The sequence below is a fragment of the Xenopus laevis genome, chromosome 5L, assembly GCF_017654675.1.
Source record: "Xenopus laevis strain J_2021 chromosome 5L, Xenopus_laevis_v10.1, whole genome shotgun sequence".
NCBI lineage: Eukaryota > Metazoa > Chordata > Amphibia > Anura > Pipidae > Xenopus > Xenopus laevis.
The window spans coordinates 38,295,712-38,403,626 of NC_054379.1; the positions used below are offsets into that span (position 1 = coordinate 38,295,712).

Genomic DNA, 107,915 nt, shown 5'->3' on the forward strand with positions numbered 1-107,915 from the left:
ATAAGGAATTGCAACTGAAGTATGTTTGCTATTTCTTGTTTTGGTTCCTGGGTTTTTCTTTATTTTGAGTAGTTGGCACAGTATTTTATTCGGTTCACATGAAATGAAAGTAGACGTTTATATATTTAAAAGAAGCAAAATAAAGAGGTAAATTCCACTCAGACTTAGTAGTGATTTTCCAACATATTGGTTGAGCACCTTGCGTGATAACATTTACACTTTAGTCATAATTGGCCTTCTCCTTGCTTTATTTTTTGTGATTTTTTTTTGGATAAAATAATTGATAAGGTAACAATCAGAATGTAACTGCAATGTACATGTGGTTTTTAACCAGACAGGTTTTCTGATGCCCTCTACTGGAAATGGTAAATGGTACTTAAATTTCCATATGTTCCTTGGCATTTATGCAATAGCAAATGTTATCATACGGATCTGAGATGTTTTATTAGCAATGTCTCCCTAAAGCTGGCCATAGACGCAAAGATTCTCCTGACCTGCCACTAACCATTCCGATCAAATAAAGTACAAAAGAACAGATGAGCCGATGTTCTGCCCCTGACAGCAATCGTACGAAAGTTATGTCCGACCACAGCTGGTGACAGTCTCCCTCTGAAAATCGTATGATCGGCAATACATGCAGAGATATAATCGGCAGCCGACAGAAATCTTTTAACCTGTCCAAACGACCAAACGACCGATCTCCGCCGGACGAAAAATGCCGGGACTCTCCACACACGGTCCGAAAATCGTACGAATCGAGGATCAGATCTTTGCGTCTATGGCCAGCTTAAGGTTCTATATGTGTAAGTGACTTGACGTGTTTTGCATGCCTGAGAAGATGATTATAGTAATTCAAAAATATTATAATTGGCTAAGGAACCAAAGATGAGCAAGACGGTCAGCTTTCAGGGTGCTAAAGCACTTAAGAAAATAAAGGTTTAACTTTTATAGAGGCAAAGTGTAGTTTACAGATAGATTCGATTGCATTAACAGAACATGTCTGAACAAACTGAAGGCAAGAACCCAGAATATTATCTTTGGCTTAGTAAATGACTTTGACATGTTTATGATAGATATAGTGAGATGAAAACCATTACCACTTATCTCTTCAAAAAAAGTAATAATTCCTCTTTTTATCCATGCCAAATAAACAAAATGTCATCACTCACTATAGTGATAACTAGGCCATAAAACTATTCATGCAGACCTATATACAGTATTGCTTTCAATAAAAGACCCATTGCTTTAATGAGAGAGCATATGTCTCATCTGTAATTCTGAATGTTCTTTCTTCTTCTTGGTAAACTAACTGCCAATATGGCAGGTAATGACAATATGACATACAGTATTCAGTGCAAAAGTACCCAAGTAAGAGTCAAGCAGCCAATGTTTCCTAGACTGCAACTACAAGTGTCCAGACACGTACATAGATATAAAAATACAGTAGCTATAGATTCAAATGGAATAGTGGCTTAAGGATGCAGTTATCATATATCCAACTGATCAAAAGTAAAGTAAAGGTATGGGATCTATTATCCAGAATGCTCAAGACCTGGGGGTTTCAAGGTAACGGATCTTTCTGTAATTTGGATCTCTATACAAGTCAACTAAAAAATCATTCAAAAATTAAAGAAACCCAATAGGAATGGTTTACCTCCAGTAAGGATTAATTATATCTTTATTGGGATCAAGTACAAGCTCTTGTTTGATTATTACACAGAAAAAGGAAATAATTTTTAAAATTTTTGGTGATTTGATTAAGATTGAGTCTGTTGGAGATGGCTTTCTCGTAAATTCGGAGCTTTCTGGATAACAGTTTTTGAATGACGGATCTCATGCGCGTATACGAATGAAAACTGCAATGTAAATAACACTTGTGGCTTGTCAAAAGAGAGAGTCCCATTATCCCCTACAAAGCAGTCTACTCTGCATAATCTGTGCAAAAACCAATAGCTGCAAATAATCCTATTTTCTATCCTGATTAGTAAAATGCAGGGTATATGCTTTGTACCTTCTTTAATCCCATACATTTAGGCAGGGATCCCCAACCTTTTGAACCTGCGAGCAACATTTAGAAGTAAAAGGAGTTGGGGAGCAACACAAGCATGAAAAATGTTCTTGGGGTGCCAAATAAGTGCTGTGATTGGCCATTTGGTAGCCCCTATATGGATTGTCAACCTACATTGAGGCTCGGTTTGGCAGTACACTTGGTTTTTATACAACCAAAACTTGCACCAAGCCTGGAATTCAAAAATAAGCACCTGCTTTGAGGCCACTGGGAGCAACTTCCAAGGGGTTGGAGAGCAACCTGTTGCTCACGAGCTACTGGTTGGGGATCACTGCATTTAGGGATCAGAAGCTAATCACCATGTTTTGTCAAATATTCCAGTGAAATTTTAGCAGCATGGAATTGCTTCCAACACTTTGCCACAAATCTGCTTCAGTTGTGATTACGGACACTGTCATTTCTCTGCACCAAAATGACATCTGCTCCTGAGTCTTTTGGTGTAGTACCATTTCATGAATTGAGGCTGGAAATAGTGGGAAATCTAAGCTCCAGGGTCCCTGTAACATTTGGTGCACTGGCTCATGAATCATCCAAATGGTCTGGACAGGTACAATGACACTTGGAGCCAAAATGTTCAAGTGCAGGGACCATGTTTGGACTCAAGTACCTTTAATTTAATGTCGTTAATTTGTGCAACCACTTGGTCCATGTTATGACTTTTTTTGTATGTTCAGGTATCAACTTTAGTTTGTACCATTTACTTTCTGGCATAATTATATGAATAGCCAGAGGGCTAGAATCTGGTTGCAGCTTGGGAGCTTCTGCAACCAACCCTCTCGTCCATGCTTCTGGAGTGACAGTTTGTAAATATCTCTTAAAGGGGTGGTTCACCTTTGAGGTAACTTTTATTATGAGATAGAACTGCCAATTCTAAGCAACTTTTCAATTGGTATTCATTATTTATTTTTTATAGTTTCATAGTTATTTGCCTTTTTCTTATGACTATTTGTAGCTTTCAAATGGGCGTCGCTGACTCCCTTCTAAAAAACAAAAGCTCTGTAAGGCTACAAATTTATTGTTATAGTTACTTTTTATTATTTCTCTTTCTATTCAGGCCTCTCATATTCATATTCCAGTCTCTTATTCAAATTAATGCATGAGTGCTAGGGTAATTTGGACCCTAGTTACCAGATTGGTTAATAAGCAAATTGAAAAGCTGCTGAATAAAAAGATAAATAACTCAAAAACCTTCAATATTAAAAAATGAGAAAAAAATTGCAAATTGTCTCGGAATATCACTCTCTACATCATACTAAAAGTTATCTCAAAGGTGAACCCCTTTAATCACTACTTTTATTTTTTCCTTATATCTTTTTCTTCTTTAATATTTATAAAGATTCCATTTATGGAGTTTTAGTTCTATAGTGAAAAGTCTATGGGGTGATTCTGGTAAAGTGATATTGTGTAACATCACTGCCTTTTCAGTTTCCTGTCAATGCATGACGTTCCAGGTCCCACTGACTCTGCTACTTTAGACATGTGAGAGGAACCTAAAAAATAACTGGGGCATTTTTAAAAGATGGTAAAAAAATATCCTACTGCACGTAATACTTTGTAGATTCAGTTCTGATTTCCAAAAAAAAAATAAAAAATGACAATGCAATATATTAGACTATAGGTCTTTTAGGATAGTTATGACCAAATGCAGAAGTGACAGAAATTCATTTATCAATACAATATACTCAGGAGGACAACAATGCTAAAACCTCTCTCTCTGATCTATCTTAGCATAGCAAAGGGTTTTCCCAGTAACACCGATGGAGCTTCAAGTTTTACTAATCCACCCGTCTTGCTGTTTGTAGTATGTTGAGAAAATATGCATTATAGAGAAAGAATGGGGGATAGGACTGAGACGGAGACATTGGGGGCATGCACTGCATTGGAGGCACTGGGGGTGCTCAGAAATGATTAATAATAATATAATAGTCTCGAAAGACAATGGATGTGGTCACGTGTGGAGCAGGAAATCCATTCACCAATGCAAATATATATCTGTAGATTTTAAGTAAATAACGTTTTTTACCAAACTAAACTAGTTTATACCACATTACATTATGGTTTCACGTATATGTATATACATTATTTACTGTAAGCATATTCAAGAAATTCCCACCCTAACCAGCCAATAGGTAAGAAAACACAAGCGGAAGAAACACACCCTCAGAGACTATGACTATTGGCATATCCTCCTTTTCAAATAAAGCGAAGCAGTTCTTTCCCATTGGGGTTAGGATCTCAGATTAGAAAAATGTTTGTGCAGTTCCACATAAGGAGACTTTTCTCACACAACTTTGAACGCTCATCTTTTAACCTGGTTCCTTGGATTAATTTTCTTATCCCAGCATGACTGTAGGGTTTTTTTATAGGTGGTGGACTGGTGCACAATTGTCTGTCTCAAGTCTCTGTTCCTCTTGGGTCCCCTTGCCCTATCTTAACACTTCTTTGTGTCTTTCAGTATCCGCTACTTTTCCCAACCCTGTATCAGCCAAGAAGATTGCACTCTGGTGCAATATTACCGCACTGTCAGTGACCTTTATAAATATTATTTAATACCTAATTTCTAAATTCCCAATAATCCCCAACTAAGACGACAAAAAAAAAAATCAATTTGAACAGATTTGATTAACTGGAACTTAACGAGCAACTGATACTCAGGAAACCTGTACATGAGGTAAATAGAAAAAAAGGCCCCTGTTACCTGTGATAAGTATGTACCATTAAGCCTCATGTGTACAGAATACTGTCTGTATGTTATTTATATTATTACTCCTTACACCGGTTATCTGGGTAATATGGAGAAACACAGCACAAAAACTGCTCGCTGGGTCAATACTTGGAGCCTACCACGACCAACCAATTTCCAGGGAATGTGGAAGGTCCCCAATGTAAGATGCATTTTTGTAGGTTTAGCTATGCAATATATTCGAAAGAGTTAAGCTGGCCATACACGGACCGATAACAGCTGCCGACAGACCGAGTCTGCACCCTTTTGGCCCGTATGGCAGAAAGTTGGTCAGATGTTGATCGGGCAGGGCCATTGAATGGCGGCCGCATCTGTGCTTCCACATGTACTGCAGACGCAATGTAGGGGGTTATTTACTAGAATCCGAATGTATTTCATAATGTTAATAAAAAAAGCTTGCCCAAAATACCATGCCCAATTTAAACTTATTTAGTAATGAAAAAAATCAATTTAATTGAAAAAGTTTTTTGCCAAAACTCTGAAAAACTTTTCTGGCTAAACCCAGCGCAGACCACAAAAACTTCAAATTGAGATAGGTGCCTCTCCCATTGACTTGTGCAGGACCTTGACAAGTCTGAGATGGCAAATATTTGGATTTGGTTTTTTTTGCAGCATCGGGGTATAATAAATGTAGTTTTTTTTTACTCTAAAGATTTTAGTTTTCTAGTGAAAAGAAATGAAATTTTTTGAGATTTTAACATTGGGATTTTAATAAATAACCCCTGTAGTATCAGGTTTACTGCCATAAATTTGACAGATAAGGCACAGCAGATAAGCTTGCAATACCTTCTTTGGAAGCAGTTTCACTGCTACGACTGCTCTACCCATTTACCTTGAAACACAGGGGACCTTGCTGTCTCCCCTCAAATTATTGACCCCATTCTCCCCATCTGTTTTAATGCTTCCTAAATGTATCTAACAGATTATTAATATTTATTTATAAAGCACCAACATATTCCACAGCGATGTAAAATAAATGGATTTATACACATTGAACATACACATTTATATGCAAAGCAGCCAATAACCAATACAAGAGGTGAAAGTATAAATAAGATGCACAAGATAATTATGACTGTCTATTTTTAAACAATTACCGTATTGGTGGTTATTGGGGGAAAAAAATGAGAAACAAATGCAGTTTGGACTCACATGCATGACTTATGATTACCTCCAGCACATGAGATAATCATAAGAGACAGCAAACTGGAAAACTGAATTTACAGAACTGAAACCTGAACAGCAGGTCCTTGGGGTATTCTAGAACAAATTAGCCAATAACAACAGTGCTAAAAATGGCACTATGACGCAACCGAGCTTATATGGCAGTGGCTTAATGGCAGGTGGTCAGTCATAAGAAATATCGGAAGTACCAGCCAACAAGCTTTGGATACAGGGGCATTTAAAAATAACATCATGGGATAATATCACAATAACAATGTTTTTTTATATATGCTGTGACAGTCACTGCCATTATCACTACATTAATCGTTGTTCACAAATAATATTTGAGCCTAGCCCATGCCTAGTTGTTTGCAAACCAATTGGGGCATGTGGGCCTGTGCCAAAAAAGCAATAGTTGTGTATCCAGCATGTATATGCTATATACACAATCACTGCTGCTGGGCCCAGGACTGGTAAACTATCGACCCAAAAATAACTTTATCTAAGTCAATATGGAAAGTCCTTGAATCAAATGTGTCAACTTCTTGATTGCTTCCCAGAGTCAGGCCAAGATATTTGGGCACCTAAGGTCATCCTACGTAAATTTCTGTCCCCCGACACCATTGTTGCTGCCAGACACTTGCTATGCCAGGTCCTTTGTCGCTGCCTCTACACTGCATGTCTTGCACCTGAAGGGCTTTCTGGCTCCTTTTAGCCCATCTTACCCTAATCAGGTTCTCTCCTTTCCAGCAATAAAAAAACCTTTATTGCACATGGACAAGTCACTATTGTGATATGGTTATGTACCATTATTTGTGATGTTACTGCTAGAAAGAGGAGGTGCTTTGAGTCCACACCTCTTCCTGTCACTTTAAGGGGCAGATTTAGAAAATCCGAATTTGTGGGGGAAAAAAAAAACGTAAACAAGGAAGAAAACCATCAACAAAGCTTGTACAATTTTTTTTCTCGAATGCTAGCTTAAGAAAAAAACGTAAAAATATTCCCTCGTGTTTTTTTTTCGTGGAAAAAAAGTCGGATGCCAGTGAGGATCTTACTGTCCCATTCATTTTTGATGAAAATCTTGAATAAACTGTGAAAATAAATAAAGTTGTCAGATAACATTTCCATTGACTTCTATACAGCCTCGCCAGCTTTTACTTGTGATGTTTTTTCTGGCAACTTTTCATGATTTTTTTAATTTAATAAATGGCAAAAATTCAAGTTTACAAAGAATATTCTAGTCATGTTTCTTTAAATCAGCCCCTAATTGTTGGTTTGAATATCTGTAGACATGATAAAGGGCCTTGCAGGCCCGAAATGTTGCGTTTCTTATAGGTTTTTGGGCTGAATAAAATTTCTGCAGCAATTAAAATCCTACAATGTAATGCTGGTAATCCTCTTTGCTCTCTTTTTTTTTTTTTTTTTAAATTTCTTTATTTTCAATTTTTAGGGGTACAAAAAAAAAAGAGGGAAATTAAAGGGAAATAATAAAGGGGTGATGTGGTTACCCTTACATCTATATACACCAAAACTTTATGTATTGCATATTTCTAAACATATTATTCATGTAATGCATAATCAATATATTTCTAGGCAAATTATTAATGTGGGGCAAAATCAGTAATCGAAATTTAAAATCATGTACCTATAGCTTACCAATTATTCTTTGCTTAACTTAAAAAGAAATCCTTCAAGTATTTATGCCAGGGTGACCAAATTTTCCAGAACCTCTTACTATTATTCTGCGAAATGTGTGTTAGTTCCTCTAATAAACTAGTTTCTCTTACAGCACTCATCCAATCCTCATATGTCGGGGGGAGTTCAGACTTCCAACTCCTTGGGATCAGTGATTTTGCCGTCTGGATTAGATGGAAGGTAAGCGGATCTTCTAACATTGTTTGCTTTTCTTTATTTATATATAACAAAATCAATATAACTGTCTTCCCTCTGGATTTTTATCCCTGTAATACTATATATACTTTCTAATATCTGTTTCCAGAAAGCGTCCAGTAGAGGGCACGTAACCCAGATATGTATATGATTCCCCACCGATTTTTTACATCTCCAACATAAATCCGATGATTGTGGGAACATTTTGCTAATGCTCTCTTCATTAAAAGGCCACAGCGGCTATTTCACTTGAAAAAGGATCCATGTAGATCCGAAACATGTTGTGATCCAAATAAAATTTATTGCAGCAGAGTCTGCTTACTGTGTGCTCCATCCTATACTATTTTGAGTGAGAGCAGCTATTGTAAACCATCTGCACAGAATACTGCATAGCTACATAGTAACCAGGCCAACTTGCATCTAAATGACTTGATTTTATTGATCTGGCTACCTTAAATCATGCATACAATTAGTAGCATTCAATTGCATTTGGTGGGGGAATATTCAACAGCAAATTAGCAATGAGGCAAATAAAGGGTTACTCTGTAAGCAGCCAGCACCGAAAGCCAATAATCTTTTGGTAAAATTTAAAAAAAACAAAAAAAAAACACTGCTATTTTTTGAATTGTATTTTTATTTTAAAGACAAAAACAGCAGAAACAATGGGATATTGACATGGCAGGTTGTAAGCTGTACCAGTCCCCAGCAAGCTTACTGGATACATTTCCTAGTATATTTTAACTCATTTCAAAACTGAATAGGACTCCCATCAAAGTGCTGCAAGTTAACTCATCTCCATAGTGTGCTTTATAAAGTTCTCTTCTCATGGGCAGACTGCTGTTCTAAATCAAGCTTCCTTTCAACCAAATCCATATGTGCCGTTTGTTATACAATGCCTTGATAGGCATTTAACATATAATTGAGAGGTTTTCATACAATAGCTACTGAGCTCCTTTGAGAATATGCAGGGAGTCGTAATTGAACAGCTGGATGCCCCTATGTTAAATAAAAGTTACTCTAATTCTGTTGCATACAGTAAAATAATTTTGGTCAGACTGCTCTTCTGCAATTTTCTTTTACTAATTTCGATCATTTAAAAGATATTAGCATTTTTATACTGTTAAACTGAAACCTTCATTCTAGAAGCTCTCTCTTAAGGCTGCTGGGCTGCTTGTCTGAGAGTTAAAAAGGAAGCCTGTATGTCAGTTCCCTCCCTCCCTGGGGGAAAGAAGAGCTGTACTGACATCTGGAGGGAATGAGTGGCTTTTTCCAAGGTGAGTGAGGGCATCAGGCAGGACCCAAATTACAGCAAGTAGTCGCAGCACAGTAAAGCTGTGCTGGGAAAATAGGGAGCAACCTCAAACCCAAGGCAAGAGATTTGCTAAGCTCAAAATTCCAATTTAGCATTTTAAAATTGATAATACCTGTTAAAAAGAGAAAATTAACATAAAAAAGCTAAGAAGAGCACTCTGAGCATGTTTTCACCCACTTTAATGTTTCTCCAGACTACTAAAGTAATAGAGGCCCCTAAAATATATCAGCCTTCCGGAGTAGATAAGACACTGACTGAACAAGGAAATGGAGCTCCAGCTGCTAGGTTTACACCCCTAAAGCTGGCCATAGACGCAGAGATCCGATCGTACGAATCGAGGATTCGTATGATATTCGGACCGTGTGTGGAGAGTCCCGACATTTTTCATCTGGTGGGGATCGGTAGTTTGGTCGATCGGACAGGTTAGAAAATTTCTGTCGGCTGCGTGTAATATCTCTGCATGTATTGCCGATCGTACGATTTTCAGAGGGAGTCTGTCACCAGCTTTAACTATAGGACAATTGCTGTCAGGGGCAGAACATCGGCTGATCTGTTATTACAACTTTATATTTGATCTGAATGGTAAGACTTTGATCTTTATGGTTAGTGGCAGGTCGGGAGATGGGGAAGTCCGATTGTACTTTGATTCGTACAATCGGATCTCTGCGTCTATGGCCAGCTTAAGGTAGGAAGCGGAATCATGTAACTGAGTGTCCTTTCAGTAGGTAGGTGACTAATGAGTTAACTATTTTTACAGTTTCTAAATATTTTGCCTCATAGGTGTCATGCCAAAAAATAAATATGGAATAAAAAAAAAAAAAAAAACTGTTGTCTGTTGCTGTTTCAAATAACCAAACATCTGCAAAATGTTTACGAAAATAAATATAACAGCAGTCAAATGCTGTAGCTGTTCCATTTCATAGCACAGAGTTTCTTCAGCCATGTATCCTTGTTGTGAATGACCACTCATCTGATTGAATTGTGTGCCAGGCTAGGCTCCTTCCACTAAAAATCCAGCCAGTCTGTCATATAAATGCAATTAGATGGGGAAATTTCACCTCCTTCACAACAGTCGTCAAATACCTAGCAAGAAAATGACAGAAAAGTTAAGCAAGTCTACAAAACTCTCAAACATAAAAAGAAAAACAATACTGAGATTATGATCAATCATTTCTAGCTTACTGTGATAATGTTTAACATTTATAGCACCAGTATACACTAAGCAGACTTGGAAAAAATACCAGTCCTCCCAAATACTGTGCTGGGAAACCAGGCAGGATAAAGCCACAGTCAGTTCAGGACAGTGATCCTAGCTGCCCTGAGCAGAAAAAATTAAAAAAAGCTTGCAAGACAACCAAAGATTACACACATTTAGAAGAAACATTGATACATAGTTTACTTACTGGACACAGGCCGCATGGAGTTCTCACTAAACCTGCAGGCTGAATAATAGGGTTCACTCCTCTATAAAGCTTCATCTGTCCATCTACACAACCCACAGTCCCCTCTTTAGCAGCGATTATTGTCATCTCTACTTTCCCATCATATATTAAAGTATTCAAGATGGTTTCAATATCCTCCATAGACAATTCCACCTTTAAGAAACAAACAGGTTTTAAGGGAGTTGTTAAATTAAATGTATGAATGTGCAGTGAAAATTCTGCTTTACCTTGCTAATCCCCAGTTCACAGATGTATTTCCAGACTTCATGAGATGAGGCAAATGAGCTGTTTCTCTGTATCATGGGGTTTTGTTTACTGTCCCTTGCTGCTTCAGCCTGTATAGGATAACACAAGACCAAACAAGTGCTAAGTGCCATTATAGTATGTGTTGATTACATGTCAGAAAAAAAAGTGAAAACATGCATTCTTTTTTTCAGGCTTCATGGTGAGAGACAGTTCCTGCCCCAGCAAACTTAGGTAAATTCAGTATTTCTTAACCTCTTTCTCAAGAGACCCATATTAAGATTAGAAAGAAGTTCCGCAACCAAGTTTTTTTTATAAATATTTTCTATTAAACAAGGAAATTATAGTGTATTCAGGGGCATCATGGGTTTCAGTCTTATCCAAATGCCAGGATTAATTGCGTAACAGGGACAGCATAAAAGGTATTTTGACAGTCTGCAGTGAGAATATATATTAATGCAAGTACATAAGTACTAGTGGCATTTAAAGGGGTTGTTCACCTTCCAAACAGTTTTTTCATCTCAGTTGTTTTCAGATTTTTCACCAGAAATAAAGGCTTTTTTTTTTTTTAACCGATTTTTTATTTGTTTGCTGTTTTTTCCAGAATTTAAGTTGAATGTTCCTGTCTCTAGTGTTTCAGCTCTGGCAGCTCAGTGATCCAGGTGCAAATTCTCAACTGTTACATTAGTTGATACATTTCTCAGCACCATCTGTGGAATATTAGCAACTACTGTATCAATTCTAACAGCCGCTGACTCAAGGTTTCTGGTCAGCAGGGACAAAGATAAGAAATGTATCAACTAATCTATCAATTTAGAACAGTGTTGCTTTAGAAAGACAAGAATTAAATCTATACTTCAATATTAGAAAAACACACAAATCAGAAATAGATAATAGAAAGTAATTTGAAAAACTCTATTTTCTGAAAACAACAAACGAAAAATATGCTGGAAAGTGAACAGCCCCCTTAAACATAACAGTAGCAATTAAAATGCTAAAGGCTGGACTATTCACCTTGGTTTGTAGAAATTTAAAACACTGTTGATTTAACACCTCCACAAATTCAGATTCGAAATCCTGGTCACTGTACCAAGCTCCTCCTGTCACTGAGCGATCTGGCTGCAGATTGTACAACATGAAAACTTTCTTCTTTGAAGCCTACATTGGAGAAGCACAGAAGCCAGACTATTAAACAGTAGCATGATGATAGACAAAATGTTGATATTGAATTGCATACATTTCACCAATAGCTCCCTTGATAGGGTACAAATATTTGTACACTGTTTTAGATTGTAAGCTCTATGGAACAGGACCCTCTTTACCTCTTGTACTGACCACTCTTTGTATGCAATTTGTAAGTTTAATTATATACTCTCCTCCACTGTGTATAGCACTGAGGAATATGGTAGTATTAATAAAAGAATAATAGTTGCAGCTTTAGAATACAAACAAAATAAACGGAAACAAAGCAAATTGGTTTTGCTGTAAAATAGTCATTGTGCAGTGTGACCAATAGATCAAGTATTTTGAGCACTGCTCTCATAAGTGATATCATTGCATTTATGGACTGCAGTGTTTGTGGTTTTTTTTTTAGTAGCAACTAGAATACCTATTCTAGTCACTGATCACAATGCAAGATTATTTGCTGTTATTAAAGGAACACGCTGACATTAGACATCTGCAGCATAATTTCTGCTCTCAGAGTTTTAATCAAACAATCTCTTTTGCCTAGACATCTTGAGTATGTGCCAGAAATTCCCAGAATAGAAAGGCAGTAAAATCAGAGTGGATGCCTATACTTGTCTGCATCAGTTAGCAAAAAAGAAACAAGGCAGTCAGTTTACTCTATTTTCCCACAAGCTGAAATTAGCAGCATGTGTGATCCAAAATCTCCACTTTTAACTCTCATGACGCATGCTGCTTTGGCAAATATTAATCAATGAAAGCCAGAGCATGTATACTGTATAGAGGTACCAGTCACTGCATCATCAAAAATTATGTTTGGCAGCATAACCGAGTTCCACAAATAAATCTATAAAAATTCAAGATGATACTGCAGGGCCTTGTTGTTGTCTCTGGGTATGTGAGACCATCTCTACTAACAAAAATAGTGGTTAGAGAAAGAAGCCCTGTCATGAATGAAAGGGTAGTCACAATGAAGGACTGGGAGATAAGCTGTGTAAACGTGTCGCACATTATGCTGTGCAACAGAAAACAATCTGTAAATAATATCATATTAGTCAATGTGTCCAATGAATCATGGCAATACAGCACCCACATAAAAGTCATAACAGAAACCCTTTAGGGTGGTGGCACAAAATCCGATTCAGGGAGATAAGTCACCAGCGACAAATCTCCTCTTCTTTGGGTGACCAATCTCCCGAAATGCCATCCCGCTGGCTAGAATGTGAATCACTCAGATAGCTTCATTTTCCGAAGTCGCCCAAAGTTGCCTCACAAGGAAACGCCGCCTCTGCCACCAGCCTAAACTCTGCAACAGCTTTAAATGTTATCCCACCCTTAGTAACATATCAAACAAAATTAAGAAAAACCAACTAACTTACAGCTACAGATTTCACAGCTTTAATTAGTTTCTTGCTCTCTAGGTTCTTCAAAATCTTGTTGACTTCAGTCAGTGGCAAATTGCTTTTGTACCTTATATCTCTGCTCCATATACCTAAAAATTTAAAACAGCACGGCACTCAGTTAAAAAAAAAAAAGAAATACATTTTGGTAGAATAACAGCCTGACCCAGAAAGTCTGAAAAACGTAGAGTGAGTGAGTGAGTGAGTGAGAGAGAGAGTGTGTGTGTGTGTGTCTGGTTTAATCACAAAAGTCTTGCCATAATATTATAGTTCTACATACAGCTAGATGTAACACAAGTAATTATTTAAAGGAATAACCATTTTCATTAATTATGAATACACCAGGTAAATAATTATGAATACATCATAATAAATAAGCAAAAATCATTACATTTAGAGCATACCTTTGTTACCAGCATCCTCGATTACCTGATACACTAACTTCTCCTGATTGTCTGAACCCTTCATTTTACTGAAAAACAAATGAAAATGCATGGTCAACAATTCTGTAGGGAGGTGCAAAAAACAAGCCACTGGGGCTATACCTTTAATGAAGAAAATTATGTGCCAATATTATTGCTTCATTTCCTTAAAAGTGTGCAAAACTTTTCCATACAAACTCGTGTAGGTGTAAGGTGATCTAAATACCACTCTGGCTGAGGTATGAGGAAGTGTGGTGTACCACGTGAAACGAGTAGAAGTTTCCAGGATTTTAAAGGTTTGTGAGTATCCCATTCGGATTTCTATTTATATCTTATTAAAACGCTATTACACTATTTTGGTGCAATTCGTTTTCAGTGGGTATCCACATAGGATACACAGAAGGTCCCTGATGAGAGATTGACTATACATGCATCTGATGAGTAGGTGGTCTAGCCAGAGTGTGGTATTTAGATCACCTTACACCTACATGAGTTTGTATGGAAAAGTTTTGCACACTTTTAAGGAAATGAAGCAATAATATAGGCACATAATTTTCTTCATTAAAGGTATAGCCCCAGTGGCTTGTTTTTTTGCTCTTCCCTACAGAATCGTTAACTTTACTTGGGGGATCTGAATGAACGTTCTTTTAAATGAAAATGTATATTTGTATTTCACCACTTATATTGCAATGAATATAACTTTCCAGAAATAATTAAAAATGGCTGCCACAGCTATAAAAAGCAGTTTAATTGTAACAGATGGTTTTATCAAACCATTATTAAACAACCATTATACTATATTTATATAGAATTGAAAGCTTGTTGTTAAGTAGATTACAAGCATAAAACCATAATTTATCAGAATTATTTTATATTTAAGTATGTATTTGAGGAATATTAATACACACTTTCCTTGCTTTGATGGCAATGAGCTATTTTTCTTTTATCTCAGTAAATAATCTCACCCAACAGTTTGTGGATCCTTCATTCTGTACAACAATCCTGTACCACTTCGTAGCAGATCCAGCTGACCCTGAAAAGGTAAAAAAAAAATTAAAGCCAGCGGACCCACCAAACTATGAATGTGTAACCATACCAGCAATTATAAATAATTAGTATTTAACTAAAGAGTGCTGTTTAAGAAGTTAGGTTGCTGAGATTGTAGAGGAAAACTTTGCAAAGCCCTTTGTCAGGGATATTCTGCCAAAAATAAAGGTGGACAGGTGTACATGAGTTATAGCTATGTGGGCTTTATGCAAACCCTGGGCTATGATGCACTGCATGCCATGGCAGATTTCGTACCCCAGTGTTACAATGTTATGCATGTGTTTACCACATACAGTAGTGCCCATGGTAAAATAAAATTACATTCAAAACAAACATCTATACAATTCTACTGTTACCCATCATACAAAAGATTGCACATTATATACAAAGGGCAAGATTGATTGTTTTTTTGCTTTGCGATTTGCATTGGGAAGTAAGATTTTGGATGGGTGTTAGAGCACAGCACTGCTGCTTAGCAGCCCTGAACATTAATACCCATAGAAAATTAACAGTTTTAAGCAGTCACACACACATTTGTGAGAAATTACACATCTGTCTGATTTGAAAATGACAATCAGGAAACTCTTATAAAGCATGAATAAATCCCCAAGCTGCTCGGAATCGTTCTGGATGCCATAACCAATTATCAATAGATTTGCCTCAAAAGATATTTGTTCTGTGCCCACACAGGCAACAAGCAATCTTATTGTTGCTAGAAAGCAGCAATAAGAACTGCTTTCTGCTACTGCACGTTAAGTTTATGTTTAAAGTCTACAGCCTGTATTACTAACATGATTAAGCCTATGATTAAGTGTTTGGAACACAAAACGCGTCAGGCTGTTTGACACAAACTTCTTCACATTTGAACATTTGCCTGGTGGAAGTTTTGCCTTAGAGTGCCAGCTCCATATTGATTTTTCGGCTTGTCCGCCCCCTGTGCTGAGGGCTCAGGGCGGTGCACCTGGGCCACTTCATTGATGTGGTGAGTAACCATTGTACTAACTAGAGACCCTACAATACAGCCTTTTGTATTACTAACATGGTTTTAGAATGATGTTAATGTGAACAAGATTTCAGACATGAGCAGCTTAAATAATGTAGCCATAGTTTTAGAAGAAATGATTTAAGACAACAGGAAAATGAAATATAAAACAACTTACAGTTGCCAGTAGTCGGTTGATGCACATGGCCCTTTGTTTGGGTTCAATTTGAGGCATCTCATTTTGAATAACTTGGTCAGTGATGCCATGAGGAAACTGCTGACACAGCTCAATAATCCTAAATACAAAAATACAATATTAAGGAACGAGAAAAAGGTTAATGTGCAACAGGAACATAATGAGAATTTTTTTTTTTGATGGGACTGCTGACTTTCTCCAACATTTGCAATCATGTGGGCCCCTGATGTTAGTGGAAATGCACAACATATGAAGAAAATTTATAACATATCCAGTATGACAGGACTGCTATCCCAAAGAAAAACAAAACATATAAAAAAAATGTTTATTTTAAAATGAAAAGAATAGAAAGATTATAATTTCAATATATTGTGTTATTGTTTAGCAAAGCTGTGTATGGTGTATAATGTCCTTTGCAGTTTTAGAATTTCTGTAGATAAACACCCACTGCTTTCTGCAAATGTATTAGTGCCTTATCAGGCCGTCACGTGAGGCTCGGACTGGAAATCTGTAGATTTTGGCAAATGCCAGAGGGGCTGCTGTTAGATGCTAAGACAGTCACTATTAGGGTTGCCACCTGGCCGGTATTTTACGGGCCTGGCCGCTAAAAATGATGCTTGATGCCAATGTTATTAATAGGAAAAATAGGAAGAATATAAGAAGTCCGGTATTTTTTTCCATAAAAGGTGGCAACCCTAAGTGGGCTTGTACATGAAATGTCAGGGCTGACCATGAGTATATGTATGTCCTTCAGCTAAGGGATAAGGATTTTCAGAATACTGGTAGGGTTCAAATCCCACGTCTAAAACCCTGGCCCTGATAAAGGCTGGATAGAAGCGGAGACAGACACTAAGCAAGTGAAAGAGTGACAAAGTTAATGCAGCACTTTAGTTTTCTATCACAATACAAGCTTGTGATCATTACAATAGTTTATGGTGCTTATTGCTTAATAAACCTTAATTCTAATGCACAGAATCAATATTTAGCTTCATGCAAATAAAACAAGTAACTTACTATAGTATCCCAGCAGCAACACACCTAAACTGCCCAGAGATACTCTGCTCACCTGCTCTCTATCTCCGCTACCTCCCCACTTTCTTGCTTCACCTTCGCCTCCGTCATCTTTATTTAAGAGTCCCCAGACTTTGCCCACGTGTCCCACTACACGATTTTCGCCCCAACACACACAGCAAAAGTAGTGCGGCACTTGCGGTACTATTAGCAGGAAGCAGCGACCGCCATTTTGTTTTCTGGAAAAAAGGAAGCCTTCCGGCTTGGAAATGGAATAAGTTCCGAACGAACACAGCAATATGTTTTCAAAGCAAAGGTATTTCGTCTCTTCGCTAAATGGCTGTGTGATTTACGTCGTCAGTGCCAAAAATTCACAAATCGTTCGATCCCCAGGTAAAGCAATGCGTCGCTGCACCATCTCTTGCGGAAATACGTCATGCATAGGCGCATGCGCATTGAGTGTATGGAGAAACATGGGCTAAACTTCGCTTCGCGTCATCTTCGCATCTGTGGTTGCTAGGCAGCCAAAGTTGACTAATGAAATCGCGGAACAGCGCCGGGAAGCAGGTTTTCACCGCAACCGCAACGCGTCTCTAGTGACGGAGAGGTGGGAAAAGGCTGCGCTGGAGTATATCACGGTATAAATATATATATCAAGGTAAATCGAGGGTACTATTATTCTCTGACTGTGCTCTAATAAGGATCTATAGGTTACAGCTCGCAATGTTTAGTAGAGCCGGCTAGGGAAGCAATGTTCCCTTTCAAATCGGCTTTATGGCTGCTTGGCCAATAAAAAAAGTATTTCTGAGCAGTGCAGGGAGCCCCTGGCAATCCGGCTGACCACATTGCGCCGCCGTGCGCAATCGGGGACGCGCGTGCGCCTCCGTGCGCAATCGAGGACGCGCGTGCGCCTCTGTGCGCAAACGAGAACGCGCGTGCGCAATTAACTTTATAGATCAGTTAACTTTATAAAATGTAACACAGTTTATGCAAATACATAACAGCAGGATTTGTGAAAACCAAGAACCTATGCTATTGGGGTGCTGTCTCCCTTAAGATGAAGTGAGGATACCATTATTCTACTTTAGTGTTGTTCCATATGTTCCGGCATGTGTAATCCAGCAAATGACATAGTTGTAGCCTGTATGTGTAGCTAAGGTGTTGTTTGAGCACAGGGATACAGTTACATACTGGATCATACCTAGTAAGGCATTTTCCAAACTCAGCAAGCCATATGTTTGCCTTACCTTTATGCTCTCACACGCCCAGTTGGGACATAAGAACGCAAGCTTGCATTACCATGGCAACCCTGAGGCTGACATCTTCGATCTTAAGAAGCGTGCGACTCCCTGTGGGCACTTGTTTCTTTAACCCATGGTTTCTAAATGCTTGTCTTTGCCAACCACATTTAATAAGTAATCAGGGGCGTAACTAGAGAGGAAGCAGACCCTGGGGCTGCAGGGGGGCCCAGGAGGTATAGGGGTCCAATGAGGCCCTATAAGGGTCATAGGAAGCATGGATAATTCAGATAAAAGGACAAGCTTACCACTTTCCATGGTGGGTCCGGGTGCTCATGCCCCAGACCTTCAGCAAAGGGGAGCAACACAAGAAAAGTTTGGATGACGGGCACGCACCACTCCGGAACACCAAATCAAACAGTCAATGGAATCCAAGAGACAAAACTATGAATAGTAGAAAAAAGTCTTTATTTTACATTGTATATAAAAAATTAAAAGCCTGCCGCGTTTCGTGTCCCTCCTGGACACTTAATCACAGCCTATGTTTAAGAGTCCAGGAAGGACACGAAACGCGTCAGGCTTTTAGTTTTTATATACAATGTAAAATAAAGACTTTTTTCTACTATTCATAATTTTGGCTCCTGGATTCCATTGACTGTTTGATTTGGTGTTCCGGAGTGGTGCCTGCCCATCATCCAAACTCCCCAATGAGGCCCTAATTAATGAGAAATGTCAACATATATTGGTAAAACAGGATACCCTCTGGATATGTTAGGGGCCCTAAAATTAATTGGCTGTGGGGCCCAGTAACATCTAATTACACCACTGTCAGTAATGTTGTTCTGTGGTTACTCTATGATGTTTCATACATTGTTTTGTTTTTTTACTCCGTTTATCTCACCATAAGCACATTACACTTCTTTTAACGTTCTGATGCTTCCTTATCCCAATTATTTAACTCTGTATTGTTTGTTTATTCGCATGATGACATCATTATGATTTAGTTTTGTCATTATATGTGGGCGCCTGAGTGCTGTCTCACACACGGTCCCATACATGGTGCATTCCAATATATAACCAAGTCTTATCTTTTCCAGACCCCTTAACCTCCTGCCATGATAGATATAAGGGTACCCTTTGAAACAAAATTTTGACAATAATGTAGTTTTGGCATTAGTTTAACTGGAGGGATTTAGGTCATAAAACCTGGATTTACACTGTGTTTTTTTAACCAGGGCAGGATCACAAAATTTATTTTTTTTAAATTAGCTTGGGCTTCCAACTTCTCTTCATTTCTGCTTACGTTCAAACTCATATTTTCTTTGCAGGTCAATTCACCTGCACCCAAATAATGACTGCTGGCTCCATAGCTGTACCTCAGATTATACCATTACGTGTTCCTCTCCCTGGCAGAAGCAAATATGAGATTGATTCCAATACGCCAATTGAAATAAAATCGGGTAAGGATGGCATATGAGTCAAAACACAATTGAATAGAGGCAAGAAAAGAGGCAATTACATCCATATGGCCTGGTCCTGTCCCCCTGATCCAGGGACTAGTCCGATTGCCATTTTGGAGTCAGGAAGGATTTTTTTCCCCCTCTGAGGCAAATTGGAGAGGCTTCAGATGGGATTTTTGCCTTCATCTGGATCAACTGGCAGTTAGGCAGGTTAAAAAAAGTTAAAAGGTTGAACTTGATGGACAGGTGTCTTTTTTTCAACCTTACTTACTATGTATTACTTAATATGTTACAAGAATTTTGGTCTAAAATAATGGAGACCCTAGTGAATGAACTAGGCACGCCACAGATAGTGGACCCAGCAGTTTGTTTGCTAGGGATAATAGATGAGGTACTACCCAACAACTCAGCAAGAGTGCTGTTACGCATGCTCATGTTCTATGCTAAAAAAGTAGTGATTATATTCTGGACGGGGGGACCATCCCTTAACCTTTTGGAGACAGTTTGTGGATGGAGCCAAAGAAACTCAAAAGAAATGAGGTGGGCATATGGTTTGATAAGATTTGGGGGGACTGGTTCGATCAGGACTCCCTGGACACTTAGCCTGTGCTTTTAATGTGGATGCGACCTGCTTTATACAACTAAATAAAGTCTCATACTTATCAACAACTATAACTTTAAGTGATTGTACTCTGCTGTCTGTATAAGGCTGCACTCGACCTGAACCTAACCCTATGCCAGTTTATCAGACACTGTATTGTGTTGGTCTGTTTGTGTTGTTGTTAAAATTAATAACATTTACCGTAAAAATGTTATAAGGCTTTACCTGTTGCATTTAAAATGCAATTTCTGGGAGACACCATCTAGACTTATTCAAATTTAAATCAATTGCTTAGTCAGCAGCATAAATCATAGTTGACGGTGCTGTTCTTTGTAGCTCATTGCTTTTAGCAAAACAGACAAAGCGATATTGTGAGTGACAAAGTTATCAATAAGCTTTGTACATAGCATCTCTCTTAAATAGCAGCCATCTTGGTTTCAATTAACTCTACAACATATTTTAGAGATACTCTTAGGAGTCTATTTCTCTTTAGAAATGTAAAGCTGGCACCTGTAAATGTCTTCCTTCTTTCTACAGATTCTCCTGAAGTGACCATTTACTTCACACTAGATGGAAGCAAACCAGAACTGTATAAGAAAGTTGGCTTCAGAGAGAATAACACATTAAAATACAAAGGCCCCTTTATGTTGCCGGATGGCAAAATAACTGTCAAAGCACTAGCTGTTAGTAGGTAGGTCTCTTCTTGAATACAATTTTACAAACTGTTTGCATTGAACACAAAATTGGACAAACAGCCATTCAATTTCTGACTCATTTGAGACAATCTGAAAAACTTGTACTCTGTTACATGAACACAGGCCAGTTTTGGAGCCATAACACACTCCTGAGCACCATGAGCCTTATAGTGGGAATACAAGAGTACTTGTAGTAGTACACTATGGGGCAGATTTATTAAGGTACAGGTTGTGTTTTCCATGAAAATTCAAGTTTTGGAGTTGGGTTTTTTTGTCAATTTTTTTCAGGTTAAAAAAACTTACAATTTTTGAGATTTATTATACCCCAACCCTGGAAATAGCTCAAATCCAAAAATACACCATCTAAAACCTGTCAAGGTCATGTAGGAGTCAATGGCAGAGGTCCCTTGAACCATTTCATGATGTTCAAGTTTGTTTTTTTCCCCTGAAAACTCGGATGGATTTAGTGGTTCAAGCTTTTTTCCCGCTGAAAACTCAATCAATTTGAGTTTTCGGGTTGTTTTTTACAGTCAAGTTTTTTTTTAAAATAAGTAACCATTCCAGTTGTGAGTTCATTCGAGTTCATTTGAGGTATATGAAACTCTAAAATTCGAAAATTGCTAAATAACCCCCTAGGTGGGACTCTGAGGCAAATGAAATAAGTGAGTTTTTTTGTAAAGATGCTCTCAGAATGCTGCTTAATATCTGAAGATTTAGGTGGTTTATAGAAATGATTTGTTTTCAGCTGTTATGTAATTTTTTTAGAGATGGCCGAGAAAGTGGGACAGTAACAAAAGTGTTCATAGTGGAATACGTACAACCAGAAATAGATTCATCTGATGAAGACAATGATGAGAACTTCCTTAAAGATCTCTCCAAGCAGGTATTGTATTCCATACCTTATAATAGGGAGGGGCTCTCCTTGAATATGTGTGTGTGTGGGGATAGATCGATAGATAGAAAGATATATTATACCATAAATACTGCATTCACTGGTAAATTTAGGCTATGTCACTATGATACAGTAGCCATACATAAAAGCTTAAACACCCAGATGGGACACTGGCAACACATGATTACATGATTAAAAGTCAAGTACTTATTATTCCTTATATTCAATTAGACTCATTACATGAAGCTATGCATCTTTTTCACCACCGGGTGTTATATTTACTAAATATTCTTTAGTTCACTCATGCATAAGTTTCAGACAAATACCTGCAATTTTCTATATAGCTATATATGCTATTTTGTACTCCACAATAAAGTGTATTGAATGAGGTCACATTGGGACTCCCGGCCTAGTGTAAAATATAATGACATTTAAACTTTTGCTTTTATACAAGTCATGGGACTCTGCTGGGGTTTTGTTGGATGTAAAGGCAATTTTGCAGCAAGTCTCCAGAGCAAGCTCTTGGGGACTAAAATTCCCCTGCAGCAGGAGGTGGGTACTGAGGTTCAATACAGGCACCCCCTGATTAAAAAATCCAGCATGAGCTGCAGTACAAATTTTCACTGGTCAGCCACTGGTCAGATTACGTCCGTTTTTTGCATTTTGATACAGTTTTCTGACTCTTAAATGACCCATTATGATTTCTGAAGTTTCTCTCTCCATTCTAATCCATAACTGTAAATAACTTTCCTTGTAGGATATTGAAAACGGCTTTTCCTCTCTCAAAAGCCAAAAGAAGAATGAAGCAGTGGAGAAAATATCTGCATGGGATGAAACAGTACAAACTAATGGTATATCATTTTAGTGACTCATTGATATTTTGCCTAGAACATCTAGGGTAGTGCAAAAGGAAGACAGGGCAGTGTTTTGGTCTGCCATTTTTGGGAAATAGTTTAAAAGCTTTAACAGCAATTACATTTATAAAAAAATCTTTAAAATCATTGAAAATGTTTAGTTTGAAGTATATTGGAAACATTGCTTAGACAAATTACAGTTTTTTAGTGGAGATTCCTTTTTAGCTGTACACCAAAACATAGGGGATAGTTAGGTAAGTGAATGGAATTAGCTTGTGACATTTCTAGAAGCTGTGACGTTAGGATGTGTCTAGTAATAATTTTGACTTCTCTTGCATAACACTTTTTTTTGCATCATTTAGGTCCTAAGGTAGATGAAAGGATTAACCGTAGGTCGTTCAAGGGTCCACGATTTATGAATAGTCGCTTAGGAAAATCAAGCCAAATGGAGGAACCAATATCAGCTCCTCCGACCCAAAGATCACAGGTACAAAGAATTAGCCTTTATCAGTTTGCATATTGCACAGAACAATCATGGATTAACGTACTCCTTTGTGAAACCCCTGGAACGGTTTTAACAGCCCAGCTGCGACACAGAAAAACTGGCACAGACATGTTACACTTTTGCTATATATAAGAATAGAGAGGGGATGCACACTCAATGAAGAAAATAATACTTGGTAAACAAAGATGTTATTTAAAAAATGTTTCCACTTACACTTAGGGGCAGATGTATCAAGGGTCGAATTTCGAGGGGTTAAATCCCTCGAAATTCGTCTGGGGAATAGAATCGAATAGGGAATTCGGGCGAATTTACGCGCTGGCGAATAGTCGAATGGGCGAATATTCGCCTGACGAATAGTCGAGCGATTGAATATTCGATCGAAGGATTTTCATTCAATCGAATGATCGAATGCCTTTTTATTTGATCAAAAACTTCGAAAAAAAACCTATGGAACTTTCCCATAGGCTTTTAAAAAAATTCGGTAGGTTTAATCTGGCGAAGTAGGCAGTCGAATGATTTTTAAAAGAGACAGTACTTCGACTATCGAATAGACGAATCATTCTAATTTACGCCAATTCGATAGTCAAGGAGCACAAAAAACACCTCAAAATTGGAGTTTTTTCCCTCTATTCATTCACCCGAGATTAGTGAATGTGCCCCTTACTCTTTTGCCACAGTACTTTTATGCTCTCTCTTGTTGTATGTCACCTCTTTCACTACTATGGGTCTTAGAGCAAAGAGGAATGTTTTGTTCACACAATTAGGTGTGCCCCAATACTAATCTGTTTATTGTTGGAAAAGTAATTTGGTGATAATTGTAAATAAAAGCATGTTTTAGGTGTAATTGTAATGTACTAAGAGTGACAGATTGAAAGAAATAATGAGGGGCATCTCCTAGAAGTGTACACCTTTTGTAATAACTTTGAATACTGTACAGGAGATTTTGCCTTGACAAAGCCAGCAGGCGAAACACGTGTTGGCACACTGGGAAGCGCTTTTTGTGAAGTCTCCTGGGCGCTTTCCTTATTTTTACTATTGCAAAATAATTTCCTATTGATTTTAAACCTTTGCGACCGCATTGATTCTTCTTTTATAATCTTACCTGTTATCCAATGGCACTGTGGGATTTGTAGTTTTATAGGGAAGATTAGCTCTCCGAATTATAAGATAGCAAGGTAAAATTGAGACTACAGTCCCCAGTGACCTACTTTCTCCTCCGTGTGGGGTCCCAGACTTAGAAAAATACAGGCAGCTAGAACTTGGGACTTCTCCACCTCTAACAATTTTCCTATTCCTCCTTTCTCTTTCAATGCTGGTCTCCTTTGAATAATTTTATGCAAACGTTTTTTAACACCCTATAACTTTAACGGGGGTGTATGGATTAATTATTACTCACCAATTTTCATGCAGTCTTCAAAGATTACCTTAATTGATTTGCAGCAATTTTAATGAATTTAGTAAAGTTTACTTTTTAACAGTTAATCAGTTATTTACAATCTTCTATAATGAATGGATTTTAATGTGTGATATATAATAATGAATTAACTTTAATCTCACCTGGGTCAATTTAATCCTGGTTATTTAAGTTAACTTCTTAATTTCATTTGAAGCACTAGCACTTTATAGCACAATATTAATTAATCCTGTTACATGATTTTTAATTGCTAATGAATTATTAGCACCTAGCACATAGCACTTTATTGGGTAACCCAGCAATGGCTGCCCAATAATTGAAGCAACACTGGGTTAGTAACCGTTAACGAAACTGTTAATAAACTCTGACACTGCTGCACTAATACTTGAATTTTCTTTAATTGGTGGCCAATTGAATAGAGAGGGGTTTTACTTCTTTTCATTTCTATAACACATTATTTTGGTAATCACACCTCTTTCGTTCGGAAAACGTATTGCTTTTTTAGGAAGGTACACTGAACAATTCTTTCTTTATACTGTATTTTATGTCATTTCAGCTGAATAGCAATGTGGAAGGGATTGTTAGAAAGAGTCTGACAAGTACTCAGACAATGAGAATCCAGAGAGCAACTGATTTCCTTAAGTAAGTTTATGCTTTTACTGGGGAATAAGAGTATTGCGGTGTGTGTGTGTGTGGGGGGGGGGGGTAGGGGCATGCACAAGGGTATAAAGAGCATTACAAGGGATTATTAATGTACACTGATTTTTTATTCAGATTACGAATTTACCATTTCAGGTTGTAAACTGAGCATTATATGGAAGGCCCTATTGAAGTATAATATGAGGTCTATGATATTGTTTAGTTTCTTCTAAAATACATCTTTCTTTTTCATAATCTCTTTTTATTTGCTGCCATTGAATGCTGATACAGTAAACCATTCAGTATTAAGTTGTAATATTTGCTTGTCCATGGATATTGCCTGACCATAAGGTTGGGGGTGCAATAAAAAAATCACCTCTGCTCTGCCCTAATATACCTCTTCCTGGCAGTTTTACCATAGCTACTCAAATTGCTATCCTGCAGTCACATCCCCTCCACTCTCTCCTCCCACCTTCTTCTCTTCAGTGCTTAACTTTCATTTATTTTTGTTTTTTACTTAAGTGCTTCTATGAGTGCTTGCTATTAATTAAAGGTAGGTTTCTTAATTTATAACATAAGAAAAATGTGTTAGTGCTATTCTTCAAAGTAGTGGGTGTCAGCTTTGAGCATGGCCTGTAGCAGGATGACTGGGCCACATGGAGCATTCATGCTGACAGTGCTTGGGTTTGCTTTTGCTTTTCCTGAACAGTGCCAAAGAGATTTTATTGTATATATTTTAGGACTGTAATGCCATTGATAAACTCCCTCACAAATTGAATCTAGTCACTATTTTGGGGCATTCTAAAAAACTTTTGTTACATTGAATTAGTGAAAATAATGCTGACATCTATATAGGTTACTAGTTTGTTTTGGTCCAAGCTCAAGTCCTGAACAGGTTCAGCCCCAGCTAAGGTCTGTATGGGCTGTATGGTCTATCACAAAACTTTGGAAAACATATTATTAGCAATAGAAACAGTTAATATAGCCTTTCCCAGATTTGGCCCTGTAGCCTACAGGATGTTCATCACCTTTAAGTTTTGTCAGTTTCTATTTTATCTTCCCAGCTTAGGGTGTAAAATTCTGCATAAGAAAAGTGATGTAAAAAAACAGAACTGTATGAAATTTCATGTGACTCACTGAAACTTGTGTATTATAATAAATAAAGTACCCCCTTTTGTGAAATATGAGGATATTAGAAGTTACCTCGTAGTAGTAGTAACCTTTATAAGAGCACTTGGCCTCTTGCTTTTATATAGTCATGGAACTCCTTGGTGACTTTTAGGGGGTTGTTTATCAAAGATCACGTTTAAGAGGTTTGTGAGGTTTTTTTATACCTTGAATGAACTCACAAATGGAAGGTTTTCTGATTTTAAAAAAAAAACTCGAATGGAAAAAAACTTGAATCCTTGAATTTGAGGGGAACAACTAGAAAACGGACAATTGAGTTTTTGCCAAAAAAAATGATTGAAGGGACCTCTGCCATTGACTTCTACGTAACCTCAATAGGTTTAAGCTGGAGTATTTTAGGATTCAAGCTATTCCCAGCTTTACGATATAATAAATCTCAAAAAATGTTAGTTTAAAAAAAGTTTTGCCTGAAAAATACCCTTGAAAACTCAACCTTTAATAAATTTGCCCATAATATGTTTATATTTTACAGTAAGGGGTACTTTATTCACCTTTTATTTTACACCTTTTTTTTAGGCATCAAACATTTTGCAGTTATTAAAAACACCCAGTTGAGGGCAGCAAATCATCAAGTTTTATACACATACAATCATTACTGCATTATCTTCATTATCATAATTTAGAGCAAATAGTTGGCTACAATTCATTTACTCCAATGGCTGGCAAATGGTTTGCTAGATTGTATCATATTATGGGTTGTACTAGTGGGTACAGTGAAAGCCTTTTACTTCTTGAAGCATATCTTTGAGCGGAAAACCTGACATTTCTACTTGGCTGGTAATGGAACACCAAAAAATACAAATATTTGAACTCTGGTTAGTTATTTAGAATAGGCTGAAAAGGAAAATATGCACTTTCCTTGAGTTTCATTAAAGGCCACTCTTACTAAGGGGCCGATTCACTAAATTCGAGTGAAGGATTCGAAGTAAAAAAAACTTCGAATTTCGAAGTATTTTTTGGGCTACTTCGACCATCGAATGGGCTACTTCGACCTTCGACTACGACTTCGAATCGAAGGATTCGAAGTAAAAATCGTTCGACTATTCGACCATTCGATAGTCGAAGTACTGTCTCTTTAAAAAAAACTTCGACCCCCTAGTTCGGCAGATAAAAGCTACCGAAGTCAATGTTAGCCTATGGGGAAGGTCCCCATAGGCTTGCCTAAGTTTTTTTTGATCGAAGGATTTAATCGTTCGATCGAAGGAATAATCCTTCGATCGTACGATCGCAGAATTTGCGCTAAATCCTTCGACTTCAATATTCGAAGTCGAAGGATTTCAATTCCTAGTCGAATATCGAGGGTTAATTAACCCTCGATATTCGACCCATAGTGAATCAGCCCCTTAATGTCAGTGTCCATTGCTTTGGATGCAAACTCACAAAGCAGAATTGGATCTATCACCCACGAATACATAAAGGAAACCATCTCAAGATTTCACTGTATAGCAAAGGCATTTATAATAGCTCATGGCTAGGATCACTACAGTAAAAGATGGTTAGTGTGCTTAGATTTCCCCACGTATTACTCAAGCATTCTCACAATACTACATAATTACAAAGAAGGAAAGCAATATGCACATATTGACCTATGCCCTTAATGTATACCTTGTGACAAAATCTTTTTGTTCAGGGTGTCAGGTGGTGCACCCTGAATACCTGGATGGTGCGGCTTTCTGTGCCAACCAAAACCAATGTGGGGCGGTGCTTCATTTGTGAAGGTTTACTGTCTAAGCACAGCAATTAGGTTTTTTACTTTTTGCTTCTTTACAAAGTAATCCTTGTGTGTTTTGGTCCTAGAGACAGTTTGGTTCTAGATATAATGTAGTTTAAAATGTTTGCCAAGTCTAAGGGGTTATTTATTAAAGTTCGAATGCCAAAAATTCAAGTTTTTTTTTCTATAAAATCCAAATTTTTAGTGCACATTTTTCAGCATTTATTATACCCCGAGGATTGAAAAAGTCAGAACCAGAAAATCCAGCATCTCAGACCTGCCGAGGACGTATTTAAGTCAACGGGGAAGTCTCAAAGATATCCTGATCTGTGCTTGGTTTCGTGCAATAATCTGAAAATGTTGTGGTTTTCGGGCAAAAATCCGAAAAATGTGTGAATTTTTCTAGTTTTTTTCCTGCACAAGAAATTTTCCGGAAAATCCCTTGATAAATAAGAGGGAATAACCCTTGCGGATTTGGTTGGAGTAGATTTCAGAAAATAATGAGATATTTTCAGATTTTGATAAATAACCCCCTAATTGTACCAATCCCAAAAACTATAATTAAGTTTGCATTGATATTTCATTAGGGATGCAGCTAATCCAGGATTCTAATCAGGATTCGGCCACGGTTCAACCTTTTTCAGCAGGATTTGGATTCCGACTAATCCAAGTGCCTGGTTAAAACGAATTAAAAAAATCGTGACTTTTACAAGGAAATTGAAAAATTCTTAACCATGCGCTGTGTGCACGGTTCTCTTTCTCCCTAATTTACATATGCAAATTATTTGCAAATGTGGATTTGGTTAGTTATTCAAAAGAGTTTTTCACAAAGGATTTGGGATTCGGCCGAATCCTAAAATAGTGGATTCGGTACATCCCTATATCTCATACATTTTTACTAGTCAGAAATGTTTCATCACAAGTACAGATATAATGGGTGATTTTTATAGCTAAAGCTGTCCAGTCTATATAACTGTTTACTGGGTGCCAAAAATCCCTGTTGCCTCCCATTGACTTTAATGGGAAACGCCCCAGAGTACCAGTAGTTACACTTTCAGGTTGTAGGTCTCCCATTCAAGTCTAGACTGCCATTGTGTTATCAATCTACCAATTAAAGAGGATATTTCAAAGAAACATACAGAATCTGTAAATGTATACTTGTTGCAAGGGAAGTTAGATTAGATAAAGGATATTACGGGTCAAATTAGCAAATATAAATAATATATTCATAGTATTAAATATTAAATTAAATATTCATAGTAACTGAAAATATATTTATAATTGGCTTTCTTGATTTTAGAAGCAGGAGCAATAAATGTTTCATCACAAGTACAGATATAATGTGTGATTTTTATAGCTAAAGCTGTCCAGTCTATATAACTGTTTACTGGGTGCCAAAAATCCCTGTTGCCTCCCATTGACTTTAATGGGAAACGCCCCAGAGTACCAGTAGTTACACTTTCAGGTTGTAGGTCTCCCATTCAAGTCTAGACTGCCATTGTGTTATCAATCTACCAATTAAAGAGGATATTTCAAAGAAACATACAGAATCTGTAAATGTATACTTGTTGCAAGGGAAGTTAGATTAGATAAAGGATATTACGGGTCAAATTAGCAAATATAAATAATATATTCATAGTATTAAATATTAAATTAAATATTCATAGTAACTGAAAATATATTTATAATTGGCTTTCTTGATTTTAGAAGCAGGAGCAATATTGAATTTTAATTTCCTACCCCTTTCAAATCTTCCAGGTGTCCTCACTGTTTGGCCAATCGTCCATCTGACCCATTTGCCCAATTTTGTCAAGAATGCGGTGCTCCTGTTCCACCAGTACCAGGGCCCCGTGTGCCACCCCCTGAAGGAGCTCAGGTAATTTAGTGGAAGTGCAGTACTACAGAGAAAATATTAGAGAGAACACAATTTCTCACTTCAATACATCTTTTCAAATAGTTAAACTCAGACTGCGATAGTGGGCTATCCTCAGCAATTCCCTTTTTATAGACACAGACATTGTACTAAAGGACCAGTAAGCCAAAAAAAGGGGTTTCTAAACATTTAAATGCAATATGCTGTTACTCTTCACCAGTACAAAGCAGAGGTGTAAATATGTATATATACACAGATAGATAGATAGATAGATAGATAGATAGATAGATAGATAGATAGATAGATAGCAGGGATACAACAAATCCAGGATTCGGTTTGGTATTTGGCCAGGATTTGGACTATTTCAGCAGGATTAAAATTCGGCCAAATCCTCGTGCATGGCCTAACTGAATCCTAATTTGCATATGCAGGAAGGGAAATCATATAACTTTTTGTCACAAAACAAGGAAGTAAAAAAATGTGGGGGTTTTTTCCACTTTTTCCCTTCCGTCCCTAATTTGCATATGCAGTTAGGTTTCAGGTTTGGTTTGATGTTTGGCAGAATCTTTCATGAAGAATTCAGTGATTTGGCCAAATCCCAAATAGTGGATTTGGTGCATGACTAATAGATATAATTATGCTGTATAGCAGTGGCATAAAAAGCATTAAAGAGTCAATCTAATTGACAAATTACAGAAAGGTTGTCTCCCATAGACTTCATTATACACAAAGAATTCAAATGTTTAAAAATGATTTCCTTTTGCTCTGTAATAATAAAACCGTATCTTGTACTTGATCCCAACTAAGATATAATTAATCCTTATTAGAGGCAAAACAATCTTATTGGATTTATTTAATGTTTATATGATTTCTTAGTAGACTTTAGGTATGGAGATCCAAATTATGGAAGGATCCCTTAACCGGAAAACCCCAGGTCCCTAGCATTCTGGATAACCTTTAGTTGGAAATGGACTGTACTACTGATAAACATTGATTTTGTGTTTCTCTGCACTTTGCTTGCAGATGGGTTTATGTGTAGAATGCAGGAGTATGGTGCCAATGAACACACCATCTTGTATCGTTTGTGAAGCACTGCTGCCACCACAGATAAAGACACACGCCAATATCTTTAAGGTAAAGAATGAATAAATTGTAAAGACTATGCCACGCAAGTATTTCCGTGCAGTTTATTTGCTTTTGGACCCAAAAGAAATGGAGAATAAAGAATATTTAGTGTTTTTTTTATTTTTTAACAAAAACTGTATACCTATATTAATAAACTTTCTTATTCTGAATGAAAGCTTTTTCTTTTCATGTTGTCTAATTGTTTGTAAACTCAACAGCTAAGTCTCTATTATTTGCATTATCTAATTTTGGGGGCTGATTAACAATTGTAGGTTGAACTGGCATTTTATTTTTGAAGAAAAAATAGTGGAAAAATAGCCTGCTCCAAAATCTAAGTTTAAAGTTGAATGTTGCCGTCTAGTGATGGGCGAATTTGCAAAAAATTAGTGAAACGGCGGCGGCGTCTCGTTTTTGACGCCGGCGCCCATTTTTTGACGCCGGCGTCCGTTTTTACCGTGAATTTTCGCAGGCGTTTCGCGAATTTATTCGCTGGCGGCGAATCACGCAAATTCGCCACGAATTCGCGCCTGGCGAATAAATTCGCCCATCACTATTGCCGTCTAGTGACAGCTTAGTAAATACTCTAAACTGTTACAATTTTGTAACATTTAGTTGATACATTTCTCAGCAGCATCTCTGTAGTATTAGCAACTATTGTATCAATTCTAACAGCTGCCTGTAATGAAACCCAGAGATTCTGCCCAGCAGGGACAAAGGTAAGAAATGTATCAACTAAATGTATCCATTTAGAACAGTTTTGGGGGGTCGGCGGCCCTCCCTCCCAGAGATGCTTTAGAAGGTGAAAAATTACACTTTACACTTCAATATTAGAAAAACTGTCACAAATAGAAAATAACTGGAAAAAGTCGTTATTTCTGGTCTATCTGAAAGCAACAAGTCGTTTGAAGGTGAAAAACCCCTTAAAGAAATTGCAGTATAAATAGAGGGCACACATAACATACCAGGGGTCATATATTTATTTATTATTGTATAGTTCCATCGGTCCTGGTATTGTAGTGTGTGTGTGTATATATACAGTATATATTGTGAGCTTTCGGTAGTGAAACCCATAACCACGGGCAGAGCCGGGCCACACTGGCCAGGCACCCTAGGCAAGCCAGCCAGTCGCGGCTCAGCATGCGCATGTTTGAACTTGTGCTTGTGTGCACATGCGCGAATTGGAGTTCATGCGCAGAAGCGGGAAAAAAAAGCGATAAAAAGTACAGAGCTTTATGCCCTAGGCACGTGCCTACTCTGCCTACCCCTAGTTATGGCCCTGGCCACGGCACAGTTTTCAGCACAGAAAAGGATACTGACAGCACGTTTAAATGCATCTTTGCTGGCTTTTATTTGGCACAAAACAAATCTTGAGCCCACTGGTTCACATAGGAAATCACAGTCCTAATTCACACCCTCACATAAACTCACATAAACTCATGTTTTTAGCCCTCACTGGCTTACAGCGGACACAACTCCCAGAATCCTCTCTAGGGCACACTCTAGAAACTCAGTCTCCTGGGAGGGTTTCTCTCTTCCTCTCCAGTCCTTTTGGAACTCTCTCCAACACAGGGGGAATCACACTCTTTCCCAGCTGCACACAAGCACTCTCCTTCCCTCCACTCAAGGAGGTTCTTACATTGCCCCTCACCCTCCTCCACTCCTCCAGACCAAGGGAGTCTCTAGAGGGAAGCTCTGAGGTTGTAAGACCTCGCCGAGAGGGTTTCCCAGTCTCTTACCTCCCGGGGTGTCTTGTCTGTTGATGTGCAGGCGCCCCAATTCTCCAGCATTGCCGCTGAGCTGTGTGATGCCGAGCATCAGTTTTCAGCGCGAGTTTTGAATTTTGGCACCAATTCTTCTTTGAAAGGGTCTGTCGCATTTTAACAGTGCCCAAGCTGGTTCCTGTTTACAGACCCTGCTGAAGCATTTATTCTATTGAAAAATGCTGTTTAATGACTTTGATTCCTGCTGCCTGCCTTGATCCTTTTGCCTGTTTGTGACTACGTTTTTGCCTCATCCTTGCTGGTACCTTATTACGGACTTGTTACTACCTTTAGGCACCAATTCCTGGTTGGTTTCGCAGCAGAGAACCCGGGGCCCCAAAAGGGTGACGGTGAACACCGGAATCCACAGGGATGTCCCTTGTGCGTCAGATTGTACCCGCTGCTTATATCTTACCTTACTTCTGTTGCATCCGACTTGACGCCTGCGTTTTTGTGCAGTGCATCGGATTGCACAGAAAACGCCTGTGTAGTCCTACCCTAATGGAGCAAGGAATGGAAGCCCACCCTGTTCTCTTCCATTCACTACAGGGTAGGGATGCACCGAATCCAGGATTCGGTTCGGGATTCAGCCAGGATTCAGCCTTTCTCAGCAGGATTCGGATGAATCCTTCTGCCTGGCCAAACTGAATCCGAATCCTAATTTGCATATGCAAATTAGGGGCGGGGAGGGAAATCATGTGACTTTTTTGTCAGAAAACAAGGAAGTAAAAAAAGTTATCCCCTTCCCGCCCCTAATTTGCATATGCAATTTTGTAAATTAGGGGTGGGAAGGGGGAAAACAATTTTTACTTCCTTGTTTTCTGACAAAAAGTCACGCGATTTCCCTCCCCGCCCCTAATTTGCATATGCAAATTTCTGATTCGGTTCGGCCGGCCAGAAGGATTCGGCCGAATGTATATATGTATGTAAACATTGTATACAAAAAGATGAATGTTACAAAAACAAAAGTTATATTTAAATGTTGTGAAACCTGTTTCTGTTTTTATGATTTAAAGGACAAAACAATCTGTCGTTTCTGTGGAACAGGAAATCCCATCAATTTGAAATACTGTGTGACTTGTGAGGCACGGCTACCAGAAACACAAACGGTACAGTCTACCACATGGTTTCTTGGCTTTTCTTTAGCCGTATCCACTCTATCAGATCAGACATATGATATTCAGTCAGTCAATGGCCATATCAATCAGATATGCAGTCTGCAACTCCACAACATTTCAGTGACCCACAGTGATATCCAATGTTTGAACTGAAGGCTGATCACCTTAAGTTTCTGAATTGAGAAAAGATTAGTTTGCTTATCTGTTGAATAAATATACTGACCAATGCAAAAGTAAACAAAATTTTGTAGCAATACTGAGCTATAGATTTAAATGTAAAAAAAAGATATAGCTGATTCATTGTGCTTTTAAATTCAAATTCAATAATTGCCTCATTTATTACCTGATTATTTTATTGCATATGTCAAAAGTTCCTCTGGAATATATATGGTAGAAAAGCATCATGCTCTGTATCTTGTTTCTGTTGTGAACTGATAGCCACGCATCAGAACGACAGTGGCAACTAAATCTTTCCAAACACATCCTGGTCTTATCAACCTCATATCTACCCACAAACTTGCAAAGCAGAAATGATTAGTTTAATCAATGCAAAATTAAAAATGGAACCGTCCTAATTGGAGGATACAAAAAGTATGTTTATCACGAACTTTAAAAAAAGGGGGTGGCATATAGACTAGTCTAATATGGGGTTCATTCTTTATTCAATGCTTCATCACTTTTCTCATGCCTCTATATTACAGGCAATATGGAGTGGAGAGTCTGCTCCTCCTCTTCCCAACAAAATGGAAAAAATGCAATCTTGTTCTAAATGTGGCCGTGTGAACCATTCTGATGCACGATTTTGTGACTGGTGCGGAGCAAAGGTATAGTTCTGCTTACAACCTACCTTGCTTGTCCATTCATCTCTCTCTGTTTCATAGATGATCAGGTCTTTTCTCCAAAATATCTTACCTTTAAAGGAACTGTTCAGTGTATTATATATCTATATCTCTATATCTATATCTATCTATCTATATATATATATATATATATATATATATATATGTGTGTGTGTGTATATGTATGTATGTATATGTATGTATGTATATATATATGTATATATATATGTATATATATGTATGTATATATAAATATATATATATATGTATGTATATATATATATATATGTATGTATGTATATGTATATATGTATGTATATGTATATATGTATGTATATATATATATATGTGTGTATATGTATATATATATATATATATATATATATATATATGTGCTTTATTCACAAATTCATCTCCAACGTTTCGGTCCTCTTTGGGACCTTTTTCAAGTAAGTACCCAACTTTAATCAAAACACGTGGCGGATGTAAGAAGTAATCTAGCACCCTCTAGTGAGGTTTTGGGAGAGTGTGTTACTACAACTACCAACAACCCACTACTACGATTCCTTTTATACTGCATTCTTATTTCTCCTAGCTATCTAGCGCTCACTCACATACAGACTGTGATATTGTGATAGTTCTGAGCAGCAGAAAAACCCTCTGTCAAGGTAGAATGTACAAAAAATACTAGCAACGTACTACATCATGCAGCACTAAGGATTCAAATGGTTCATAATACAGTATATAAAGCTGACATTGTGCTTATTGTTCATAACACTGCATTGATTTGTTTATATCACCAGCTGCTTTGATTACAGTTTGCTTGGGATTTTAGTATATATTTTATTTATTATATCCGTAATGTGTTTTGTATTTTTCAGCCTAGTTCCTCGGAAAGTTACCTCACTTGCTCTAAATGTCGTGCCAGCAATCATCCCTTCGCCAACTTCTGTGCCTCTTGCGGTGGTTACTTGGAGCCCCCAGCAAGATACTCTCCACTGCATAACAGGATGTTAAGTTCTGGAGAACGCAAAGCATTTTCAGTAAGTATAACATTAATACAATTATTGATTTATCCCTTATTACAATGTTTTTATTTAAAAACATGAAATATTTTCACCATTAAATGAAAAGGAAAGGTTAAAACTAAGTAAGCCTTATCAGAAAGGTCCACCTAAATATACCAGTAAACCCTCAAAGTAATGCTGCTCTGAGTCCTCTGTCTTTCCTTCTATTGTGTACACATGGGCTTCTGTATCAGACTTCCTGCCTTCAGCTTAAACCTCCTTGCCCCGGGCATGAGCATGCTCAGTTTGCTCCTCTTCCCCCCCCCCTCTGCAGTAATCTGAGCCAGAGCTATAAGTGATCAGGGAGAGACTCAGGCAGGAAGTGATGTCACACCAAGCTAATACTGCAGCTGCTATCCTAAACAAACTTTTTACTCAGGTATGGTAAAACATTCTACAGAATAAATATAGCATTCTAGCTTCCACTATTGCAGCTAATCTATGTATTGGCAATAAAATGCCTTTGTAGCTTTCCTTCTCCTTTAAAGGGGTGGTTCACCTTTAAATTCATTTGTAGAATATTATAGAATAGCTAATTCTAAGCAACTTTTCAACCGAACTTCTATTTTTTCTTTTTTATAGTGTTTGAATTATTTGCCTTCTCCTTTGACTCTTTCCAGCCTTCAAATGGGGGTCATTTAAAAACAAACGCTCTGTAAGGCTACAAATGTATTGTTATTGCTACTCTTTATTACTCATCGTCCTATTCAGGTCCTCTCCTATTTATATACCAGTCTTTCATTCAAATCAATGCATGGCTGCTAGGGTACTTTGGAAAGCTGCTGAATAAAAAGCTAAATAACTCAAAAAACACAATTAATAAAAAATGAAAACCAATTGCAAATTGTCTCAGAATATCACTCTCTACATATTACTAAATTTTTACTCAAAGGTGAAAACCCCCTTTAAGGGGAAAGATCACCCTATTATTCTAATCTGATTAATATTCATTTACAACTGGTCTTTATAGTTTAATGGCTTACTTTAACCTGTAATGTAAATTTCAGGAGCACTCTATAGATTTTGGCTATTTTTTTAAGTGCCGGTGCAACTCCCTGACATAGGTCCACAACAGTGATTGGTAGGGAAGATCTGTCCAATGTTTTCTGTACATCTATTACCATCATAGTTTACCTGTTCTCTATCAGGAAGCTGATAATCGAGCTTCTTGGCAGCCTGTTACAGTTCCATTGCCGAAGCCCAGGCTGGAAACAGAGAAAGAAGACAAAGGCACACAGACAGTTGGATTATTCTACCCATCTGGCAAACTCATGGAGAAAAAGGAGGTAGAATTGGTGTTGGAAAAGGAAAAGAAGGAGAAGATGAGTGATAGGAAGCCTCTTGTCACAGCCATCAGCCCAGGCAGAGGTGAGAGATAAGAAATGGAGTGTGCAAACTTAATCACCTGTTCTCTAGGCAGACACAACCATGGCAGCATAGCCAGGGCCGCCACTAGAAATCACGGGGCCCTGTACAACAAAATTTTCAGGGCCCCACCCCAGATCCCGCCCACTCCACACTACAGTTAAAAGACCACATAGACATCAGTGCTAAAAATGGTAACCCCCCCCCCCCCACACACACACAAGTTATAAAAAACTATTGATGGTCAAAAAAAAAAAATACCTGCAGGCCTGGGACAACTGTCCCCCCCTGTGACCCCCTGATGGCGGCCCTGAGCATAGCAGAAGTGTGTGGCATATGCTTTCAAATATATTCTGTAAGTGATTGGCCCTTTACAGCCAAAACAGGACGATTTGCTCCAGTTCTGTGTAGCGGCAATTCTCAGAACATCATTTTTCCTAAACAAGCATCCAGTGTACTTAGCAGGGAAGTCAGATAATGGTAAGCAAATAATAATAATAATTTAAAATTGTTGTACTACAATTGTATATATATGCAAAGCTGGAAGGACTGAGGTCATCCATATATACTGAATTGTGTGACGTGCCAAGGGGTTCATTTCAGAAAAGATTTTTAATTTGAGCCATGGGTTTCTTACATTAGCTCTCTGGTAGGCCAGTTAGGTTTAAAAAAAACGTATTTAAGCTTCCATCTAGCTCCATAAATGGCCTTGTTAATTAGCAGGATCATGATCACTATATATTTCAAACTTTCTTTTAAAATGATGGATACATTTGCTTTTATGAAAAGGTTATTGGAGGCAGCAGTTGGATCATATTTGTGCTCATCTGCGCTGCTACACTCAGAATAATACTGAATTTAAAAGTTTAATTGGAAATCCTCGAATGGGAAGGGTAAGTAGAAAAAAAAAATTTTTTTTTGCTCTTGCATAATTTTTTTACCAGTTTTCTATTCCTTTCCCTCTCTTTTCCTTTAGTCTTTCTGTCCTTATCTCAATATTATCTTCTCTCCTTCTGCTTTTCTTCTCTTATCCTTCTTCCCCTTTATTTTATGCTCTCCTTTACATCACTGCTTCACAGCATATCTTCTTAGTGCCCCTCCATTTCATTTTTATGCTGTCTCTTTGCCTTTTTATTTTCTGCTCGCCCTGTCTACACCATTTTTTAATTTCTCTGCCCACCTTCCCCCACTCTTCCTCTTATAGTCTTCCATTCTTTCGAACCCTCTCTTATTACCATTATCTTTTGCTTCCTGTTTGCATTTCTTTTCTTGTGGTCTCTCTTCCCTTCTCAGTCTTCATAGATCTTTATTTCCCCTTCTCCCACTTTATTTTCCCCCTCATTCTGTTTTACTCTCCAGCTTTAACATTACACTGTTCATACTCACATCAGACTCAGTCTACCTGCTCTCCTGCTTCTTTTTTTCTCTTTATTTTTATGCCGCTCATAAGTAGAATAACTAAAGTTAACAAGAAAAAAAGCCCCTTTTACATGGACATATGTTAAAAAAAATACACTATCTGGACTTCAAATAACATAACTCAAAATATGAAATCAGTCTTTGTCTGGCTCATTGAAAGCATTTCCCAATTCCCCTTATCTTTAGAGAGTGATACAACTCCCCCACTCCTTGTTCCATTTTAAACTGATGGATTCTGGGACTCAAACTCCCTTTGCTTTTCAGAGAATCCACCAGCCACTGTAAAAAGCAGATGTACTCCCTCATGTAATAGTAATTTCAGCCAATTAGTCAAATAAAACTTGAATTTAAATTCAGTTTCAGCATGACTCCCTCAAAACACCTGGTCATAGATCATGAATGTATCTTTGTGTAATCCTAAAGTTAGATATACTTAAATAGTGTAAACATATCCATCCCATGGTCCTTGAAAGCAAAGAGCGATATATATGTCATATATTTATACCAACCCAATTTGAATGTAGCCTATGTCTTATTTTCTGAAGGCAGTGGCTAAGATGCCATGGTTTCTCTCTCCCATTAAGACCAGTTGTATATTTTGTTAACAACGAGGTCCAGTTTTACACCTATCTTTACTTTCCTTCAGGAAAACACATTACACTGATTACATTACACTGACCAAAATCTGTCCATTTCCAGATTATTTCAGCAACAATGCATGAAGATGATTATGAAGTCAGTATAAGGTTAAATTATGTTCTGGTTACAGACAAGGTCAGTATTCTATCGTTTACTGTTCAAATGCTAATAGTAACAGTAAAGTAGTAGTAAATGGTAACTAAACCCTACATTGTTATATTTGATGCTGAATAACTTTTTCCATGGTTTCCTATTATAATTTTGAAAGAATTATTGTTAAAGGAAAAGGAAAGCTTAAAACGAAGTAAGACTTATTAGAAAGGTTCACCTAAATATACCAGTAAACCCTCCAAGTAATGCTGCTCTGAGTCCCCTGTCAAAAGAAACACAGCATTTCTTTCCTTCTATTGTGTACTCATGGGCTTCTGTAACAGATTTCCTTCTAGAGCTTTTTACTCAGGTATGGTAAAACATTCTACAGAATAAATATAGCATTCTAGCTTGCACTATTGCAGCTAATCTATTGGCAATAAAATGCCTCTATAACTTTCCTTCTCCTTTAATGACCCTGCCTTACCTAAGGATTAAACGACAAGGAAATGATTAAGGTTGCCAAAATGTTAAGCAATCCACAGGGTAGTAAATCATTTAAGGAACAGTAAAGCCAAAAAAAGAAAGTGTATTAACGGAATGACAATATAATGTACTGTTGTGTTGCACTGGTAAAACTGGTGTGTATGCTTCAGAAACTCTACGATAGTTTATATAAACAAACTGCTGTGTAGACATGGGGGCAGCCATTCAAAGCTGAAAAAGGAGAAACGCACAGGATACACAGCATATAACATATAAACTCTGTAGTATACAATAGGATTCTTCAGAACGTATCCATTATCTACTGTGTAACTTGTGTTTGAATGGCTGCCCTTATGGCTACGCAGGAGCTTGTTTTTATAAACTATAGTAGAGTTTCTGAAGCAAACTCAGCAGTTTTACCAGTGCAGGGCAACAATACATTATATTGTCATTCCTTTAAGACACTTTCATTTTTTGTTGTTACTGTTCCTTTAACTTTTATCCCTGGGCTGGTGCTCAGAAATATAATGCACCCACCATTTTCCTAGTATTTCCCAAGGCCCAGTTGCACCTAGCTTGACTTGTGCAATATAAAAAAATCAGAACATTCTTCTAGTGTACAGCAGTGAGGTATATGTTGGTGCTTTATAAATAACAATAATAATGGTTTTCTCTGTATGATTCAGGATGTTCTCACTGGAAAGCCAATAAAACTTTCAGGCCCTCAGTTCCTGAGCTCCGTGAGAGAGGGAAGAAATGACCATTATGAAAGTCCATCAAGTGTGGGTAAGTTTATTTTTATATAGCAAATACTATTGTAAATGTAAATACATTGTACCATTATGCTGTTGTTGCTGTTAATCATACTTCTGTATATGCATTTACAGACTGTCCCTATCATCTTTGAAACACACACAGCAGGCTGCTTGCAAGCTCCATTCTGGCAGCTGCTGGGGTCAGTTTTTGTGTCCCAGCATCAGCCATTTGCATCCCTGGCTAATTGTTTTCTCTCCTTTAGACTAAACTTATTTATAGTACCGCACATTTGTATCCAATAATGAAATATAATATTATATTGATATAATACACAAAAGGCATGAATATCTTGTAAATTATATAGTGGATAAAGTACCCCCCCTTGTAAAATATAAGGATATTATAAGTTACCAAGGAGTTTCATGACCATATAAAAGCACATGGGCGAAGGCCGAGTGATTTTATCATGGAACTCCGAGGTCACTTCTAATATCCTCATATTTTGCAACTGGGGGTACTTTATTTATTATAATACACAAGTTTCAGTGAGTCATGTGACAGAAATGACATCAGAACTCACCGTTTATAACTGATGACTTCAGAACTCACCGTTTATAAGGATATCATTTACAAGATATTCATGGCTTTTGTGTATTATATCCTTATAATCTACAGTCTGGTCATTTCCCTATGGGACCAGACTGTAAATTATATCCTTATAAACGGCGCGTTCGTTCGTCAGAACGCGCCGATTATAAGCTTAAAGAGACAGCACTCGCAGCTGCTGCCTTGCTTCCCACCGCTATAGCATTCGGGCTCCACATTTAATCACTTCCCACAACGGATTTACCCGTTTTATGCAATGAAGGGCTTCTCTTTCCTTCATCGCATCTCTCACTCCTGTCACAAGTCTCCCTGCAGCTGCCTCCCTGGTGTCGCTTTCCTCACAGGATTCGGCTCCATTTTCACTCCCCCTCCCGTCCAGTGTCTGAAGTCTCGCTCCGCCTCCCTTACACTGCCTAAATCTCGCTCTGCCTCCCTTACACTACAAAGTCTCGCTCTGCCTCCCGTCCACTCGCTCCCCCTCCTTCCCTGCATGACCGGTAAAAGAAAATGATGTGACACAGAGGGGGAGTGATTCTTTAGATAGTGGACGGGAGGGGAAGTGAAAATGTAGAGGAATCCTGTGAGGAAAAGAGCGAGACCAGGGAGGCAGCTGCAGGAGACGTGTGCCATTTAGAAAGCAAGAATAAAATACAGGTAAATACAGCTAAAAGAGCTGCAGTTAAAGATAAAAATCAACTTGTAGAGACACTTCAAAAAAAGTAAAACTGAACCCAGAAACTGTAGATTATAATAGATAATGTACCCCCCACTTAAAATTTATAAAGATATTAATAGTCACCTCGGAGTTATGTGACCTTTATAAAAGCACTCGGCCTGCGGCCTCGTGCTTTTATATGGTCACATAACTCCTCGGTAACATAATATCTTTATAAATTACAGTAGGGGGTACATTATCCACTATATAAAGGGTGAGTACTGATGTCATCAGTTATAAATGGTGAGTAGTGATGTCATTTTTGTCACGACTCACTGAAACTCACTGAATAAATAAAGTACCCCTTGTTGGAAAATATGAGGATATTAGAAGTCACCTCGGAGTTCCATGATCTGTATAACCAGTATATGGTCATGAATGACATCGGTATCCTTATATTTTACAATAGGGGTAGTTTATTCACTATATAAATAATATAATGAAGGCTACGGCACATGGTATGCATTCCAGATTGGCATATCTCAGCTGGTGGAGAAGCACCTGAATCCACTTTCCTTGCTTCTCATTAACTGAGTGACAGGGTATTGGCACTATTCAGCATGAAAACACTTATCGTATTGGAATTATTATTATTTTTCACATGTATTTTTAGCGCGCCAAAATATTGTGCATCACTGTAAAATATATGTGTTTATACAAAGAAATCACATAAATTACATACATAGAACATACAGAGTTACATAATGACCAGTACTGATACAAAAGGTGAGGAATGCCCTGTGCAAAAGAGCTTACATTCTAAAAGGGGTAGGGAATGAGACACAAGGTGTGGGAGTGGGCAAGATCAGAAATATGCAAGGGGAGGGATGTAGCATATGGTATTGCATTTGGTAGCTAAATATTTTTAAGATGAAATGTCCCAGCATAGTCACAGATTAAGCAACTGCACCACCATCTTACTAGTAGGCCAACTTGCACCTAGCTTGACTTGTGCAATATTGTAAAATCAAAACATTCTTCTAGTGTACAGCAGTGAAGAATATGCGAGGTGAGGGATGTAGCATATGGAATTGCATTTGGTAGCTAAATATTTTTAAGATGAAATATAACAGCATTGTCACAGATTAAACAACATTTGCAGCAAATGAAAGCAAGCCCATGCCATGTTGAGCCCATTGCAACCTTTGCACCAAATCCAGTGCTTTCTGGTTCAGCAACGGAATTTGTTTACCTTTCTACAGAGATTTCTAACCCTAGTAAAGTCTGGTATTTAGCAATAAAGAGTGCATTCTCTCTTTCTTTTTTAAAATAAAGTCTTCTAAAAAATATTCACTTGTGGTAATAAAGTCACACATTTTACATATAAGAGGAACAATGCTTAAAACTAATAAGTCGTTTAGATTCCATTCTTTTTATTTTTGCAAATGGGGCCTAACTTTCCTTTCTTTCATGTATTTAAGCAGACTTTTCTCATAAAAATTACAAAGCTATTATAGAGCTATTATACCATCTCAGAATTAGAAAGCTGTTTGACAAGGATGCATTGTTACATAGTTAGTTAGTTACATAGTTAAATTGGGTTGAAAAAAGACAAAGTCCATCAAGTCCAACCCCTCCAAATGAAACCCAGCATCTATACACACACCCATCCCTACTTTTAATTAAATTATACTGTATATACCCATACCTATACTAACTATAGAGCTTAGTATCACAATAGCCTTTGATATTATGTCTGTCCAAAAAATCATCCAAGCCATTCTTAAAGGCATTAACTGAATCAGCCATCACAACATCACCCGGCAGTGCATTCCACAACCTCACTGTCCTGACTGTGAAGAACCCCCTACGTTGCTTCAAATGAAAGTTCTTTTCTTCTAGTCTAAAGGGGTGGCCTCTGGTACGGTGATCCACTTTATGGGTAAAAAGGTCCCCTGCTATTTGTCTATAATGTCCTCTAATGTACTTGTAAAGTGTAATCATGTCCCCTCGCAAGCGCCTTTTTTCCAGAGAAAACAACCCCAACCTTGACAGTCTACCCTCATAATTTGTCTTCCATCCCTCTAACCAATTTAGTTGCACTTAGTCTCTGCACTCTCTCCAGCTCATTTATATCCCTCTTAAGGACTGGAGTCCAAAACTGAACTGCATACTCCAGATGAGGCCTCACCAGGGACCTATAAAGAGGCATAGTTTTGTTTTCATCCCTTGAGTTAATGCCCTTTTTTATGCAAGACAGAACTTTATTTGCTTTAGTAGCCACAGAATGACACTGCCCAGAATTAGACAACGTGTTATCTACAAAGACCCCTAGATCCTTCTCATTTAAGGAAACTCCCAACACATTGCCATTTAGTGTATAACTGGCATTTATATTATTTTTGCCAAAGTGCATAACCTTGCAGTTATCAACATTGAACCTCATTTTCCAGTTTGCTGCCCAGTTTTCGAACTTGGACAAATCACTTTGTAAAGTGGCAGCATCCTGCATGGAACCTATAGTTCTGCACAATTTAGTATCATCTGCAAAAATAGAAACAGTACTTTCAATGCCCACCTCCAGGTCATTAATAAACAAGTTGAAAAGCAAGGGACCTAGTACAGAGCCCTGCGGTACTCCACTAACAACACTGGTCCAATTAGAAAATGTTCCATTTACCACCACTCTTTGTAGTCTATCTTTTAGCCAGTTCTCTATCCAGGTACAAATACTATGTTCCAGGCCAACATTCCTTAATTTAACCAGTAACCTTTTGTGTGGCACTGTATCAAATGCTTTAGCAAAGTCTAAGTAAATCACATCCACTGCCATCCCAGAATCAAGGTCTCTACTTACCTTCTCATAAAAAGAAATGAAGTTAATCTGGCAAGATCTATTACGTAGCTCCAATCTTCTTGTCTAGGAGCTTCCATGTCTCTGGCCCACCCTGTGGTTGTGATATTATGGCCATTCACACACTTAGAAATAGTGTCCTGATATTAACGGTGATCTAAAACTGTTGCCTATCCAGATTTTACATGCTGGGAGCTGTAGGCCAACAACAGGGTTTTCCTAAAGCAGCTCTCTCAGCATCCAGGACCCAATTCTGCAGGCCTGGGTAGAAAAACTATATGGTTGTAGCAACAGACTAAGCAGGTTGGTGACTTATTGATATGGGTAGCTGACATAGTAGGGGTCATCGACCCTGTTGGCTGTGTGCCATATTACATTATTATTTGTATATATAACTTTCTAAGGCAGGAGTGCCCATACTTTGCTAACGGGAGGTCTACTTTTAGTGATGTTGTCCCATTATGATCTACATCCATCAAGGCCTTGTTAGCATTCTGTTCGATGGAAAATATTACTTAAATATTGATTTATGAGAAAAAGTATATTTAACAAACAACTATTTCTAATGTAACTTAATAAATATCTGAATGAAAAGCATGAAATAGGACAGTGATTTAGTCAAGCTGTTTGTTGACAGTGTCTTAAAAACTACTGATCACCAGCTAAAGGTCTACTGTTCTAAGGCAACATACTCCAGCAACCACAAATCTGACTTTTTTTTTTTGTGGGTACTTTTTTTTTTGTAATTAATATTGTCTTCATCTTCCATTCAGACTGCTGCTTGGTTGCCAGAGCCCTAACAACTATAAAACATTTTTTCATTCCAATGCTTCAGAGCAAAAAGTTAAATCATTCAAACAGCATAAATAAGAAGAAAAAAATTGCAAATAAAAATTGACTTAAAGTTCAACTATTGACATCAAATTCTACATTGTAGTATACAGTGTATGTGAAAGAATTGTGTTTTTAATGATAAGTTGGTTCTAGCAGGTTCAGATACTTGCGTGCTGTTCATTTGTCTCTAACACAGTTTCTCTCCTGCAGCAAGTGAAGATGGTCTTAGTGCCCGGAGCAAAAATGGCAAAGCCAAAAGAACCAAGAAGAAGAACAGACCTGTGCTGCAGAAAGAAGACAGGCTTCCTGTATGTACAATCCTTTTTGTTATACAAGGGTGTATTTTATGGGTTATTACAATGCGATGTGCACTTTTAGGAGCACATTTATCTAGTGAAAATAGAATTCTGGGTAATAGAAAGACTCCCAAAAAAAATATGTAGAAGCCAAAGTTGGGTCAAACCAAGCCCAGAACAACAGCTCAATGAGAACAACACTGTAAGTAAATTCATAAATGGACTGACACATCGGACAGAACCAACAGAATCATATTCAGACATCAATTATAATTTCAGGCTTTGTCATGGCCGTGTTGTCTGAATATTTAGTTCACCACAGAAGAAGTCAAAGCTGTCTATTCACTTGTATGGGATTTTTATTTCAACCATTGATAATTATGGGCCATAAAATCACATACAGGTGACTACAGAACTGAAGAGCCTTCAGTTCAGTCTTCGATAAATATATCCCTAAGTGTATATATTCAGCAATCACAATACTGACATTGAATTTGTAATGCCTGTACTTATGTAATGTTTTGGTAACAGCCTGAAGATCGAAAACTCCTTAAAGAAGTTGGACCCAAGGGGGAAGGCAGTATTTCAGTTGTAGAAGAGCTGCTAGATGAGGTAAATTGAATGTCCAGGATTCAGTCTAAGATTGAGAGTGACTCTGGCATTTGCAGCAGACTAAATAATATTATTAAAATGTTAGAATCCAAATGCTCATCTTAAAATAGTCTAGGGCTCATATACTGACAGCAAGACAAGGTGCACAATTTTGCACCCCTTAGTGCTTTTGCATCTGTGGTTTTCAAAACTGACCTTAAAACCTCATCTTGGTTCATTTCCCTAAAACAAAATAGCAAAATGTTTATTCTGTGCATAGAATTATACCTTCTCTACACATATATGTATCTATCACCCATTACCTTTCTCCTTCTCGCTTTCTCTCTCTCTCTCTCTCTCTCTCTCTCTGAGAGATAATAGAGTGATAAATAGTAGCTATAAACAGGGGCCTGCAATATAACACTGCAGCAGGAAAAAAGGCTACTTTAATTTATTTGAGGCAAGCAAAGTGGGGCTCATTTCTCAGTAATGGGCAGAAATCCATGGAAACCAAATAAATGTTCTAGCAAATTTGACATTGCTGCCACTGCATACGTTTCACATTATACTAGGCCAAGCATTTTTAACTCAAATATGTCAAATATGTAAGTTAAAACAAACATAATGGAGAATTGTTTTTGTTTGAAGGGAGCTGACCCCAACTGCAGCAACAATGAAGATCGCCCTGTTCTGACAGTAGCAGTACTCAATGGGCACGACAAAGTAATACCAGTCCTTGTACAGAAAGGGGCTGAAATTGAACAACAGTCTGGACCGTAAGTACTTGTCTGAAAGATAAATAGGGCTTACCTTACTTTTATGTTACAAAAAAGAAAAACACAAGGGCATTTTTATGTGCTTAAAGGGGGACTAAAATTCAACAAAATATTACACCAGAAATCTGAATCGCAGTCCTTTAGTAATGAAGATCTGTGCCCCCAAAGAGTGGTGCTACATATTCTTTTCAGCACATTCACAGTAGTGATGTCCGGGTTTGGGCCGGCTTCCGCACGACTTCGGGCAGGTTCAGGCTGAAACTTTAGCCTCTGTTCACCCCACCCACGGCTTTCTTCTGCCCCACTTCTGGCTCTGTGCTCCTCAATTTATAAACTCGTGCATACCCCGCCCCCTTTCGTGACGGCGGGTATATAAAGAGGGGAACACACAAGGTTAGGGTCAGGTGTGGGTTGAGTTTTGCTTGACCCGCACATCATTAATTCACAGCACATGCTCTGGAAATGCTGTTGGTTACCTGAGCTTAGGGAAAATGTATGATAGAAGCAGGTCTGAACTGGGAGTCAGAATAGGACCTGGCATTCCAATGTCTATGGCATCTTACAGCAGCCCCTCTGCCATTTCCCAGAACTCACAAATTGCCAGTCTAGGCCTGTATAGAAGGCAGATTAGTAATTAGCTGAAATTCAAAGTAAATGGCAGCAAAGAAACCACCACATTCTGCATTAGAATTTATAATTATCCCTGCAGTACCTTCAGCCCTGCAGCAGCTGCTCGGATAGATATTCCCTCGCTTTCTGCAAATGTGTTGATGTTTTATGATAATCCCTACACATATCTTCTCAACAGCATCTCAGGACACACTGAGCATGTGCAATTACAATGACACACGAAAGATCTCCGTACAACAGGATTTATAGATAAACTCTGTGGCTAAAATAATCAGGACACATCATTGGACAAAATCTGGAAACCCCTTTAACATGGCATATCTTCACTTGATATAATTTAATTGTGGGTACCAGGGCCCACTCCAGGCTGTTTTTGCATATCTAACATTTCTGCCCTTCTATTTGAGACAGGCACAACAACACTGCTCTCCATGAAGCTGTCATGCTTGGTTTGGATGGGAAGAAATGTACAGAGGTGCTTCTGGGGTAAGATCAAGTACAATAACATAGAGTACATTTGAGATGCTTGGCATAAAACAACTTGACTCAACACCTTTAATAACTTACAATGTTAACGCTTTTATCTTATATAATTCATTTAGGTTGCCCAAAGAAATGGCATAGTCCTGTTATACATGAGTTCTTACTTGGGAATGCTTAAGCCATGCTTCAGGGAGTAAAGGATTTCTCCTAGTGTTTTAATCACATTACAGTTTTATCTAGCAGCCTTTCTCCTATCTGCAGTTTGAATGAGGCTTTAGGGCAGAGACACACGTGGAGATTCGGTTGCGTGACGACAAATCGCCTCTTCTTCAGGCTACTAATCTACCACTATCAAACTGCCTTCCCGCTGGCTAGAATCTAAATCACCTACGGGATGGAACTGGGAGCGCTTCGTTTTTCTAAGTTGCCCGAAGTTAACTGCACGAGGAAACTTCGGGCGACTTTGTAAAACGATGAGCGCCAAGTGCAATCCTGCAGGCAATTTAGATTCTAGCCAGTGGGAGGCAGTTCAGGGAGATTAGTCGCCTGAAGAAGAGGTGATTTGTCACTGTGCGACTAATCTCCCTGAATCTCCACATGTGTCTGTGCCCTCAGGGTGGAAGTTTACCCTTAAAGCACTTTTTTGTAAGTAATAGATTAATTTACAAATTCTATTTGGTGTTTTCTTCTAAGGACATACCTTCCTTTTCTACCTCTTTCTAGCTTTCTTTTAATCGTAGACAAGATGCAGAGCAGAGGAATCTGTGACATCAAACCATGTTTGCTGATGTTCTCACATTAAGATATCAATACTGCCCCCTGCCATTTTGTGCAATTATTCCTTTATTGAGCCAGATTTGCCACACAGAGTGTAGAACACCATTTCGGGGGGGTCTACACCTCACTGTGTGGCAAATCTGGCTCAATAAAGGAATAATTGCACAGCAAAGAAATGGTAGAGTGCTATGTCCTTCTGTGCAAGTATTTTTGCAATATAATGACGTGGCCATGCATCTAGGAATAGCACCACCATGTAAACCTGCACCATAGAAGTGTAAGTAGTGAATAGTGCTCCCTACCTACCTACCTATACCCTGTCATTTTTAGCCACATGGTGGTCCTTCTTGTTTTCCTTCAGCCCCACCCATTCCCCACAAACCCCACCCCTTTTTTTGGTAACAAATCAGACTTTCGCATTGGGCTGTGCCTCTGACTGGACTCTTGCCTGTTCTCCCCAATGGCCGCCCTGCATACTCAATCTCAAATGTGTACACACGTTATGTATTGTGATATGATTTGATGATTGCGTCAATTAATGAGTTCAATTCGTGGAAGGGAGTTTGGTTGACTTTGATTGAGGAAAAAATTAGAGTTTTAGTAAATAGGCCCCTTCTTAAATTTTAATGGTTTTGTATATTAAATATTTGTTTTTGTCTGTATAATTTGAAGTGTGACATTTACGTGTGGCGTAATTACTGGGGGAGCAGGGGGTGCAATTGGGCCAGGGCGGAGGGGGGCCCCGCTTCAAGTCCCGCACCAGGGCGCGTCCCCCTCTAGTTACGTTACTGCATTTAACTACAATGAGAGTTCAATTGCTGTCTTGTTTTGTCAGGGTCATTGATATACTGTATCTTATAATCAGATTGTCTTTCTTCTCTAGGTGCAACGCAAGTATTAAAGTGAAGAATGACAAGGGGGTGACAGCATATGATCTAGCACTAAAGAATGGAAACGATCAAGTTGTGGCACTTTTCGCATCAAAGCTGGGACAAGGAATGCTGGACAAGCTCACCAAGCCTAAGAATATAAGTTTAGAGGTTTTCTAGACAGAACAGCCACCGTACAATTAGAAGGTTTTTTTGTGTGGTTTTATTAAAGATGTTAATTGTAAAGCAATTATATTTAGCCGAGATTTGGAAGAAAAGATTGACAATGATAAATGCTGACAAATTTTGTTTTAGTTTGAAGCTGGTGCAGTGATTACACATCGGAATATAGTCCATGTATAGGCCCCAATTGCCTACTCAAAACTATTTCTCATTAGGGTGTTTTTATGATCCAGCATGAGGCCCACAGCCAAAAGTTCTGCACAAACTTAACAGTGAAACCCAATAGGTGGGTTGAAAGCCAAACACTTGGATCAGTCTCGTTGTGCACTGCTCAGGCAAAGATTCACTTATTCTGTGACTTGGCAATGATTGTATCTCTATGTCCAGTGCAAGTCAGCGAATAGAGGAGTGAAGTGAGTTCTGGTGTCACACATCCATGTCTGAAAGCCTCTGAACATGTTCATGTCTTCTATAGAAAGCTCATCTGTACCTGTTTTACACTGAAGCCCCAGTTGTACTTATGTTACAGATAAGTCATTTTTTAGATAAAAGAAAAAACATTTTAAGATGACAGCCTTTAATTTTATACTGAGTTATACAATTTTCCTTTCTGAAGATCACATTTACACAATTAAAGATCTATTTGTTGATGCAGCCATTCTGTAGAATGTATAAGCTACAGCAGTAAATTCTATTTCTTCACTTAACTGGATTTGCTTTATTTGCTCATATGTTGAGAAATATAATTAAATATTTTCCTTTAAAGAGGTTGTTCACCTTCCAAACACTTTTTTCAATTCAGTTGTTATTAGATTGTTCCCCAGAAATAGACTTTTTTCAATTACTTTCCATTATTTATTGTTTAATGTTTTTCCAAAATCGAAGTTTAAAGTTGAATGTTGGTGTCTGTGGTGTTTGAGTCTGGCAGCTCAGTAATTCAGGTGCAGACTCTGAACTGTTACAATTTTGCAACATTGAGTTGATACATTTCTCAGCAGCATCTCTAGAGTATTAGCAACTATTGTATCAATTCTAACAGCTGCCTGTAATGAAACCCAGAGATTCTGCTCAGCAGGGACAAAGATAAGAAATGTATCAACTAAATGTATCCATTTAGAACAGTTTACAGGGTCGGCGACCCCCCCTCTCAAAGCTGCTTCAGGATGTGAAAAATTACACTTTATTTTCAATGACTTTCCATTTTCTATGTGTGACCGTTTTTCTAATATTTAAGTGTAGTCGTTATTTCTGGTGATCTACCTGAAAACATCTAGTTGTTTTAAGGTGAACCACCCCTTTTAATTCACTTGATATCAGTGACAGTTACTCCTTACTTCCGTCATCTCACGGTTGTCAGCAAGTGACTTGTGTTCTGCAAAAAATGCAGTTAGTTAAAGATGGCCAATAGACTGAAATATTTATATTGTCAATCTGGCCCCTTCAGACAGAGTAAGCAGCTTATCTGCCAACGTTTGGGGCCCTCAGGAGAGCCTCCCCTATGGTTACACCCTGATATCAATCAGGCAGGTTCAAAATTCCTGTTGGGGCACCACCACTTTGGCTCATTGATGCAGTCCCCATGGATCCAACTAACCAAGTTAGCTTTTGTCACCTTCAGGCCTTCTTAAGGCCCTCCGGAATAACAAACAGGGCATCCAGTCTGTAGAGCAACATATTGTGGAGTCTCTACTGCTTTGGATGATGAGGCTCCGGACACCAGGAACCACTTGTTCTGGTTGAGGTGGAACTCAAGAGACAACCTTGGGCAGGAATATGGGGACTGGCCCGAGAACTGTTTGTGAAACACTAAGATTGGCAATCTGCATGAGAGAGCAGCGAGTTCAGAGACCTGCCTCATCAAAGTAATCCAGCGGGATGAGGCCCAGCAGTTCGAAGGGATCCGCTTGCAGAGCTGTTTGGACAGGGTTAAGGTCCCAAGGGGGAGGACTGGGTGTCAGTAAGGAGGTGCTAGATGAGTGACCCCTAGAGGAAAGTCCTGACTTTTGGATGCGACTCTGGTAGAGGATAGAGAGCTCTGAGACTTGCACCTTGAGTAATCATAGGGCTAAGCCCTTCGCCAACCCCTCCTGCAGGAAGGAGCAGATATGCCTCTCGTTGAAGGATTAGGGGTCCCTCTCCGAGGACTTGCACTAGGCAATGAAGGTCCTCCACACCCTGTGGTAGATCTTGGCTTAAGGCCATACACAGAGAGATCACTAAACGAGCGGATCTCTCCCCAATATGCCCACCTCTCCCCATATGCCGATCTATATACCTAGGGCACAACGATAGGATAATAATGAAAGGTATACAGGCGGTCAGATCTCGGGACCGCATCAACGAACAGATGCAGTCCGCGATCACACGGGATTTTTAGCCCTGCCCGATTAACATCTAGCCCACTCTCGGCCAGATATCGATCGGGGAAGCCTGTCGGAGGGCCCCATACATGGGCCAATAATCTGCCGACTCAGTCTGTTGGCAGCTTTTATTGGCCCGTGTATGGCCACCTTTAGGTGTGCGCAACATGGTGCAGGAATCATGTCCATGATGTATGCAAGCCACTAAGATGGACCTGGGAAGTAGTGCCAGAGGTGGGAACACATATACCAGGTCAAACTGCCAAGGGATGAACAGAGTGTCTGTGCCTAGTTGTAGTGGGTTCTTCCGACAAACAGAACAGATTTTGACCCATGGTCCCTGGCCATATATTCCAAAGGTCACCTGGAAAAAAAAGTCCTTCTTCTGAGGACACTAAAAGGAAACTGGAGATTGATGACAGCAGGCAGGGGATGTAGCCCTGAGCAGGAGGAGGAGTCACTTTTAACCTTTTAGTGTGCTTTCTTCAGCTGCAGGATCTACATCCCCCAATCTAGGGAAAAGAAAATATACTCCCAACTACACTGCAACAATATTAGTATGTGGTGACAGTGCAGGTAAAATGGTGTCACATGCGTTCTCAGGTAATGTATTCACTAAGGTGTATAATTAATTTGCTTCTTGAATAAATAAAACTTTAAAACACTTTCACAATTTTTGGTGTTACTGTTCCTTATAAGGAAAATAAGGTATGAGGTTATGAGTCCTAGCTTAAATAAAGATAAACAGCCCCACACCATTATTCCTTCCCCATTAAATGTTCCAGTCGCCATTATGAGTAACGCTCTTGTGGCTTCCACCAAACCCAGATTAGTTTTACACAAAGAAGCTCGATTCTTCACTCCAGAGCTTCTCAAATCCAGCATTGAGCAGCGGCAACTTTTACTCCAAGCCAGCAAATAGATACGTCATCTTACAAGTAGTGTTTGGATACTTTTGGCCATGTGTTGTGTTCTGTGGCACATTCGTTCTCTTATGCTGGACTAGTTGTCCTGAGGCCAGTTGTTTGTCCAAGCTGTGGCCACACATATAGATGAACAAAATCCACTAATCCATCTGATTGACCCAACTGACCTGTGCATCTGCTTTTTCTTTTTGCGTGATAAACGTCAGTGCAATTGGGCACAATTTTTTTAAATGTGATATTTATTTAAAGAGATCTTTGATGTTTTGGGCTACAGCTTTCCTTCAGTGATGACACAAATGTACACAATGTAACCTAGTTCACCTTTCTTTTTTTTTTTTGGAAGAAAATGTTCTATATGATGTTTATGCTGCCCTGCTGCTCCCCTTGTTCAACTGCTCCAAAATCCTCTGCGTCTGCCCGAGCAGAAACAATGCTTCCAGGTGCAGACAGACCAGGAGAGGAAGAGCAGCGGATTCTCATCCTGCAGAGAAACGCAGGCCGAGATCCGCCATCGTCTGGCCCTGGCCTTAAGGTATTTGTAATTTGCAACTAAAAGCAGTGAGAAGCCAACAATTCAGCTAAAGGGCTTTATTGTTCCATTCAGACATCTTTGTAATCAATTCCTTCTTTCTTCTTAAAATGATACCATTGATAAGGTCACTTAAACTTGCAGCTCAGTAAGGAAACAAAGGATAAATCATTACTTACAGCCAGGAAATTATTTATGGGTGTCCATATGTTATATTAGTCAATTAAAAAGTTTATTCCAGAGGCTTGTGCTTCTTTTCAGAAAAAAAAAAACATACCAGCCGGGGAAACTTCTAAGGGTCTGGCCACAAGATTCGGGGAGGTTAGTCGCCACAGCGACAAATCTCCTCTTCTTTGGGGTGACAATCTCCCCGAACTGCCTTCCCCCTGCCTTCGAGCGACTTCAAAAAATAAAGTGCCGTGTGTGCCTTCCCCCATGCGATTTTCATTTTAGCCAGCAGAGGGAAGGCAGTTTGGGGGGATTGTCGCCGCGAAGAAGAGGAGATTTGTTGCTGGGGCAACTAATCTCCCTGAATCTGCTCGTGTTGCCAGACCCTAAAGGTAAGTGTACAAGTGCTAAAATTCGGCGAGATTTAGTTGCCCGACGACAAATCACCTCTTCTTCGGGCGACAAATATCCCTGAAAAGCCTTCCCGTCGGCTAGAATGTAAATCGCCGGCGGGACGGCACTCGGAGAGCTTTGTTTTCCAAAGTCGCCTCACGAGGAAGAGGTGATTTGTCACTGGGCGACAATCTCCCAGAATCTTAGTGTGTGCCCTTACCCTAAAGCAGTTCCATGCCGCCATCTTACCTGTTCTTATCAGGCATCTCTTGCACAGACTTTAGGCTTATTGGGCCATGCAGAAATTTCAGAAAACATTAGTAAACTGTGCATGTCTAGGTCTAGTGAATAAATGTAGCAACTTATTCATTAGCCTAACTGTGACTCCCTGGTGACTTGAGATTTTCTTGTCCTTTAATATTTGTTGGTTCCAACTGGGTAAATGGCGTCTATACGTTTAGGTAGAAAACATGATTTTGTCTAGAGGCAAGCATTATACACGTCGCAGCAATTCTTACAAACACAGATGAGTCTTCCTTTTCTGGACAGCTATTTCTTTTCTTATGTAAGGCAGGACTTTTCTGCCCTGAAATAAATTGCCTACAATTTAGGTCAATGGATGTTTCAAGTGAGTTTTATCGATGTCTCCAGTATCTGCATCACCTCCGCAGCCGCAGAAAAAAGGCGTGCTTGCATTCCTTGCTGTCCAAAGGGTAATATTTATCATAGAAGTCCAAGATGTACTCTTCTGTCTTAAATCCAAACTTCTGGTAGAGCAGCATTGCTGACGAGTTGGCAGAAACATGCAGCGTGACGTCCTTCCCCATACAAGTCTGCCAGGAAAGTAAAACATGTTTTGTTTTTTCTATAGAAAAATTGGCCAGAGGCAAAACGTGTAGGTGGAGAAACTGCTATTTCAGAGTTTATGGCAGCTCAGCGAGCAGAAAACTGCAAGTATGAAATCAATGATCAAATGGTAGCGGCTGGAACATAGAGCTGCTCAGAGGGGAATGTGGGTAGGGCTGGTCATATTATAAAGCTATTTTGGGAGTTAACAAGAATATAGTTGGAAGTCTGCGGTGTGCAATTATTAAAGGGCACGTGGCTGTTTATTTCTTCATTTGCTCCTGAGATAAAACGGTTTAGCTATACAAGTGTGGGACTTGTTATTCAGAATGCTCAGGACCTGGGGTTTTCCAGATATCGGATTTTTTTTTTTTTTTATATACATTTACATTTTTATTCATTTTCTATGACATAACAAAAGCTCAAGATAAGAGGTGACAGAAGGATAGCTGCGTAACAGATATAGGATCTTTGTGTAATTTGGATCTTCATATCTTAAGGGGGTTATTTACTAAACTCCGAATGCAAATTACGAAAATTTAAAAAAAAAATGTTATTATTCATAAAATCACACATTTTAGGAAATTCATTAAACCCAGAGGATGGAAAAGTCAGAATATGAAAATCCGGCATCTCAGACCTGTCGAGGTTGCATATAAGTCAGTGGGAGAAGTCCCAATGGTTTTTTGATGTGCGCTGGGTTTCGTGCAAAAGTTTTTGGGCAAAATGCATAAGAAATCAGAGTTTTTGGGTGAAAAATCCGAAGAAATCATCAAAATCGCACGAAAAATCTGAAAACAATCGTGAAGATCTGGTTTTTCCCCACAAAGCAAATTTACAGGAAAATGTAATAATAAATAAGCGTAAAAAACCCGAGAAGATTTGATCGGAGTTTGTAGCAGAAAATATTGAGAAATTCAGACTTTGATAAATAACCCTCTAAATCTACTAGAAAATCATGTAAACATTAAATAAACCCAATAGGCTGGTTTTGCTTCAAATAAAGATTAATTATATCTTAGTTGGGATCAAGTACAAGGTTCTGTTTTATTACTAAAGAGAAAAAGGAAATTATTTTTAAAAATTTGGATTACTTGGATAAAATGGAGTCTATGGGAGCCTTTCTGTAATTTGGAGCTTTCTGAATAACGGGTTTCTGGATCCCATACCTGTATTAAAGGAATCCTGCCTGGTACTGCTGCTTACCTGTATAAGGTGGTAGATCATAAACGTAGCAATGCCGGCTCTCCTCCATTCAGGATGCACAAATAAGAATGAGATGTAGGCCTCGTTATACTTCACGTCTGGGACCATGAAACCAAAACCAACTACAACCTTTTTGTACAGCGCTACGACGCTGAAATCTGGATACTGCAAACATTCCGAGAGATCTATGCCTGAAACCAAAATGAAACCCATTAGATGAACCACCTGGCCTCTTGCACCCACGTGTGATATTAGTCAGTGGCAAGTGCCCAATGCAAGACACAAGGAACAGATACTGTACATCTGGGCCTCCAAGCAAAAAAAAAAATAAAATAAAAAGAACTAAAGCCTAACTAATTAAGTAGCTAGAAATGATTTACATTATGTTTTGGGCTTCTGTATCAGCCCAAGGCAACCACAGCCATTTAGCAGTAAATATCTGTGCCTTTGAAGATGCCCCAGTAGCTCCCCATGTTCTTTTCTGCTGATTCACTGCACATGCTCTGTGCTGCTGTCACTTACTGAACTGAGGGACCCACTCACAAATACAGTAAACATAGAATAGAAATGTCACAATATAAGGCTGATTAGTAATTAATACAGATAATTACTACATGGCAGCACAGAAACCAGTGCAACTAGCATCAGAATTTAATAATCAGCCCTGTAGCATCAGCTTACATTTCAGACCAACCTCATTTTCTGCTTGATAATTTGCGAAGACCCCTAAGCTTAGCTTCTCAACAGCTGTTCAGAGCCCACTGAGCATGTGAGTGTCACAGACACTTTCCAAGATGGTGACCCCCTGTGACAAGTTTGAAGTCCTGGATCATTGCTGCTATTGACAAGCTGAAACTTTAGGCTGGTGCAATAAGTTCATTATATAAAATGCCATTTTTAGTTATATTCATTTTTAGGGTTTAGTTCTCCTTAAAGCTCTAAATTACTTGCCTCTATATTAGGCCAGAGATTTTTTTGCTGGTCACTACAGTTTGCTGGAAGGCCACTACACCGACACCTGTATGTAGTATTCCAGTTAATTCAGGGTAGGGATGAACCAAATCCATTATTCTAGATTCGGCTGAACCCCCGAATCCTTCGCGACAGATTGAGCCAAATACCAAATCCTAATTAGCGGTGGGAAGGGGAACCATTTTTTTTACTTCCTTGTTTTATAACAAAAATTCACATGATTTTCCTCCAGCCCCTAATTTGCATATGCAAATTCGGATTCAGCTGAGCAGAAGGATTTGGCCAAATCCAAATCCTGCTGAAGAAGACCGAATCCTGGCTGAATCCAGAACCGAATTCTGGATTCGGTGCATCCCTAGATCAGGGCAAGGCAGGAAAAGCACTTTCTGGGGCACTGATGGACACAGACACAACTCTTAACAGCACAGTGTGGGAGATTTATCAACACCAGGCATATTTACACATGGCAGGAACTGTTCTACCTACATCTGGCTGAAAAAAAGCCAATCACTTGCTACAGGTTATTGCCCACGGGCAAATTTGCCCAGTGTTGATAAATTCCAGTTAGGGATGCGCTGAATCAAGGATTCGGTTTGGGATTCGGGCTTTTTCAGCAGGATTCGGATGAATCCTTCTGCCTGGCCGAACCAAATCCTAATTTGGATATGCAAATTATTGGCGGGGAGGGAAATTACTTGACTTTTTGTCACAAAACAAGGAAGTAAAAAATTTTCCCCTTCCAACCCCTAAATTGCATATGCAAATTTGGTTCGGTATTCAGCCGAATCTTTCGTGAAGGATTCGGCCGAATCCAAAATAGTGGATTGGGTGCATCCCTAATTCCAGTTATAATGCAGCTATATCAAGGAGTAGATGAGAGCAGTATCGGCTGATGGACAAAAACACACGAGTGGCATTAACCAAACAGGGAAGAAATGTGGGAGCAAAAGTTACAGCTCTGTCCAATGACTGGTTGATGTATCCTAGCATGTATGTGTGTCCATGGTTTGTGTGTGAGCATAGTGCCTCGCAGGAGACAGACTTGAGTCCTTAAACTGGCAGTGCTTCTATTTTGAATTATCCACTAGCAAATACAGGTATGGGATCCGCTATCCAGAAACCCATTATCCTGGAAACAAATTACTGAAAGGCCATCTCCCATTGACTCAATTTTATCCAAATCCAGATTTTTTAAAAAAGTTTTCCTTTTTCTCTGTAATAACAAAACAGTACCTTGTACTTGATCCCAACTAAGATATAATTAATCCTTATTGGAAACAAAACCAGCCTATTGGGTTTATTTACTGTTCACTTGATTTTCTAGTAGACTTAAAGGAAAACTATACCCCCCAAACAATGTAGGTCTCTATAGAAAGATATTGCATAAAACAGCTCATATGTAAAACCCTGCTTCATGTAAATAAAACATTTTCATAATAATATACTTTTCTAGTAGTATGTGCCATTGGGTAATCATAAATAGAAAATCGCCATTTTAAAAAATAAGGGCCGCCCCCTGGGATCGTACGATTCACTGTACTCACAAACATACCAACAACCATACTTATGTCACATGAGCCAATTAACAAGAGTTGTATCTTTTGCTTCAACACTTCTTCCTGTTACAGTTAGAGTTGTAGTATTTCTGGTCAGGTGATCTCTGAGGCAGCACACAGACCATCACGAAATGGTGGCTCAAGGCAAGAGATGTAACAGGGCAATATTACCTTAAATATATATTCCAGTTTGGTAAAAGTCTTTAATATACCACTTAATATGATGTAAACTATCTGTTGCTTAAGAGAGAGAGAGAGAGAGAGAGAGATGCACTGAATCCACTAGTTGGGATATGGCCGAATCCCTGATGAAAGATTCGGTCGAATACCGAACCAATTCCAAATTTGCAAGTGCAAATTAGGGACAGGAAGGTAAAAAGTGGAAAACATTTTTTTACTTCCTTGTTTTGTGGTTTGCATATGCAAATTTGGTTCGGCCGGGCACAAGGATTTGGCCGAATCCTGCTGAAAAAGGCCTGAATTCTTGATTCAGTGCAACAATAGTATTAAAAAAAGTTAAATTTTTATATATAACAGCAACTCTGTCTCTTATGAGGGTTCTGTGCCATATCCAAAGCCTGGCACTTATATATTCTGAAAGCGGAGCTGAAGGAAACAATCTATACACCAATACTACTGTCCCTTTTTTTAAATGGGTGCCGCCATGGACAAACTAGAAGTTTAGAGGCATCTCACATACACATGTACAATCCCTGTGCATTCTTACCAGGCCAAAAGAATTCTTGGCATATGGAGTTAATGGTGGGTATGTGGCTGGGACGGACATAACAGTAATCGATAGGAGATTCTGCCTCTGGTTGCCAGTCGGGCTCATTTCTTTGAGTATAGGATTGAATCTCTGCCAGGAGCTGCTGCTTCAGTGTTTTTGTCTCATAGTCGCGTCTGGTGACAGCAAAGGAGAAGTATTAATGTTTTTGAGACAATATATGACTGTCGTTAATGGAGTAAGATTTGGACCCATCAAAAGCTCTATACAATTAGTTCTGATACAGGCACATGGCCTAGAATGCTAAGAAATAATCTGAATGTATAAACTTACACAATCATTCATTAACCAACATAAGGTATGGGATGTGTTATATATATATATATATATATATATATATATATATATATATATATATATATATATATATATATATATATACACACATACATACATACATACATGCTGGTCACTTAAACACAGCTGCAATTCCTCGTTAGATAATAAGTAGCAGAAGTTTACCTTATGTAAGGCTTCAAGACTCTGGCAGTAAAGGGGCTAACAATGCTGAGGTCTGCATCCTTGTCTTCTGAGCCTCCCAATCTGTACACAAATCGTGTTGCTGCGTGCCGATGTCCCTTTGTGATTGGCAATGCGGTCTAACATAAAACAGATATAGTGAATAAAGTACCCCCTCTTATTTATTATAATACAGTTTCAGTCATGTGACAGAAATGACATCAGAACTCACCGTTTATAACTGATGACATCACTAATCACCGTTTATAAGGATATAATTTACAAGATATTCATGGCTTTTGTGTATTAAAAGGACATTATAAATTACAGAGGAGTTCCATGACCATATAAAAGTACGAGTCGAAGGCAGTTTTTATACGGGCCATGAAACTCCGAGGTGACTTCTAATATCCTCATAATTTGCAACAGGGGTCCTTTATTCATAATACACAAGTTTCGGTGAGTCATGCGACAGAAATGACATCACTAAACTCCGATTATAACCGATGACATCATGAAGCACAGTTTAGGATATATTTTACAGTATATTCATGGCTCTTGTGTATTATATTTATATTACTGCAGTTCTGATATTCATGGCCAATTGGTATTAATTTATCAATTTCATAAAGTGACAGGCTAGGATCCATTTATGACTTAAAATGTGTTTTACAGTTAATCTACAGAACTTTACCAGTAAATTACCAGCTCTGAAATATACATATAAGTAGAACACAGGTATAAATACAAATAAGCAGAAAGATCCCTGCAGCCATACTGTTTTAACAACTACAGGTGTGGGATCAGTTATTCAGAAAGCTCCATTTATGGAAAGGCCATCTCCCATAGACTCCATTTTATCCAAATAATCCAATTATTTAAAAATGATTTCCCTTTTCTCTGTAATAATAAAAAAGTACATTATACTTGATCCAAACCAAGATATAATTAATCATTATTGGAAGTAAAACCAGCCTGTTGGGATTATCTAAAGTAGACTTAAAGGAGGCTAAAATTAAGTAAGCTTTATCAGAAAGGTCTATATAAATAGTCCAGTAAACCCTCAAAGTAATGCTGCTCGGAGTCCTCTGTAAAAAGTAACATAACATTTTGTTCCTTCTATTGCGTATACATGGGCTTCTGTAACAGACTTCCGGTTTTCATCTTAAACGTGCAGGGCTAGGACTTGAGCATGCTCACTTTACTCCTCCCCCCCCTCCCTGCTGTAATCTGAGCCCAGAGCTATGAGTGAACATGGACTCAGGCAGGAAGTGATGTCACACCAAGCTAATATGGCAGCTGCTATCCTAAACATACAGAGAGCTTCTAGAGGTATGGCGAAGCATTCTGTAGAATAAATATATTCTTATAGCTTGCACTATTGTGGCTAATCTATTGGCAATAAACTGCTTCGGTAACTTTCCTTCTCCTTTAAGGTATGAAGATCCAAATTACGTAAAGATTCATTATCCTGAAAACCCCAGGTCCCGGGCATTCTAGATAACTGGTCCCATAGGCCCCATATAATGATTACAAAAGTTTAAAAAAAAAAAAAAAAAAATTGATTTTTCGTTTACAATACACAACTATGATAGTTTCATGCCACAGGCAGTGCAATCATTTGAGAATTAGTATTCTTTTAGCCAAGTAGTAAGAGTGAATTTGCGGTCTGGCAACTCCCGGCACATTTGAAAAAGTTGAATCTATTGACAAGCGGTTGGACAGATTTCAAGTTTTCCACTTCAGGAGAATGAATGCGTCATTAATTCATTAATTAACCCACTCAGTATGAGACAGCCTTTCTTTTCTAATCTAGGTTAAATCAATCTGCACCGCACAGTGCTTCTGTGTTATGTGTAATGTAAGCTAGAAATAATGTTCATAAAAGTAGCAAACCCACGAATTTAATATGAGGGCAATGAATTGGGCTGGTGCTGAACATACTCTATTATTTTGCATCTCACAAAATAACAGCACAGATGTCTGCAGATGATTAAAGGTGAACTGAAGCACCTCAACATGTGCTAATGTCTCTATATGTAAGTCTGCTGGCCCATTTATGTGTTCAACTGCCATAAGCAAGTAAAACATGACTTCTCAATTTCCACCCAGAAGCAAACCAACAAAATTAGCACTCCATGCAGTAGAGGCACAGCCCTTTATACCCAGGTATACCATCTGTGTAGAATGGCACCGAGTGGTACATTCCTTTGTATGTTCATATGTGTAATGACTATGGAATGTAAGTTGATGTAAAGGACAGTGCACCCGGATGTGGTATGGAAGCCAAAACATTACCTGCATAGGGCTGCAGTAGCTTGGGAATAGTAAAACAGTCCCATAGTAATAGACTATGAAATGCAATTATTTTTTATGGTGTCACTAACTCACCTGGTACCTGTCCAAGATTCTGTAGTCTTGTGTTGTTGCCCGATACTCTGGACCGGAGGGTACTGGTCTTGAGACAGACCCTTCCCTAGCTCCATACACTCCACCTACCAGTTGAAGGGCAGCATTCACTGCTTGATCTAAGTCAAAGAGGGGTAACCCTCTCTCCCGCTTGGCCTGACGGATGAGAAGCTTGCGCCTGAGTCTCCTGGCCTCGGCAGTTATTTCCACTGCATCTGGGCAGGCCTCAAGGCGCTTCAAAAGAAGTTTTTCCTCATAAAGGCTTATAGCATTGTGCTGTGTGCCTTTGCTCTTATCGCCATCTGTGGGCAGGGGCCCTTTCTTCTTGCGCTTTCTTTCCCGCCAAGAATCTTCAGGCATTTCTCCTTCAACCCTCTCAGATCTCTCCTCTTCACTTTCTATCTCTTGTTTGATCTGTAGAGGGTTTTTAACCTTCTTGCGGTATATTGGTGTAGAGGAACCAGCAAGCGAGGCACTGGTAGGAGGTATGTATTCCATCCCAGGATCAATTACACTGTCTGCTTCCAACTCCTCATCATCTACGGGAAGAACATGCACATCACTGAGAGACAGCAGCACAGAACTTTATAACAAAGACAAAAACAAACACTTCCCCTTTCCCATTTGTACCCTGTTAGGCTTTTAGACAGGGAGCTGCTCTTTATACAGAGGCATCTCAAGGGACTGCCGATTTGTTTAGATTGTGAAGTAAAATGAGAGTCTGCCATCAGCTTCAGATGTTCCTAATGAAGTCCCAAATTAGTCTCTGCCTCAGCATTATTCGTCGCTGTTCCATTTCACTGTATACTGTATATCCATAACTATGATCTAGGGTTAATTAATAAACAAGGTTGCAAAAGTGCACAAGGACAATATCCTATAATCCTGGCATGGAATTCAGATATGAATTTGACGCTGTGGCTTATTGCAATGTTAGTATTTGCCTAAATGCCAAGTGCCTGGTCAAACTTAATTTGAACCTTTGTTTAGATATGACTAGCACACACCAAATGTCATCGCAACATTTGATCAGAAGCATTTGCTGCATCCCTAGTTAGATTTTATCCTAGAAATAAAATGCCATGTTGATGAGGGATAGAATTTCTATGATGCCGGAATCCACACTAACCATGAAACAGCGCTTGTGGCGGCATAACATCAGGGATGAGATCAGCCTCAGAAAGAAGACTTGGAGTGGCAGAATGAGAAGCCGGTGTCCCTGGAGCAGAGAAATCTAAAGATGGAGAAGGAGAAGGACTAGTCATAGGTGTTCGGTCAGAGGAACTGAGGGATGAGAAATCGATCACTTCGCCCTTCTCTAGCATAATATCAGGGCGACGGCTCCTGCCACTAGAGAATTTCACTGGAGTGGAGGAAGTACTACGATCCACAAAGCCAGAAGCCTCCTTTTGTGCTCTCCTTATGTCCTTGGCTTCTTGCGTGCGTGACCGTTTTTCCTTCAGCTCCATTGCTGACTCAACTGGATTTCGGCTCGCTCTCTTCCGGAGACCTTCCACCGTGATAACAGGATCAAGGGAAGTCTTCACCGCAACTGGAGACATGAGAGTACATTTGGGATATATTAAAGTACAATTAACTATGGATCAGTAAACAGATGTTGGTCTGTTGTTTCTCCGTTTATATCTAGATATAACCCTAACAACAAGACAAAGTACATTTATTTCCATTTGCTTTTGGAAACACACAGATTTATACATACACACACTTGTATAAGACATTACAGAACTGTTGGTGCATGAGTAGATGAAAGTGAATAGTATTTGGGACATTGAGGAGCATTACATTTATTTGTAGTGATCGATTGAACCAGGCTCCATCTAAGAGAGCTAATACAAGTAGCATTTTATTTTTCCACCTGCTAAAAAAAGTATGCAACCCTTTATGCAAACTCTTTAGTATACCTGTTAGTAATGCAAACTTTCATAAATGCTTTAAAACCATGAAAATCATCGATAATCCACCCCAAAATGCAAGATCTTTAATGGATACGTAGTAAAGTGGGCCAAATGTCAGCTTTAGCCCAGTAGCCATATCAAGGAATTAGAGGTTTGCTTTCATTCTAGTAGCTGCACTCAGTGGTGTAACTAGATATTACTGGGCCCCACAAAATGTCTAAAGGTCAAGTAAATGTTTTACCAATATTTATTGCAATGGAATAAGAATTAGGGCCCCTATACCTCCTGGACCCCCCTGGCTGCACTAGACATGTGAAATCTCCAGAATTCTTCAAGTTCTAAAGTTTGCGATTTACATAAAAAAACATAAAACTAAAATTTTTAAAGTTACAAAATTAATAAAGCAATTTCCAATTTTTTTAACCAAATTCTTAATGTAACGCACCCTTTGATTTCTGTACAGCAGTGGAATACTTTTCTCCCTCAGGTCTCATGATGGGAGGCTTGTTGTGCACCAGTTTCCACCATCCAGGCTCACCAAATTCCTGAGCTCCAGACCTAAAGAACAAAGGGCTCCCTACTGAAAGGCATCCAGCGACAGTGCTCCACCAGGTTGAGGTCTTCTTCCTTTTGCAAAGAAAGGATGTACAGTATGTCTTACAATAAATTCTCTTTCTTAAAGGAACAGTTCAGTGTAAAAATAAAAACTAGGTAAATAGATAGGCTTTGCAAAATACATTTTTTTTCTAGGGTATTAAAAACGTTAAAAACGTTATTAAAACGTCATGCTTCTTTACGGCCAATGCCACTATATGCCAGTTTTTAGAGAAGTAGTGGCATCAGGGCTACAGCTGAGCAAACCCCCCCCCCACTCTAATCATGGAATAGTCAAGATATTTTCCCATTATATTAACAATAACATGTAAGGAGCTTTTCTGTATTTAGCATAAATATATATGAGAGAAACCGTTTATATTAACTTCCTTTGCAAAGGGATTCTACATGCATTATCCTATGAATTCAGAACCTGCTCTTCTCTACTAAATCAGAGGAATAATGCCTCAGCCAAGGCAAAACAGGTAGCCTTATGTACGGAAACCTGCAGCCAGGCTCAGATTTGAAGGCAGGCCACAAAGGCCTCGGGCAGCAGAAATCTGGGGGTGGCATGCTATCCACTGGCTGCAGCTGCACTGGGAGGAAGATTTTAACAGACATTTGTGTGCAGATTTATCAAGGGTCGAAGTGAAAATTCTAAATTTCAAAATCCAACTTGAGTTTTTTTATGGCCAAAACGGTCAAATTCGACTAGGGAATTGTTAAACTTCGATTAAAAATCTAATTTTTAAATATTAGATTTTCAAAATTGATCATACTCTGGCCCTTTTTTTGAAAAGCTCGAATTCGACTATTCGCCACCTAAAACGTGCCTAATTGCTGCTTTAGTCAATGGGAGAAGTCCTGGGATCAATTTGGAGTTTTTTGCTGCCTTCCTGACATTTGAGGGGGTTTTTTTCGGAGAAAAAAACTCAAATCGAGTTTTTAAAACTTGAACCGAATTCGATTTGAGTTTTCAGGTTGATCCTATTCATCAGAGCTTTGAAAAATTCAATTTTTATAATGAATTTGAATTCATGGGAGTTTGAGAGTTTTAAAAAAACTCCCATGAATTCGAAATTTGACCCTTGATAAATCTGCCCCTTAAATTTCCTGCCCACACAGTCCCCAATGAAGTGTGGCATTGGTGATGGATGATGTGGTGCGGCAGTGCAAGCAGCCGGTTGTAAGTGTGAGCTGGTGGGGTATGATCAATAAGGGGGGGTGCCTAGGGGAGCACAGTTGTTAAATCCGGCCCTGCCTGCAGCACCCCAAATATTAGAAGCAAGGGAAAGAAGGACATTCTACTTTGGTTCAGGCATTATTCCTCATCCATTAATCAAACTTTTACCCTCGTCCCTAGCAGAGCTTTAAATCAAAAGTCTGGATGAAGTTCTTTTATTATTATTATGGAAAGTAAACATCAGATCTAAACAATGAGTACAGGTATGGGATCTGTTATCCAGAATGCTCGGGACTTGGGGTTGTCCATCTAATGGAGCTTTCTGTAATTTGGATCTTGATATCCATATCCTTAAGGCTACTAGAAAATCATTTCAACATTAAATAACCCAATAGGCTGGTTTTGATTCCTATAAGGATGCATTATATCTTAGTTGGGATCAAGTACAAGGTACTGTTTTATTATTACAGAGAAAAAGGAAATCATTTTTTTTTTTAAAATCAGGATTATTTGATTATAATGGAGTCTATGGATAACGGGTGTCCAGAAAACAGATCCCATACCTGTACAAAAGGCTTGGAGGTCCTTTACATTTAAAGGGGAACTCCACAAAAACACAACTTGAGCTTTTCATGATTTTTAATGGTTTGGAACAGTTCCCTAAGCCTATAGCCCCCTGCTCTTCTGCTGATCTCTCCGACTACTTTGCTGAGGTGTCTGACTACTGTTACTTTGTATCAACAGTCAGCTGTCCTTAGTCTACATCCTCCAAACCCCACAATTCCCTGCACACATGATTTCAATAAGGAAAGGAACATCACAGTGCAATGCGTTTTGGGTTATGTAGTTCCTGCATGTTGTCTGTAAGCTGTGGAGAAGTTGTTACAATTTGTAACATCAGTGTTTAGTCCCTCCTTCCTTGCTAGGATTTCAAATGATGCAGAAAGAGAAGAACTGTTAAACAGCTGGATTTCAGCATAGAAAATGTTGTTTATTCATACTTTTTGAAAAAACAGGTAACTGTGATGGGTATATTAGGGGTTTCTGTGTTATGTGAGCCTCTTAATCAAATTTTGGTTTGGAAGCCGGAGTTCCCCTTTAGTATTCTAAAAGTAGTTTACTGGTCACGTACCTGCTTCCAAGCAAGAAGTTCCAGTGTTTCTCAATAAAAGAACAGATGTCTTCTTTCCATCTGAAATAACCTTGACGGCCAGTTTCCTCCAGTGAGAGGTTGTACATGGCCAGCATGACCACCTGCCAAATAATTGTCTGTCAGTGCCTTTCTAACAAGAGGCTGGCATAAGCAAAACCTTTTCAGAGTTCACATTTTCTAATTATTATACAGAACTGCAGTGTGCTTTCAAGCAGGCCAATGCAACATAATAGAAAATACATTTGAGATTACTTGAAAGAACAGTAACACCAAACACCAATGATCCAGGACTTCAAACTTGTCACAGGGGGTCACCATCATGGAAATTGTCTGTGACACTCACATGCTCAGTGGGCTCTGAGCAGCTGTTGAGAAGCTAAGCTTAGGGGTCGTCACTAATTATCCAGCAGAAAATGAGGTTGGTCTGTAATATAAGCTGATGCTACAGAGCTGATTATTAAATTCTGATGCTAGTTGCACTGGTTTCTGTGCTGCCATGTAGTAATTGTATTAATTACTAATCAGCCTTATAATGTGACATTTCTATTCTATGTGTACTGTATATTGTGAGTGGGTCCCTAAGCTCAGTAAGTGACAGCAGCACAGAGCATGTGCAGTGAATCAGAAGAAAAGAAGATGGGGAGCTACTGGGGCATCTTCAGAGGCACAGATATTTACTGATAAAAGACTGTGGCTCACTTGAGCTGGTACAGAAGCCCAAAACATAATGTACAACATTTTTAGACTACTTCTTTAATGACTTATGTAAACTAATAAACTCAATTTTGGGAATTGCAAAGAAATGGTCACTCACCTGCTGCCACGTTAGCCTCAAACGCTCAAATTGCTCTTTGCCATCTTCCGAACAAGGAGAGCATGTGAATTTGAAGTAGTTATCTCCTTTTAGATAACTCGGAGAATCGCCTTTCAGTTGACCTATAAACGAAGGAATTTTATCTCAAGTCACAAAAGTTTTATTGTTTTATCAATAGCAATCTAAAATAACACACAGTTGATTCAACTGCACTACGGATCTATGGGGCACAGTGTTGTTTCAAAACCTGAATAATTTTGTTACAGACACTCGAGCTCAAATATAGTTTTATCGTTCGAACTGCACTGAAATTAATTTGAAGGGGAACAACCAATTTTTTTTATATTAAAAGAAAAGGTCATTTATAAGCACACTTCCCATATATGTTAATAAAAAAATTATGGTTTTGAAGTAGTTTGAAAAGGTACAGTACTTGCTGATGAAAGCAGGATCTGTCTGGACGTTTACATTTTGCTAACTGAAGTTAGGAATCCGACCATTATAAAAGACAGGGAAGAGAACTGACTTCTGCTACATTGTATGAATAATCAGAAAGAAAAGAAAATGCTGGTTTCAATTACAGTTGCAAAGATATTGAAACCAGCGACAAATTATATATAAGGGACAGGGAAAAGGCTACTTCACTGTAAAAGAGGGGGGTTGGCGTGGTTGTGCCAACATGTTAGGCACTGTAAAGGGTAAAGTGTAAAGAGGCCCACATAACACAGAAACCCCTAATATATCCATCGCAGTTACTGGTTTCTTCAAAAAGTATGATTAAATGCCAGTTTCTATGCTGAAATCCAGCTGTTTAACAGTTATTCTCTTTCTGCTTCATTTGAAATCCTAGCAGGGAAGGAGGGACTAAACATTCATGTTAGAGACATCATGTAGGAACTACATAACCCACAATGCATTGCACTATGATGTTCTTTCCTTATTGAAATCACATGTGCAGGGAATTGTGGGGTTTGGAGGATGCAGGCTAAGGACAGCTGGCTGTTGATACAAAGTAACAGTAGTCAGCCAGCTCAGCAAAGTAGTCATAAAGATCAGCAGAAGAGCAGGGGGCTAGTCTTAGGAAACTGTTCCAAAGCATTAAAAATCATGAAAAGTCTGCATATTTTTTAATGGATGTATATTGCAAAGTTGTTTAAAGGAGAATTCAACCCATAATAAAAAAAAAAAAACCTCCCCCCTTACCCTCGGTAGACCCCTCCCAGCCTACCTGCCCCCCCCCGGGCAAATGCCCCTAATTTTTTTACTTACTCATCCCTCCGTGCAGATTCTGGCCTCGGAGTTCACATCAGCCATCTTCTTCTCCGGTAATCTTTGTGTATGGACGGCATTTTCGGCACATGCACAGTTTGAGTACGTTTCCGGTCCCGAACAACTGCGCTGAAAATCACGAAAACTACCGAAAGTTCCAAAATCAGAATTTTCGTGACTTGCGGTGCATGAGCGAAATCGGCATTTTCAGTAATTTTTGTGACTTTCGGCGTATTACTGAAAACTACGATTTCGCGCATGCACTGAAAGTGGCGAAAATTATGATTTCGGAATTTTCATCTTTAGCCGCATGTGGTTCTGGACTGGAAATTTCCTCCGACTGCGCCGAAAAAGACAGAAGAAAGAAGAAGGCTGCAGTGAGGCCAGAATCTGCACGGAGGGGTGAGTAAAAAATTAGGGTTATTTGCCCGGGGAGGCAGGTTTTTTTTTTTTTGTTTTTTTTAAATTACAGTTTGAATTCTACTTTAAAATTATGTTTACTTTTCAAAAAGTATTTGTATGTTTTTCCCCAGGATAAAGCGGCAGTGGCATCGCCATTTTACTGCCACAGTTGTTCGGTAAACTTTTCTGATTTTACTCTACTTTGAATGCAATGATCAGTCAGTGCTAAGTACATCCGGCAAAAGCTTCTTAGTGTGGATATTTCAGCAGAACAGGGTTAGGAAGCAGTTTAATATCTTCTAATGGCAAGCCCTGAATAGTTGTACACATAGGAAACACACGGGTGATGCTTACTTGCTGGAATCCACTTCTGACATTTGTCACAATAAAAAGGCACTTCTTCCATCCACGGCGGGTCCACATCATCACCCACATCACTGTTCAAGGAATCACCACTCTGATCATGAGACAAGTCAACAGACGCCTGGTCCTCAGACTCAACTAGCAAAAGGGTCTCTCCTTCCACTTCTCCCTCCTCCAATCCCTCCGATGCAGAAGTCCTTGTAGCTTCATCGTCGACACTGGTGAGAGAGATATCCATTTCCTGCTGCCAATATCTAGTCACAAAATCCGTCTATATATATATGGTTTGTTCTAGGAATCTTTAAGGCGTTTGGCATTTCTTAGTCAACTTCAACTGCCTAAAAAATTCAAAAGGAAAAACTAAATCGTTCTGAAGGACTGAGCTGTGTCGATTCTGAAGCTAAAACTCTTGACTGAATGGATCTAAAATTTGGAGGAGCCCTCGGTAAGAAGTATTTTCTCTCTTTCTGCTTCAAGGCGTTTGGTCAAATGAATTTGCTCCTCAAGTAGCCGGAGGTTCTCCTGCTTCCGACTCTGCCTTTCCAAATCTTGTAGCACTCCTTCACGCAGCCTCTGCAACCCAACAACAGAGTTATGAGTCAAGACAGTTTGATACCTCCAGTTTATGGAACATGATATTGTTAACATTCTATAAAAACATACAATATTGTATAGCACAGGTTTTGAGACTTCGTAACTGAAAGCCCCCTTTGTGGCTTAAGATATTATCAGGGTCCCCTCAATCAACAAGTTTAGCTCTCGCTCTATATATACACAGGTATGTGATCAGTTTTTCAGAAACCCATTATCCAGAAAGACCCAAATTACAGAAAAGCCATCTCCCAAAAACGCCATTTTATCGAAATAATCCAACTTTTGAAAAATGAATTCCTTGATCTTATTATTAATAATAATAATAATATTAATAATAATAATAATACAGAACCTTGTACTTGATCCAAAAGAAAATATAATTAATCCTTATTGGAAGCGAAACCAGCCTGTTGGGTTAATTTAACGTTTACATGATTTTTAGTAGAGTTAAGTTATGAAGATCCAAATTAACGAAAGATCCCTTATCTGGAAAACATCAGGGCCAGAGAAATCACTGCACTCACAGGTCTTACAGTTGTAAAAACTTTTTTTTTATTAGAAGTCGCTCACTACAACTGAACAACTTCACGGAAAAAAAAAATTATATATATATATATATATATATATATATATATATATATATATATATATATATATATATATATATATATATATATCTATCATGTTTTTATGTTATTATGTGAAAAGGCACCGGGCAGAACACCGAAAAGGCACCGGGCAGAACACCGGAAAGGCACCGGGCAGAACACCGGAAAGGCACCGGGCAGAACACCGGAAAGGCACCGGCAGAACACCGGAAAGGCACCGGGCAGAACACCGGAAAGGCACCGGGCAGAACACCGGAAAGGCACCGGGCAGAACACCGGAAAGGCACCGGGCAGAACACCGGAAAGGCACCGGGGCAGAACACCGGAAAGGCACCGGGCCAGAACACCGGAAAGGCACCGGGCAGAACACCGGAAAGGCACCGGGCAGAACACCGGAAAGGCACCGGGCCAGAACACCGGAAAGGCACCTGGCAGAACACCGGAAAGGCATCGGGCAGAACACCGGAAAGGCATCGGGCAGAACACCGGAAAGGCACTATGCATGGACAGTGAAATGCACAGGTGACAAAATACCATTTTATAGAAGGTTACTTGAATAGCTTTAAGGCAAGCATTTGAGGGTTTGTCTGTACAGCATTGCACATAGCAGTCCCACACTGGTAACTGGAAAACTGCAAAGACTGTAATGTATAGATGGGACTGAAGTGAGTGATTTGTTGTGGGATAAGTACTCTCTCTCTTTCTGGGACAAGTACTCTCTCTCTCTCTCTGGGACAAGTACTCTCTCTCTCTCTCTGGGACAAGTACTCTCTCTCTCTCTCTGGGACAAGTACTCTCTCTCTCTCTCTCTGGGACAAGTACTCTCTCTCTCTCTCTCTCTGGGACAAGTACTCTCTCTCTCTCTCTGGGACAAGTACTCTCTCTCTCTCTCTCTGGGACAAGTACTCTCTCTCTCTCTCTCTGGGACAAGTACTCTCTCTCTCTCTCTGGGACAAGTACTCTCTCTCTCTCTCTGGGACAAGTACTCTCTCTCTCTGGGACAAGTACTCTCTCTCTCTCTCTGGGACAAATACTCTCTCTCTCTGGGACAAGTACTCTCTCTCTCTGGGACAAGTACTCTCTCTCTCTGGGACAAGTACTCTTCTCTCTCTGGGACAAGTTACTCTCTCTCTCTGGGACAAGTACTCTCTCTCTCTGGACAAGTACTCTCTCTCTCTGGGACAAGTACTCTCTCTCTCTGGGACAAGTACTCTCTCTCTCTGGGACAAGTACTCTCTCTCTGGGACAAGTACTCTCTCTCTGGGACAAGTACTCTCTCTCTCTCTGGGACAAGTACTCTCTCTCTCTGGGACAAGTACTCTCTCTCTCTCTGGGACAAGTACTCTCTCTCTCTGGGACAAGTATCTCTCTCTCTGGGACAAGTCTCTCTCTCTCTGGACAAGTCTCTCTCTCTCTCTGGACAAGTACTCTCTCTCTCTCTGGACAAGTACTCTCTCTCTCTCTGGGACAAGTACTCTCTCTCTCTGGGACAAGTACTCTCTCTCTCTCTCTCTGGGACAAGTACTCTCTCTCTCTGGACAAGTCTCTCTCTCTCTCTCTGGGACAAGTACTCTCTCTCTCTCTCTGGGACAAGTACTCTCTCTCTCTCTGGGACAAGTACTCTCTCTCTCTCTCTGGGACAAGTACTCTCTCTCTCTCTCTCTGGGACAAGTACTCTCTCTCTCTCTGGGACAAGTACTCTCTCTCTCTCTGGGACAAGTACTCTCTCTCTCTCTCTGGGACAAGTACTCTCTCTCTCTGGGACAAGTACTCTCTCTCTCTCTGGACAAGTCTCTCTTTTCTGGGACAAGTACTCTTCTCTCTGGGACAAGTACTCTCTCTCTCTGGGACAAGTACTCTCTCCTCTCTGGACAAGTACTCTCTCTCTGGGACAAGTACTCTCTCTCTCTCTGGGACAAGTACTCTCTCTCTCCTCTGGGGACAAGTACTCTCTCTCTCTCTGGGACAAGTACTCTCTCTCTCTGGGACAAGTACTCTCTCTCTCTCTGGGACAAGTACTCTCTCTCTCTGGGGACAAGTACTCTCTCTCTCTCTGGGACAAGTACTCCTCTCTCTCTGGGACAAGTACTCCTCTCTCTCTGGGACAAGTACTCTCTCTCCTCTCTGGGACAAGTACTCTCTCTCTGCTCTCTCTGGGACAAGTATCTCTCTCTCTCTGGGGACAAGTACTCTCTCTCTCTCTGGACAGACTCTCTCTCTCTCTGGGACAAGTACTCTCTCTTCTCTCTGGCAAGTACCTCTCTCTCTCTGGGACAAGTACTCTCTCTCTCTCTCTGGGACAAGTACTCTCTCTCTCTCTGGGACAAGTACTCTCTCTCTCTCTGGGACAAGTACTCTCTCTCTCTCTCTGGGACAAGTACTCTCTCTCTCTGGGACAAGTACTCTCACTCTCTGGGACAAGTACTCTCTCTCTCTCTGGGACAAGTACTCTCTCTCTCTCTGGGACAAGTACTCTCTCTCTCTCTTGGGACAAGTACTCTCTCTGGCAACTTTCTCTGGACAAGTACTCTCTCTCGCTCTGGGACAAGTACTCTCTCTCGCTCTGGGACAAGTACTCTCTCTCGCTCTGGGACAAGTACTCTCTCTCGCTCTGGGACAAGTACTCTCTCTCGCTCTGGGATAAGTACTCTCTCTCTCTCTCTCTATGAAGTCAGGGCAACTTAAATTGTGAGTTCAGAAATAATCCCCATCCCAGCCCGTGTGCAACACTAATATATACTTATTGTGCAGCATAAGCAGCGGCTTCTTTCCCAGTGCAGCGGTTCCATTGTATTTACTTTGCTAAAATAACACTGATTGCCATGACCTTCATTTAGCCTAAAGCAGACAAAGCAATAGTGATAGGTCCCAGCTCAGCCCCAGCATCGGCATTGGAATTATTACGTCCGTCACCAACCTCTCTGTCCAGTCTCTGCTTCACATGCACTCCAACTACCGTACCCACAGACAGGACCACACTGATACCCAGCACCACCTTCGATATGGTAGACATGCCTGCCCTGCAATAACGCTGGACGGATGGGGCGGAGCGCTTGAGGAACGCAAGAAATTGCTGCGCAGCCGCACACGGGGTACTGAAATGGGAAATAAGAAGCCGTAGAAGCCATTTTAGTAAAGGGGAAACCTTTAAGCTACCGCCATGTGGTTTACTAGCGGGAAAAATATAGAAATGTATGTTTCTGGGTTTGTTCTTACCTTTTGCCTAGAGTGAGGTTAGACGAATCCTGTTTAGTATATAAATAACGTGTGATAATTGCAAGAGGGAACATATGCTAAAGTTTCTCACAGGTTACTGGCGCCTTCTGTGGGTTACTATTGCCATTGTTTTGTATTAAGAGAAAATCACAATGAATAAATCTTTTATTTAGATTCCTATGGTTGGGACGTTATGACCGAGTATTGGTGGTTATTAAATTGGGGGCAATTTTTACCCCTCGAAAACGACCCTATATTTGTAATAGGGACAGATCGCCACCTTTTCTGGAAAAAAAATATCAACCTTCATATATATTTATCTTTTTTCCTATTAATAACATTGGGATCAACCATCATTTTTACGTTTTTTTTAACATGTGTGGGGGGGGGGGGGGGCTGACCACCAATGGTTTTTTTAAACTTGTTGGAGGGGGGTCTAGTCACTAATTGATTTTTTTTTTTAATGTGGGGGGGGCTGGCCACCAATTGTTTTTTATGAGTGGGAGGAGGGCCCTGGCCACCAATTGTTTTTTTTAATGAATGAGGGGGCCTGGCCACCAATGGGTTTTCTTTAAACCGGGTGGGAGACTGACTGCCAATGCATTCATTTTTCAACTGGGGGGTAGGGGTGGCTGACCACCAATGGATTTTTTTTAACTTGTGTTTTTTTTTGACCGAGGGCTGAAACCAAATGGCTCTTATTTGTACATTAGAAATTGAAATTCTAAAACTAAGTGCAATTTAGGTTAGCGTAGGTAACTGCTTAAAGAGCCTACTTTGGCAGGTTTAATAATCCTTTGGCCAAAAGTTACTGTTCAGTGCTCATGTCTCTATTGCCTTTTTACTGTGGGGGTGGGGGCAAAAATGTAATTATATGTACGCTGCTGGGCCTGGGTCCAGTCAGGCTGGGTGCATGATTGGTACCTACTGGGAGAAGATTAGGCAGCCAAAAAAGGCAAGGTGCATGTGTGGCATGTGCCTGAGCTCTCTAATTCTTTTTGGGTATGTCTTAGAAAGCTTGGGCTCAAGCACCTTCCCTTGTCTGGCTGCCTAATCTTCTCCTAGCATGTTCTTGACCATGCACCTGGCTGACCAAGACCCAGGCCCAGCAGCATAGCTAAAAGTAAATACAAAAGGAAAAAAAAAAACTTCTGGTTTGAGCCGTGCTCTCCTCTGCAGCTAGTCGATAGGGAACAGGAGTATTAGATGCACGATTGGGGATAAAGGGAAATGTATTAGACCCGAATACAAAGGCCAGCTATCGATATGGGCCTTACTGATAAGATGTTACAACCATGCATATGTAAAAGAAATCATTATTGAAGGGAACCCTGAGACCAGGCATAGAGCTGAAGGAGGCACCTTTTCAGTTCTTCAGTTTTTAACTTTTGCCTTTGCAATTATATTAGGTGTTAGTTTATGTTAATAAACAATTCTTCTTTATTTTGAGGTCTAACCCATGACTTCAGCTTTCAAGAAAAGGACAAAGATCTAAATGATGTAACCCTAGTTAAAGCTATCTTCTGGGTCTGGCTTCTAAGAAAAAAGTCCTTACCTATACTTTTCCAATTTACAATTAAGTGTAAAGCATGGGCTACAATGTTAGTTGCTATAATTTCACAGTTTATTAACATCATTTTGTATCTTGTGAAATTATATCTATGTTTTGTATTTCAAATTTTTACATAAAAGTCTAAAAAGGAATCAACAAATAAATGATTTGCTATTGACTAAAAAAGAAAATAGAAAGCTAGATCATGGAACCCTTGTAGCATAGGGGCCTCACATCTTGTTAATCCACCACTGTTGGGTTGTATCCAATACTTTCCTATGAATTCAGAACGTGTTGTGGTCATATGTTAAAAATGTTTATCAGTCAAGACACTACTGGGCCTTTTAATGAGTCCCCCACTATGTAACACCAACTGAGTTGTTGCCAAACATAATACATATACTAAATGTAGAACCTCCAGATTGTTTTGTAGTATGATTTAGTAAACACCTGAGCAAATTGGTATATATTATAAAGGTGTCTCGGTATGTCTCAGGGAGCTCTCCAACTCTAGAAACTCCTCAGGTCTTCTGTATCTTATTTGTTGCCAACCTTCTGATTTATTCCTGCATACTGACCCAACGGCGAATTAACGTAAAGGGGTGGTTCACCTTTGAGTTAACTTTTAGTATGTTAGAGGATGGGCAATTCTAAGGACCTTTTCAATTGGTCTTCATTATTTTTTTTTTTAATTATTTGTCTTCTTCTGATGACTCTTGCCAGCTTTCAAATGGGGGTCACTGACCCCATCAAAAACATATGCTCTGTAAGGCTACATATATAGGGGCAGATTTATCAAGGGTCGAAGTGAATTAGAGGGAATTTTCAAAGTACAATGTTCGAAATTCAAAGTAATTTTTCAAATGATCAAATAGGATACTACGACTTCGAATTTACTTCGACTTCGATTCAAAGTAAAAATCGTTCGAATATTGGACCATTCGATAATCGAAGTACTGTCTTTAAAAAAACTTTGACTTCAAAACTTCGCCAAATTAAACCTGCTGAAGTGCTATGTTAGCCTATGTGGACCTTCTACAACCATTTTCTAACTCTTTACACATCGAAGTAAAATCGCTCGATGGTACACTAAAATCGTTCAAATCTAACGATTTTACTTTGATCGCAGGATGGCCAATTTTGCTGAAAAATACTTTGACTTCGCTATTCGAAGTCGAACTATTTAAATTCGATGGTCGATTTCAAAGTATTTTCTACTTCGAAATTCGACCCTTGATAAATTTGCCCCATATTGTTATTGCTACTTTTTATTTCTCCTCTTTCTATTCAGGCCTCTCCTATTCATATTCCACTCTCTTATTCAAATCAATGCATGGTTGCTAGGGTAATTTGAACCCAAGCAACCAGACTGCTGAAACTGCAAACTCATTTTTTTATCCCAGCAGGAGAATGAAGAATACATTATTTTTATAGCTGAAGCCCACAACTGGAAATGTTTCATTATTAGTACAAATTAGCATTGTTTTAATGTATTTCTTATTTAACACACCAAACAGATCCTCATACAGGATGATGAGTTGAAAAAAATATCTCAGTTGATGATCTTTAACATAGATTTATTCACGAACCTTCTATATAAAGATGTTAATTTATTGTTATCATTATTTATATATTGTTTTTATATTTTCCTATTCTAGGTTGATATATGGTCATTAGGGATCACGGCCATAGAAATGGCAGAAGGAAAACCCCGTTAGTAAACTAAAATATATCTCTATGTTTATTTGTGAAAAGATGTTTCCAGGGAGGTCAGTGGGTTTATAAGAGGGTGTATCACACTGTTACATTGAAAAAACAAATCAGCGCAAAGAATCTTTTCATTAGCATAAGGCATTTTCTCTTTTAGTATGTTGTGGGACAAAGAAAAGTTGGAAATAACTTCTTGTTTCAGAGACACAAAATCAGATAAACTTTAGATTTAGCACTATACTTTTCATTGTTTGCTTTTATGCCCTTTGGTTAATTGCACACAATGTTTTATTTACTGCCCCATTGTGCACAGACTAAGTGACTGACATAAATGACATCCATTTGTCACTGCAATTTATTACCTAAATCTGCCTTTTGTACCCAGGGACAGGTGGATGCCTTTCTTGTAAATCACTGCACATATTGCGTTAGATGTCATATTGGTGTTCTTTCCCCATTGCAAGATGTATGGCTGCAATGTGGCCAACATCAAAAAGGGCCAAGTGAGGCCTGAAACGTTGTGGTAATGCCCTACAAGTGTGCATTAAAGGAATTTTTATGATAACAAGATATTGTGGTGCTGTTCATATCGGATCTCTGCTGCTATGTGGCCAACATCATACAGGAAACTGCTGACCCCTACCCTGAAATAAACAACAGAAAAATACATTTTAACCATTTACAGTGAGTAATGGGTTTACAGTGAGTAATGGGCAGTTAGTGTTCTAATTCTAGTTCTAATGAGCAGTGCCCGATGTACCTCCTGTATTGATCAGTAATTTGTAAGTTATATAAATGGTTGGTATTTAATAACAATAATATGATTGTGTTTTCTTACACTGACAGCATACACTGAACAGGGTGGAATTAATCTTTCTTCTGCAATTATGAATGGTCCAGCTCCAAAACTATCAGGCGCAAAATGGTGAGTCATTTTTATAGAAATAGCACTAAGCCGTTAATAACGGGGAAATAGGCATGGGAGCATAAGGCTGGGCAAGCCAAGATTTCTCTAATCTATCCACTAGTATAGGTTACGCTTTTGGTTATGGATGATCATGATCACCTGTTATAGTGTTAAAAAAGGGCTATTGATTCCAATGCATTTGACATGATTATATTAGTCGAAAATTAGTCGAAATCCTCTGCTAGCTAATCATATCAGAATTCCGGTTTAACCTGTTTGCCAAAAACCTATTTAAACTAGAACTTCTTTCGCCACCTGTATTGTAATTGTGGGTACAATGTCCCATGATATAGTGGCATCGTTTTGACTCATTTCTGGATAAAATTAGGATCAATAAATCATTTTAAATAGGCATGCTTCAGGGAAATACAGGGCGATTGGCTGTGATTCTGTTTTTGAAATATGGTTTCCAAGAGGTTATATGTTCTTGGCCATAATCATAAATCTCCCAATTCAATTCCCTCTTTCCCAAAAGACTTCGCTGGAGTTTTCCTAAACTGTGTTATAAGTTTTTCTCATTACAGTGAATCTGTCTCTGTGCTTTATTACGTTACAAATGACAATTCTGGCCTGATTTTATTTTCTAGGAGCACTGAATTCAAGAAGTTTGTAACACAATGTCTGCAGAAAAGACCATCAAAAAGACCACCTGCAGAGAAACTGCTATTTGACCCATTCATTAAAAATACAGATGGAGTGAATGTCAAAGCTGTCATAGCAAAGCTCATAAAGAACCGTAAGAAATTACCTAGGGGCATATTTATCAAGGGTCGAACTTGAAAAACATTGAAATTCGAATTTAAAAAGACCAATCAAAATTAAGTCAAAGGGGTTTTTTTTGGCAGAATAGGTCAGTTTTTGATTGAATAGGTCTGTATTCGGCCGAATTCGAATTGTATGAATTGAAGTAATAGTGCATACGATTGAAGTCAAATCAAAGTTTTAGATTAGATTAGATTTTTCAAAGTCTACCAATTGACTCCAAATAGGTTCTAGGAGGTCCCTAATGTTCTTCTGCACGAAGCGTGTGTCAAACCAAATACTGTTAATTAGTGTAATACCTTTTATGGCTATCTGGTTATTTTAGGCTTTAGGGATTCAGAGATTAATTTAAACACTTTTTTAAACACAAAAATTAAGAAATGCTGTGATTTATAAACACATGAAAATACACATAGAGAAGCTTTATAGTGGGATTAAAGAACTAGAGAAAGAAACGTTATTAGCATTACCTTACTGTATTTCCTGTACTGGTAAAAGCCTTTTCTTTAGAGGAGAAACAATAGTTTTATTGCCAAATGTTTAGTATGAGCGCTAGATTTCCATCTTTTAAACCTCACACTGTCTAGTATATTCCAGAGTCCAAAACCCTCGCATGAATACTACAGGCATTTTCAAGTTGAAATACAGTATGCAACTTGTTATCCTGAATGCTCAGCACTTTCAATAAGGTTTTATTATATCTTAGTTGGAATTAATTACAAAGTACAGTTTTATTATTACAGAGAAATAGGAAATATATTTTTTTACATTTTTAATTATTTGAAAAATGTAAATTATTTAAAATGGAGTCTATCAGAGATTCCATACCTGTAGTATGTTTTCTGGAAGGGCAGACTTTACGTTCATTATGAGTTTTAGGGCATTTTAGTTTCCAGGTGTTACTGGCTATAGAATTACTCGTGGCTCTAACTCAATAAATATGTTATTTAACATTTTCTCCTTTTTTCAGTTTCCTATAATTTGCTTAAATATAAAACTACATTATAAAACTTCCTTTAGGAGCACGGCGTTAAACAGAACCTTCAAAATATTTTTCCTACAACATCTGTATAAGAAGACTTTGTCAAAACCGCGAACCAACAAGCTGCACAAAGGATATATGTAGGATATAAAGAGATCCCATGAAATGTGGAAAAACAATATCATATTTTTATTTATTTTTATATGTATTTATAAATATATTTTTTTTATAAAATATTTTTATGATAAAAGTTTTTATAAAATATAATTTTTTTTATTTATATAAATGATAAGAAAATTAATTGCACAGCTATTGCTAGAAAGAAAATTGTTTTAGAGAATTTTAATTGGGTAATAGCGAATATGAGTGGACTGACTGCACTCTGCTCCTCAGCTGGATAAAAAAATCTGGCATGAGGTGCAGAGCATGTCATTTAAGAGTACAAACCAGCCCTGTCCTTAAGGGCTAGTCCACACGGGGAGATAGCGACGCGTTTGCGGTCGCGGCGACAAAGCGCCGCCACAGTCGCCGCGACCGGCGCAGGCGACAGTTTTGTATGGGCGCCTATGTAAAAACGCCTGTGCTAACCACACGAGGCGATGCGCTTTTCAACAGTCGCCTGAAAAAGCCTGGCGAGGCATTTTCAGGCGACTGTTGAAAAGCGCATCGCCTCGTGTGGTTAGCACAGGCGTTTTTACATAGGCGCCCATACAAAACTGTTGCCTGCGCCGGTCGCGGCGACTGTCGCGGCGATTTGTCGCCGCGACCGCAAACGCGTCGCTATCTCCCCGTGTGGAATAGCCCTAAAACTACAGGGCCCATTGCAGCAAGTTATGGAACAGGTAGGGGCCTGGAGGCCTAGGTGTAAGTTGATACCTACACTATATTCATAGGGTTAGATGGCAGTTTCTGTGTTCCAAAATGGAGTGCAGAGACCTGCAGCAATTTTGCTCTTTGCAAGAAGAAATGCCAGTCCGGAAAAATGTTTTTAGATACATTCATACCCAGAAATTAAAACAAGCCTCAAATAATAAAATAGAGCAAACAAAGAAAATCACATTAGAAGAGAACAGAGAGAAAATGTGAAACCATATTGTTGACCACTTGGGTTCTGAAAATAAGAATACACTTTAGGGGGGATTTACAATGCACAAAGTATTATTCAAAGTGCAACCAAACACATTAAAATACACAAAAAGAGTGGCTGTATGCAAATAATGGTTGCACCCCACATATTTAGTTGTACCTGGGTACAAATCTGGCATTGCGACAGGGAGATACACATTGCATCCCAGCTCACTGCTAGATGTATATACACAGTATTGAATACATTTGGCTTTATACCCAAGAATACAAACAGTATACCTTACAAATTAACCTTACAATTAATTTATAGAACCCAAAAGCACAAATTGTCCCTAGGTACCCACATTTAACATTGTCAAACACACTACAAAAATCACAAAATCACAACCCCTTTAAGGCATACTTATGAAGAATTCTTAGTTAAATGTCTTGGGGGGGGTGACACATAAATTGAATGTTTGCAAATCACACACATAGGGGCACATTTACTTAGGGTCAAATATCGAGGGTTAATTAACCCTCGATATTCAACTGTTGAAGTAAAATCGTTCAACTTCGAATATCGAAGTCGAAGGATTTACCGCACTTCCTACGATCGTATGATCGAAGGAAAAATCGTTCGATGAAACGATTAAATCCTTCGAATCGAACAATTCGCGGATTTTAATCCATCGAACGAAGGATTTTCCTTCGATCTACAAATTGTTAGGAAGCCTATGGGGACCTTCCCCATAGGCTAACATTGAGGCTCGGTAGGTTTTACTTGGCGAAGTAGGGGGTCAAAGTTTTTTTAAAGAGACAGTACTTTGACTATCGAATGGTCGAATAGTCAAATGATTTTTAGTTTGAATCGTTCGATTCAAAGTCGTAGTCGAAGGTCGAAGTAGCCAATTCGATGGTCGAAGTAGCCAAAAAAATCATTTGAAATTCGAAGTTTTTTTTATTCTATTCCTTCACTCAAACTAAGTAAATGTGCCCCCAAGTGTGAGTGTACTCAAATAAATCATAGACTAAGCATATAACTGAGCAGACGAGTGTTCATTCCCCAGTTTATTATATAGCAGTTCAAGCATAAATTACATTTTCATATCATGAATTGACTATAAAAAGATCCATGTAAAAAAAAACAAGCTGATCTGCCATCTATTTTAGCAGGAGTGTTTAATAATATAAAAACCTCTCCTGCATGAATATGCAGTGTGCTTCAGATTTTACAATGCACATATATATATATATATTGAATAAAGGCCTGTCCTCAAATATTAGTTGCATAATGTCTAATAAAGAGTGACTTGCACACAGGGGCGCTCCGCCAATGAGGCGACTTGAGACTGTCAGCTCAGGTGGCAGCGCCCCACTAGGTATTAGGGTGTAGTAAAAATGTTGCTCCTGGTACTTTAAGAGCCGCATTTCCGTTTTTCAAACCGGAAATTCGGCTCTTCTAGTGCAGAGAGCGTAGTCAGGCACTCTGCACTAGTGCACTGGCCCTCTCTGCTGCCCTGGTGGTCCCCCCCTCGGACCCCCTCAGGCGCAAAAAGGTAAGCGCACAGGGGAGGGGGGCGGCAGCAACTGCTGCTGCCTCGGGCGGCGGAGGGGCCAGGATCGGCCCTGCTTGCACAGGGATCACCTGTTCCCAATCCAGCAATACGATTTTCTTTAAATATATTATCATTTAAATACACAAAGTACAATATGCTCAAAGTCTGTGTAACATAACCGGTGCCATCCCCAAGTCAAAAGCACTAATCACAAAAACAAAGACAAAAATCATATTCTCGTGCATAGTGTTTAATACCTGTGATGAAAGCCGTACAAACTCCATATATTAATTAAAAGAAAAATAAATAAACTAACACACATGCACAAGCCTTATCTAGCCAGGTCCAGAACATGGGGATTGGCACACATGTCCCCAGTGCTTCTGAAACCATTGCAATGCAAATGGACGGGATGCTGCACCTAAAATTTTGCTGCCCTAGGCCCGGCAATTTGTGGACCACAAATCAGTGCCTGGGTGCCTGCCAGTGTCCTGTGCCAACTGCCAACTATGATGTCCCCCCCACACACACTACTATATGTCTGATCTTTTTCCCCTCTGATTTACTGATATCTCTATGCCTGACTATTGCTAATGCTCCCGATAGTCCTCCTTCCTAATATTATGTACATGCTTTGAAATAAATGTAATCTCACTACACAAACCTAAATGTTAATATCCAGTGAGTCATTTATGTATCCTCACCCTAGCACTGGGTGTGTTGTGCTAGGTTGGTTATACCAATGACTCATTGAATTAAGAACTTGTAGTTGTCTGTGCAGATAATTGATGTTATCTATAGCTGGAACCTACGCAAAAAGCACTGAATTTGAGTTCTTGTGCAAATTTTCTGTTTTGTTATTACGGAACGTGTGTTTTTTTATACTTTGCTGTTTTGTAATTATGTCTTTGCATAACCTTAGTTATGCCAACACCCGGAAGTTACCCTTAGTCTGGAAATAATTGTATGCTGTTTTCTAGAGCATTCACCTGATTAGAACAACTCAAGCACCAATGACTTTGCTTCAGATACTATATCTTATCCTGACCTATCTACAATACCCTGCCTGAAAAGTTAAGCAGGTATCTATGGGGCATTTACATTCATTATGATGATAACGATACTGCAATGCACAAAGTGGGCAAATTCACCAAACGACTGGATGTCTAAGTAAATGCCACATTATGGGCTCTTGCACTCTATGCATTTGGCACACATTTGAGACGCAGGTTTGAGTGCACTTAAACACATTAGCTAATGGATTCTATTACATTCTGCTTGGTTGTACTCATGAGCATGTAGTGTTTTATTGTGGTTTTTTATAGCTTTAACTATGCATTTTCTAGAGCTTGACACACATTGAAACTCACAAAAAATGCACTTAATTGCAATAGAAAGACACATATAAACCCAATATATGCATTTATGTGCTTAGCACCGGTTTAAATATAAGTGAAGCAGAACACGTGGTCATGCATGGGGGGGGGAGGCCCAAACACAGGGTCTGCTTCCTCTATCGTTAAGAAATTAAAGAAGAGATCCCCCTCCCCAGCATTTCTCTTACCGGCAGGAAAGGAGTGGAGGACGTCGACAGGCAGGAATGGGTGGAAGCTTCGTAAGAGTGGCAGTTTCGAAGGCCTAATAAAAGAATGTTGGGTCCCTCTCAATATTCTTGGTGCTCAGCATGTGTTTGTAACTACAACGGTTGTCCAGCTTTTCCAGCTGGTCATTCAACATGCCATATTTTATGCCATATGAAAGTGTATGATTTCATATTATAAAAGTTGATAAAAATCCTCTGGAGAGCCATATTCTTCTTTGGGTCCTACAGCTGCACAGCCTTGCACTACAATAATCCAGCTAATTGTTTCCCAGTCTGTATTGGAAATGTAGATATTAAGGATACACTAAATCCAGGATTTGAATGGAATTTGGCTGAATCCCAGTACTTTTAAATTTGGAATAGCTTTGGTCAAACCCTTAAAATCACAATTTCATGATTTGATTAATCTCAAATTGGAATATGAAAATTAGGGTCCGGATAAAGTTCAGTATTTGGCTGAATCCAAAAATTAGACTTTGCCCTGCTATACATGTCACAAGGGCCCCCTGGCAAAAGGCTCTTTGTTTTTAATTTCCCAATATAATGTAAAGGGGAACTAAAGCTTAACAAATAATTACATTACAGCAGAGAGACAAATAAGAGCAGAAGCCAATTTTATCTAACAGGAGTCTGGGATCAGCAAGAACAAGGATGAGCCTTGAGAAGGTATTCCACCTAGCAAGAGACTGGAGGCAAAAGCCAGATGGAAACAGACATCTGCTTGCAATGATCTGAATATGTACAAATTAACTAAAATATGTATACTGGGTGGGGCTGGGGAAAGTGGGCAGAACTGGGGTGGGACGGATCAGGTGCAGCTGGGGGTATAGCCCAAGGTGAAAAGAATAATCAATCTACTTCTGGGGTGGAACAATAAGCAGTATAATTCTGCGGAAATTGATGATTGTTGTTGCAATATTTTGCAGAGTAACTAAAGGTTGAACTACTGGCACATTGCAGTATGTGTGGTGTATTGGGGTGCCATTAATGTATTGCAGGGATACAAGGCTGAGAAAGGAAAACTGTGTTATGTGTTTCAGGGTCAGTGAGGGTTTAAACTAATACATATATTCTGTACATATCTAATCAGTTAGAGGTCTTTGAAAGGTGTATTTAAAACTCAAGGCACAGCAGGACCAAAGAATGTGACTTGTTCCCCCGGGGCATTAAAAGATTGATTAATTGAAAACAAGGAAGTGAAATTAAGCAGAAATGTATACAAAACCAGCACCTTATAGAATTATAGAATATTTAAGAGCCCTGCCTTGAATGTAATTACTTATATTTGCCGCATACCTTGTTTTGGCATTCTTTCTGTTGGTCTGGAGATTTCATTTGTTTATTAAAGGACCTGGAACACTAAAATGAAAATTGATTATTTTACTTGAGATACAGTGGTGTGTTATTTAAAGAAGACATCCTTTTTCTTAATGTAATGTATTTGCTATTATCACCGAGCAGCAGTTAGACATGTAAGGAGACCGGGGAGAATTAAGATGGGCAGGTACAGTAAGGTATGGTACAATATAACAGAAATTGTGTTTTACAGCAACTCTGGGGTTTTTAGACAAAACTCAAATTGATGATTATTACATAAAATACACTGGGGCCGAATCACTAAAGGTCAAGGCCATTTTAAACAAATGCCAATTTGGAGCAATATTGTCACAGTGAGTCCAAATGACATAGATCAAATAAACAAGTGTCTCTGTGCCACAATAAATCCATTCAGCAATTAGATATATTTAGCTTTCCAACTGAGATGCTCCTGAGCAGAGATACTACTCCTATGAAGTCTACCTGCCCTGTCAGATCAAAGAAACATGTTTGCTTAAAGGTTGCTTACACCTTAATATATCATTATATCACCATACCAGCTTAAGTTGTGTTAAGTAAAGGATACTCATTACCCTTTTACTTAATGACATGTTAGCCTAATAACCAGAGAAAGGTTTAATGCAAAGCCTAATATCTCTTCATGTTATCTGAAGCCATCCCCTATGGCTTTGCTTTAATATAGCAAATATAATGTTCCCTATGGTTTAATGTCACCTTGTTCACTCATATTAATAAACATTATTAAAGCCACAATGTTAATACAGGTATGGGATCCATTATCCAGAAAGTTCGGAATTATGAAAAGACCATCTCCCATAGACTCCAGGGTCGGACTGGACCATTGAGGGCCCACCAGGTACCAAAGTTCCTAGGGCCCTCCTGGGGCCAGCCGGTCGGGGAGCGGGTCTGGGTTGTCAGGGGGTCTTTTCCCAGTTGTCTCGCCAGCCCAGACCGACCCTGGTTGTTTCCATTCTATGAATATTAGGCATCAAGGTGTGGTTAGAACTAAGGTGATCAGTCTTTGCGTGGGGTTTTGGACTTAAAACTTCTTAGGAGATTCATAACAATCGCGGATTATGGGGCATTACCAAAATCTGTGAAAAAGGGCACCAATCCCTTAATAACCCCTCAAGTAAAAGTCTTGAAATATTGAACAGAGCTACGGTCCCGATGAAAATTTGCATGAATTAAGGGGAGACGAATGCCAGTAGGTCTAGTGGTTCCCACTATGTAAATCCGGCCCTGCTAATGCTTAGTTGAGCAGAAAAGTGTTGGCCAGGAAATATCATATGAGTCAAGGATGGGCTTCTCCGTCCATTTCTTTGTAGGGTCGCACGTTGCATTTTAGTTACACCACTGGCCCCTACCGTTAGTAAAGTGAGCCTTTTTATGCAACCGACATGGCTGCTCCTTTCTCCAGTAGATAACAATGCCCCTGAATGTGAACACATGAAAGAAAAATCCATAGTAAACAAGAGGTTAATTGTACAAATAGGGTTTCAGTTCACTAGTCAAGAAGTTGCTCTTGACAAAAGGTTTTACTATCTTCTTATTGACTAAAGAACAAGAAAAACAAATACACCTGTTCTGTAAACTGCTACAATCACATGTGCTGTCAGGAGGCTGCAAAACAAGTGGAGAGCTACAGTGTATACAGTATTTCCCCAATAACTTCGTTGATGGGTAATAAATAGCAGAACCAGACTGGCAATCTGTACACTCTGGAAAATGCCAGAGGGGCTGTTGGAAAGTGCCAGAGACAGTCACTTTTAATTGGACCTGTGTGTGTGTGTGTGGGGGGGGCTGTTTGGGCCTCTGAGCCTTTTTTAATCCCAGTCTGGATAAATGGGATATATCCCAGTCTGGATAAATGGGATATAAACCCCATAATAAAATGCTGCCAATTAAAAGATAATACTAAGCAACTTTCTAATGTACATTAATGAAAAAGGATGTAAATAGTTTTAATTAGTGATGCTTAATCTGCCAAATATTCTTTTCACTTTGCATCCTGCTTTGTACCCTAGATGAAGTGCCACAGGTTTCTTTATTACTTTTTAGGGGTAACTGCTGTATTTACCATATAGGCCTGGGGCGCCAACCTTAGGGTGATGCCCCTCAGGTACCTATTTGGTAAATTAAAAACACACGTATAAAAAGAAACATCTCCAGCCGCTAAAGAAATTACCACCCCAGAAACTTGATACTAAATCCAGCGTATCTGGGGAAGTAATTTCTTTAGTGATGGGCACATGAGCAGTACAAGAAACGGATCCGCACACACACCGATTAGTGCAGTCGGGGATTATCCCCTTTTATTCAGCCACCAAACATCAACGTTTCGGGGGGGAACCCGGCCGGGTCAATGGAAGGAACGCAGCACCAGCTTGCAGGATTGGTGAACTACAGGTGTGCGGTAGGATAATTACATTGCACATGAGCAGTACAGCAGGACCATCTGCACAGGCACTGGCCATCAGCGAAGGGGACCTAAATACAGCCCTGGTGGACCCCCATTTACCCACTAATTTGAGTCATTCAGACACACAAATTAGGGAGTGTTGGCAGACACAAGCACATATCTTTTTAAAATAACTCCAATAATCCTTAGGGCAGTGACATACTCAGCATTTTCTTTGCTGTGTACATATGAAACAATTCATTTTCATGCCAAAATCCACCCAATGTGTGTTCCGATAGGCTAATCCCGTGTTTTTTCAGTGAATACCCAAGACAGGGTAAATGGGAGTGGATCAGCCTTTTCGCCACTGTCAAATCTATGTTAGTCAAGAAAACGCCTAGTGTGACACCGCCCTTAGTGTACAGTAGCCTGATTTTAGGTGTTTATACACTTTGTCCACAACTCATTAGCACCTCAGTAGCACACTTATGTGAAAACAAGCACAATCATTCCAACAATACATTTATGGTCTTGTAAAGCCATTCCCTTGATATCTGCATGTTTCTCCAGTCTCCATTAGGCTAAGTCCACACAGGGCGTTTTGGGGAGATTTGGTAGCCTGGTCTCCCGAAACACCTTCCCTGAATATGCGCCGGCTAAAATGAAAAAACGCCATCGCTTTGGCCGACTTCGGAAAAGGAATCGCCGCGTGTGATTAGCGCAAGCGTTTTTTCATTTTAGCCGGCGCATAAATCTCCCCAAAACACCCTGGGGTAAATTTATCAAAGAGTGAAGTTCCGCCACTAGAGTGAAATTCCGCAGCTCTCAATTCATTTCTATGGGATTTTGAAAGGTGTATTTATCAATGGGTGAAAGTGAAAGTTCACCCTTTGATAAATACGCCTATAAAAATCCCATAGAAATAAATGGAGAGTGGCGGAATTTCACTCTAGTGGCGGAACTTCACTATTAACTTCACTCTTATATAACCCCCTTTTTTCCCCTAAATAGCTAAAATATTCTTAGGGCAGAGACACATGGGAAGATTCTAAATCGCCGGCAGGATGGCTCTCGGAGCGCTTCATTTTTCTAAGTCGCCTGAAGTTTCCTCGTCAGGCAACTTCGCACTCTGAGTGCCACCCCACTAGCAATTTACATTGTGGCTGGCAGGAAGGCTTTTCGGCATTCGCCGGGCTACTAAGTCTCCCTGAATCTTCCCGTGTATCTCTGCCCTTATGCTACTAACAATAGCTTTACTTTCTATTTACTCTGGAACAGGGCAGCCAGCAGGGGGACATGCAGGCGAGGGATAAAACAAGCCACTGCAGTGCACTAATAATGAATGGCATCAGTTAAGCTAATCTCATGTAACAGAACAGTGGTAGGAAAGGTTACCTGTGTTGTCATTGTAACCCTTGGAGAGCATAAAAGAATAAATACTGTCTGCATGGCTTTTTTATCTATTCATGCAAGAGCATTGGTTTGCTGACCATATATTTATATTCATGGAATATTTACTACATTTCCTGAAACTGAACATGTTTTTGTGGAGGTAGGTCCTGTCCTAATGTTCTCACAATATACCTCCTGCCAACACCTCCCCACAACTCACGATGCATCTTTACATAGAAACAGGCTCAGAAACAAGCCCAGACACAGAATATACTCTGACCTGATAGGAACTCCATGGCTGAACCAACAGCAGAACAGAATGGAGCCGATTGGTTGCTATTGGCAAGTGCAGGGGTCCAGTTTTGGCACATTTGTTAGTAGATGAGCCCTATTGAATGTTACTACAGTATTTTGAGCCCTTAAAGTAGTTTTTCACCTTTGAGATAACTTTTAGTAGGATGCAGATAGATATTCTTAGACAATTTGCAATTGGTTTTCATTTTTTTATTATTTGTGCTTTATGAGCTAATTGATCCATGGACGTCTCCCATTGACTTAAACAGCAAATCGGCAGGTTTTAGGTGGCGAATAGTCGAATTAGAGTTCTTAAAGGGCCAGAATATGATAAATCTCAAAAATGTTTAAAAACTCGAATCAAAGTCGAATTTGACAGTTTTGACCATAAAAAAAATTTAAATTTTGAATTTCGAATTTTCAATTCAACCCTTGATAAATCTGCCCCTAAAAGTGAACTTAAATGTGAACTACGCCTTTAACAAGAATGACTGAACTGAGAAAGTTTAGAAAGTGAATAAAAGCACAAACTTTTGTAATTTTTCCAAAACTGGGTACATAAGGGTCAGATTTATCAAAATGCGAGATTAGAGCTCTCCACAGAAAAATTCACCCACTTTGAGGTCTATTGTCGCATTTTAATGAATCTGCCTTAGTTTCAGAAAACTGTTCAGTTCTGATTAGTGGATAACAAATGGAATCAGTGTATATGTTGCAAAGGGAAAAGGGAATAAAAGTTACCCTGTAGTCAGTAAGTTGATGATGGATCAGAGAAGTGATTTTTGCAGAATAGACATAGGATAGGGTACAAATAGACTTTTCATTGGTAAGCAAACGAAAACGAGGAAATTGTGAAAGTATCAAGACAAGCATTTATAGCTTACTCTTTATGGCTATGAACTATGTAAACTCTTATCTTTCATAGATATTTTACCTTCCTTCCCAATAAGAATGCAGTAAAATGGCATACACCTGTAACAAATAAGTTCAGGTACTTTGCCTTTCTGTAGCCTAGTGGTTAAGTTGTGTCACAGGTGAAAGGAGATACGGGGGCAAAGAGACTTTTTGTAGGGGTATTTAGCTTACATTTTGTTTCCACTCTCACAATGCCGGCTCCATGTTTCCTACAATTGTAAATTGATGTTGATATTTAAAGACTCTGATATGTACAACCATGCACGATCCCCAATGATATTTCAAGATATATATTATGTATAACGCAATGACAGCCCAGAGCAGTATGGCAGGGGCAGGCAGGTGTGTAATGTATAAATTAAAGGGGAACTCCACGCAAATATAACTTAAGCTTTTTGAAAAGAAAACATAATTTCAAGCAACTTTGCAATATACATCAATTAAAAAATATGCCGATTTTTAATGGTTTGGAACAGTTCCCTAAGCCTAGCCCCCTGCTCTCCCGCTGATCTCTCTGACTACTTTGCTGAGCTGTCTGACTACTGTTACTTTGTATCAACAGCCAGCTGTCCTCCAAACCCCACAATTCCCTGCACACGTGATTTCAATAAGGAAAGGAACATCACAGTGCAATGCATTGTGGTTTTCATAGTTCCTGCATGCTGTCTGTAAGCAGTTGAGAAGTTGTTACAATCTGTCAATGTTTTAGTCCCTCTTCCCTGCCAGGATTTCAAATGATGCAGAAAGAGAAAAACTGTTAAACAACTGGATTTCAGCATAGAAACTGGCATTTATTCATACTTTTTGAAGAAACAGGTAACTGTGATGGATATATTAGGGGTTTCTGTGTTTTGTGGACCTCTTTATCAAATTTTGCTTTGGAAGCCAGAGTTCCCCTTTATGGACAAACTTCGCTGACCCCCAATAAATAGATTTTTTTTTAGCACATTAATTAATGGAACTATTTATATAAACTGCTTATTATAGATTAACTTTCATATTGGGATCTACTTACTAAATTCTATGAGGTATCACCTACATGAACTTTTCAGCACTGGAATGACTAGTTATTGGGCCTCATAGCATTGAGGGCCTATGATTAAAGGGGTGGTTCACCTTTGAGATAACTTTTAGTATGGTGTAGAGAGTGATATTATGAGACAATTTGCAATTGGTTTTCATTTTTTATTATTTGTGGTTTTTGCGTTATTTATCTTTTTATTCAGCAGCTCTTCAATCTGCATTTTAAGCAATCGGGTTGCTAGGGTGCAAATTCCCATAGCAACCATGCACTGATTTGAATAAGAGACTGGAAAATGAATAGGAGAGGAGCTGAACAGAAAGATCAGGAATATCAAGTAACAATAACAATACATTTGTAGCCTTACATAGCATTTGCTTTTTAAAAGGGAGTCAGCGACGTCCATTTGAAGGCTTCAAATAGTCAGAAGAAAAAGGTAAATAACTATAAAACTATAAAAAATAAATAATGAAAACCAATTGAAAAGTTGCTTAGCATTGGCCATTCTATAACATACTAAAGCTGCCTTAAAGGTGAACCACCTCTTTAAGTGTTCGTAAGCATAAAACGCGTTAGACTGAATATGTTTTAAATGTAATGAAATAAAAATGTTAATTGATTTTAACTTTTAATGGTGCATGAGCATATATATTTTTTCTTGCAGCATTGACGCCCGACAGGAGGGACCGGGCCCGGGCATGAAGGGGGCCCGGCAGTGCTGCAGTTTTGAAAGAGCCGGGCCCCTCTTGTGAGCGCCGAAGCCTGCGTCCATCTTCGATGTCCCGAAAAGCCAAACAGCCGAAGGACCCAAAGCCATGAAAACAGCCGAACTCCCGAAGCGGTGAAAAGACCTGAAGCTATGAAAAAAGCCGAAGTCCGAAGGGGCAAAAAGACCCAAAGTCACGAAAAAAGCCGAAATTGAAGTCCTGAAGCGACAAAAAGACCCGAAGTCATGAAAACAGCCCAAAATGAATTCCTGAAGCGACGAAAAGACCCAAAGTCACAAAAGGAGGCGAAGTTGAAGTCCTGAAGCCACGAGTTCAATTCTACTGAACACCAATTTTTTAAATTTTTTAATCCCCTGGCCACCAATGTATTTTTTTAATATTCTATAAGCCCCTGCCACCAATGTTTTTATAAAAAATATTTTTTGGGGCCCCATATTTTTTAACTTGTAAAGGGGGCCCTGGCGCCAATGTATTTTTTTTTTTAACTTATAAGGGGGCCCTGACCATCAATAGCTTTTTATAATTTGTGCGTGGGGGGGGGTTACTTGTTTAGTGCTGATGTCTGTTTGGTCTTTTAACTGTGATGTGGAGTGGGCGGGGTGGTTCTTGGGTGACAGTGCGGGCGGGGCCCCGAAATTTTGTTGTACTGGGCCCCATGATTTCTAATGGCGGTCCTGGCTGCGATTGAAAAAAAATAGTTGATCTTTTAGGTAAAAAGCATACTACACATTTGTGTTAATGGGGAGTAGGGGTCCAGACAAATAACTTGTACAGAGCCCCAAGATCTCTGATGGTGCTGTTGAGAGTTTTATTCATAGGCCCACAACCACATAGGCCTCAAAGCAGGTGCTTATTTTTCAATTCCTGGCTTGGAGGCAAGTTTTGGTTGCATAAAAACAGTTGCCAAACAGAGCCTCCTGTAGGCCTCCTGTAGGCTGCCAGTCCACATAGGGGCTACCAAATGGCCAATCACAGCACTTATTTGGCACCCCAAGAACATGTTTCATGCTTCTATTGCTCCCCAACTCCTTTTACATCTGAACGTTGCTCACGGGCTCAAAAGGTTGGGGACCCCTGCCATAAAGAATGAACATTAAATAGGCACGTTGGTTAGGAACAGGAGGGCCCATTGACACCTTGGCCCACTGGAGTTATCCTGGTATCCCAGTGGGCCAGTTCGACCCTGACTATAGGAAGGCCAGTATTTTTTATGGAAAGATTGCAACCCTGAGCACAATCGGAATTCCGATTGTGCTCACCCTCCAGCAAACACGTTTGGGGCAGAGCTGTTTTTGCATGCATGTTTATTATATTTATCCCATGGGGAAATAAAAGAAGAGGCATATGAGCCTATTTCAAATCTGGTCCTGATTGCGGAAACATTGTGTGCTTTTGAACCAGCAATTCTGGATGCATAGATTGCCAAAGAGACATATAAGGATTGGATGTCTGCACCCACAATTACTCAAATGTGGTCTATTCTCTCAGAGATGGCATGCACATGACGTCTGTTTTATTTATGTTACAGTGTAAAACTGGTCTGTATATCAGTTATATTTATCTATATTGTATGAACCTTGGTCCCTATATTATAAGCTAATTCAGTGACAACTCGCCTATCAGTAGTGCAGTTTCTAGACACAAACCTGTGCACTTTACATTAACATGACCTACCTTCACCTTTGGACATATGATAACAACAGCCTCCTTTACACTGTTACATTTTTTTTAATATACTGACACAGATCTCCTGGGTTTCTGTAGACCATGCCCTGGTTCTACATTCAGCTAGGGCAGAAACACAAAACTGAGGTCTGATGTGACATTTATATATAATTTTAGCAAGCAATGGTAATAAAGTGATTTCAACTTTTGTATAATGTTCATTGCAGAAGAAAATGGAAAGTACTATTGTATCACTCCAGTTTCAGGACGGAGGGTTAAAGCACATTGGGTAGCAAATTTCCCATGGTCATAGATTACCCTATATTGTGATACCTGAGCTTTTGGTTTATTTCATTTAATGAATTCAGTAATTGAATTGTTGCCTTGAGGTCACTGGATGATTAGTTCCCAGGTTTTATGTAATTTCCCTAGGTATCTGATTAAAAGGGTTGTTCATATTTGAATTAACTTTTAGTATGATGTAAAGGGTGATATTCTGAGACAATTTGCAATTGTTTTTATGTAGCTTTTTATTTAGCAGCTCTCCAGTTTGCAAATTCAGCAATCTGGTTGCTAGAGTCCTGCCTAGAAAAATCAGTAATTAAAAAAAATAAGGGGGTTATTTACTAAAACTCAAATTAATCAAATTTTTTTATTAAAACAAAGTCAACCAAACTCCCATCCACGAATTGAACTCATTGATCAATAATTCTTCTCGAAAAAGTCGGAGTGAAAAAACATTGAGACAAAATTGTGCAGCAATTCAAAGCTTACAATCGACAGGGTCGGACTGGGGGGCCCTGGGCCCACCGGGACTGCTGACCAGGGCCCCTCTCCGGTCCCCTCGTCCCCTTTGAGCATAAGCTAACGGTGCCCCATTGGCGCGCATGCGCACGCGGCATCCCTTCAGCGCGCATGCGCACAAAGCTACCCTGCAGAGCTTATGTGCACAAGGTGCTGTGCGTCGACCAAAAATAAATTTACGTGAGTTTTGGCACATGTGCAGTTGCGGAAGATAAAATTGCTCCAACTGCGTGCGCGCCGATCCGCCAGTCTCATTCTGAAGATTACCGAAGAGAAGAAGATGGCTGCTATGAACTCCACTGGACAGAATCTGCACGAGGGGTTAGTAAAGACATTTGGGCATTTGCCCAGGTTAACTTTTGGGTTTGCTTCTCCTTTAAAAACTTGAAAGGCAGCAAATAAATAAAAAACAAAAAATAATGAAGACCAATTACTTAGAAATGGCCATTCTATAACATACTAAAGTTAACTTAAAGATGAACCACCTTTTTAACCTGTATTTTGAGAATTTAACTAATGAGAATAAATGTAACATTTTCTCTTCTGTCTACTTCTAGCAACATATATCTCAGACTGGAAGGTACAAAGTATAGTCTTTTTTTTAGGTATCTCAGTAGCTTACAGTATGTTTGATAATTGAGACTGATTGACACAACTTCTGCAGAACTACCAATATATGGCAACACCCCATCATGTGCCATCATAGCGTAACAAGCAGTTCTTTCAATGCATGGCTGATATACAACAACATTTGTTCATGCAGATTTCCTAGCTCTTTACTAATTTTTGAAAACAGATTTGGAAATCACTCTGCCAAACCCTGATAACTGCTATACAACAGGTAGTTACTGGGCACTCCTTAAGTACAAAAAAAAAAATATTGAACACTTATTGATTTAACGTGAGTACACAAATGTGCAGCAATAAACAGATACATGATGTTTTAAGCAATCACAGAATAAATGGAATGAGTAAATGTAATAAAGGTTAATGTACATGTATTGCGTCCTTCTTGCCGCTGAACTTGCACTTGCCCTATCACCTTGCACTATCTATGTAGCTGCGCTCCCTTGCGTTCCGTTTTTCTGCGTTCAGCCGCAGGGGAGCGCAGGAATAGAAGCATTACATTTTTTCCATTTTACTCACACAGGCACGTGTAGGCGCCGAACGCAGGAAAAATGCAGCATGTTGCATCTCAACCTGCGTTCGGCGCCTACATGCGCCTGTGTGAGTACAGCCCCATTGGAAAAAATGTAATGCGTCTATTCCTGCGATCCCCTGCGGCTGAATGCAGAAAAACGGAACGCAGGGGAGCGCAGCTACAAACGCTCGTCAGTAAGAGCCCTTAAAGGGGTGGTTCACCTTTAAAAGTTTACTTTTTATAGGTTATAGAATGGCTAATTCTAAGCAACTTTTCAACTGGTTTTAATTTTTTAAATTCAAGTTGAGTTGGTTTTAATTTTTCTAATAGTTGTTGAGTTATTTGCCTTTGTCTTCTGACTCTTTCTAGCTTTCAAATGGGGGTCACTGGCCCCATCTAAAAAGAAGTCATCTGTAATGCTACACATTTATTGTTATTGCTACTTCTTATTGCTCATATTTCTATTCAGGCCTTTCCTATACCAGTCTCTTATTCAAATCAATGCATTGTTGCTAAGGTAATGTGGGCCATAGTAACCAGATGGCTGAAATTGCAAACAGGAGAGACGCTGAAAAAAAAGTAACTAAAAAACTACAAATAATAAAGTATGAAAGCCATTTGCAAATTGTCTCAGAATATCACTCTCTACTTCATACTAAAAGTTAATTTAAAGGTGAAGAACCCCTTTAAGCTGTAAAACCGAATGAAAATTGCTTCAGTATTAACACTATGCAAATGTACAGATGGATCTGTGTCTCATGCAGCTCACGACATCCAACACAGTAGTGATTTGCGGGCCGGCCCGATACTTGCGGGACCCAGGTTTTGGGGCCGGAACTAGGGGTAGGCAGAGTAGGCACGTGCCTAGGGCGCAAAGCTGGAGGGGCACCCGGCATGCCTCTCCTACCCCTAGTCCGGTCCCCTCTTTGGCCAGTGTGTGTGTTCCTTTGCATCGCAAGTGCACACACAAGTTCTTTTGCGCATGCGCACGCACACGGGTTAGGGCCCCCAACATTTCCAGAGGTTGTCCTGTTTTACCAATATATATTGACATTTCTCATTAATTAGGGCCTCATAGGCCCCCTATACCTCCTGGGCCCCCCTGCAGCTGCAGTGTCTGCTTCCTCTGTAGTTACACCCCTGCGCATGCGTGTGCGCCTCTGTGGGGCGCTCAAACCAGCTGGGCTGCCTATGGCGTCTGCCCAGGCTGGTCTGGTTGGGCCAACATTGCACTGCCGGCTTTGGACTTCCGTCTTCCAGTTTTATAGCCGTGCGCCTGCTTGCCCTGCTCCTTTTGTGACTTCATCGGCCAGGCGGGTCGGGGCGGGTCTATAAAACGAAGTCGGGTGTGGGCGGGTTCGGGTGCACATCACTACAACAAAGCAGCTGAAGAGGATACAGTTATATAATGTGTCATTATTTTACATTATCCCCAGCTTCTATGAATGAGTTGCATCTTTAATCTTGCTTAGGATACCACTGTCTTTCAGGATGGCTGATCATAATCTTCTGTATCACCTCTCTCAGCCCTAGCATTGTTTTGTAATCCCTAAAAAGAAAAGACAGAAAAGGGTGTGTTATGGCAGCCCAACCACAGTCTGATGTCATACGAGGGTAAAGGCAGTTAAGCAGAATGCTAAAAGAAACCCTCTTATTGCAAGTTTTATCTGGGTTTTCTCATAATCTGTACAGAAATGTAAAATGAATCTATTTTAGAATAGGCATTCCCCTGAAATAAATAAATATTCTGCAGGAAGATTTGAGGGTACAGTAACCTATTAGAATATGTTGTATTATATCGTATTGTATTATTACAGTTGTAAATTTTAATAGCAGGACAGTGCTGTGAGTATCATGCCCCTAACTATCATTGCGCAATTAATGCGTGCCCCAGAGAGTTGAATGAATTAACAGGATAAATGCAGTAACTGTTTAAACTTGTCGACAGAGTCACTAATCATCCACAAGATCAGTCATGGGAATTTGTATGTCGTCCAAGATAAAGAAATCAACCCACTATTGATACAAACAAAGTTCCATTTAAATCCTAGGTTATTCCACAATTCCAACGATAGGAATATCGGGGATTATCAGAAGATTATCTATGCAATTTAATAAAGGGCACCTGTGTAATTCTGTGTGCCTTTAGGAAGTGCAAATACATATTCCCTGATGTAAAACTGCTGTCCAACCCTGTTTTGTCTTTGATCTACCCTAATATTTGGTAGATCATACGCCAGGACTATAAACTAAAGGTGGCCATAGATGCACAGATAATATCATACGAAACAAATTTTCGTATGATATTCAGTGCGTGTATGGTGGGAAACGAGCCAACCGATAGCAGAATACTTGGATATCGTTTGACTTGACGATCAGGCTAGACGGAAAATTCCCGAACATCATCCATTGTTAGTACTGAATCATCAGATACAGATAGAATTCTATTGTTTCTACCTGTATATCTGAAGATTCTAGGGATGCACCGAATCCACTATTTTGGATTTTGCCGAATCCTTTGTGAAAGATTCGGCCGAATACCGAACTGAATCCCATCCCTAATTTGCATATGCATATGCAAATTAGGGGTGGGAAGGGGAAAAACATTTTACTTCCTTGTTTTGTGACCAAAAGTCACGCGATTTCCCTTCCCTCCCCTAATTTGCATATGCAAATTCTGATTCGGTTCGCTGGGCAGAAGGATTCTTTTCCTGCTGAAAAAGGCTGAATCCTGGCTAAATCCCGAACTGAATCCTGGATTTGGTGCATCCCTAGAAGATTCAGCACTACACGTGTGTATTTAAACAAACAATCTTTCTTGGGAAGATCTTTTCCAAGAAAGATCGTAATTGTTACATCTATGGCCACCTTAAGACTAATTTGCGTTTGCTGGTGAGCGAAGAAGCCACCGCTATGCATCACACTAGGCCATTGGCCCTATACTAATCTCCATGTCTAAAAAACCCAGTGGGACCCGCCATCCCAGGCGCGCTCCCCGATCGGCTAGACTCCCCAAAAAAACAATATGCGGGCCGGCATTCGCGCATGCTCTGGAAGTTTGGAACCCGTGGGCCCCCAATGGTCCAGTCCAACCCTGCCAGGGTCTTAAATGTGGATAGGGTGGCCACCTTTTCTGGAAAAATAATCTTCCAATGTTTTAATCCTTTTTTCCTATTAATACCATTGGCATTTAGCATAATTTTTACCAGCCAGGTGGCAAACTTAACTGCGGATGATAAATCTCAAGTAATAAGTTTTCAATATGGGAGAATGGGGAAAGTTTGCTATATGCGTCAATTCCCATACTTGCAAATTAAAGGGGATCCGTCACCCCAAAAAAATTATTCAAAATCCTATTTTATCACATTAGTCAAGCAAAATGAACTTTAATTACACTATATAAATATTTTGAATCTTTTGAATCTTTTTTCCTTCAGTCTGGGAACTCATTGCTAATTATAGCAAGCAGGCAGGAGCCATTTTATGGACACTGTTATTAAGACAAGCCTTGCATCATCTCATCTCTTGTTTGTGCACCAGAATGGGGGACCTGATGTCCATCCCCATGCCCTGGCTACACAATTAAACAGTGAAGAGAACGGGGGAATATGGAGAGAGCAGTGACATCTAGGAAGTGCTCAATGGAAAGTGAAAGTAATTGTCTGCCCAGCCTAAGGCATAGAGGAGGGGCAGACAATATTTTGATTGACAGCTGAGATTTTTAAATGATCTTACAACAGCTATGAATGCTTTAATAAAAAATAGAAATTGGATTTCATGTTTAATCTGAAAATGACTTTTATTATACAGATTTTTGTGTCTGGGTGACAGGTCCACTTTAATTTTCTGCCAATTTGAGACATACAGGATTTGCAATATCCCACACAAGGCCGTATTTATATAACAATTGAGGGCCTGTGCCTAAGGCAGCAGCTTTAAAGGGGTGGCCCTCGGTGTACAAAAAATTAATTTTTTGGGGGGGTGAATGAAAAATCTTGGAGATTAAGGGGATAGAAGTGCATTTTTTGGCATGCATCATCAGAAATTATGTCATGTGTGTGATGTCACATGTAGTCTCGTGCATCATGCTAATTCTGCCACGGGGGCACATTGAGGTCTGGTGCCTAGGGAGGCTGATTGCGCCCTTAAAGGTGCCTGACACCTGGAAATGTTTAGGAGTGTTCATATCAAGAGCAACAGTGCCAGAGTGTGTATTTGCTATGGCTTTCGCTGAATCAATCCATGGCTACAGCAGCAATAATAGGCCTTAGGTATGTTAGGTACGCTCTGCTAGTTATATTGGCTTACTATCTCTGTTTTTAAGGTCATAAATCACATCAATATCTCCGTTAGATAAAAAGGAAGTATTGCAGCACAGAAGAAGAGTTTGGTTTGTCAGGGAAAGAAAAACACTAATTCTTCTGTGTCATGTCACCTGAGGGAGCACTTTATATAGTCTTTATATAGTCAACACAGCTCCTGACTAGGAATATTGTATACAGTTGTCAGACATAACATTATATATATATATATATATATATATATATATATATATATATATATATACAAATACTAGAGTCCACTGCACTCAACCCATTATCAATATATTTAAGACAGAGAAATTTTGTGGTAACAGCCTCATTGCACCCCCGCCTAATGGTTTTAAAAATTAGTGGTGAGCACAACTTTCCCTTGTTTGTTATACAGGAGCAGTGACCAGCTCCATGTTGTAGCTCCCACCCGTCTCAACTATAGTCAGGTGATCCCGCTGGTGTCTAATAAAAGGGCAGCCAAGTTTGGGAGTTTTACTTTGAAAGCAGCTAGTAAGTTGCAGGTAAAACTTAGTCCCTTTGTAAAATGTTTAATGAAGCAATAGAATTCTTAATGAATCAGATGCAATGTGAACGTAGGACTGGCCAGATATGGGATGACTTTGACGTAGTTGGCCAGCTTAAATATATAGTGAATAAAGTACCCCCTCTTGTAAAATATAAGGATATTATAAGTTACCGAGGAGTTTCATGACCATATAAAAACACGAGGCCGAAGGCCGAGTGTTTTTATATAGGTCATGGAACTCCGAGGTAACTTCTAATATCCTCATATTTTGCAACTGGGGGTACTTTATTTATTATAATACACAAGTTTCAGGTAGTAATGTGACAGAAATGACATCAGAACTCAGCGTTTATAACTGATGACATCATTTACAAGATATTCATGGCTTTTTGTGTATTATATTGCAATATATGGACAAACAATCCCTGTTTTGTTTAAACGGTAAGGCATTTTTCAGTAACTGTATGCACAAAATGTCTCTGTCTTAAATATATTGATAATGGGTTGAGTGCAGAGGACTCTTGTATTTGTCTATATGTATTTTGTGGTCACAGCCTCATTGCACCCACTCCTAATGGTTTTAAAAATTAGTGGTGAGCACAACTTTACCTTGTATTTAATATATTTATATTACTGGTGAACACCTAAACCACTTACTTCATATGACGCAAGTTTAGAAAGTTAGTGACCCCCAACCAGTGGCTCTTGAGCCACATATTGCTCACTGCTCACCAGGGCCGCCATTAGAAATCACACGCCCCGTACAAAAAAAATTTCGGGGCCCCGACCCCAACCCCCAACCAGACCCTGCCCACTCCCCTGGCCACACCCCTGATCCACCCCAGCCAAGGCCAAATTTGTCAAAACCCCACCTACTCCCTGGCAAGCCCTGCCCACCTGGGACCCACAAATCGCGCGTTTCCATCTCGCTCTGCCAGTCTCTTGTCTGCAGTTCCCCCTGTGCCAGTCTGTATGTGGCTATTAGTGGGTACCAGTGGCAGATACTGGGACTGTGTGGGAAACAAACAAATATAAATTCCCAACCCAGGATTGATTCCCTTTTTCTTTTCCATTTTCCGCCACTTCTAGGCCCCACCCACTGCACCCAAGCTCTTTTTTCCCTCCCTATCCAGAATGCAGTGTGGACTGTTCCCCCTTGCTGCAGCGCCCGCGCCGCGCGCTCCCTTGCTGCTGCCCACACGCAGTTTGTTGTTTTTTTCCGCAATGGGGTCTGGAGGAAAGAGGGAAGGGGCGAGACTGCCGGCTCGAGTATAGGGATGGCTCCCAGGTGAATGGCAGGTGGTGCAGCCAATGAGTGGTAGGTAGGCGCGGAGGCATAGCCAATAGAGCTGGATGTAGCGCTGAGGGAGGTAGTGCGCGCCATTGGGGACAGGCCTGACAGGAGCGCTCTGGGGCCTGGGATTATAACTCTCCTTTAAGGGGGGCCCGGCTCTTTTGTAAAGTGCAGCACTGCCGGGCCCCCCTTCAGGCCTGGGCCCGGTACACTTGTACCCCCGTGCCCCCAATGGCAGCCCTGCTGCTCACCAACCCATTTGATGTTAATCCCAGTGGCCTCAAAGCAGGTGTTCCTTTTTGAATTCCTGGCGTGAAGGTGTGTTTTGGTTGCAGAAAAACCAGGAGTACTGCCAAACGCAGCCTTCTGTACACTGCCAGTCCACATGGGGTGCATAGGGCTACCAAATAGCCAATCACAGCTTATTTGTCACCTCCAAGAGCTTTATGCTTGCTTATGTTGCTCTCCAACTTCTTTTATATTTGAATGTGGCTAATGGGTGAAAAAGGTTGGGGATCCCTACTTCTTCTACATCTTCAACACATGGGGGTCACTGACTCCAGCAGCCAAGAAAGGGTTTGTACAATGGCTAACCTATTTTTATCAAAGGCAAAATTAAAAGCTCTATAGAATGAATACAAATAAAATCATCCACATTCCCCTGGTCTAGTAATGGACTGCAGCTTTGCTGGCCGTTAAAGAATTACTACTTAGGCCTGAATTACACAAGAAGCTTTGGGCTGATAAAAGTTCCTACTCTGGCCCTCCTGGGAGTGAACATCTTATTGATCTGTTTTATAGCCTATTGATGCAAGGATGTTTCTATTATAAGGCAAGGTGAGAATCTTGCCTCAAGAGGCAGTGCCCTCGCAGGTTACCAGAAGCAGCAAAAAGATGCTCCAGGTAACTCTAAAAGCTGAATTTTCAGTTGTTAAACCAGAAATTTGGTTGCAATTGTGGTACAGCCCCCTCCAGACCCCCCTCCAATAGTGTAAAAGTAAGCTGTCTCGGGGCAGCAAATAGTACGGAATTGCCCCTGTACTTATGGGCTGCCCAAAAGACAATTTGAGCAATATCCAACTTGTGCACATTTAAAACCTGTTTATATATTAAAAGAAACTGTCTGCACAGCTCAGAATGTATTTCAATGAGAGAAAAACAATCTGCCAAGGGTTCCTTCTGGTTACAGAGTTTATTGATCAGATTTTAACATAGGTGTTGGGGGGCCATGACCCTCCCCAGAACTTTTCTGACCCTGTTCTAAAAATGTATGCGGGCATGTCACACTGAAACGTATCCCCCAGCCACCTGCTTAAAATGATTTTCCGTTGTGCCTGGATTTTAATATCAGTGACCCTATTTCTAAACGTGCAACTATATCTAACTTGAAGGATGCAATGTTGCAAAAGCTTCCTTGATGTTCAGCCCTTAGGCACAATGATAGATACTTGGGAGTGGCGGACGCCTGTAGCTCAGATTGACAGGATATATCAAGTTCCCCAGCCTACTTTATGGTTTTGGTGCCCTTTTACATGCTTGGTGCTTATAAAGAGAATACCACCGTTTCCAACTCCTTTCTAGGATAGGGCAACAAGCAGTGACTTAACTAGATTTTACTGGGCCCCACAGCAAATTAATTTTAGGCCCCTAACATATCCAGATATTGTCCTGTTTTACCAAAATATTCTGAAATTGCTCATTAATTAGGGCCTCATGGGGCCCCCTATACCTCCTGGGCCCCCCTGCAGCCACAGTTACGTAGTTACGCCCCTGGCAACAAGTGTGATGGGATATCACACCTCCCAGCTGTCCCGTTTTTCACAGGACAATCCCGATTTTGACAGCTCAACCCGCAGTCCTGGATTGTTATTGAAATGTCCTGACTTTCTCCTGCACCGAACAGCCAGAAAAAGATACAAAGTTTCTAAAACTCAATTGGCTTTTGGCAATGAGCCCAGAATACATGGCAGCTGCACTTACATTAATTTAAGATAAGCATTGAAACAATTGTAACTATTTAAGTTAAGCAGGTCTCTTGGGGACACTGTGATACTGTAATAACACATAAAGCTGGACCCTAAAGCCCCCAGAAATGTGTTCAATAACCTGCCAAATTTTGTAAAATGGGCACAGTAATTAGGAGGCGTGGCAACGAATTGTCGTTGAGCTGCGTGTGGCAAATGTTTTAGTCCCACTTTCTATTTTCAAAATGTTGGGAGGTATGGGATGTATGTTATTCTATTGGCTGAGAGTTCAATAACAGCTAGAGAGTGGCTGGTTGGATTGTAAGCAAGGCACCCCACGGACACTACTTTTCACAACGCTGCATCTTCTGTAAAGTAACAATTTCATTACAGGTATGGGACCTGTTATCTAGAACGCTCATGTCCTGGGGTCTTCAAGATAACACATCTCATACCTGTTTTCTTATTACATAGAAAAAGGAAATAGTTGGCCTTCCCATAACTTTCTGTATAATGGGTTTCTGAATAACAGATCCCATACCTGTATTAATTTTAATTACGTATTCTTCTATTGAGAACCATTCCTGTTCATATTCCAATCTCTTGTTTAAACCACTGCCTGGTTGTGAGGGTAACTTACTCTAGCAACCAGACAGAGCTACTAAAGAAAAAGCTGCAAATTATCTTATGTGTACGTCATACTTAAAGTTGGTTTAAGGGTGAACTACCCCTTTTAATTCTGACTAAGCCATTTTCTGCAGGATTAAAGGGTGTGCCATAAATTCCTGACAGGTGGGGGCTATGTCAAATCCCTTAGCAATTTGCAGAGTAAATTGAAGGTTTTGCCCATATGCATTTAGCTTAACATATATGTGAATAAACAGTTCAGTGAACAGGAAAAAAATGATGTTAATCCAGAAAGACAATTTCATTGTTTTTGGGCTATGTTCAGCATCATAATATGGCTATCCAACTGTACTCTATGGGTAGAACTCCCATCTGCGATACCTTCCGTTCTGACGCAATGAGACTAATCGCAAGCGTCACATCGGACGTGCTGGATCTAATGTAAGTAATACAAATGCTGCACGTAGCAGCTGATTGCATCCGTCACAACACGACTGTCGGATGAAGATGCAACATGCAGCGTCGGATGCATCTGCCAGAAAGAATACAAATCACAGACGGGATGTCATAGATTTTCGAAAGTCGCCCGAAGTTGCATTATGAGGCAACCCAGGCACTGCAGCCTAAATCCAAAGCGATTTGTATGCTATCCCATCGGCAATTTGTATTCTTGCTGGCGGAAAGGCATTTCGGGGAGATTAGTAGCCCGAAGAAGAGAAGATTTATCACTGGGCGACTAATCTTCCCTGAATCTTTACGTGTGCAGTCAGAGCATTTTCTATTTCTATTCTCGCAAATAATATATCTTATGGGCGTTTTTTTCGTGGCGAATTTCATGAAAAAATCCATGGCTGGCGAATAAATTTGCTCATCACTACAACGAAGGTGGCCTGTCTCCAAAAGTTTGTATTTTAAGCATATATTTTGAAACAAATAATACATCTATAGCTTGTCTAAAGAGTAAGCTAAGTTTAATTTCAATTTAACACAAAAAAAAAACATTTTCCCTAGAGGCCACATTTCTTACACTTCTTTAAAAATATTATATATGGAATGTATATTTTTCTCATCTCAATATCTGTGCTTTATGTGAAAATCTTAGCGTAAGCTTAGTAACATTTAAACCACAGTACACCGTTTTGTTGTTCTTGGCAGTGCTGGAGTTAAAACGCCCTTCAACTGCTCATGTATAAAGCAATCAAGCCAACATTATCAGTTCCGAAAGGGCAAAGATCCCACAGACCTGTCTCAGTTTAACACATTTAAACCTAGGCACATAGAATACAACACAAGATAACAGCAACAGAGTCAAAATCTGTATTTCAAAATAATGTAGGAATTAAAGTTAAGTGGAAACTCATTATTTGGTTATTCATCCAAAACTATAAATCATACATTTAAAAGAGAAGTTCAGCTTTTAATTAAGTTTTAAAGGTATGGGACCTGTTATCCAGAATGCTCGGGGTTTTCTGGATAATGGATCTTTACATAATTTGATCTTCATACCTTAAGTGTACTGAAAAATCATTTACACATTAAACATAAACCCAATAGGTTGATGTTGCTTCCAATAAGGGTTAATTATATCTTAGTTAGGATCAAGTACAAGCTACTGTTTTATTATTACAGAGAAAAAGGGAAATCGATTTTAAAAATTTGGATCATTTGTATAAAATGGAGTCTATGGGACATGGCTTTCCGTAATTCAGAGCTTTCTGGATAACGACTCCCATACCTGTACTTAATAATAATTTCCTCCAAATCCTTTCTAGCAACCATTGGTTCCGCTACCTGGAAGCTGCATTCCCAACTGTACATAAATAATATTTAGTTGGTCTTAATTCATTTTTGTATTTTAAGGTTTGTGAATTAGCAGCCGTCCTAGTATGTATGTTTTCCACACTGCAAATGAAAAATGCTGCCTGACTGTGTAGAAAATAGGGGATCTTTTCTTTTTTTAATATGGAAAAAAGGAGCAATGAAATGGTTCTTAACCGATTTTTAATTTAAGGTGGTGAGAATCCAGTATGCTCTCCAGAATAATGTTATAATGGCACGTTCCCCTAATACCTTTGATGTCATCATCTTCATCCAGCACTAGAGTTAATAGTATTGTGGTATATTAGAGAAAGGTTTACAGTCAATAAGTGTATTTTTTTTCTCTTTCATGTGGGTC

The 107,915-nt window shown here is 39.4% G+C and overlaps 4 protein-coding genes across 9 annotated transcripts; 1 reads left to right on the top strand and 3 right to left on the bottom strand.

Annotated features, from left to right (window-relative positions):
* Nucleotides 1–8,700: 8,700 nt before the first annotated feature.
* Nucleotides 8,701–17,518, bottom strand: polr3f.L (polymerase (RNA) III (DNA directed) polypeptide F, 39 kDa L homeolog). 2 transcript variants are annotated; one of them, XM_018262892.2, is made up of 9 exons: nucleotides 17,109–17,518; nucleotides 16,077–16,194; nucleotides 14,835–14,902; nucleotides 13,852–13,919; nucleotides 13,427–13,539; nucleotides 11,877–12,020; nucleotides 10,847–10,954; nucleotides 10,581–10,772; nucleotides 8,701–10,260 (listed from the first exon to the last, which is right to left on the bottom strand). In XM_018262892.2, the coding sequence occupies exons 2-9, from the start codon at nucleotides 16,131–16,133 to the stop codon at nucleotides 10,183–10,185; spliced, it is 828 nt and encodes a 275-aa protein (XP_018118381.1). In that variant the 5' UTR covers nucleotides 16,134–16,194; nucleotides 17,109–17,518; the 3' UTR covers nucleotides 8,701–10,182. The 2 variants fall into 2 exon arrangements, with proteins under 2 accessions (XP_018118381.1, XP_018118380.1); XM_018262891.2 differs by having other exon boundaries at nucleotides 17,161–17,517.
* A 91-nt stretch (nucleotides 17,519–17,609) lies between these two features.
* Nucleotides 17,610–51,100, top strand: dzank1.L (double zinc ribbon and ankyrin repeat domains 1 L homeolog). Of its 5 annotated transcripts, none has more exons than XM_018262886.2 (21): nucleotides 17,610–17,763; nucleotides 19,672–19,803; nucleotides 20,942–21,095; nucleotides 21,865–21,982; nucleotides 22,749–22,842; nucleotides 23,208–23,332; nucleotides 25,321–25,406; nucleotides 30,061–30,178; nucleotides 31,199–31,309; nucleotides 34,077–34,169; nucleotides 34,880–35,002; nucleotides 35,899–36,060; nucleotides 37,233–37,452; nucleotides 38,239–38,342; nucleotides 39,568–39,642; nucleotides 40,770–40,869; nucleotides 45,999–46,096; nucleotides 46,616–46,696; nucleotides 47,324–47,451; nucleotides 48,493–48,567; nucleotides 50,225–51,100. In XM_018262886.2, the coding sequence occupies exons 2-21, from the start codon at nucleotides 19,695–19,697 to the stop codon at nucleotides 50,388–50,390; spliced, it is 2,340 nt and encodes a 779-aa protein (XP_018118375.1). In that variant the 5' UTR covers nucleotides 17,610–17,763; nucleotides 19,672–19,694; the 3' UTR covers nucleotides 50,391–51,100. The 5 variants fall into 5 exon arrangements, with proteins under 5 accessions (XP_018118375.1, XP_041418597.1, XP_018118376.1 ...); XM_018262887.2 differs by having other exon boundaries at nucleotides 17,621–17,743; XM_041562664.1 differs by having other exon boundaries at nucleotides 17,643–17,763; nucleotides 19,714–19,803.
* Nucleotides 51,101–54,252: 3,152 nt separating this feature from the next.
* On the bottom strand, nucleotides 54,253–70,936 carry kat14.L (lysine acetyltransferase 14 L homeolog). Its single transcript, XM_018262893.2, has 10 exons — nucleotides 70,690–70,936; nucleotides 68,665–68,786; nucleotides 67,830–67,951; nucleotides 65,366–65,547; nucleotides 64,134–64,556; nucleotides 62,987–63,543; nucleotides 60,599–60,735; nucleotides 60,077–60,252; nucleotides 56,822–57,012; nucleotides 54,253–55,602 (listed from the first exon to the last, which is right to left on the bottom strand). Exons 1-10 carry the CDS (start codon nucleotides 70,934–70,936, stop codon nucleotides 55,429–55,431), a joined length of 2,331 nt encoding a protein of 776 aa, XP_018118382.1. The 3' UTR covers nucleotides 54,253–55,428.
* Nucleotides 70,937–71,121: 185 nt separating this feature from the next.
* LOC108716628 (protein PET117 homolog, mitochondrial) lies at nucleotides 71,122–74,975 on the bottom strand. The gene is made up of 2 exons (XM_018262894.2): nucleotides 74,818–74,975; nucleotides 71,122–71,271 (listed from the first exon to the last, which is right to left on the bottom strand). The coding sequence occupies exons 1-2, from the start codon at nucleotides 74,911–74,913 to the stop codon at nucleotides 71,122–71,124; spliced, it is 246 nt and encodes an 81-aa protein (XP_018118383.1). The 5' UTR covers nucleotides 74,914–74,975.
* Between the last annotated feature and the right edge of the window lie 32,940 nt (nucleotides 74,976–107,915).

What these genes read in the sequence shown, in the direction of transcription:
- polr3f.L (XM_018262891.2), bottom strand. Translation starts at nt 17,216, where the DNA reads ATGACGGAGGCGAAGGTGAAGCAAGAAAGTGGGGAGGTAGCGGAGATA. An exon ending in AAGCTGTGAAATCTGTAGCT is followed by an intron (nt 12,021 to 13,426) that starts GTAAGTTAGTTG and finishes TCTCCAATGTAG; the next exon opens with GCTTCAAAGAAGAAAGTTTT. An exon ending in TTAAATTTCTACAAACCAAG is followed by an intron (nt 10,955 to 11,876) that starts GTGAATAGTCCA and finishes TATCCTATACAG; the next exon opens with GCTGAAGCAGCAAGGGACAG.
- dzank1.L (XM_018262886.2), top strand. Translation starts at nt 19,695, where the DNA reads ATGACTGCTGGCTCCATAGCTGTACCTCAGATTATACCATTACGTGTT. An exon ending in CACCCCCTGAAGGAGCTCAG is followed by an intron (nt 30,179 to 31,198) that starts GTAATTTAGTGG and finishes CTTTGCTTGCAG; the next exon opens with ATGGGTTTATGTGTAGAATG. An exon ending in GAGAACGCAAAGCATTTTCA is followed by an intron (nt 36,061 to 37,232) that starts GTAAGTATAACA and finishes GTTCTCTATCAG; the next exon opens with GAAGCTGATAATCGAGCTTC.
- kat14.L (XM_018262893.2), bottom strand. Translation starts at nt 70,936, where the DNA reads ATGGATATCTCTCTCACCAGTGTCGACGATGAAGCTACAAGGACTTCT. An exon ending in TGCTGTACAGAAATCAAAGG is followed by an intron (nt 64,557 to 65,365) that starts GTGCGTTACATT and finishes TCATGTCTCCAG; the next exon opens with TTGCGGTGAAGACTTCCCTT. An exon ending in TGATCTACCACCTTATACAG is followed by an intron (nt 55,603 to 56,821) that starts GTAAGCAGCAGT and finishes CTTTCCTGGCAG; the next exon opens with ACTTGTATGGGGAAGGACGT.
- LOC108716628 (XM_018262894.2), bottom strand. Translation starts at nt 74,913, where the DNA reads ATGTCTACCATATCGAAGGTGGTGCTGGGTATCAGTGTGGTCCTGTCT. An exon ending in AGCAGAGACTGGACAGAGAG is followed by an intron (nt 71,272 to 74,817) that starts GTTGGTGACGGA and finishes GTTGGGTTGCAG; the next exon opens with AGGCTGCGTGAAGGAGTGCT.